This window comes from Coenobita brevimanus, chromosome 68, assembly GCF_032717465.1.
Source record: "Coenobita brevimanus isolate Jiangsu-jjx chromosome 68, ASM3271746v2, whole genome shotgun sequence".
In the NCBI taxonomy this organism is placed as follows: Eukaryota; Metazoa; Arthropoda; class Malacostraca; order Decapoda; family Coenobitidae; genus Coenobita; species Coenobita brevimanus.
Genome location: NC_137021.1, coordinates 568,738 through 712,916, shown reverse-complemented (window position 1 = coordinate 712,916; position 144,179 = coordinate 568,738). Strand labels below are relative to the sequence as shown.

Here is a 144,179-nt window from a genome sequence, read left to right as displayed (position 1 = left end):
ACATGAAATTAAAATGTGGCCTGAGATTCGATCCTTTACGGAGAAGAATGGTACCATAGGACATCGTCAGAAAACTCTCCTTCATGATGTACGTGGTGCACTGGCGAGTCTGAAATAACGTACCATAGATTAGAGAACACGGATTGCACAGAGCTTTGCGGGAAAGATTAATGTGCACTGCCATGCTGACTGACTGTGGTAATCTGTAACATATTTTTATTTATCTAGCAGGATTAAAAGAGAGGCTGTGGTACCTGGGAGTAGTAAGGTTTGGATATGCTGGCTAGTGCCTGTGAGTAGTAGGGATAGACAAGCTGGATAGTACTTGGACGAGCTGGATAGTACGTGTGAGTAGTAGGCATGGACAAATGGATTGTACCTGGACAGGCTGGATAGTACCTGTGAGTAGTAGGTATGGATGAGCTCCACAAGGGCTGAGCGAGGGATGGCCAAGGCATGCCTCCCAGCGTGGAATTCCTTGATGGCCCAGGGCGCGTCCAGGGGCAAGTCCAAGTTGTAGAAAGTGCGGTTGAGGCGGCCCAGGGGTGTGTTGGGCTCGGCATCCTTTCGGGGCGAAGGTGTACTGATGTGAACGAGGGTAATTGTGCCTTTCAGACGCTTGAGCATTATTACTCATTTTCGTAAGGGACTGGGGGGTTGTATCTGTTGTACGATCAGCTGAAGTGATGTAGTGTTTGTGTTTGTGTATGTCAGTCTGTATAGGTCATCGGTGTGAGCAGGCAAGGTGCAGATGTATGCTAGAATATGAAGGGCCATACTACAAGCAGCCATTTTAAATGAAAATCACAGCACGGGTTTCACATGCCAGACTCCGGGTACATTCCGAGAAGGAGAGAAGTCTACTTACTTGAGCTTCGTTGTGAATCACAGAGTGCGGGTACACCCAGACGGGAAGGCCGGCGCCGTTCAGTTCCTCGAGGTTGTTGAAGGGCAACGTGACCTTGGGCAGGATGAGCATGGCCTTGAGGTTGCAGCGGTACACGACGGCCAGGATGAATGACAGCAGCAGCCACAGCCCCGTCAGCACCTTCGTCACACCACGCGGAGGGTCCAAGGGCACGGCTGTAAGGAGGGAAGGCTGGCAGTGTAAGCAGGTAGAGTGGACTGAAGAGGAAAAATAAATCCAGATGGAGAACTGAATCATACGTCTGTTATACTTTATCACACGTTCTCCTCTCGCCAAGCAGAACACTGTGTCCTACTCTTTACGTCCCATCCCACGAATGTTGAGACCGAGACCCACCTTGTGCCAGTAATCCTCCCAGAGTCCACATGACGGCGTTGAATGTGATGGTGGAGGGGGTTGCTCGTTGTTGCTGTTGCTGCCGCCCTGTATTCGCGTCACCCCTGCCGGTGGAGTGCAATGGCAGGGGTAAACTAGGGTTGGTGTGATTGCTGCCTTCGCTACCGTGCAGATTCAGTGCATAGCTTTTTAGTTACGAGTAACTGGGCTAAAAGCGTTGTGGGAAGCAGAGATTAAAGGACTCCCTATAGCAGTTACAAATATATGAGTATGACTAATTGAGTACACACACACACACACACACACACACACACACACACACACACACACACACACACACACACACACACACATACACACACACACACATACACACACACACACATACACACACACACACACACACACACACACACACACACACACACACACACACACACACACACACACACACACACACACACACACACACACACACACAAACCTGATCAAGGCAGTGTATTGTGGGTTAGGAGTAAATTTGAAGACCTGTCCCAGAAAGTGTAGTAGGGAAATAGCCACCACCACAGCCAACACCGCCATCGCTACCACCACCCACACCTGACGCGAGGAAGAAATATTCTGAGATGACCCTACAAACACACCTGCATTGCCCTCTGCCTATGACCTCCTTTCCCCCCCAGCAGAATGTACAGGCACTACGTTTGAGCGGTTCTTGATTTTTTACTCATTTTTTCCCCAAAGATGATTTTTTTCCCCAGTCTTTTCTGCACTAAAATAACGCACGTGAATGTAACTTTAATGACCAGTGTTGTTGTCGTTGTTGTTGTTTCACAGATTAGCAAAAATAGAATCTCCAAACGTGACTTACAGTAAGACTTCCTGTTATGGGATATCCAGAGAGAGGGAAATTGCTGTTTGGGCCAGTTGTTTGGTTGTTTGTTTGTTTGTGTGTGTGTGTGTGTGTGTGTGTGTGTGTGTGTGTGTGTGTGTGTGTGTGTGTGTGTGTGTGTGTGTGTGTGTATGTGTATGTGTGCGCGAGAGAGAGAGGGAGAGCATGTGTGTATGTATAAGTGTATGCTAATGTGTATAGATAGACGAATAGATAAATAGATAGATAAATCCGTACTGCCCTACATATCCATCCCCTCCACACATCCCCCCTCCACACCACTTACCCCCCTCCACACCACACATACACCCCTCCACACCACACACACCCCTCCACACCACACACACCCCTCCACACCACACACACACCTCCACACCACACACATCCCTCCACACCACACACCCACCCCTCCACATCACACACACCCCTCCAAACCACACGCACCCCTCCACACCACACACCCACCCCTTCACACCACACACACACCCCTCCACGACACACACACCCCTCAACACCACACACACCCCTCCGCACCACTCACCCCCAGGGACAGAGGCTTGATAAATCCCATGAAATCTGACTGAAGAACAGGCCTGGCGTACCCCGCCGATCCCTCGTCCATGAAGTACAGGTCCGTAATGTCACCCACCTCGGCACGGTCAGGGGTCATGTTGATCATCGAGGTCGATTCGATTTCCTGCGGGGGAGGGGGGAGGTGAAGGGAGAGGTGAGGGAGGGTGGAGAATAAGTACAGGGGAAGAGGCAGCGTAGAGGATAAGTATAGACTACAGAGGAAGTATGTAAATTTTCCAGCTGGTCTTGTCAACGTAACAACAGACATAGAAGATATATGCTGTGTGTGATGCTGTGTGTGCAAAATGGTCAGTGTGTGCCCGAAGTGATCCCATTGTGCACCATTAATTTAAAGGGTAAGACAGTGTGCACATATATATATGTATATAGATAGATGGATAGATAGATAGATAGATAGATAAATAGATAGATAGATAGGTAGGTAGATAGATAAATAGATGATAGATAGTTAGATAAATAGATAGATTGATTGATAGATAGATAGATAGATAAGTAGATGGATATAAGGAGAGAGAGGGTGGGGGAGACCCGATGTCTTGTCCCGTGGAGACTGTAAGAACCTCATTTTCATGCTGCAGACGTCTTAGATTTATTTCAGCTCTTACTTTATTCGTCATTTACTATACAGAGCAGTAACTACCGAGGGTGCCTAATAATAATAATAATAGAAATACTCACATTTCTGTTAATCATGCCTACTCCACCCGACCAGGTTCCGTTGCGCAGCTTATACCCCGATAATTTGTACTCCACGATCCTGTAGCTGAGGACCACAGGCACAGGTGAGAGAGAGAGAGAGAGAGAGAGAGAGAGAGAGAGAGACAGGCAGACAGACAGACAGACAGACAGACAGAGGGGGGGGAGAAAAAGCCTGCATTAGTAACATACAAGAAAATATAGAGGTGTAATAAAAATAAATCCCTTCAGACGATGTGTTACGGGATCTATAGGGAGAGAGAGAGAGAGAGAGAGAGAGAGAGAGAGAGAGAGAGGGAGAGAGAGAGGAAGGGGGGAGGGAGGAAGAGGCTGCATCAGTAACATACATGATATAGGGTTGTAATATGGATATAATAATAATAAATCGCAACAGAAGAAGTGTTAAGGCCGGTTCACACGAGCAAAATCGCGGCAGTTTTTTGCCGGAATTTGCTTCCCGGTAGAAATTCCGGCAACTTTTTTCGCCTGTATGGAGAGACCGACATGTCGGTCTTTTTTTGCCGGAATCGGGAGAAAGTTGCCGGGCCGATTAAAATGGAAGCAACGAACAAGACAAAGCTCTGGGAACGAAGACGGATTCGACATCTTTGTGTGTTTACAGTACCACCATTTCGACTTCATCACGCGTGGCCAACACAAGTTTATTCATCATGCCTGCCGTTCTCCAGCAATCACAGTTTCCCTCATCTACATATTTTGTTTTTCAATGAAGGGTGTCACAAGCCCCAGCAAGTGGTGGTACTGGGTCTTGTTAAGACGGATCCACTCATTTAAAGTTTGGGGATCCTCCAAGCTGAGCTCCCTCACCAGCCTGTAATACACACTCTCTTCTTTTCTCCTAGACAGCCACGGACGAGTCCAGATGCGTGACGGCTCATCTTGAAGTAGAGAAAATGCAAGTGCAAGGGCTGCACACCTGGTACGAGTACGGCGGTCCATCTTTGTAAACACTGTTGCCGCGTTCCTGCCACTCAGTCCCCGTACGTGTGAACACCTTTCCGGGAAAGATGCCGAAAATCGGCATTTTTCCCCCGCAAATCGGCGAAGAAAACGGCCGCGATTCAGCTCGTGTGAACCGGCCTTTAGGGATATCCAAAGGCACGTAGAGTGGGGACCAAAGAACCAGCGAATCAACATTTCAATACATACCACCTGCCCATCCTCTGAGCCACCAAGTCGAAGATCAACGGCACGATCCCGTCGAAGGTGACATGGGTGGCGTTCCTGTGTACGAGAACGTGGGGCTGGTACTGCAGAGAGAGAGAGAGAGAGAGAGAGAGAGGTGGGGACGTAGAGAAAGAGAGGTAGAGGCAAGGAGAATGGTGAGAAAGAAAGAGAGAGTTAGGGTTAGAGGGAGGGGTGTAAGAGACTTGGATCTTATTTATAACACTTTTATGTTACTTATATTTTACTCGTTTGTCCTTTATACTTATATTACATTACACACACACACACACACACACACACACACACACACACACACACACACACACACACACACACACACACACACACACACACACACACACACACACATACACACACACACAGGTACATTACTCACCAAGGTAGCACCAAAAACGAGACAATCTTCTTTCTCAGTAATATTTGCCATAATATCTGTTTTTAGAAGGGGGAGGGGAGGTGTCGTGAGTTGAGGATATGTTGTAAAGTGTAGTGTGACGCTTTAATATACGTCATTTTAAACGTTTGGGGATCTTTTCAACGTTGAGATGTATTTAAACGTTTCAGGGTGTAGAATATGACTTATTAGGGTTGTTATCAGATGTTTAAGGTCCGTATGCTCGTCTGTTAAGCTCCCTAACATCTCTTCTTTAGCGATTTAATTTTCAGCTGCCTATTAATATCCTCATTTCTGCTTCTCATATTTTTTTTATGTCGGCATAGATTGCATGAATAACTCACAAGAATATAATAACGGAACAGAATCAGAAACAAATCGGTAAGGAAGGGGTGTTCTCAAGCTACATAGAGTAATGTAACAGATTCAGAAATCAATCGGTATGGAAGGGGTGTTAGTAGGTTTCATAGATTGCATGAATAACACAAGAATATAAAAACGGAGCAGAATCAGAAATAAATCGCTAAGGAAGAGGTGTTAGTAAGCTTCCTAACCACTCGAGTATAGCGCCCTAAAAGACTGCCTACGACTCAGTCTGACATTGGGATCTTGGGAGCAGAGGAAGGAGAGCAGACAGGCAGGGAGAGATGCAGGAAAGGAGGGCAGAGAAGCAGAGGCCAGACTGATATACCGACGCTGTATGTGGCTTTAAGTGATGCCCTTATCACTCACAAAAGTCCTCGTCACGTGATTACTTTGTCTCTGTGTGTGTGTGTTTGTGTGTGTGTATGTGTGTGTGTGTGTGTGGTGATTACAAAATGTCACTCAGTTTTTTTTAAATGGAATCTGTCCTCACTGGCCTGACCTGACGCAATATACATTTTTATTTACTTATTTTTCATGTCCTCGTCTTCCTTTGTTTTATCGTCGTCATCATCATCATTTTCATATTCGTCTTCTTCATCATCTCTGCAGTTGTCGTCGTCTTATTTTTTCCATTTAAAGGGAATCTAAAAATTTTGCCACTTCATATATGTATCCTCCTTCATTTTTATTTTATTTTATTCATTTATTTTGGGTCGACGAAATTCGGCTCCTGGTGGTACAGTCGCCCCCAAAAGTGATGTCACAGGCTCCAGGGTTCGGTCAGTGAAGCAGTCTGGTACTCTGCCATCACTTCTTGGGACGACTGTACGTTAGCACCGAGAGAGAGAGAGAGAGAGAGAGAGAGAGAGAGAGAGAGAGAGAGGGAGATTATAGCGAGAACTAATGAATGTGTGGCTTTTCCCTCGATGATCTTGTGTGGCATAAACTGTTAGGACTTGTTAGAGGAGGAGGAGGTTGTTAGAGGTTGGTTAGATGGTTAGAAGCAGAGTTAGAGGTGATGGAGTTGCAAAGAGAGAGAGAGAGAGAGAGAGAGAGAGTGTGTGTGTGTGTGTGTGTGTGTGTGTGTGTGTGTGTGTGTGTGTGTGTGTGTGTGTGCGTGCGCATAATTTCCCACCATACACACCACTCGGGCCTCTGATCTTTCACTCTGCATTACTGATTCACTCTCTCTCTCTCTGTCTCTCTCTCTCTCTCTCTCAAACATCATATAAACACGAAATTTTTAGACCCTATGTTTTTGTATGTCCATTAATTAGCTTGACACCTTACACTGACTCACATCAGTGTATGTAGTATGTATGTATGCGTGTATGTAATGAATGTATGTATGTTATGAATGTATATATGTATATTATGTATGTGTATATTATGTATGTATGTATGTATATTCCAGTTTACCCCTGGTTGGAACTGAAAACGGGAAGTCGTAAAGAAAATATATCGTTATGGAGTATACATTTATTTAGGGCATGAGGGTGTGGGTTTACATATGCCTGTCAACTTCACGAGGTTTATTAGGGCAGGTAAATCCCAAGCTTCCCTCGTACTACCATATCCAACCGTCAAGTTTACAATGCAGGTCCTTATTTCAGTCACTGAGGGCGGACAGGGGAGGGTGGGGTGGGATGATGGGCGCGACCTGGCGAGAGTGGCTGTTTCTCTTCGTCTTCACCCACCAACAGCTCCACCAGGAAACACCCCACAGACACCACCACACCTGGGGGCCGTAGAAGCCGTCTAGTGTCACCCACAGTTAGGAGCGTTTCATATTCCATCATCATCATCATCATCATCATCATCATCATCATCATTTTTCTAGGTCCCATTTTTCCCTTAGAACACAATCCGCAGTAACCAATTTTACCTCCAGTTCCTTTATCATACTGCTGGATAAACAAGGAAAGGAGGGAGAACACCTACCCGCAGCAAGGACAGAGGAGGCAGTCAGTTTTTTCTAAGTCCCAGTCTTCCCCAAGAACACGGACCCACAGTAATTTGCATCCAGGTCCCCAGCAGATACTTACCCCCAGCAGATAGGAAGAGGCCATAGAAACACAAACCCCCGAGAAAATACAGAGAAAGCAGACAGTCTATTTTTTCTAAGTCCTAGTTTTCCCCTTGAATAAAACCTGCATGCAGTAACTGGTGTACATCGGGGTCCCTGATAGACACGCACCCCCAGCAAAGACGGAGAAGACACCGTAGAAATCACCAAGGTCCAGAGCCCGCATGGAGTCCGCCTTGACGGGCTTGTGGCACTTGCTGGCGTTGATGACACTCTGGCGGTAGAAATAATCCAAGATGCCGGCCTCTCGCAGACTCACGATGCTGCAGAGGGGAAGTAGATAAATTTTAACACCAGGATGGTTTTATACCTGTCTCTCACAGTTTCACGATGCACCGAAAAGGAGGTAAAGGTTTTAACAGAAAGATAATGCCAGCCTTTTGCAGATTCACGATGCTGCGAGAGGAATATATGGGAGTTAGAAGAAATGGCAAATTTAATACTTGTCTCTTGCAGTTTTAAGATGCTGAGATAGTGGGGTACTGCATTTAGCCGAGAAGGATAATACCAGCCTCCCCCAGTCCCACGATATTGCAGGGGGGAATACTCGCAGATAATTTTTACTACCAGAATTATTTGTTACCTGTTTCTAGCATTACACGACACTACGAAAGGGGAGTACACAGATTCTTTTACAGAGCTAATTTGATGCCAACCTCTCGCGCTTTGACGATGCTTTAAAGAAGAAGGGACGTAAGTAAGAAATTATACCTACATATCTGACGGTGTTGGAAAAAAAATATGGCACAGTTTAAAAACAGGAAGTCTGAAGGCCCCAAATCCCCCTCCCCCTACCCCGCCGTTAATCCGCCACCGCCATCCCAAGCCACCCAAGCCACTTACATAGGGTCAATGGCAGCCTTGAGTGGAGAACCCTTGGCGAAGAGAAGGCTGCCGATGTTAGGCTTCAGAAATGACTCACCCATCAGGTACGCCGAGCATCTCCCTGTCTGTGATGAGAAAACAAAACAATTACAAGACAAAAATAGAGCAAATACAAGGCAAAAATACTCCAGGTGTAAGACAGGTATAAGAATTAGGGAACTACCGGACAAGAAAGAGACAAATACAAGACAAGAATATACCAAGGATAAGACTAGAATGGAACAGGTATGATGCAAGAATGTGTGGGAGTGAATAATTTTAATCATGGCCTTAGAAAGACACCGAACACACAGCACCCTCATATATAGTGGGAATGGAGAATCGATGTTATGGCGGGAAAAGCAGTTGACATGGTACGAAACACTGAGTGACGTAGCCAAGAACAGGGACGATATATTACCTCTGAAAAGTGGGTGTGCATAATCTGTGTCATGGCAGAGAGAGGTGCCGCCATCGCGTGCCGGCCGGTCAGGAACCCACTAATGCCAAACGAAACATTGTTGGGAATGGCGGCGTTGAAGATGCTCTTGTTGAAGCGCCCTAGGGTACTATCGGGATCTGCCTCCTGAAGATACATGTAAAGAGAGAGAAGCTGCCTTGGGGCGTCATGTAAATATCCTGTAATGATTTGAAATAGGTTCTGAAAACAATAAGATTAACATCACATCAGTGTTTTACGAGAATCTGTTGAATGCTGGGAAGAGTGATGACACCATTTTGTTAGAACAGAATTAACGACACTATCTTACGTAAACAGCAGTGTGGAGTACAGAATCAATAGGAACCCAGACAGGCAGTCCTGCTCGCCCCAGCTCCTCGACGTTGTTGAAGGGCAGCGTGACCTTGGGCAGGATGAGCATGGCCTTGAGGTTGCAGCGGTACACGGTGGCCAGGATGAGGGACAGCAGCAGCCACAGCCCCGTCAGAACCTTTGTCATGTCTCGTGGGGGCTCGAAGGGCACAGCTAAGGAATGATCAGAGAAGGTGATGGTAATAGTGAGATACAGGTGGTGGCAGTGGTGGAATGAGAACACACACACACACCGGAGAGGATGAAACTTGGGCTGCCTGGAAGTGAGCCTGTCATGTTGTGCTGATGGTACAATTGCTGACATAATACTGATTCACTACAAAACGATAATTAACGAAATGGCTATGAATGACCATGGAAATCCAGTGACATAATCATAGTTTTAGCCTACATTACCAGAAAGACCCTGAAAAGACTAATAAATCTTTTAATGTTGCTTTCCTTTTGTACTCTGTTGCTGTGTACTCACGCACTGCCAGGAGTGAACTGCAGGTCCATATAACAGCGTCCCGGGCCATGGTGCCAGGACTGACTCGTTGCCCTTGCATTTCTTCATCTGCCCCATCAGAGTAGTTCCTGAGGTCAGGCAACAATGTCAGTGTTATCTTTTTTTCTTTTATTTTTTAAACCAGAGTATCACAGTCAAGTATTTTGATAACACAGACTTGAGAATACCTTGTTGATGTACGAGGTAGCATGAAGGCCTGTCGGGTGAAGCGAAGCAGGTAGAGGGCCACCACCACAGTCACCACACTCACCACCATCAGCAGCCACGTCTGTTACAAGAACACCAGTGAGGGACATGAATGTGAATTTTATATATCCTTCATTCCTTCATTTATACTACTTTTATTTGCTTTACTTTCTAAACTCCTTACAATACGAGATGCTTTCGTAACTGCTGAGGAGAGAAAGTCTGAACGTATGTGAATTATTGCCCTGCTACCTATCGAAACAGTTGCCCCATTACAATGGAACTGTTGCCATCACACGTACGTGAATTATTGCTGTGGTAGCCCTTATGTGCACTGTTGCCTTAGTAGCCTACATATGTGCGTTATTACCCTGGTAGACTAAATATGTGCATTTCTCATGTGCATTGGTCAGTGCACATACACACCGACAGGGCGAAAGGCTTGACGAAACCCGCTATGTCCGAATTACTGACGGGTCTCTTGTACCCCGCCATGTGATCGTCGATGAAGAAGAACTCACTCATGTCCCCCACGTCCAACCTCTCCTCCGTCATCATGATCATTGACGACACATCCACCTCCTGCAGAGAGAGGGGGGGAGGGGGTAGTCCAACAAAGTGACGTCCAAGAGCGCGAAGTCTGAGTGAAGTGCAAGAAAGCTAAGTTTAAAAAGGTAAAGTCTTTGTCCAGTAGTCTAAAATTTGATGTACTTTACTTTGAGACACCAAGGACAGTCGAAATGATGAAAACTCAGATGGCAAAGTCTGAGATATCAGTTTTCGAGTAGCAAAGTCCAAGATAACGAAGTTTGAGGCAGTGACGTGCAAGATGAAGACGTTATTTGCACTCACCCTTCTGTGCACGGTTCCCACGGCGCCGGTAAAGGAGCCATTGGGCAGCCTGGCGCCACCCACAGAACGCGGCACCAACACGTACTCCACACTAGCAGGCAAGGAGGAGGAGGAGGAGAAAAAGAAGCAGAAGAAGGCTTAGATTTATGCCTATTACGAGTAACAGCACAAGGGTCACTAAAGCAGTCAGTTTTTGCTATGCGTCAATCTCCCCTTAAAATATAATCTACACTAGTTAGTGTTATAAAATGCTCCATAATTATTCTCGTGGATGAAAAGAAAGAAGAGAGAAACAAACATTTTTTTTTTTTTCTTTCAAGTGTCAGACGGACTTGAAAATCGGACTAGCTTTCTACCGCCTGCAAGCTGGAAGGAGGATATGGACAGGTGCCGAAGCCTTACCATCTTTTAAGACGACTGGAGACAATATCAAAGAGCGACGTGACGGTTCCGCTGAAGACGGGGTGGGTGTCGTTGCCAGTGATAATCATGTGGGGCATAAACTGTGAGGGAGAAGGGGTTAGAAGCTTAGAGAGGGTGATAGAGGGTGTTAAAGCACGTTAGAAAGAAGTGTTAGAGTGTGAGGTGTTAGAATCTGCTAGAGAGTGTTAGAGGGCCATCTGAGAGAAGAGTTAAATTGAGTTAGGCTAAGTTAGAATAGTTCATAGCCCTTAGAGTCAGCCGCAACTCACCCTTCCACACCTACCCATCCTCCCTCACTCCAGCACCAGCACCAGTAACTGTTATCCTAATCTGAAATGGACTAGGGTTACAAGGATGGAGTTTCAGTGAGTTTGTGCAGGTGTGGAAAGATGGGAGTGAGGGAGTATGTGCAGGTGTGGGAGGATGGAAGTCATAGCCGAATACAAACCATATTTCTAATGTAATATCGGTTGTACTGTTTTCACTGTAACTTGGCCCATAATTGCCACATGTCCATCTTGAATGCTGCGTTTTGACATTGGATTAACTCTAGAATATGATACTAGTTACGAAGAAGTGCTATGGAAAGGACGTAGAGCTATAGTTTTGTCTCATTCTACCACTGAACTACGTCAAATAAGCTGCAAAAGGATCTGGGCCAAGTTAGTGTGAAAAGAAGTGTTGTTTGGGTTTAGTCAGGTTTAGTTTTACGCAATCAAGTATAGAACGTAAAATAAACTGTACCCTTTTTGCTTTACTTTCACCTAAAATTGTCGTCTCTGTCATCTTGAATGCTGAGCTGTGACAATAGATTAACATTAGAATAGGATGCAAGTCACGCAGAAGTGCTATGGAAAGGACATACAGTTATAGTAATGTCCTTTTCTGCCACTTAGCTACACGAAATAGGCTGCAAAAGGACGGAAATCTGGACCAAGATAAAGTGAAAAAATACTCGTATATAAATCACCAGCACTAGAATATGGTGCAAGTCACGAAGAAGTGCTATGAAAAAGATGTAGAGCCGTAGTATTGTCTCATCCTGCTACTGAACTACGTGAAATAGGCTGTAAAAGGACGAAAATCTGCCCCAGGCAAGCGTGAAAAAGGTTAACAACAAAATAAAATATAGAACACCCACCATGACAGCCCCAACCTTGATACAGGGCTGCCCATCGGCGCCCTTCCCCGCCATACCCCCTCCTGTAGGCGACGCTGGGGATGGGGTTGGGTGGGGGACACTGTGGGGGGATGAAGGGATGGGGGTTAGTGGAGAAGAAGGCTTAGATAGACTACACGAGGCTTAGTAAAACTTAAATTAATTCCTGTTGACCACGCGAGGCTCATTAAAACAGAGAAGGCTTAAAATTAACACCTATTGGAAAACAAGGATAATTAGGACAAAGAAAAGGCATAAATTAATCACTATCGACCACACGAGGCTCATTAAGACTTAAATTACTCCCTGTCGACTACACCAGGTCATTAAAAAGGCGTATGATCAACTTTGAGCGAAATCCACAGGGGTACTAGCGATACTAATGCCAAGGTGAACTGAAAATGATCGAAAATGAAGAGAAAGGAGGTGGAAACGATCGAAAACGAAGAGAAACGAAGTGGAAGCGATCGAAACTGAAGAGGAAGGAGGTGGAAACGATCGAAAATGAAGAGAAAGGAGGTGGACGCGATCGAAAATGAAGAGAAAGGAGGTGGAAGCGATCGAAAATGAAGAGAAAGGAGGTGGAAGCGATCGAAAATGAAGAGGAAGTAAAACGAAGGGAAAGTGAAGTGGAAGTTTATCGAAAGTGAAGTGGAAGGGATGTGAGCGTGATTATAATGAAGCGGAAGCGTTCGAAATAAAAGAGGATGTGAAATGGGAGTGGTAAAGAACGAAGAGGAAGTTAAGTGGAGAGGAAGTAAAGCGAAAGTGATCAAAATTAAGGGAAAGTGAAGTGGAAGTGATGGAAAATGAAGAGATAGTGAAGTGAGACTGAGTAAAGGGGGTGGGATTGGACGAAAATGTCTCTCTCTACTGACGAAGACGCTGTGAGAGGGGACGAAGGAGGTGACAGAGAGAGAGAGAGAGAGATTATGACGAGACGAGACAGAGACTGAGACTGCATACAGGGGGCTGGATAGAGGTGAATATTAGGCCTCGAACTGGGAGAAAGAAGGATATAGAGAGAGTATTTATGTGTGTGTGAGAGAGTGAGAAAATTAGAGAGAGTGAGAAAGTCAGTAGGTGTGAACTATTTTGATTGGCTTGCATATTTTCTCATCATAATTCAACTCTCTCTCTCTCTCTCTCTCTCTCTCTCTCTCTCTCTCTCTGTATGTATGTATTTACAGTATATTTATAGTTGTTGTACAGATGCAGTTGACCATTTCTCGCAGTCCACCATCCTCCCCTCAGTGGATAGGCAGGGAATTGAGGGACGTTACTAGGTTATTTTCTTTATTCTTGCTACCACCAGACGATTTAAACCGTCTTAGAGGAGTTTGTTCTATTTATCTATCTATTGCCAGACGCCATAATCCCCTAAAGAGTGGCCATTTGACTTTGAGTTATTTGTTTTACGGGGAGGGGCACTAACCCTCCACCAACCCACTTGTTGACACGTAGGGAGCACGTATGGTTTGGTTATTCGGTTACCACCCAGCGTTGTAAATGGTTACTTGGCTTATAGGAAACCATTTGGCTTGTCACTCAATGTAAAGCCACCTGCAAAGGAAAGAAAAGCAAAAAGAAGTAACAGGAAAGGTGGGAGAAATAGGAAGAGAGAAGAGCAGGCACAGAAAAAGAATGATAAAGGCGAAGGAAGAAGTAGGCAGCACTACATCAAGTTTGTTTGTTTATTTATTTATTTATTTATATTTTAACTTTAGGGGTTGGACGGAGCCTTCAGTATCTCCATGACTGCTATAGATCCTTCAAGGGCTAATACTGTAATAGTAGTAGTAGTAGCAGTAGTAGCAGTGGCAGTAGTAGCAGCGGCAGCAACAGCAGCAGCAGCAGCAGTAGTAGTAGTAGTAGTAGTAATAATAATAATAATAATAATAATAATAATAATAATAATAAGCCTTTGGAGGTAACTGTAATATATTAAAACAAACCTTAATGTCATAGTAGGCGTGTAAACAGACGTGTGTAAACAGGCATGCATACTCCTCTTTACACATATAAGTGAGGGCGTGTAAATATAGACATACAGACAGAGGCGTGTAAATATAGACATACAGGCAGAGGCGTGTAAATAAAGATAGGAAAAGAGGCGTGTAAATATAAGACATATAAATAGGCGCGTTAATAGAGGCTTGTAAATTGGAGCATGTCAGCGAAGTCACGTACTGTAAATACAGGCTTGCAAAGAGGGACGTGTAAACAGGCACGTAAAAAGATGCATATAAACAGAGACGTGTAAACAGGCACTTAAAAAGAAGCGTGCAAATAGCGACGTGTAAAGTGTGCAAATAAAACACACAAATACAGGCATATGAATAGAAACATGTAAAACTAACTTCATGACCTCTAATTTTCTAGCATCTCATTCTAAGTAAACCCAGACGATTTTCCTCAGCTGAGAGTGAGTCATAGGAGCCCGAGAGTGTTAATAGGGCCGTGAGAACTCCATTAATGCGAGAGAAAAACTGTGGTGGTGACATTTGGACGATTTAAGCCCATTGTTTGGGTTCTTGATGTGACCTTTGATGCTCTCTCGCTCTCTATCTGTCCAACTATCTATCCTCTCTCTCTCTCTCTCTCTCTCTCTCTCTCTCTCTCTCTTTCTTGCCTGCAGTCCACCTGGTTCACGTTGAGATGGGCTTGCAATCATGGTAATAAATTTGCTCTCCTTTAATTAATTTTTTTTTAGTATCTACACTTTATCTATTTATTTATTTATTTTGTTTACTTGTAATCGAGGTCTGTGTTCTGTCGGCCGTATTTTGTCTGTCGTAACACCCGTTACGAGAGAGGTGAAAAGATTAGTAAGAGAGAGTAAGAAGAGAGCGGACGAGGAATTTGGAAGGAACTTGAGTGTAAAGTGGAGGGACTGTAAGAAAATGTTCTGGAAAGAGGTGAAAAGAGTAAGACAGGGTGGAAGTGAAATTAGCAGGGAAGTGAAAGATAAAAATGGTAGATTACTGGTGGAGAAGGGAGAAAAAGTGAGCAGATGGAGAGAACGCTTTAAGGAATTGTTGAACATAGGGGATGGAAGTAATGCGAGTATAAGTGGCTGGGGAATGGCTGGGAGGAGGAGGGAGGTGAGAAGACAGGAAGAAATCAGTAGGATAGAAGTTGTGGAAGCAGTGAAGAAAGTCAAATTGGGGAAAGCCCCAGGAATTAATGGAGTGTGTGGTGAAATGCTGAAGTATGAGGGAGAGATAGTAGTAGAATGGATGTGGAAAATGTGCAGATTGGCCTGGGAGGAAGGTAGAGTCCCGGAGGATTGGAAGGCAGGTATAATTATTCCCTTGTACAAAGGAAAAGGTGAAAAAGAAGTGTGTGGTAATCATAGGGGCATCTGTCATCTTAGAATAATAGGAAAAGTGTATGATAGGATACTTACTGACAGAGTTAGAGAAAGAACAGAGGAATTAGTTGGAGAAGAACAGGGAGGCTTTATGAAGGGAAGAGGTTGTGTAGATCAGATATTCATTCTTAGATCTCTAGTGAAAAAGTTTTTAGAGAAGGGAAAGAAGTTGTATGCGACTTTCATGGATTTGGAGAAAGCATATGACAGGGTGGATAGACAAGGATTGTGGAAAGTATTAAGAATATATGGAGTAGATGGGAAGTTGTTGAATGCTGTGAAGAGTATGTATGATGGTGCTAAGGCTGCAGTGCGTGTGGATGGTGAACTGAGTGAATTTTTCTCTTTGAAGGTTGGGTTGAAACAGGGATGCGTCATGTCTTCATGGTTGTTCAATCTGTACATGGATGGGGTAATGAGAGAGGTACAAGGTAGGGTAGTGGATGTTGGAGTGGCCCTGGGGAGAGAGGGTAGTGTTTGGAAACTCCCTGTACTGTTGTTTGCAGATGATACTGTGTTGTTGAGTGAAGACGAAGGGGAGCTGCAAGGCTTGGTGGATGAGTTTGGGAGAGTGTGTAAGAAACGGAATCTAAAGGTGAATGTAGGGATGAGTAAAGTGATGGTCTTTGAGAGAGGTGAAGTCAGTGAATGTACAGCGAGGTTGGATGGTGAGGAATTGGAAAATGTGAGTACGTTTAAGTCCTTGGGTAGTGTGATGAGTAAGGATGGAGGTTTGGAGGGTGAAGTGCTTGAAAGGGTACAGCAGGGAAGAAAGGTTGCTGGTTCCTTGAAAGCAGTGATAAGAAGCAGGGAAGTGAGTATGGAAGTGAAAAAGTTACTACATGACAGTATTGTGATACCAACTCTAACGTATGGAAGTGAAGCTTGGACGTTGCTGGAAGGACACAAGTCAAGAGTGAGAGCAGTGGAAATGAGTTATTTAAGAGGAGCCTGCGGAGTCACATGGAGAGACAGGCTGACAAATGAGGATATAAAGGAGCGTTGTGGTGTGGATGTGGATGTGATAGGAAGCGTTAGGAGGAATTCACTGAGGTGGTTTGGCCATGTGGAGAGGATGGAGGGTGAAAGACTGATGAAGAGAGTGTATGTGAGTGAGGTGGAGGGGGGAAGAGGGAGGGGGAGGCCGAGGATGAGATGGAGGGATGGGGTGGAGAGGTATATGAGAGAGGGGGGTGTGAGTTGGGAGCGGGGCAGTGAAATGGCGGGGGACAGGGCGACATGGAGGCGATTTGTTTGTGGCCACCCCGAACGGGATTGAGGCGTCTGGCAATAGATAGATAGATAGATAGATAGAACACCCGTTCTTTACCGATCTATTCTGTATATCACATATCAGTAACTCTTCATAAGGTAGGGTGTATATTAGAGTTTTGGGGTTTTATTTTGTTTACTGGGACGTAACACCTCTTACTTACCGATTTATTTTGCACATTACATCTCAGTATCTTCCTGTGTTATATAAAACCGTGTCCATGCTGAATCTATAGTAAAAAAGTTGCAACAGACATTATTAATATTATTTCAATCTCATCTTAAATGTCGGGACCAACTGCCTAGCCCCGGGCTCCTACGCTCCTCATGGGGCAATGTAGGATTGGATGATGGATGGATGAATTATCATTATTATTATTATTATTATTATTATTATTATCATTGTTGTTATTCTTGTTGTTGTTGTTGTTGTTGTTGTTATTATTATTATTATTATTATTATTATTATCATCATCATCATCATCATCATCATCATCATCATCATCATCATTACCAGAGCCTCTTCTAAGCTGACTAAAATCGTCTGGTGGTAATTTAATCAATAGTGACAAACACTTCTCCCTCACTGCCGTGGCATAAAAAAAAAAAAAAAATCTTCCCCTCTTAATGACAGCGTGCGAGCGAGTTAGGAGGATTCGGAGTGAGTCGGTTTCGGGAGCGGGAAGGGAGTGCTCTGATTTGGTGGTTTCGGTTCGGTCGATGGCTTGGTAAAATACGGGATTGGGTCGCTGGCGTGGGAATGAGAGTCACAGGGTAGGGAGATGAGGGTGAGGATAATAATAATGAAGAGAAATGTAAGTTTTAAATAGTGATGATGATGATGGTAATGATAATAATGATAATAGTAATAATAATAATAATAATAATGATAATAATAATAATAATAATAATGATGATGATGATGATGATAATATTGATAATGATGATGATGATGATGAGGTGGAGGAGGAGGAGAATGGTTATAGTAGTAACGATGATGATCGTCATAGTGATAATGATGATGATGATGGTGATGATGGTAATGATGATGATGATAATGATGATGATGATGATTCCTTTCCTTTTCTTTGATAAGGGAAATTAAAATACATTTTTTCTTTAAACTTTATTTTCCAGAAGTACTAAGTAATTTCCACTGAAATTATGTGTGTTGAGCGAGAGAGAGAGAGAGAGAGAGAGAGAGAGAGAGAGAGAGAGAGAGAGATGGAAGGAAAAGGGGAGGGGAAAAGAGGAAGGTAAAAAAAGTGTGTCCAGTTTTTAGGTATGGTGATGACAAGCCCTCTCACGTTCGGGACAGCTCTAGTATTTTATTCCATCTAACGCCAGACTATTTTATTCAGCTGGGAGTGGGTCATAGGAGCCTGAGAGGGGACGATTTATATTTCTCCTGGGCTGAAGAAAATCGTCTGGAGATGGAAAGGAATGAAAAGAGATGGGATTGGATTGAAGGGGTGTGGCACTAGTCTGTATAAATACTTAGGTATTATCACACACACACACACACACACACACACACACACACACACACACACACACACACACACACACACACACACACACACACACTTTTCTTGATGCACTATCATAGAGCAAGAGTATTATTATTATTGTTATGTTGTTGTTGTAATTATTGTAGGTGTTCATGTTGCTGTTATTGTTATTGTTTGTCATCCTTAAATTCGGAGTTTTTCTTTTAACAGCTTATTTCCCGTAGCTCAGACGCCGAGTTAAGCTAATGGCACAGCTTTACCGCCTTTCCACAGCACTTCTTCGTGACTACCACCGTATTTTATTGTAAAACCTTTTTCTTACAAAATGGGGAGATGGCAGACTTAGACCAAATGCAGATGAAGAAAATGTATTATTATTCCGATCTCTTTTAGTTCAGTTGATGGCCAGATGCAGTTAGACTGGAGGGTCGAGTTGGTCAGTAACCAAGGAGACGCATTCCTACCTCGTCGAAATTCATATAACCACGACTAACTTAAGGATGGAAGTTGTGGTAGTAACAAAGATCCATCGTGGGAGAGCAAAACGATTACAGTGTTTCTTATCGGTTAACTCTAAGTAGTGAACGCTAGTATTTCCCTTTGGCCGCGGGTCCGTCGTGCCCATGCATTTCCTCCGCCGTGGGCACCTTCATGGGCACCAGTCGTCGGTACAGCAGAAGGATCGTTATCATGGCCAACACCATCATTCCGGATATGATACCAAAGCACCACCTTGACCCCAGATCCGTGTACACAAGAGACACAAAAATTGGGCCCATGATACGCCCGAAGCTGCCAACACCCGTCAGAATGCCCATCCAAAGACCTTGTGGCTTGGGTCCCAGCATCTTCGAGTAGATGGACATGCAGATGGACTGGGCGATAGGGTACCCACACATCACAATAATGAAAGCTATCACTAATTGCGCTTGAGGCAACTGGGGCGTCCATGTGCACCATTCCTGTTTCTCTGGGCATCCTGGGCTGCAGTTCTCTGGAATATCTGCCCCTTCTGAAGCCGGGACCACGAGCCCTAAGCCCTCCGTTAATAGAGTGGAAGCAGTTGTGGGTAGTGTAGTCGGTTCCATCGTTGTAGTGACGTTCCAGCATTCCTGCATGATGATGTCATTCCCAGCGTAGGGTATGAAGAGGAGGCTGCCGATGATAAGAGGAATATAGCCAGGAATCAGCATTACTTTCCTTTCATCGTATTTTCGCGCCAAAACCCCCGAGAAAGGAAACAGCCCGGAGGAGAGCAGACCCGCGCCCATTAGCCCAACACCCACAATGACCATAGACTTGTCCTCCGTCCAGGCGTATTGGTCACTGACAAAGGGCACGGCGAGAGTCTCCAGAAGGACGTAGATGAAAATGTCGGCGAAGAAGCTGAAGAGGATCCCCACGAGAGCGACATAGTCCGGCTTGGGCAGTTTGACGTCGACTTCCTGTTTCATCTTGTTCATGAGCGCACGTTCCTTCTCCGCGATGTTGTATTCCTGAAGGAGGGAAGTAGAAGACATGTAAGACGTGCTGATGGTATGCAGATCATATTCATCATCATCATCATATCTCAGCTTCATAATGCCATGTGGTGAGGCTACACTTGTCATCAATGTTGTATTCCGAGTGGGAAAAAAATTAGACCTGCTGGTGGTGTGCAACTCATTATCATCATCATCATCATAATGTTATAAGGTGAGGTCACGCTTTTCCTTGGTGTATTCATCGTCATCATAATCACCACACGCCAGTCATAGGAGGGTGACAGTGATGAGACAAATAGCACTAACCGTGAATATACAAGGCATAAGGATGACGAGGTTAATAAATCCCAAGATGCCAGCCACCCATCCCGCTGAGGTGAACTTGTCCCAGATGAACCAGTCCCCGGCCACGTGCACCTCCTCAGTGACGGTCAGGGTCAGCACCGTCTGGATACCTGCGGGGAGGGAGGACACAAATTTGATCCCAGCTGTTGCATGGGATAGTCTGACCATTTGATCAATCAGTTAAACTGTTTACACTACTTTTCCTGCGCTGACGAGTAGCCTACACGTGGTGGCACTGTGCACGCTGGGTGGAGCAGCTTCAGTGTCCAGCCAGAATCAAAATTTCCTCATAATTCCCTGCATCTCGCCGTGGGAAGGATCCTGGTCCAACCCTGCTCAGGTGCTGTCTACCACAGGGAGACTCCAGATCCTTACCCGGTGTCTGTACTGTACTGTGACTGCAGGACAGCCCCATAAAAGAAATTGCTTACTTGTTTTCGATGGGCCTTCTTGGCCTGTATATTTGTATTACACAAGACAGACAAAAGATTGATAGATAGCCGACACCTTCGTTATCTACGTCCGTATAACACAACTCTTACACATACCAGGTCCTACAACGAAACCGAGAGCCTGTGCTGCGGCGATGATGGCGATACCCGACGTGCGTTCCTTCAGTGTGGTGGAGGCGGCCAGGTAGGAACGGCACAGGGTTACATTAGCTGTAGAAAAATATACATTACGTGTTATGTAGAGGGAAATGTTTAGGAGTTACGTGTAGAGGAAATATTAGAGTTATATTGAGAGAGAATTATATGTATTGCATAGTTAGAGGGTATAATCTAACCTAACCTGTCTGGACTTAACATAACCCAGCCCACCCTTCCCTAGCCTAACCTAGCTTAAGCTAACCCAGTCCAGCCAAACCTAACCCAACCCAACTCAGACGAATGCAACCTTAACTAACCTACAGCAGTCCAAACTTACCCAGCCTAACCCAGTCCAGCTTATCTGAACCTATCCAGTCCAGCCCAATCCAGTCTTACTTAACCCAGCCCAACCTAACGCAATCCAGTCCAACCCAGCCCAAGCCTAACCTAACCTAACCCAATCCAGACCGACTTATCCAACTCAGTCTAACACACACAGCCCTAACTTAACAAAATCAACTCCTACCCAGCCTAACCTAACCTAACCTAACCTGAGCTAACTCCCACGATGAACCTGGAGACAAACATAGCCCAGTATGACGCCATGGGGCCAATGCTGTTGAAGGCGTACAGGAAACCATACATTATGTTGCCCAAGATGAAGAAGAAGACGGTGGACAGGCAGGCGAATCTGGGGGGAGGGAAAGATGGATTAGTTGGCAGTTTGGTTGAGTGATACGTTGATTAAATGACTGACTGATTGATTGAGTGGATGAGTGGTTGGTTGGTTAGTTGAGTGAGACGTTGTTTAAGTGATTGAGTGGCTGATTGGTCCGTCGTTAGCTTGCTTGAGTAGTTCATTGATTGATTAAATACCTGGCTGACTGAATGATTGCTAGACAGGAAGAAAAGGAATCAGCTGATTGTTTTACTGGCAGCAGACTGATTGACATGGTTGATTGATTGATGTACTGACCAGCTGACTCACAAACTGACCAAACTAAGCAACCAAGACTGACTGACCGGCGAACCGACCAATTAGCGACCAAAACCAACTGACTGACCAACCAACCAACCAACCTACTGACCGATGACTTGACTGACTAACCTGATCGTGCCCGCCTTGTTGCCCCATAGACCCAGAAGGGGAGATGCGATGAGCTGGCCTAGAGGATTGGCGGCCACGATTAAACCCAGGGATTCCTTCTCTAAGTCTGGGTTTAGCTGGTGAGAGAAGAAGAGAAATATGTGAACACTGAACTCAAACACACACACACACACACACACACACACACACACACACACACACACACACACACACACACACACACACACACACACACACACACACACACACACACTCACTTTCTGCAGGTAAGGCCACACCCCGCTGAGCACGATGGAGAAGCCTATAGAGATCACAAACATAGTGGTGTAGGCGACCCAGTGTGACCTCCGCCGCGCCCTCTTCTCCTTCGGCGTCTCGTACAGCGATACTCCAATTGCCTCCTCGTAAGGCGGAGGTTCACTGCGGAAGAGGAGACGTTAGCTGAGCCCATGTTATAATTTTCTTTTTTCTTGTTTGTTTTTTATCTGAGGAACTAGGCCATTCCCGTAACTTGAATGACTTGTCTTGGTTGCATGGATTTTGATGGGGTTGAACGGTAGGAATGAGTCTCCTTGGTTACTAGTTAAATCAACCCTCCAGTCTGACTAAACTTGGCCACTAAGTTAGGTGAAAGGGATTAGGGATTTTCGTCAAGTTAAAATGAAAGCGGTTATGATGATGGTAATGGCAAGAGTAATAATAATGGTAATGATGATAATGACGATAGCAGTGATGATGATTATGATGGTAACGAGGAAGATGATGACAACGATGGTAAATATAATAATAATAATAATAATAATAATAATATTAATAATAATAATAATAATAATAATGATAATGATAATAACAATAATACTTACTTTCCTGTGATAGTAGCGATGGATCCGTGCCTGACTGAGTCCCTATCGATTGGGTGGAGGGGGATGTTGTCCATCGTGTGATCCACCACCCATGATCCACTCTTACCGAACGTTCCACCCATCTTGACCTCCTCTTGATTCCTCTTGGGTTACTCTTGATTCCTCTTGGGTTACTCTTGATTCCTCTTGGGTTACTCTTGATTCCTCTTGGGTTACCCTTGATTCTTCTTGGGTTACTCTTGATTCTTCTTGGGTACTCTTGGGTATTTTTGGTGTCTCCTCCCGCTTGCTTCTTGATTCTTTTTGTTTACTCGGTTCCTTTGTTATTCGTAATTCCTCTTACTTCCTCTTTATTTCTTAATTCCTCTTGCTTCCTTTTTATTCCTTTTTCTTCCTTAGTTCCTCTTCCGTCCTCTTGATTATTCCTGTTTCTCTTGGTTTCTCTTTATTCCTCTTGGTATCTCTTAGTCCCACTTCAATCCTCTTGTTCCTCTTGCTTTCTTTTGCTTCCTCTTTTTTTTTCTCGACTTTTTAGTTCCTCTTATTATCTAGAATCCTTTATTCCTCTTCATTCCTCTTGGTTCTGTTGCTGTCATCTACTCATCCTCTTGCCCTCCTCCTCTTGCCCTCCTCCTCTTCCTCCTCCTCCTCCGTTTCCTCTTCCTTTTGTTTTTAGCCCTCTAGTTCTCTTTCTCTCCTCTTCCTCTTGCCCTACTTTCCCTCCGTCCTTCAAACCTCTTTCTCTCCTCACCCTCTTGCCCTCCTCCTCCCCCGCTTCCTCTTGTCCTCTCACTCTTTTGATTACCTTTCTCTCCTCTTCCCTTGCCCTTCTTGCTCTCCTCTTCCTCTTCTTTCTTTTGTCGCTCTCTTGTCCTCTTCTTTTCCTTGTTACTCTTACCCCTCAAATTTTCTCTCTTTCCTCTTCCTCCTCGTCCTCTTTCTTTCCTCTTCCTCTTGCCTTACCCGCGTATCCTGCCTCCCTCTTGATCTTCTCCTCGTCTCGTTCTCTTGCACCTCTCGTTCTTTTGCCCTCCTCCTTTCCTCCTCTTCTTGTTTTTTTTTTTTTTTTGTCCTCCTCTTCCTCTTCCTCTCCTCGTCTTCTGGTGGTGAGAAAAACGATGTTAAATTCAACACTCTCAAGTTCGGCACAACTCTAGTAGTCTGTTCTAGTGATGATGATAATGATGATGATGATGATAATCATAAGAGTGAGTCATAGGAACCTAAGTCTTAAAACAGGAAATGGGTTGCGAAGATGGTGATGGTGATGACGTTGATGATAAGAGTGAGTCATGGCTGCGTGAGTGTTAAAACAAGAACTGAGTTAGGAAGGTGACGATGATGATGATGATGATGATGGTGGTGGTGATGAACAAGACTGACATGAGCGAAATAAATATACCAGCACTTATACCAGATATTTATGATAAACTAAATAAAAAAAAATCAGAACTTCCACACAAAAAATACGAAAATAAAGAAAAAAGTATACAAAATATGAAAGACTACACAAGACCCTCAGAAATTATACCAAAAATGATAAAACTTAAGCACATGATTTTTCGTTCAAGATGGCGGTCAGATACAAACATAAACACAGCCTAAATTATGGGGGGAGGGAAACAGCTCAGTGTAAGGAAATAAAAAACATAAACAAAAGACGTGTTTGTACTCCAAAGGAAAAAGGTGAACGTTTTATTTTATTTTACTACCAGATGCGTCTTCTAAAGTGAGTAAAGTCGTCTGAATGGTAGCAAGAATAAAATATACAGGAAGGTGCTTTGTTATCCTTATCTGGACAAAAATGCAATCAAATTCCTGGGTAAAGTTGAAAAGAGTGTCGACAACTTTCACTTCAGGGTTCATTCCACCACACTCTGTCTCTTCGTCCATCCCGCATGGAGACTGTACCACCTCCACCACATCCTCCACCTTTCCCTCCACCACTCCTGTCTCCAAACACTCTGCATTATTTTCTCCATCTCATATTCCCACCCTATAGCTTACATCCATTCTCTGCATGCTTCAGTCATCATCGTCAGCATTCTCGTGTTATCCTTATCTTCACCTCATAGATAGCCTTCCCAGTAGCAGCCTTGAAGGAGCCATTAGGTTCGTTGCTTTTTTCTTTCCTTTTGCTGTGTACTTTCTGGTACTGTAGGCGCGTTTTGCTCATTTAGAAAGGCACTTAATATGCCATCTCTGTTATTTATCTTTTTTTCGTATAGGTGAATATACCATTAATAGTACGTTTAATACTGTAAGTATGAGGAAGAAAACGTTGAAATTTTGACATCCACTCCGAAATCTTTCATATCTAATGTAAACTGGATTTTTTTTTTTTTTTAGTGTGTGTGTGTGTGTGTGTGTGTGTGTGTGTGTGTGTGTAACCAAGGAGGAATTTCACTGCCCTGTCACCGGTACGCCTGGAAGAAAAGTAAATTCAGTGATGTCAGTAGGCAGTATCAGTGAAATACTTTATCTTACTGATGTCGCATTTCTTAAGTTGGGCAAAAGAGCGAGAAGCAGAGGCTTACTGGTGGACGGACTTCTTTTTTCGTCGGTAACTGAGAGAAAGGTTAACCTAGAATTATTGCCACGCCTAATTTTCTTTATCATTATTATCCAGCAGTGGCCATTTCACCCCGAGTACGCGATTTCTACATCATTCGTGCCCCCCTGGGACGATTTCATTCAGTTTAGGAAGGATGAATGAAGTAGAGGATTTAGTGAACTTCTTTCCAGTTGCCAAAGTCACTCTTAGGCAAAAAGTAAGATAAATAAGTCTAGAGATAGCAAGGAAAATAATGAAAAAAAAGGAAAAAACGAGATAGCAAGAAAAAAAAAATACTAACAAAAATTCAAGAGACTATTTCCTCTTCTGCTGATATTTTCCAGAGAAGTTGGTCAATCTGTGTTACACCTGAATTTATGCCTCATTCTTACGCGGCAAGGGCGATACGAAAGATAGGGAATGATAAAATATGTAGCTAAAACCATGACGCAGCGTTATGTTTGTGTCATAGCATTTCCGACAGTTATTTACACCACATATCCAACAGTCTGTTTACACGAAATATCCGACAGTTTATTTACTCAACATAGGCTTATCCGGCAGTTTCTTTACGCGACATATCCGGCACTACAGTATGTTTACACGGCATATCCGGCAGTCTACTTACACGATATAGCAGACGACATATCTGCAAGACGTCCGGGGATATTTGCACGACATATCTGGCAGTGCTCATGTATTTCCACGACATCCGGGTACAATTATACCATGTTCTGGCATGATATATACACGATATACCACACGCAATATCCGACAGTATATTTACAGTATATTGTATACCGTAGACAGGTAGATAAATAGATAGGTAGATACTGTGGATATAGATGTGTGTGTGTGTGTGTGTGTGAAATAACCTCCAAAAGGACGAAAATCTGAGCAAGATAGAAGCAAAACGAGTATAGTAGATGTGTTGTCCATTTTGTCCTCGGAATTCTGTATAGGAACAAATATTGGGTGGGGTGGGTGGCCGGGAGTGAGTGGGATGGGCTGTGATAGTGGTGGATGGTGGGGGTGGACTGGAGGAGAATTCGCTGTGAAAATGGGCATTGTATGAAAGGCGTTTTTCATTATGGGAAGGGAAATTCTCATATAAATTCGATGGAAGGGGTGGGGAAGGGTTGAAAAGGGGGCAGGGTGGGCGGAGAGAAATGAGCAGAATAGGCTGGGATGGTTTTGGTTGGTGGGGCATAGAGAGGGTAGTGTATGGTGTTTCGGTGTGTGGTATTGGGTGGATGGTATGGTTGAGAGAGAGAGAGAGAGAGAGAGAGAGAGAGAGAGAGAGAGAGAAGATAGCCTCCTCCCCCATTGTCGGTCTTCCCATGAGATAACCTAGACCATCATAGCAGACGGGACCTTCACATTCCACCACTATCACCATCCCTACTCATCAGTAACCCTTACATCTTTACTGCCATCACGTCCAGTACTTTATTACATTCCCTCTGTACCCAGGCGATTTTATTTATCTTACTAGAGCCGTTTTGAGGAAGTTTGAGATAGCTGAAGATTTATTTTTCATACTTAAATCGCCTGAGGTTAGAAAGAATAGGAAGAATAATAGGGAATTGCATATTTCATTACGCTCTAAGTATCGCTTCGACTGGATGATTTGATGCTGTGTACGAGAAAGATTTTGTAGTAGTAGCAGTAGCAGTAGTAGTAGTAGTAGTGGTGGTGGCAGACAGACAGACATACAAACACAGACAAAGACACAGACACAGAGAGAAGACAGAACTCTAAACTCCGTCTCAGAATTAAGGAGTAAAGACGACTTGAGCAACATCTGCCAGGGTTGAGACACGCAAGAAGATTAGTGTGTCTGACCGAGCGACCTGGAGTGTATGTAGGTGAGGGTGATGCATCTGATACCTGCCGGAGTACCTGGGTGTTTAAGTGCCGAGTCATTGTTACCTGTTTGTTTTTTAAATCCTGTTCTGGCCGGTTTTGGAGGCTGTCTTTAGCACATTTACCTTGGCTATATATTTAGCATTTTTTTAATGATCGTGTATACCAGTACATAGGTAGACAGATAGATAGGAATTCCCAGTTTTGTCCATATTAGTGTCCTCTGAGGAGGTGTTTTGTCCAGGCGTGTGTGTGTGTGTGTGTGTGTGTGTGTGTGTGTGTGTGTGTGTGTGTGTGTGTGTGTGTGTGTGTGTGTCAAAATTAGGGTACAGGCGTTGTTTCTCGTTATCTCTCTGTCACTCTTATCTGCCTATCATCCTCTATCACAACCTACAGCCCTAAAGCTGCACACGTGGCCATATATTAATTTTATCTTTACCTGACTAGTGCCCTGGGAGCCTTCTAAGCCAACACTGTCCCTCAGCACACACTCATGATGACACTACGATAAACTGGGTAGCCGTTGTCAAAGTCCTTAGATTGCGTAACCCCCTCATCACTATATTCCTTTTGCTCTAACGTGACCCAAAACTGCCATCTCTATCTTGAATGCTGAGTTATAACATTAGAGTAACATTAGGGTATGATACTAGTTACGAAGAAGTGCTATAGGAAGGATATAGAGCTGTGAAAGATAGAGCTACGTGAAATAAGCTGCGGAAGGACGAACATCTGGGCCATGTTAAGGTGAAATGAGTGTAGACGTAAAATTTCCCTTCTTTCCGACTTGAGTCCTGGGTGGTAACAAGAGAAACACTCAAATATGATACTAGTCACGAAGAAGTGCTATAGGGAGGATGTAGAGCCGTGGTTTTGTCTTTTTCGGCCACTGAGCTGCGGGATTTAAAGCTGCAAAAGCGCGAAAATCTCTGCCAAGTTAAAATGAATGGATTATAGGTATCGTTAATGCAGAGTATCACCAGACGAAGTGTTGAGATGAGAGAGGAAGCAGTCGTGTGCATGATATTGAGTTTCTGTGGTCGGCAGTTGATTGTCTCTCTCTTAAACTCCACTTACCTGCTTGATTGTGTGTGTGTGTGTGTGTGTGTGTGTGTGTGTGTGTGTGTGTGTGCGTGCGCGTTTTACCGTACCATCCACACGTACAGTCGCGTTCATGAGAAGCGATACATGTCTACTCGTTTAGCGCACTGTGGTATCCGTCGCTGGTAAGATCTGGAGCTAATTCCCTTACTTATTGGCGCATTGATGACCAGAACACCAGGCAGTAAGTGAAACAGTGACACATCTCACCAATATTAGACTCTGCAGTAGATAATACGAGCACATGTGTATCCCTACTTAACGCGGCTATACATTATGCCTTATCCTGGTTTAACCCAATAACAGATCATTGCACAGCCTCTCCCGAACACCCTCGCATATGATTTTGTACATAAATAGTAGTAGTAGTAGTAATAGTAGTAGTGGTAGACAGAGGAGGAGGGGGAACAGGAACAGGAGTAGGTGGAGTAATAATGATAATAATAATAATAATAATAATAATAATAATAATAATAATAATAATAATAATAATAATAATAATAATAATAATAATCCGGCCTATTGTCTCTCAAAGGCACCAGATTTTTCAGAGTAATCTACCATCCCTCGGAACACGTCATCTAGATAAGCAATATAGACAGATAGATAGATAGATAGATAAATAGATAGGTAGATAGACAGACAGGTAGGTATTACCAGACGCCTTAGTTCCATAAGGGATGGTCACTAACAAATCTCCTTCATGTTACCTTGTCCTCTGTCAGTTGGTCTCGCCCTCCCCCTCACCCCCATTCACTCTCCTAGTCAGTCTCTCACACACTTACCTTATATAGTTCTCTAAAATTCCACTTAATTTCCTTCACTTATTTCTCTATAGTCCTCTTCCACTGCATCCACGTTCACTACTAACTCTTCCCCTCACTCTTCTTTCTCTCTCTCTCACTCTCTCACCCCCCACGTCATTGGGTTTTATCTCTCATTATCTCTCTATCTCTCACTATCTCCACTGATTAATTATAATCGACAGGGCAGTCAGAATGATTTATGGGGAAAGGAGGCGTTTTAGATTTTTTTTGCTTTCGATTTTTGCCATCTGATATCAGTGGAATTGTCACACTGCACATTTTAATCGACATGATATACCCCCTCCCCCCAGCCCCCCCCCCCCAGAAAATGGAATATGATCATGGTGGTGGTGGTGGTGGTGGTGGTGGTAGTAATTGTATGTCACCCTGTCCTCCGCCACCCAGTTGCCCTTTCTCCTTCCCTCATTCATCCCTCAGTCTCTTGGCCCATATACTCGTACCTCTCCACCCCAACCCTCCATCTCATCCTCGGTCTCCCCCTCCCCCTCACCCTCACCCTCACCCCTTCCATTTCACCTACATACACTCTCATAGCCAAAACTACGGTACAAGTAACGCCCTTCTGTGCACTCCTTTGTTTGTGTGTGTGTGTGTGTGTGTGTGTGTGTGTGTGTGTGTGTGTGTGTGTGTGTGTGTGTGTGTGTGTTTATATGCAGATGCATAGGTGTACGAGGCGGGGGTCTTGGAGAAGGGGGGAGGGCAGCCAGTGACGTGCAAAGGTATATATTTAAGGGACTAGAGCCATTGCCCATTTGCCCTGGCAGTTACAAAGGGACCTGTTGTATTCTCTCTCTCTCTCTCTCTCTCTCTCTTAGTAGTAGTAATAGTAGTAGTAGCAGCAGTAGCTGGCCTTTTTTTTTTCTTGAACCCTTCCCCTCCAAATAGTCTGCAGCCCACTGGCGGTAGCCCACCTAGAACTAAGATGTTTTTCTAAAACCAAAAGCTTATTTTTGACAGTAGATTCCACGTATGGTTTGCTACCTTTATAAGGAATTGTGGCTAAAGCTATTTGAATTCTCCTGCTACCGTCCCCCTCCCCAGAAATGTCTGCCCGTATGCCAAGGTGTATGCTGTGACAGTACGAACATTCATTTACAAACGCAAAGGAGCTTTCTCACGGCACGTGACAGATCTCGTGGACTGTGCTGAAACGTGGTAAAAAATTGTAAAATCATTTACAACGCTATTATTTCCGATTGCGTGTTCAGCGGTTCAAAATTCTCCAGATAGAGGTCTAAATACTAATCAACAGACTAGATACTATGAAGCCTCCAACACCTCACAAATATGGGATCTGAACCTTAGGTTGATGAGGATAAAGCAAAATCTACTTGTTTGTACTGAAGCCGGTTTCTTCCTACTTTATATTTTTTACCCGTTGGTATGATTTGATTTGAAATTTTTATTGTTGTAAAAGATACAGAGTGCTTATGCAATAAAAGATGATTGTGGATCACGCCGCACACCTGCTGGCTAGGTAGAACAGGTCATGTGTCAGGGTAGGCCAGGTAGGACACGTCATCTGTCAGCGCAGGCCACGTAGGACAGATCATCTGTCGGGGCAGGCCAGGTAAGACAAGTCATGTGTCAGGGTAGGCTGGGTAGGATACGTCATGTGTCAGTGCAGACCAAGTATGGCAGGTCATGTGAATCAATCGTGCAGTGTGAGTGTGGTGAGGTTAGCCCTTGCCTCAGTCCGCCTCACCACAAACATCAGTGTCTGCTCCCGCCACCTCCCCGGTGGTAGATCGCGACCATATTAATTCATCTCTTATACCGTTCAGTCAAAGAATACCGTAATATATTCTAGCATGCTCGTATTTACTTGATAATATTCCATTTTTATTAGATCATCGTAATAAAAGGCCAGAATAATGCAAATCATTCATTTGTTTTCAACGTTTGAATGAGTCTGCGTTGCCATGGAGACCATTGGTTTCCCAGCCAACACGACCAGATTTCCTCACACCCTCTCTCCTCGGTGGCCGACTTAAAAATGACGATATTTATGCCAGTTTTTCCTCCTAAACTTTTTCTTTGGTATGGACAGGTGTGAAATTGATAACTGCAGTATTTACATTACCTGTAGATCATTTATAAACCTTTAGTACACTACATAAGGCAAAAATGTGTCCTTCGCAGTTCTGCCAAGTTAAAGACGAATCATATGACTCCAGTGGAGCCTAAAGGTGAGAAGAATATTTAGAGGTTTCCAATTTCCTGTTACCCATTGTAATATATGGGATTAATATTAGAAATAATTATTATTCTTGTATCACAGGGTTTACTATTGCCTCTACTCCTGTCATATAAATCTTCAACGCGCCATACACTGTGATCTGGGAACTGTGTTGGGCGCCTGTGTTGTCAAGGCTTCAGTATTGGTTCAAACTGAAATATTCTTGACACGAAATGTGTTCCTGAGGAGTCGTAACAATTGTCAGAGGTTATATTTCATTCCCACGAAATATTGCATCGGTTTCTGCATGAAAGTATCGCCTTTATTAATACAGATTGGACCAAAATAAGTCAAAAGAAATATTTCTAAAACCCAACTATGCCAACCGCTGAGTAGTTTGAACCGTCTTTGATTCGAACTGCTTGGCATTACGGATGATAAGATGGTCGAGTTGTAAAATTAAAAAAGGGAAGAGAGAAGAGGACACGACAGGACAATGTTATGCAGTGACAATAGGAGTGCTTGGGTAGGACAACACAGGGCAGGTATCAGGGAAAGAATTAAAGCAGAGATTACAGCATACAAGACGAAAAATCATACGGGATGTTTCTCTTCTTCACTAAACAAAGTTGACCGTCTTAACAAAAGCACAAATGCTCCCATGGGTGTGATTTATATGGCAATGTTATTTTAGCGACGATGGACCAGTATGTACTATAATTTTCAAATTTGTGTCTAAGAAAGATGCAAAATATTAAGCAGTTTCGTAGTGTAGTTAATACAGACAACAAATGCACAGAAACAGCACAATAGGTGAAGCAACTGAAATAGTTCGACCAAACCTAGAGCCTTCACAGCTCAGTGGAACCCCAAATTGTTCCCAGATCATAGTGTCAACAGATATTTAGAGTATATTTCTGTTTTGGGAAAAGAAACATAACATATACGGTGATGGCTGGAGAGGTGACCATATCGCCACCATCCAGACCACATGACGTCATAACACAGGCCACACTTCAACAGTCCGACTCATTTTGTTGCCTCTCCTGCTGATGTGACACCAGCATGTTGTCTGGGAACACTGACCCCTAATACGTTTTTCGCCTTATTTTAACTATTCCTGCTATGTTTGGGAAATATAACATAAGGAGTTTCTCTAGGAATGCATTTCACATTAATCTGTACCGAAGAAAAAGTTCTCAAACGTAATATAACGACAAAATGGTCATTTTTATGTTGGACAGCGCCAGGAGAGGATGACGGCACCGCGCGCTTTCACCTTCCAGGATCGTAACGCGCTGGGGTATATTACGAGTGACGTTTTATATACCGCAGCATCTCTTCCTTTGCTATTTATTCCGCATTTTGCGCCTTAAAATTATTGTATGTTAGTGATAGAAATAGTGCTAATAATTAGAACGGTATGCATTACACATGATACAATGTGTATGTGTAATATGGCACATAAATCGGTAGGAAGAAGTGCCTGGAATCCCTTTGTCATCAACAATGAAACCATTACTTTGTACAACGCAAGCCTATCTCAGTCTTGGTCCTTGTATCAGAGAACGTGCTTTGCACTTTATTCTTGCTGGTATCAGGCGGTTTTATTCTTGGCTTTGGAGACATTTATCCAAGTCGGTAGGTGAGATACAGCCTTCATTCCCCCATTCAGTACAAGAGATGACCCCTACGCTAAATATAATCGTCTGGAGACAGCAAGAATGAACCCAAATAAAAGACGTCACGGGACTCCAGACGCTCACAGCAAGACATGGCAGGACAGATGACAAGACATGACACGAGAAATGTCGGCAAAGTGTAGGACAATGTTTTGACACATTACCTGTCCTAGCCTGACATATTACCAGTCTTGTTGTCAGACAGGTCATGTGCCAAGGCAGGACAACTTATATACCAGGTCAGGCCAGGTCATGTGTTAAGGTAGGAGAAGTGTACCTCGCCAGGGCAGGTCATGTGTCATGCTGGACAACTTATATGTCAGGCCATGACAGGTCATGTGTCATGGCAGGACAACTTATATGCCAGGCCAAGAGAGGCCGTGTGTCAAGGCAGGACAACTTATATGCGAAGCATTTAAGAGCCATGTGTCATGGCGAGACAAATTATATGTCAGGCCAGGACAGGCAGTGTGTCATGGCAAGACAACTTATATGCCTAGGCCAGGACAGGTCATGTGTCATGGTAGGACAACTTATATGCTAGGCCAGGACAAATCACGTGTCATGCCAATACAGGTTATATGCCAGTGCAGCCCTGGTTTTGTGTCTTGGCAGGACAACTTATATGCCAAGCCGGGACAGGTCAGGTGTCATGGCCGGAAATGTTTGATGCCAAAGAGGACATTTCATGTGTCAAGGCAGGACAGGTAAGACAGGTCATGTGTCAGGGTAGTTCAGGCAGGCTAAGTCATGTGACAGAGTAGACCTGGTAGGACAGGTCATTTGTTGTGGATGTTAAGTAGGACAGGTCATATGTCAAGGCAGGCCATATGGGGCAGGTCTTATGACAGGGAAGGCCAGATAGGAAATTTCTTGTCAGGCCAGGCCCGGTAGAACATGTCATGTGTCACCGCAGGACAGATTGGACAGGTCATGTGTCACTGCAGGTACGGAACGACAAGTCATGTGTCAGGACAGGCGAGGTAGGACAGGTCATGTACAAGGGAAGGCCAGATAACTGTTAATGTGTCATGGCAGGCTAAGCAGGGGATGTCATGTGTCAAGACAGGCCAGGTAGGACATGTCATATGTCAGGACAGGCTAGGTATGACAGGTCTTGTGTCAAAGCCGGCTAGGCAGGATACGTCATGTGTCAGGAGTGGTCAGGTAGGACACATCATTGTTCAGGACAGAGTAGGTCGGACAGGTCATGTATCATGGGGCCAAGTAGGACAGGTAATGTGTCAGGCCAGGCTAGGCAGGACAGGTCTTGTGTCAGAGCAGGCTAGGTAGGGCAGGTCTTGTGTCAGGGCAGGCTAGGTAGGATACGTCATGTGTCAGGAGAGCTCAGGTAGGACACATCATGTTCCAGGGCTGGATTGGTTGGATAGGTCATGTGCAAGGGCAGGCCAGGGAGGACACGTCATGTGTCAGTGCGGGCCAGGTATCGGTAGGTCATGTGTCAGTGCTGGCTAGGTAGAACAGGTCATGTGTCAGGGTAGGCCAGGTAGGACACGTCATCTGTCAGCGCAGGCCACGTAGAACAGATCATCTGTCGGGGCAGGCCAGGTAAGACAAGTCATGTGCCAGGGTAGGCTGGGTAGGATACGTCATGTGTCAGTGCAGGCCAGGTATGGCAGGTCATGTGAATCAATCGTGCAGTGTGAGTGTGGTGAGGTTAGCCCTTGCCTCAGTCCGCCTCACCACAACCATCAGTGTCTGCTCCCGCCACCTCCCCGGTGGTAGATCGCGACCATATAATTCATCTCTTATACCGTTCAATCAAAGAATACCGTAATATATTCTAGCATGCTCGTATTTACTTGATAATATTCCATTTTCATCAAATCATCGTAATAAAAGGCCAGAATAATGCAAATCATTCATTTGATTTCAACGTGTGAATGAGTCTGCGTTGCCATGGTGACCACTGGTTTCCCAGCCAACACGACCAGATTTCCTCACACCCTCTCTCCTCGGTGGCCGACTTAAAAATGACGATATTTATGCCAATTTTTCCTCCTGAACTTTTTCTTTGGTATGGACAGGTGTGAAATTGATAACTGCAGTATTTACATTACCAGTACATCATTTATAAACCTTTAGTACACTACATAAGGCAAAAATGTGTCCTTCACAGTTCTGCCAAGTTAAAGACGAATCATATCACTCCAGTGGAGCCCAAAGGTGATAAGAATATTTAGAGGTTTCCAGTTTCCTGTTACCCGTTGTAATATATGGGATTAATATTAGAAATGAATTATTATTCTTGTATCACAGGGTTTCCTATTGCCTCTACTCCTGTCATATAAATTTTCAACGCGCCATACACTGTGATCTGGGAACTGTGTTGGGCGCCCGTGTTGTCAAGGCTTCAGTATTGGTTCAAACTGATATATTCTTGACACGAAATGTGTTCTTGAGGAGTCGTAACAATTGTCAGAGGTTATATTTCATTCCCACGAAATATTGCATCGGTTTCTGCATGAAAGTATCGCCTTTATTAATACAGATTGGACCAAAATAAGTCAAAAGAAATATTTCTAAAACCCAACTATGCCAACCGCTGAGTAGTTTGAACCGTCTTTGATTCGAATTGCTTGGCATTACGGATGATAAGATGGTCGAGTTGTAAAATTAAAAAAGGGAAGAGAGAAAAGGACACGACAGGACAATGTTATGCAGCGACAATAGGAGTGCTTGGGTAGGACAACACAGGACGGGTATCAGGGAAAGAATTAAAGCAGAGATTACAGCATACAAGACTAAAAATCATACGGGATGTTTCTCTTCTTCACTAAACAAAGTTGACCGTCTTAACAAAAGCACAAATGCTCCCATGGGTGTGATTTATATGACAATGTTATTTTAGCGACGATGGACCAGTATGTACTATAATTTTCAAATTTGTGTCTAAGAAAGATGCAAAATATTAAGCAGTTTCGTAGTGTAGTTAATACAGACAACAAATGCACAGAAACAGCACAATAGGTGAAGCAACTGAAATAGTTCGACCAAACCTAGAGCCCTCACAGCTCTGTGGAACCCCAAATTGTTCCCAGATCATAGTGTCAACAGATATTTAGAGTATATTTCTGTTTTGGGAAAAGAAACATAACATATACGGTGATGGCTGGAGAGGTGACCATATCGCCACCATCCAGACCACATGACGTCATAACACAGGCCACACTTCAACAGTCCGACTCATTTTGTTGCCTCTCCTGCTGATGTGACACCAGCATGTTGTCTGGGAACACTGACCCCTAATACGTTTTTCGCCTTATTTTAACTATTCCTGCTATGTTTGGGAAATATAACATAAGGAGTTTCTCTAGGAATGCATTTCACATTAATCTGTACCGAAAAAAAGTTCTCAAAGGTAATATAACGACAAAATGGTCATTTTTATGTTGGACAGCGCCAGGAGAGGATGACGGCACCGCGCGCTTTCACCTTCCAGGATCGTAACGCGCTGGGGTATATTACGAGTGACGTTTTATATACCGCAGCATCTCTTCCTTTGCTATTTATTCCGCATTTTGCGCCTTAAAATTATTGTATGTTAGTGATAGAAATAGTGCTAATAATTAGAACGGTATTCATTACACATGATACAATGTGTATGTGTAATATGGCACATAAATCGGTAGGAAGAAGTGCCTGGAACTCCTTTGTCATCAGCAATGAAACCATTACTTTGTACAACGCAAGCCTATCTCAGTCTTGGTCCTTGTATCAGAGAACGTGCTTTGCACTTTATTCTTGCTGGTATCAGGCGGTTTTACTCTTGGCTTTGGAGACATTTATCCAAGTGGGTAGGTGAGATACAGCCTTCATTCCCCCCTTCAGTACAAGAGATGGCCCTTACGCTAAATATAATCGTCTGGAGACAGCAAGAATGAACCCAAATAAAAGACGTCACGGGACTCCAGACGCTCACACCAAGACATGGCAGGTCAGATGACAAGACATGACACGAGAAATGTCGGCAAAGTGTAGGACAATGTTTTGACACATTACCTGTCCTAGCCTGACATATTACCAGTCTTGTTGTCAGACAGGTCATGTGCCAAGGCAGGACAACTTATATACCAGGCCAGGCCAGGTCATGTGTTAAGGTAGGAGAAGTGTACCTCGGCAGGACAGGTCATGTGTCAAGGGTGGACAACTTATATGTCAGGCCAGGACAGGTCATGTGTCATGGCAGGACAACTTATATGCCAGGCCAAGAGAGGCTGTGTCAAGGCAGGACAACTTATATGCGAAGCATTTAAGAGCCATGTGTCATGGCGAGACAAATTATATGTCAGGCCAGGACAGGCAGTGTGTCATGGCAAGACAACTTATATGCCTAGGCCAGGACAGGTCATGTGTCATGGTAAGACAACTTATATGCTAGGCCAGGACAAATCACGTGTCATGCCAGGACAGCTTATATGCCAGTGCAGCCCTGGTTTTGTGTCTTGGCAGGACAACTTATATGCCAAGCTTGGACAGGTCAGGTGTCATGGCCGGAAATGTTTGATGCCAAATAGGACATTTCATGTGTCAAGGCAGGACAGGTAAGACAGGTCATGTGTCAGGGTAGTTCAGGCAGGCTAAGTCATGTGACAGAGTAGACCTGGTAGGACAGGTCATTTGTTGTGGATGTCAAGTAGGACAGGTCATATGTCAAGGCAGGCCATATGGGGCAGGTCTTGTGACAGGGAAGGCCAGATAGGAAATTTCTTGTCAGGCCAGGCCCGGTAGAACATGTCATGTGTCACCGCAGGACAGATTGGACAGGTCATGTGTCACTGCAGGTACGGAACGACAAGTCATGTGTCAGGACAGGCGAGGTAGGACAGGTCATGTACAAGGGAAGGCCAGATAACTGTTAATGTGTCATGGCAGGCTAAGCAGGGGATGTCATGTGTCAAGACAGGCCAGGTAGGACATGTCATATGTCAGGACAGGCTAGGTATGACAGGTCTTGTGTCAAAGCCGGCTAGGCAGGATACGTCATGTGTCAGGAGTGGTCAGGTAGGACACATCATTGTTCAGGACAGAGTAGGTCGGACAGATCATGTATCATGGGGCCAGGTAGGACACGTAATGTGTCAGGTCAGGCTAGGTAGGACAGGTCTTGTGTCAGAGCAGGCTAGGTAGGGCAGGTCTTGTGTCAGGGCAGGCTAGGTAGGATACGTCATGTGTCAGGAGAGCTCAGGTAGGACACATCATGTTCCAGGGCTGGATTGGTTGGATAGATCATGTGCAAGGGCAGGCCAGGGAGGACACGTCATGTGTCAGTGCGGACCAGGTATCGGTAGGTCATGTGTCAGTGCTGGCTAGGTAGAACAGGTCATGTGTCAGGGTAGGCCAGGTAGGACACGTCATCTGTCAGCGCAGGCCACGTAGAACAGATCATCTGTCGGGGCAGGCCAGGTAAGACAAGTCATGTGCCAGGGTAGGCTGGGTAGGATACGTCATGTGTCAGTGCAGACCAGGTATGGCAGGTCATGTGAATCAATCGTGCAGTGTGAGTGTGGTGAGGTTAGCCCTTGCCTCAGTCCGCCTCACCACAACCATCAGTGTCTGCTCCCGCCACCTCCCCGGTGGTAGATCGCGACCATATTAATTCATCTCTTATACCGTTCAATCAAAGAATACCGTAATATATTCTAGCATGCTCGTATTTACTTGATAATATTCCATTTTCATCAAATCATCGTAATAAAAGGCTAGAATAATGCAAATCATTCATTTGTTTTCAACGTGTGAATGAGTCTGCGTTGCCATGGAGACCATTGGTTTCCCAGCCAACACGACCAGATTTCCTCACACCCTCTCTCCTCGGTGGCCGACTTAAAAATGACGATATTTATGCCAATTTTTCCTCCTGAACTTTTTCTTTGGTATGGACAGGTGTGAAATTGATAACTGCAGTATTTACATTACCAGTACATCATTTATAAACCTTTAGTACACTATATAAGGCAAAAATGTGTCCTTCGCAGTTCTGCCAAGTTAAAGACGAATCATATCACTCCAGTGGAGCCCAAAAGTGATAAGAACATTTAGAGGTTTCCAGTTTCCTGTCACCCATTGTAATATATGGGATTAATATTAGAAATAATTATTATTCTTGTATCACAGGGTTTAGTATTGCCTCTACTCCTGTCATATAAATCTTCAACGCGCCATACACTGTGATCTGGGAACTGTGTTGGGCGCCCATGTTGTCAAGGCTTCAGTATTGGTTCAAACTGATATATTCTTGACACGAAATGTGTTCCTGAGGAGTCGTAACAATTGTCAGAGGTTATATTTCATTCCCACGAAATATTGCATTGGTTTCTGCATGAAAGTATCGCCTTAATTAATACAGATTGGACCAAAATAAGTCAAAAGAAATATTTCTAAAACCCAACTATGCCAACCTCTGAGTAGTTTGAACCGTCTTTGATTCGAACTGCTTGGCATTACGGATGATAAGATGGTCGAGTTGTAAAATTAAAAATGGGAAGAGAGAAAAGGACACGACAGGACAATGTTATGCATTGACAATAGGAGTGCTTGGGTAGGACAACACAGGACGGGTATCAGGGAAAGAATTAAAGCAGAGATTACAGCATACAAGACGAAAAATCATACGGGATGTTTCTCTTCTTCACTAAACAAAGTTGACCGTCTTAACAAAAGCACAAATGCTCCCATGGGTGTGATTTATATGACAATGTTATTTTAGCGACGATGGACCAGTATGTACTATAATTTTCAAATTTGTGTCTAAGAAAGATGCAGAATATTAACAGTTTCGTAGTGTAGTTAATACAGACAACAAATGCACAGAAACAGCACAATAGGTGAAGCAACTGAAATAGTTCGACCAAACCTAGAGCCCTCACAGCTCAGTGGAACCCCAAATTGTTCCCAGATCATAGTGTCAACAGATATTTAGAGTATATTTCTGTTTTGGGAAAAGAAACATAACATATACGGTGATGGCTGGAGAGGTGACCATATCTCCACCATCCAGACCACATGACGTCATAACACACGCCACACTTCAACAGTCCGACTCATTTTGTTGCCTCTCCTGCTGATGTGACACCAGCATGTTGTCTGGGAACACTGACCCCTAATACGTTTTTCGCCTTATTTTAATTATTCCTACTATGTTTGGGAAATATAACATAAGGAGTTTCTCTAGGAATGCATTTCACATTAATCTGTACCGAAAAAAAGTTCTCAAAGGTAATATAACGACAAAATGGTCATTTTTATGTTGGACAGCGCCAGGAGAGGATGACGGCACCGCGCGCTTTCACCTTCCAAGATCGTAACGCGCAGGGGTATATTACAAGTGACGTTTTATATACCGCAGCATCTCTTCCTTTGCTATTTATTCCGCATTTTGCGCCTTAAAATTATTGTATGTTACTGATAGAAATAGTGCTAATAATTAGAACGGTATGCATTACACATGATACAATGTGTATGTGTAATATGGCACATAAATCGGTAGGAAGAAGTGCCTGGAACTCCTTTGTCATCAACAATGAAACCATTACTTTGTACAAAGCAAGCCTATCTCAGTCTTGGTCCTTGTATCAGAGAACGTGCTTTGCACTTTATTCTTGCTGGTATCAGGCGGTTTTACTCTTGGCTTTGGAGACATTTATCCAAGTCGGTAGGTGAGATACAGCCTTCATTCCCCCCCTCAGTACAAGAGATGACCCCTACGCTAAATATAATCGTCTGGAGACAGCAAGAATGAACCCAAATAAAAGACGTCACGGGACTCCAGACGCTCACAGCAAGACATGGCAGGACATATGACAAGACATGACACGAGAAATGTCGGCAAAGTGTAGGACAGTGTTTTGACACATTACCTGTCCTAGCCTGACATATTACCAGTCTTGTTGTCAGACAGGTCATGTGCCAAGGCAGGACAACTTATATACCAGGCCAGGCCAGGTCATGTGTTAAGGTAGGAGAAGTGTACCTCGGCAGGACAGGTCATGTGTCAAGGCTGGACAACTTATATGTCAGGCCAGGACAGGTCATGTGTCATGGCAGGACAACTTATATGTCAGGCCAGGACAGGTCATGTGTCATGGCAGGACAACTTATATGCCAGGCCAAGAGAGGCCGTGTGTCAAGGCAAGGACAACTTATATCCCAGGCCGGGACAGGTTATGTGTCAAGGTAGGATAACTTTTATGCCAGGCCGGGACACGAAAGACAAGCCATGTGTCAGGGTAGGTCAAGCAGGACAAGTCATGTGACATGGCATATCAGGTAGTGCAGGTCATGTGATAGTGTAGGTAAGCTTGGACTTAATATGTGTCAATTCAGCCAGGGTAGGGTAGGTAATATGGCAAAGAAGGGCAAGTAGTCAATTTCATGTGTCAATACAGGGCAGGAAGGACATGTCATGTGTCAGGGTAGGTCAGGAACGACAAGTCATATGCCAGGGCAGACGAGGTAGGACAGGTCCTGTCTTTGGGCAGGCGAGATATCAGCCTGTCATACCGCAACATTCAATGCCACCCTCTCACCACAAACACCATACCAACCTCTCATACCATAGGCTACCGTCCCAGCCTGTCACACCACAACACACCTTGGTAGACTCTCACCCACTCCAACACACCATACCAGTCTCTCATACCACATTACTCCATACCAGCCTGCCACACCACAGCACACAATCCCAGCCTCTCCCCACAACATACCATACCAGCCTCTCACACCACAGCACACCATACCAGCCCCTCACACCACAGCACACCTTACCAGCCCCTCACACTACAACACACATACCAGCCTCTCACCACAGCATACCATACCAGCATCACACCACAATACACCATACCACCCTCTCAGACTGCAACACACCATTCCACTCTCTCACATCACAACACACCATGCCACCCTCCACAGCACAACACACAGTACCGGCCTCACACCAAAACACACCATTCCAGCTTCTCACACCACAACACACTATACCAGCCTCTCACACTTCACAACACACCATACCAGCCTCACAACACAACACACCTTACCATCCTTTCATACCACAACACACCGTACTACCCTCTAACACCACAACACACCATATCACCCTCTCACAGCACAACACACCATATCATCCTCTCATACCACAACACACCATACCATCCTCTCATACCACAACACACCATACCAGCCTCTCATACCACATCAAACCATCCCAGCCTCTCACACCACTGCACACCATACCAGCATCTCACACCACCCCACACCAAGGGCATCACCACAGGGCCTTGACGCTCCCTCATCTGGTACTTTTGTGTGTTTCCGTTTTCATTTTTATCCCGACCATCACAGTCAGGACCTGCACCAGTGGCTTCCCTCACAGCTTCAGTGGCGTATTGCAGGCTTCGTAGCGCCTCATCCTTAGTGATTTATATTTTCATATTTCATATAAATACGGATCCTGATTATGCCAACGTCCCTCATCTTCCTCCTTATGCCCTAAAAGAAGATGATGGACTAAAAGGGAGAGGCAGCTTAAGCCTGCAATACTCGTATACTGGGTTTACATTCAGATGAACCTAGGGGTACAACAGCAGCAACAAATACAACAACATTTACTACTACTACTAGTACTACAACTACTACTACTACTGCTGCTGCTGCTGTTACTACTTCAGTAGCTATTACTACTACTATAACTACTATTACAATTACTACTACTACTACGTCAAATAACTACTCTCTTGTGTGCTGCTTATGTCTTCTCAGAACCAAGTACATTGCATAAACACCATACACGAAGGCAGTGACGTGTTCTGTGGCGAATTAGCGTTCTGAGCCCAGTGATGTCTATGTCAACTTACTCCTTCCATCCGACAAATTTATTCGGCCAGGGACTCACTTTTCCAACTCGTGGCATTAGACATACCATTTGTAAACCTTTTCGTAACGAGGGGCTTTTCTTAAGGTGAATAAAACCGTCTGGCAGCAGCAAGAATAAAAGAACGGCGTTTGGATTACAGACTGAAATTTCAAGAAACAGGTGCTGCCAAGCCTCCTAAGCAATAGAGAAAGAGGACCCCTTATATATGGAGCTTGTGTTTATTTATTTATTTTATCTATTGAAGGGTAGTACGAGACTATATTCTTCGTGCTGATAATGGTGAAGATATTTCAACATTCCTCTTCCCCTTCTCCTTCACTTTCTTAGTTTTCCTCTGTCTTCTGTAATATCATTCCCCTTCTGACATAGCTTGGTTGCTAGGAGAGGTATATTTAGGTTTCTTCCTCTCTCAGTTCTTAACGTTCTTCCTTCCTTCCCTTCATCCTTAACTTTAATCCTTATTCCATGGCATCTCCTTGGGATAACCTGATTGGTAGGAGACGTATTCTCACCTTTCCCCCCACTGTGCACTGCTAACCTTCTTCCATCCCACCTTCCTCCCTCCTTCATTCTTAACTTAATCCCTCCCTCATAGACATCTACGTTGGTTGCTGTGTTATGCTGGTGTTTTTAAGGCGACTTCTCGTCGTAAAACCACTAGCTACTGAAGCGGGGTTCTCTTTCTAGACCGGAAGTAAAGCACCAACAAAGGAACAGGACATAAAAACCAGGCAGTATACCTTAACACATCTATTACCTTAATTCTAACCGTAACAATACACGTAGAGTGATATTTGAGATACAGGGGCACAGAGACACAGAGTTAATACTTAGCACCACAAAATAGAGTTACACTTAATACACACTACAATGTTCATACAGGGAGATCGTGAATTATCTACAATATTGTTTATACGTCACTTTGAGGCAGGATATAAATAGAATTGTTCACATAAGGAATAAACAAGATTGGGGTCTGTATGGGGAATATTACTATAAATGAGGTAGGGTACTGCGGATAGCGACACTCGACGTCGTCACCTTGTCACGGAGACACTTACGCTTTGGCTTTTGACTGGTCCGCGCGCTCCTACCTCAGGTGTTCACAGAAAACTCTCTAACTCTCTTACGTGGGGGGGGGGACTGGGATAATTACACAAAGTTCATTTTCTGCCCTGTCAACACTGAGTTCTTGTAGGCCACTATTGACTACTCTGTTCCTTACTGTGCACTGTTCTTTTTCCCCAGTTGTTCTTGACACAAAGGGGGGTGAATCACTGTTTTCCTGTCTCCTGGGTAATGTTCAATCTAGGTCGCACTCGTAGGTGAGGTGCACGGAGGCTATCCCGTCTGGGGGCCTCGACCTGGGAGGCGACCCTCGTACTAGGGCCGCGCCGGTGGGGTGCAGGGAGGCCCTCTGGTCTGGGGGCCTCGACCTGATAGGTGGCCCTCGGGACTGGGACCAAACAGCCGGAGTAATCGGGCCTGTCGTTTTTGACTCCGGGGAGTGAGGGAGCCCGGATCGCCTTCGTCAGGAGCTGGAGCGTCTGGCCTGGGCGTCCTGGGACTGCGGGCACCAAGGGGGAGAGGCGCCGTCAGGACTGGACTGCGGCAGCGTCTCCTACGGGGCTCGGACAGGAACAAGGAACTCCCGGGCGTAGGCGGTAAGCCCGATATCGGGCCTTGCCACCACTCTAGCGTCTCCTCCGGGGCTATATTCCCGGGTGGTGACGAAGGGCTCCCCGAAGGGAAAGAGGCTGGAGAAGGACTCACGTCACTCGTGTCCTCTCTAGTACGTCTGGAGGTCGGAGCCTTGGGTCGCCTTCCCCTGTTACGTACTCTGGCTGTAGCCGTGGACTTGCCCGGCGTACGAGGGACACCTGCAGGGCGTATTAGGCCGTCCCTTCGCCGCGTATCTGGGCCGACGACGTGGTGTTGCTCCCGTAGTAGGAGACAAGCCGGAGTGAGGGGCACGGAGGCCACACTCTCTCCAATACGGACTGAGACTACCTTCAGGGGCTTCTCTACCCTGGTACGTGCCCCGGCCGGAGCCGAGTGCCTACCCGTACGGAGAACACCTGCAGGGCATACTGGGCCGTCCCCTCGCCGCGTATCTGGGCCGACGACGTGGTGTTGCTCCCGTAATAGGGAAGTGCTACACGTACGGTAGCAGGGGCTCTTTACCCTGGTCCGTACTCTGGCCGTGCTTTTTTTTTTTCCTCCCCCTGCTCCAATATTGCTATCAATTTCCAAGGCTGACCCTTATCCTAATTTTGGCGACAGATTCCAGGACTATGGTTATTTTTTCACGCCTTTTGAAGTATTTGACGGACATAAGGCATGTGAAGTGACCCTCATGATGTGCCACTGTGGCAGTGTTAGTGAGTGTGAGAGGCTGGCGGCTTCTTTGATCTCAGGATCATCACAACAACCGCTGACTGCCTTCTCCTATGTTTACCATGAAGTTCTGGGACTATTCTTACTTTCCAACGCTGGTGGGTATGTTAATTATCAATATGATAAGTGAATTAACATTTATGGCATGCTACTTTGCCTGTGCGGATGAAAATACGCATTTTATAAGAGTGCAGTAACAAACGTCGGTCGGTCGTGGAGTCAGGGTAAGGGACGAGGGCTGCTGGCACCAAACGTTTTCTCCTGACTATTGCAGATGGACAGCGCCTTACACACATCACAGGTAATGGTACTTATATCCAGGGTTTTATGTTCAGGGTTAGGTGAAGGAACTGTGAACGAGAATTTAAAAAGTAAAGCGGAATAGGCCTGACCATTTGTGGGCATTGTCAATCTCGAATGCCTTAGGATGGCGACCCATATATACACCACAGGTAAGAAAAGTAGGTATTCATAGGCTGTGCTATTATTTTATTAGCCAGGGACGAGAATAATGAGCGAGAATGCAGGAAATTAGGTGTGACGTGCAGTAAACAACACACCACTCAGTGGAGTTACCCACATTTTCTGTTTACCATTTAGTGCTTGATTCAGATGATGTATATTTATAGTGTTTTCTTGATACTCCAGATTATATTACATATGTAGGAGAGGTTTCTCATTGTGAGGGATTTAATAATCCTTGTCAGTTGGAAGTTTCTTAAACTGAATAAATTCATCAGAAATGAAAATGAATAAAATGAAAAATACATCAGTGGATTGTAGGAATCAAAATACATAACTGTGAAAAGATGTAGCTGAAGACCTAAAAAGGGATGGCTAGAATATAACTATAATAGCAGCTGTTTATAAATTGTATAAAATGGCATTTACAACTTCCTGCAGAAGATAGGAGACACCACACCACTACCATCGTACCACAACAACAACAAGCTGGAGCCCCTCATTCTCCTATATCAAGGGCAGTGAGGATACAGTGGCAGTTCCTGTAGCTGAGGTCGATCAGCTGAAATCATCACAAGTTCCACAAGGTAACGTAAGGTCTGATGTGGAAATTTTAATTAGGGTATGTTATTTTAGTCACATATTATCCAAAACTTGTAGTGCATTGTTTGTTACTGCAGTTTATTTTGAATTTAATGTTGAATGGTATAGACTCACAGAAGGTACCCAAGATGAGACTTTTCAGCCTGTAGTACCTGGCTTATAATCGATGGTGTCAGTATTGTATGGCTCATAATTGGTACTGCTAATATTGTACTTGACTTAGTGGTTCAGGCTCACGTGATTTATGTTTTCTTTTAAATCGGACTTTCATTCCTGATTTTCCACATCTTATCTAACTCACATTCAAACTTTTTGGTGTTTCTGCTCAGATTACGGTACTTTCTCAGATACTGATTCTGCTGATACTGAAATTAGGCTGAAATAGTAAATGTGGTCCCATTATTAGGACTGAAAAAAAAAATCCTTTCATGGTTAAATCCTGTTGGGCTTGGTTTGCATTTAAAATTGATGAGGCTCTAATAATTTATAAATTAGGGTTTTTTTAAGCTATTTAATTTTGATAGATTATATTTTAACAAATAACTCAAAGTCAAATGGCCACCCCTTACGGATTATGACGTCTGGCAATAGATAGATAGATAGATAGTATTTTACAGTGGAAAGGGATGGTACAGTATTATGTGAGTGGGTGTTGTAGATTTTCATCTTAGCATAGAATTATTGAAAAGATCTATTACTGTACTGTACTTCTGTGAATTTTTTTTTTTTTTTTTAACCTCTGTCAATATTATCTGAAGTTTATGTTCTAGATATTGCTTGCTGCAGTAGTGTAATAATAAACAGTTATCCCTTGGTTCTCATGCACTGCATTATCATGGTGAGAATAAAATCTGCATTCCCGTTAACACGAAGCACATTTCAACCCAAAATCTCATTATTGCATCCCTGACCTGGGCCTGTACCTGCTGTAGCTGACAACAGTGATGCAGTACGGTATGTGGTTTCTGATGATTGAGGGATCGAAGACGAGGCCCAGCCTGAGGTGTTAGTCCCAGGTGGTTAGGACCACTAATTCTCCATCCCCTAGTCCCGGAACCCCTTACCTGAAGCCCACTTCATGTCTCTCGAAGATAGTGTACCAGTACCCAGTAATAGTTTCAATATTCTCCTTTATTTTGCCCATTTCATCACTTTCTGTTAACATAACCTTGCCTGTGTGCATTTCTGGCACTTGCCATAACATGTGTATATGTTTTATGTGGGTCTAAATTGTCATAAAAGGGAAAATTGGGGTTGGATCTTGGGAGCCTGGAATCAGTTAGAATAAATTCTGTAGGTTCCTGGTCTTTATTATCATATGCCATGTTTGGTACCAATTATGCTTGATAATCAAGGTGTGACCATACAGTATTTTTATTCTGATGACAAGTGATGCAGCAATTTTTAGTTATTTGAATGCTCTAGTTGGAATCTTGACCCTGTGTAGGTTTGTTCATCATGAATTGACTGAACATATTCCAGTAAAACAGTGCTGTCAAAGGAAGTTGGCTGATCATCTGCCCTCATATATTCTGGACTATAGTAGATTATCCTCATGTCCCTACACCTCAGAAAATTAATATAGGACTAGTTTTTTACATTTTTTTCCCATTCCAATGTTCAGTTGAAAAATTATAGCTGCCATGAATCTTTCTTGTTTACAGATTCGTATGTTGGGTGGACTGGTGGAGGCTACAGTATGGATCAGCATAGCAAGCAACACCTTCATCTAGCTCAGGGGATAGATTAGTCAGGCCCGGCAGTCATTGATTTGGCAGATATATGGTGGCCAGATACTGGAAACTGCAGTATGTTTGTCAGGTAAGATCAGGGATGTGTCCCAGAATGTCACATCTTTTTCCATATGAAGGGATGGCTGCAAATGAATTGCCTTTATGTGACTTTCCTCAGCCACTCGAGGTTGATGAGTCGTGCCCTGCTTCACCTCTTGTATCCATGAGTGCGACGGTGCCAAATGTCTGGTTTGGCTGAGAGAGGGTGGATACTTACACTTGTCCGAAGCTGTACCTTAAGTGATACTGTAACTGTGCCAGAAATCATGCCAACCCTTTTCCAGAGTGCTGGGTCTGGCCCTGAGTGTAGCATGTTCTTTTTTTTTTTTCTTTCTTTCTTTTTTTTTCCTTTTTTTTTCTCATCCTTATCTCCTTTCACCTCAGTTGATGTCCAGGTGTAACCAAGGAGACTCATTCCTACTTCAAAACAAAGGCACAATGAATTTCATGCAACCACAACATGTTACACAATTTGTGGAAGTGGCCCAATTTCACTGGATGAAAACAAACTGACTTAAACATAATACTGTACATCCAGCTCACACCATCTTTGTTTTACCCACTTTACGTTGTTCAGCTGTGTAACCCTTAACCAAATATGGGAGGGGTGACCATTATCCACACATCTGATGTAGTGCTGCTTACTTCTTCCTTCACCTTTATTCTTATTTCTATGTATGCCCTTCTCTCTGCCTACTTCTCCATTTGCTTCCTGTCACATTTTGTTACTCTTCTTTCCACTTTGGATGCAGTGACTTTCAGTGAGTGACAAGTCTAATGGTTTCCTGTAATCCAGAAAATAATTAACAGTGGTAGCTGGTAACCATATAGCCAAATCATGGAACAAAGTGGAGCCTACTGTGGTGCCCCGGCTAACTGGGTGTAGACCCAGATGTGGCATTCTGTCAGGGACCAGACCTCCACGCTTGTCATTTACCCTCAATAATGCTGGATGTTGGTAGCCTAACCAAGGGTCACTACACCTTAGATGGGTGTAAAATGGGATTTACAGTACTTTTTTTTTCTTCTCCTTCTTCTTCATTTATTTTCTTTTTCCAATAGAGGTGGTGTTAAAGCTACATTTAACCATTCCAGTATGAAAAGGCTATCCTAAGCTGAATAAAATGGTCAGATGGTTCCTGAAATACTGTACAGTGGAAAATGTGCAAGGGCCTGGTGGTTAATGTTTGTAATCCTAGTTATTGGAATGGCGACGATCCTGTTATTTACGTTTTTACCAATACTTAGTTGTGTACAATACAGTATTTTTTATTATCCACTGGACAGTTCCCAGTATTAAAGTTTTAATGAGGAACTTGTTCTGTTTACTTATTAATTTTTTTTTTTTTACAGTATTTATATATTTGGTAACAATAATTGTATTTGTCTCTACTGCATCGAGGAAGGGCCATATTCTAGGTGGCATAGAAAACATTGTAACATTTCTTAGTGATTTATTTTGCGTATTGCCATCTGTCCATTCATCTGCCATTCAGTTCTTCTTACCCCTGTCAGAAGCACACAGGCCTGGAGCTAGGCCACCAAGTCCTGACATTTTAGGCAAGGGTAACCAACTTCATTCATCACTGCATAGCATTATGTGAGCAATATATCCCAACCATCCCTCAGATTTAAACTGTTACTGGTCCCATATTACACCTTAACATTATCTTATATGTTATTTATGAGTATGTCACATTATGATTAACATACTTTGCATCAGTAACATAGAAGAGGATATTAAGGTGGAATGAGCAAAATAAGGCACTAACAAACATGCATTAGGAAATCTCCAAAGCCACATAGATTTCTTCTCCAAATATCTTGGTTTTACAGGTCACAACTCATGATCATCTGCAGCAGGAGCGGAAATTAGTGAAAGAAGAAAGGAAAATGAGAATGGAGAAGAGAAGAGGGATGAAGTAAAAGGAAAAGAAGCAAAAATGAGACAAGGGAGGAATGGAGGAAGAGAGAAGAATGAGGTGAGAGAGACATGAAGGAAGAGAGAAGAATGGGACAAGATATAGTCATTTGTAACATATGACTGTATTCTACATGCCATAGAAGGATTCAGAGCACCTCTTCCCGAACGATGTATTTTGCCTAATTACATATTTGCATTTGTGTGATATTTATAGTTTTGATACTGACTTTGAGTAGCATCACATTCTGTCGGGTTCTTTCTTGCTCTCTGGACCCTGCCCTTTGCCACTGTACGGTAGGAAAGGAGGTCTGGATGATGAATTAATATTGAGAATATATCAGTGACAGGTAAGATATTATTCTATGTAGCATAAAAGGCTGTAGCACCTTTTGCTTACTTATGTCACAACTGTATGAAAAGCTTTTCAAATGAGGACCACCCTAATTCTCAGTATCATGTAAGGCCATGTCAAAAATTGGATGTATAAAAACAATAAGACATAAGTTTTGTATGTGGAGTACAGAAAGTGGATAAGATCTGGAATAATGTGATTCATGAAAGACGCAGAGTGAGGAAGTCTGTGGACACCAGAATTGAAGAGAGTGTTGGTTTGTCATGTGGAGAGAATGGATAACAATAGAGTGGTGAAAAAGGTATATCTGAGGGAATTTGAAGGAGGGGGGAGGCGTGGTAGGCCAAGAAGAAGGTAGAAGGATATTGTGGATGAGTGTGTGAGGAAGAGAGGTATGGAAGTTGGTGAGACTAAGGGACTGACAAGAGACCGAGCTGGCTGGATGAATTTTGTGCAGAGAGGCGCATGATCAGGGATTTGGCACCTCTTTTTAATGTGACAGCGTTCGGATTGACTCTGTCAGATAGGTATATATGAAGCTGTGGAACATGGTGAAAGTCTTTTGGCCTATCTGATGGAGCCAGGATTCCTTGGGGTTGAAAGATGAGCAAATGGAAGCATGGCCCATTGAACTGGGAAAACTTAGGCTGTCTGGACTTTGCTACTCCTCACCCTGCCTTAGGGTGGGAAAGGAGGTCTGAATGATGATGATTTTTTTAATAATAGAAGGTGTCTATGAAATTTGAAATGCTACCTGTGAAGTTACTTTGTTATTTGTAAAAAATTTACAGTACCCATTATGTGGGCTGGAATGGTGGGGGGGGGAGGGGAGGGGGCATTTCATCTGGCAAGCTGTTTTTTATTTCTTCATGTTCTTTCTTGGTTTGTGGGCTGTACCCTGCCTCATCTTAGGGCAGGAAGAGAGGTCAGGATGATGATGATGATGATATTGGCCACTTCAGTCTGATGTTTTCGTTCATTCTGCACTAAATTCAGGTTAGTTTCTATTGGCTTATAGAGACTTTTCAAGTGGAGGATGAACGTATAGCCTTTCTTTACCCCTTCATTATGAGTAGGAGTTCCTAAATTCACTAAAATGGTCAGGAGGTTTTCGTTTTTGAAGGCTCCAACATGCTTGCATGCGTCCTGACCTTGGTAAAGAAAATAAAATTTATAATGCTGTACATCATTGGATTGAAGGAGTGGAATGTTAGAACACATCTAGGTTTTATAACAAGGACTTCCTGTATGAAGAAGGGAAGAACAGACATTAATGTAAGTAGGGTTTATGTTCTAACATACAGACACTCAGTCTGTACATTGCTTTTGGGTGTAATTGGCAGATCAGAGCCAGGATTCTTTATAGTTTAACGTAGCATAGCCTTTCTCTTCTGTAGCTAATTTCACATAGCTCAGTAGTAAAAGACAGTACTGCAACACTACATGCCTTCCATGGCACTTCTATGTGACTACCTCCATTTTCTTTTGTTGATCTAACGCAGTAGCTCAGCATTCATGATGGAGAGATGGTATTTTGAGGGGCCAAGTTAGAGTAAAAAGAGTATAACAGATTTAAGGGCAGAGCCCTGATGTAATTAAGATTTGTTTTTGCAGGAACAGGAGACAAGGGAGGATTATATACTGAGCTCTCTTTGCCATATATTTGCTGCAAGCCCAAAGTGTAAATCATCATCATCATACAGACCTCCTTTCCCACCCTAGGGCAGGGTGAGGAGTACCAGTGTCCAGACAGCCCAAGTCTGCCCGGTCCAATGCACCACACTTCCATTCACTCATCATTCAAGCCCTCAGAATCCTGGCTTTATCTGATATGCCAAAAGCATTCACCACATTCTGTAGTTTCACATAAATGTATCCGATAGAGTTAATCCGGATGCTGTCACATTCAAAAGGGGTGCTAGATCCCTGATCATGCACTTCTCACAACATTCATCCAGCCAGCTCGATCTCTTGTCAGTTCCCTAGCCTCACCAACTTCCATACCTCTCTTCCTCACACACTCATCCACCATATCCCTCCACCTTCTCCTTGGCCTATCTCGCCTCCTCCATCCTTCAGATTCCCTCAGATATACCTTTTTCACCACTCTATTGTTATCAATTTTCTCCACATTACCATACCATCTCAGTACACTCTCTTTAATTCTGGTGTCCACAAACTTCTTCACTTCAGAAATCTCACGAATCACATTATTTTGTATCCTATCCACTCTCAGTACTCCACATACATTCCTCAGCAATCCCATCTCCACTTCTCTCACTCTTGACTTTTCATTTTTCATGCCACACCATAAGTCTCACATCCATATGTTAAAGCTGGCACTAACACTCCTTCATGTCTCATGCAGCTGCAACCCTCAAGCCTCTGCTTCTTATCAAGGTACCAGCAACATTCCTTCTTTGTGTCTCTCTTTCCACTTCTTTTGCACATTTTCCTCTTTTCTATCACTCTACCCAGGTATTTGAACTCTCTCATCAATTCCAGTCTCTATCCATTCACTGTAACATCACAGTGGGAGTCACTTTCTCTCTCAATAACCATCACTTTACTCTTTTCTACATTTACTTTCAAGGCATGACACTTACAGACATCAGCAAAACTCAGCACTAGTCTACCAAGTTCTTGTTTGGTATTTGTAAGTAGTACTGCATCATCAGTATACAACAAATTTGAGATATTCCATCCATCACCCTTCCTTACCAATGCCATCCCACTCTCCATTACTCGTGTTTTTCACCCCATCCATATATCTATTGAACAACCATGGTGACATCACACAACCATGTTGCATATCCACACTGATCGTGAACCATTCACTTAGGTGCTTGTTTACCCTTACCCATGCATCACTACTATCATAAACTCTCCTGACGGCACCTAGCAGCTTACCATCTACACCGTACATGCACAAAACCTTCCCCAGTCCTTCTCTTGTGGATATACAACACAAACTGAGAAAAACACCAAATGTTGGTGTGCTAGCCATTTGTGTGGTAGATTGGCACGAGTTACATTCCAGGACAAATCATTGTGAACATGAGTTCCACAGGGCCTCATACTCTCACCCACACTCTTCATCCAATACATGCATGATAGTCCGACACCACAGCCATCCACAAACATTGCCTTACATGCAGGTGACATCACAGTAACAACCACACACCACATTGCAGACACCAACTGCTTATAGCAACAGGACTACATCAATATACTGGCGACTTGGATTAAGGACAATGAGCTGAGCCAAATCCACCACCACACTCATTGGCAGCAGTAAGCATGGATGCAGGTACTCCCCCACACCACACTTAACAGTTTACTTGTGCCACACATCCTCCACTGCTTTGTGGAGTGATATATGACACTGGACTCACCTTCAATGACCATGTACAAGACATCAAGAGGCGATGCATCCCCAGACTCAGTGCACTCTGGGCAACTACAAGGCCAGCATATGGGGAACAAAAAGAAACTCTCCTCTTACTCTACAAATGGTACATTAGGTCAGTGATGCCTTATGCCTTTCTGGCAAAGGATCCCATTCTGTCTGACACTCACTATAACGCCTTGCAAATCATACAGATAACACTGTCCACATCACCGCTGGCTACATGAAAACCGCCTCCACAGCTCATATTCCGAAACTAAAGTCTTCCCTGTCAGAGACTACCTTGATATCTTGATATGAGGAAAAAACACTTCACTGCCACAGCCTGTACAAATACTCAGTATCCCTGTCATTACTGGGCACAAGACATGGAAAACACCTAGGCACATAAAACCACAACTTAACCCTCTGAAAGATGACTTTATATAGATTAAACCTTTGTTGAATTAGGTACATAATGGTCAGGTGGTTAAAGTGTCCCAGTCAGTGATTAATCCTGAAGGGTTGAATATGATTATGGCCAGTGTAACACCATCAAGGACATAGGTTGGTTATTTACCTGAAACTGTACCGGACTGCAATAACCTACCTCAATGGTCAAATAGGATTGGCTACATTTTTTGCTGTAGTGTAATTAGGGAGGTAAGAGTTATGGACTGGATAGGTCATTGTATTATTGTATGTGATTTGTGTGGTGCTGGAGAGGGATGCCTTGATGTAGTGGCACTGAAATACTGTGACCAAATTGACTGGTTTATACAAACATCTTGTGGCTACTTCCCTGTCCTTTGAAGTTTACAAAGGTGGACTACACAAGAAGGGCTTCTTAAACCTACAGTCCACAGTTCATATATCTGATGCCTTGGGCCACAACAACAGCTGCATAGAAAAGTCTATAAAATTTGAAATTGTGTTACTTTTATTCATCCAGATTCATCACCATTTGTTGTAGGAGAAGGAATAGACCTTGAATAACCCTGTTGAGAAAAAAAAAAAAATGCCTTGAGGGATTAGTTTTCTCCCATTCAAGCCTACCATCAAATGATTTTATTGAGTTTTTGGGAGGAACTCGGGTGGTAAGGGGATTAATGAAGGCTAAATCATTCAGTTCAGACTTCCCTCACTCGAGCAGATCTAAAATTAGGCAGTAACCAAAAAAAAAAAAAAAAAAGTTTATTCTTGCTACTGAGAATAAACCATTGGTTTGTTCTTGTTACTGCTTAATTTTAATTCAGCTTGAGAAATTGAACTGAAAGATTTAATCTTCATTAATACTCAAACAACCAGTGTTCCTTCCAGAACATGATAAAATAATTTTATGGCAGATGCCATTGACGTGAATGGGAAAAAGCTGATCCCCAAGAATATATATTTTACTGCTAATTCAACTTACGGGAACGTGCAATGTACCTTAAAAATAAAGAGGAGAATGTTCCCTGGAATTTTAAAAACCTCCATTCAAGGCTGCTGAACGGTTTCGAGCGAGTTAAGTTTTAAATCAATAGGACATCATAAGACCCCTTCCATATGCAACGGAGCTTTAGTTCACATATTTTCTACCAGATGGCAGCACCAGTCTCCTCAGGAACAGCAAACCATAAGGCCCCTTCCCTGTGCAAGGGAACTTAGTTCAAAAGTCTCTCACTAGATGGCAGCACCAGTCTCCTCAGGAACAGCAAACCATAAGGCCCCTTCCCTGTGCAAGAAAACTTAGTTCAAAAATCTCTCACTAGATGGCAGCACCAGTTAAGAGACTGGTGCTGCCATCTAGTGGGAGATTTTTGAACTAAGTTTCCTTGCACAGGGAAGGTGCCTTATGGTTTGCTGTTCCTGAGGAGACTGGTGCTGCCATCTAGTGAGAGACTTTTGAACTAAGTTACCTTGCACAGGGAAGGGGCCTTATGTTTTGCTGTTCCTGAGGAGACTGGTGCTGCCCTCTGGTAGAAAATATGTGAACTAAAAATTCCGTTGCACAGGGAAGGGGTCTGATAACCTGTTTTGATAGCCAGTACCTTGATATTTACCCCGCTACGAACTGACGGCAGTTTTGATGTGCTTTATTATACTGTATGTGAACAAAATAATACACTGTCTACTTCTGAACTTTATTACTCAGTAACAATTTCTAATTACAAGTTCCTGGTAAAATATACATTTACAATAATGCTGAATGGAGAATAAAGTACATGAGAATTGAGAAGAGGGGGAGGAACAAGGGGCTGACAGAATGAAGAAAAGGAATGGAAGATGTGAGCAAGAAGAGGGTGACCATGAAGGCATTAAAAGAGGAGCAGAAGCAGGAGGAAGATGAAAAGTAAGAGGGACACTGTAAGAAGGAAGGGTTGAGGGTGAGAGAGGGGGTTACAAAGGGGGGGGAAAAAGCATGGGAAAAATGGAGGGTAGAGATGAAACACAAAGAGGAAGAGGGGTAGGAGAAGGAGGAAAAGGGGAAAAGGCAATGAGAGAAGAGGAACACAAGGGCACAACGAGGAAGGGAAGGGAGAAGAAAATGAGGACAATGAAGATACCAGGCACAAAGAAGAGGAGGGGAGGAAGAGGATGTGTGCTGAGAGGAAATATGGGGAATATGAGGAAAAGCAGTGGAGGAAACAGAACAGAGTTGGGAGGAAGAGGAAGAGAAGGAGGGAAGAAGATTGAAAGGGGAAAAGGAGAAGGAAGAGGAACAAAAAGAGTAAGAATGAAGAATTCAAGCATACATGCAAAAGATTAGGCAATGACAATACTGCTATAATCATTTCCTCATCCCCTTGCAGCAAAGAAATAACCCTAAAAGATAAAATAGTGGAAATATTGTCATTTTTAAGTAGGCCACCATGGAGAGGTTGTCAGAGACGTCGTTCCTGTGGGCAGGAAAAGCTTCAAGTGCAGCTTTCATTGTATCCGTGTTAACAATTTACTCACCGCATTCAATGTCTTCTTTCATGTTCTAGCATACTATGTTCATAAAACGATCTTCATACAGTAGAATGTTGAAGTTGATATTCACCTGTACTTATCAGATTAATGGGACAGCAACAATTATCTGCCCTTTCAGTGACCATGTGCAGTTGATGGGCATTAATTCTAAAGCTGTTCTTTCATATTCTTACACTTTCTTTACACGTTTTCTGGATCGAACCTCATTCCATCCTTATGTGGGAAAAAAGGATAATGGTGACTATATCCCTCTCATCACCTGTACTATGGTAATTGGTAATCTCTTTCTGTAGTTTGCTGTGCAAAAACTTCAATAAAAAACATGAAATGAGGCAAACATATGATGAGGGAAACCTTCACAGGGTGTCCCCACCAAAAATCTGCCATTTTACAAACATTTCTCATTCTTCTCCCTATCCCATAATAAGAGGATGGTGGACATGAGGAGGAGGGCAACTTCATCCTGCAGACTGTTCACGTCTAGATTAACCTCGGGCCATAACATCAACTGTATGGAAAAATCTATCCTAAGTGGACATTTGTCCCTGAAGTGGACTTGTTCTTGAATGTCCATGAAAATGTACAATAACATAAAATACTTAACGTTAAAAAATATTTACTGTAGCTCCATGGCCAATGGTCACTTCTGCCTTAAAACAAAAGTTAAACAATGGTGATACATGTAACAAAATATAAAAACAATCACATTCTTCTGTGAAGGCATATTAAAACTGGCATGTAACCATTAGCCAATATACATAGCAAAGAGAGCACACTTGTTGCAATAATACAGGTTAATCTCCTTGACTACAATTACCATTTCACTGTACGGTATTTTTTCTGCCAAGAGACACTGTAACTCTGCTCAAGAGCCTTTACGAACTGAAGGAATTGGTATAAACAAAGTTTCCACTTATGTTTCCACCTCGTTTTTCCAAACCTGAAAAAAATAATAATTTGGTGACCGCCTAATTACCGTAAAATGAAACAAGCCACTGTTATGAAGGGGTTAATACAGTATGCAAGCATAATGGAAAGGCTCATTTCTAGTTAAACTGGAAAAACAAGAGCACCAAACTGATGACCATCATCCGGACCTCCTTTCCCATCCTAGGGCAGGGTAGGGAGTAGCAACGTCCAGACAGCCCAAGTTTGCCCAGTCCAATAGGCCATGCCTCCATTCACTTATCATTCAAGCCCCCAGAATCTTGCCTCTATCTGATACACAAAAAACATTCACCTCATTCTGTAGCTTCACATAATCGTATCCAATAGCCAATCCGAATGCTGTCACATTAAAAAGGGGTGCCAAATCCCTGATCATGCACTTTTTCTCACAACATTCACCCAGCCAGCTCGATCGCTTGTCAGTCCCTTGGCCTCACCGACTCCCATACCTCTCTTCCTCACACACTCATCCACCATGTCCCTACACCTTCTCCTTGCCCTACCTTGCCTCCTCCCTCCTTCAAATTCACTCAGATATACCTTTTTCACCACTCTGTTGTTATCCATTATCTTCACATGACCATACCATCTCATTACACTCTCTTTGATTCTGGTGTCCAAAGATTTCCTCACTCCACATCTTTCACGAATCACATTATATATCCTACTTTATCCACTCTCTGTACTCCACATACATTCCTCAGAAGTCCCATCTCCACTGCTCTAACTCTTGACTTTTCATTTTTATGCCACACATAGTCTCACATCCATATGTTAAAGTTGGCATTAACACTCCTTCATATAAGCCTCATGCAGCTGCAACACTCAAACCTCTGTTTATCAAGGCTTTCATGGCACCTTACTTCCATTCAACTGGTACTGCAAACTAAGGGAAACTTACACATCAAATTTACAGGTACAACTGGAAAATTTACAGGCATTTTTCTTCTTAATGACTGTCCACTTCCTAATTACAAAATAAAAATGTATACAAATAAAATGGAAGGCCATATGACAATGGAAAGCTACTGAAAAAGAGCAAATTGTTAAATACAGTAATGTTGCCCTTATTACAGGTTTCTTACTCTCCATTTTCAAGACTCCCCTAGGCTGAATCGCTTCTTAATTTCATACTGTTATCATTATTATTATTAAAATATTATTATTACAGTATTATTTTTTTTTAGTAGTAGAAGTAGTAGTAGTAGTAGGTGGGGGCACTCACCTATTATTAAAATATTATTATTACAGTATTATTTTTTTTTAGTAGTAGAAGTAGTAGTAGTAGTAGTAGGTGGGGGCACTCACCATCCACTCGCTTGATGTAGTGCTGCTTTGGGTGTCTGTCCTTTCCTCTCTTCCTTCCTTCCTCTTCTGTATATCTTTCCTTTATTCTTTCCTCTTCCTTCTGCCTACAGGTGTCTTTACACTCCCTCTTCTGTCTTTCCATCATTCTTTCCTCTTCCTTCTGCCTATGGGTGACTACACTGAGTGACAAACCAAATGGTTTCCTATACACCAGGAAACCATTTACTATGCTCGGTGGTAACCATATAACCAAATTATGGCACCTGGTGGTTTAGTGGGTAATTAAAGCACTACAGGTTTATACCTAAGGGGTGGTTGGAGTTTATTGCTTATGTATTGCCACTCAGGGATGAGTGAGGCTGGTCACTCTCATCTTAAATGTCAGGACCAACTTTCCTAGTCCCGGGCTCCTATGTTCCTCATGGGGCAACATAGGATTGGATGATGGATGAATGGATGGATTACTAACCATCATCTAATCCTATGTTGCCCCACGAGAAGCATAGAAGCCTCGAGCTGGGCAAGTTGGTCCTTACCATTAACATGAGAGTGACCAGCCTCACTCATCTCTGAGTGGCATTACTCAAGCAACAAACCCCAAACCACCCCTTGGATATAAACCTGCACCGGCTCAATCCGACTGGAGTGCCGTAACTACTCACTAAAACACCAGGTGCCATAATTTGGTTATATGATTACAACCCAGCATAGTAAATGGTTTTCTGGTGTATAAGAAACCATTTGGCTTGTCACTCGGTGTAGAGTCACCTGCAGGCAGAAGGAAGAGGAATGAATGAAGGAAAGAAAGAAAGAAGAGGAAGTGTAAAGTCACTCATAGGCAGGATGAGGAGGAAAGAATGAAGGAAAGAAAGACAGAAGAGGAAAGAAGGAAGAGAGGAAAGGGCAGACACCCAAAGCAGCATTACATTGAGTGAGTGGATGGTGAGCGCCCCCACCTACCACAGTATTACAGCACACTCAAACCTCGTTTTAAGGGACTAAATGGGGAATCAACTTGTCCCTTACTTGAAAATATCCAGTGGTTTACCACATATAATCTTATTAAGAAATGCAATGTTTCACTTATAATATTTATATGATTATGATTATTATTTTACAGGTACTGTATAAAGCAGTGGACTTTTTGAATGGCCTGTCCATTTGTCAGGTAGAATATGGAGTCCCTTAAATCCGAAAAACTGAGCTATGAGTGTATTTGTATTCTGCTCAGATTCTGAAGTGGAGGAGTTAGATACAGCCTTCATTAACCTCTTCACTATGACAGACCTTTCCTAAACTCAATATAATAATCTACAAGTAAAGACTTTTCAGATTAGGGGAGTTTGATATTAATTTCATTATAGCCTTCATTACCTCTTCATTATGAAGTAAAATCAACTTAGACTAGCAAGCACAAACTAACTGATTAACTTGTCTGGAAGTGACAAAAATAAAATAAAAAGGAACTGTCAATTTTCAAGAAATGGTACATTATTTGGGGGTTCAGTGTTAGATACAGCCATTAGTACCCTCCTCACTATGACAAGCCTTTACTAAACTCAATAAAGTCACCTCAAAGCAGCCACAGTAAACTTAAATAAGGCATCATCCAATTCACAGAAAACCATTTGGCTTGTCACTCAGTGTAAAGTAAACCACAGGCAGAAGAGAATGAATGAAGGAAAAAAAGGACAGAAGAGAGAGTATTGAGTCACTCATAGGCATAAGGAAGACAAGAGAATGAAGGAAGGAAAGACAGAAAAGGATGGAAGGAAAGAAGGAAGGAAGAAAGGAAAGGTATTACCAAATTAAAAAAGGGTCTACATTATTTTTTAGTTCAAAGTTGCTGGTATACATACTGTTCAATTGCCTTTTCATTTTCACAGGCCTTTCCTGAACTCAATAAATGTTCTGGAAGTAGCAAGAATAACTAAACAAAAATCAAAGAATTCAAAATGGGGTTACATTTTTTTATATGGTTTTTGGTTCACCAAGGAATTCCAAAAAACTAAAATTAACCACTTCACTAAATTTCCTTAACTCTATAAACTCAACAAAATCATTTGAGAAAAAAAAAAAAAAAGCTAAGAAAGATATCATACTGAAAAAGGAATCAAGTTATTTTAGTGCAGATGGTTTTAGGTTCAGTGAAGAATTCCATTGAATCATGTGTGCCTTCCCTTCCTACGCCACTTTTCTTTGCACCACCGAAGGGCATGTCCAGGTCTCTCACAAGCCAGCAATTGGTCCATACTGTTCCAACCTGCAACACATATCATCATCATTATCATCATCATCATCATGAACACTTTTCCTATCTATGGATAAGGTGAGGTGAGATCTAGAAAAAAAAAAAAAGTATGAAAGTGGGAGAACCGTCATCATCATCATCATCATCATCATCGATACTGTTTTTCCATCCATTCATCATCCAATTCTACGCTGCCCCATGAGGAGCGAAGAAGCCCAAGGCTAGGCAATTTGGTCCTGACATTTAAGATGAGAGTGACCAGCCTCACTCATCCCTGAGTGGCATTACATGAACAGTAACCCCAACCACCCCTTGGATATAAACCTTCACCAGCTCAATCCGACTGGAGCACTATAATTACCCACTAAACCACCAGGCGCCATAATTTGGTTATATGGTTACCACCCAACATAGTAAATGGTTTCCTGGTGTACAGGAAACCATTAGCTTGTCACTCAGTGTAGAGTCACCCATAGGCTGAAGGAAGAGGAAAGAATGAAGGAAAGAATGACAAAAGAGGGAGTGTAAAGTCATCCATAGGCAGAAGGACGAGGAAAGAATGAAGTAAAGAAAGACAGAAGAGGAAGGAAGGAATGGAGAGAGGAGAGGAAAAGGCAGACACCCGAGAGCAGCACTACATCGAGTGAGTGGATGGTGAGTGCCCCCACCTAATACTGTTTTTACCCCTTAATAAGGTGAGGCATGATCCAGAAAACAAGAAAAATCAGCCCCTTAACCTGTACCACACTGGGGGAAAAAAAAAAAAAAAATCTATGCTTGCCAATTTTGGATTTTTTTTTCTGGCTAAACGGGCTTAATACATCAATATAAGATCCCTGACACCAATAAGAGTAAACACTAAAGCCAGATAGTTGACTGAACTGAGTCAGGTTTGAGCCAATCTACCTCTGAAATCTTCGAGGTTACTGAGAGAGCAGGGCATCTGTGAGCTTGTGAACCAATTTTGGATTTTTTTTTTCAGGCTAAATAGGCTTAATACATCAATGTAAGACCCCTGGCACTAATAAAAGTAATCACCAAAGCCAGAAAGTTGGCTGAATCGAATCAGGTTGGAGCCACTCTACCTCTGAAATCTTCGAGGTTACTGAGAGAGCAGAGCATCTGTGAGCTTGTGAACCGATTTTGGATTTTTTTTGTGGGTTAATGAGCTTAAGACATCAATACAAGATCCCTGGCACAAATAAAAGAAATCACCAAAGCTAGAAAGTAGGCTGAATCGAGTTAAGTTGGTGCCACTCGACCTCCGAAATATCCAAGGTTACTGACAGAGCAGAGCAGCTGTGAGCCCGTGATGACTCACTTGCCTCCTGCGCTCCTAAATTAGTGTTGTAAGCATAGCAGAGAAATGTTTGAAGTTAGCGAGATACGTTATTATCTTCCATTTTACTTCAGCTGCTTGCAATGACTTCTCAATGCTGCAGGACGTAGATCTACATCACCGGCGTTTCTGAAGCGAACGTAGATCTAAGTCGCTTGCATGGTATGGGTTTATGAGGTGAGGCATGAACCAGAAACCAAGAAAAATCCAAGTACAAAAGTAGGAGAACTATTAAAAGCATGCCCAATTAAATGGGCCACATGATCACTCACAAATCATTCATGCCCCTAGAGTTTTCACTCCACCTCACGGGCCTAAACATCCACACATTTTTTTTTTCTGAAAAATTTCTTTACAGATACACTTCACATAGACCTGCTAGACTGAATCAATCAGTAATGTACTCCTCTTTACACAGTTCATCCAACCAACCTGATCCCCTATCACTTCCCTACCTCATCAACTTCAACAGATGGTGCTGAAAATAAATAACAGGAAATGAATAACAGAAAATACAGCCTGATTACCAACCCTAAGCCTCTGGGATACACGGTGAGCCACTCCAAGATCTGAGGTCCAGACTGAGGCACACAAGCCATACTTTGTGCAGTTGGCACGATGCACCACCTCGTCTTCGGTTTCAAACTGCGACACGCAGGTAACGGGGCCAAATATCTCATCCTGCATGCACCGGGTTTCATCTTTTAGTCCTGTGATCACTGTTGGCCGCATGAAGTATCCCTGCATCAGAAGAGAAGAAATTCAGAGTCGCCCGTATGCACTACCTGTAACAGTGCCAAATGCAACCCCCAAGTTCATCTGACAAGTAAACCCAGCAGACTGCAGGCTGAAGTTGCACACCATCTGCAGCTTACAATTTCCTTTTAGGGGATAGGGAGGGAGTTATGAGACATTTTATAACTGGGCGCTGGAGCCACATGGTTATACTGGTTCCATCAATTGAAGATGTCCCTCTCCAGTATCAGTTAATGGTAAAACTGCATGAGACACCCTTGAGATACAAGGGAACAAAGCTGTAGGCAACTGTAAAACAGTGGTAGGAAGAGAAGAGCAAAAACAAGACCAAATATACAGTAAAAGTGCCCTATGATCATCATCAGCCACATGAAGTAGTTAAAGGATACATGTAATGGGAATAACTTCAACTGCTAGTCATGAGATAGATGGGAAGAAATTCAACTGCCAGTCCTGGGACAGAAGGAAAGAAATTCATAACTGATAGCTCTGGGACTGGAGGAAGAAATTCACAATTGACAGCCCAGAGACAAAGAGAAGATTTTCACAAATAATAACTCTGAAACAGAAGGGCAGATATTCACAGAAGACCATAAAGTGGTAACAGCTAACTGAATGGTGGCTGCAAGTCTGTTGTAAGAGCAACAACAGTGGGGAATGAAATACTTCCAAGGTGTCAGAAATGCAGTAAAAATAAATGTACCACATGGCACTGGACTGAAAGGAGTAATTGATGATCTAGGGTGGCCACTGAAAAAAGTAATATGAAGGTGAAAGGAATAAAACAAAATTAAATCACTGGACTGATGGGGTTGACTTAGAGATGTGGAGGAGAAGAATGGGGATGAGATGAAGGAATAGGGTGGAGAATTATATAACTATGCATGAAGTGAACTGGAGGGAAGGCATTCTGATGGAGAAGGACAGTGATTCGTCTGTGGCCACTTCTTCCAGAATCAAAGAATGTTATGTAAGCTTGAAGGAGGGCAGCCTGATATGGAAGCACTGGGTGACATGGGAGCAATTTCTTTGTGACCACCCCTTTCAATATTAAGGCAACTGGCATCAACAACCACTCACATTTTTATTCTCTGCAGGTATCGGCATTGGGTCAAGGCCATCTCCACACAAAACCACCCCTCCATCCTCGATAGCAAACCTGACGTAGCGCCGCACCTTCTCCAGATGTGGCAAGGAATTAAGTGCACCCATGAACACATCTGGATTGGCTGGAGGACCCACTTTCAAGTTTCTGGGAGAATGTAGAATGAAACTTAGAATATGGGTACCCTTTAATGATGGTCATACAGTAATAATAATAATAATAATAATAATAATAACAACAATAATAACAATAATCTATCTATCTATCTAGCCAGATCCTTTAATCCCATAAGGGATGGCCACAAACAAATAGCCTCCATGTTACCCTGTCCCCTGCCATTTCACTGCCCTGCTCCCAGCTCCCACCTTCCTTTCATATACCTCCCCACTCCATCTCTCCATCTTATCCTTGGCCTCCCCCTCCCTCTCCTCCCCTCCACCTCACTTTACACTCTCCTTGTCAGTCTCTCATTCTCCATCCTCTCCATACGGCCAAACCACCTCATTGTATTTCTCCTAACACTTTCCATCACATCCACACCACAGCATCCCCTCACTTCCTCATTTATCTGTCTGTCTCTCCATGTGACTCCACATACTCCTCTCAAATAACTCATTTCCACTGATCTCACTCTTGACTTGTGTCCCTCCAACAACGTCCAAGCTTCACTTCCATATGTTAGAGTTGGTATCACAATACTGCCATGTAATAACTTTTTCACTTCCATGCTCACTTCCCTGTTTCTTATCACTGCTTTCAAAGAACCAGCAACCTTTCTTCCTTGTTGTACCCTGTCAAACACTTCACCCTCCAAACTTCCATCCTTACTCATCACACTACCCAAGTACTTAAATGCACTCACATTTTCCATTTCCTCATCATCCAACCTCACTGTACATTCAGTGACTTAATTTCTCTCGGAGACATAACTTTACTCTTCCCTATTCACCTTCAGATTTCGTTTCTTACACACTCTTCCAAACTCATTCACCATGCCTTGCAGCTTCCCTTCGTCTTCACTTAACAACACAGTATCATCTGCAAACAACAGTACAGGGAGTTTCCAAACACTGCCCTCTCTCACTATGGCTGCTCCAATATCCACTGCCCTACCTTGTATCTCTTTTATAACCCCATCCACATATAGATTGAACAACCATGGAGAAATGACACATACCTGTTTCAATCCAACATTAGAAAAATTCACTCAGTTCACTGTCCACATGCACTGCAGCCTTAGCACCCTCATACATATTCTTCACAGCATTCGACAACTTCCCATTTGCTCCATATATTCTTAATACTTTCCACATTCCTTGTCTATCCACCCTGTCATATGCTTTCTCCAAATCCATGAAGGCTGCAAACTTCTTTCCCTTCTCTAGAAAATTTTGTACTACAGACCTAAGAATCAATATCTGTTCTACACAACCTCTTCCCTTCCTAAAACCTCCCTGTTCTTCTCCAACTAATTCCTCTGTTATTTCCCTAACTCTGTCAATAAGTATCCTACCATATACATACTTTTCCTATTGCACTAAGAAGACAAATGCCCACCACACAGTTCTTTTTCCCCTTTTCCTTTGTATAGGGGAATAATTACAGTAAGACCTCAATATAACAGACTTCAATAAACCGGAATTTGCTTTTATTGGAATCCAGGAGCTACCGAACTAAATTCCTATGTATCGGAAAAAGTCCGATAAAGCCAGAAGCAGTCAGGACTACCTGACCACTTCAGCTATGTTCACCATAATAAGGTAAATAAAAGACATGTCTATCAGTGTACAGTACAGTATTATTATATATATTATACCATTTGATTATTGTAGAGAAGGTATAATACAGTATAGTCCTGCCGTGCTAGCAAAAACAATTTAAAAACTGTTGCAGCGATCCAGACTAAAGTCTGAACTCGATATCAGAAAAAGTCCAGGTTAGCAGGGGGAAGTCCGGATGTCGCTTTTATCGGAATTTTGCATTTTGGGGAATGACTTGGGTCCCAAGTAGTCCGTCATAATGAGGTCTTATAGTATACCTGACTTCCAGTCCTCCAGGATTCTACCTTCCTCCCAGGCCAATCTGCACATCTTCCACATCCATTCTACTAATATCTCTCCCTCATGCTTCTTGCTTCAGCATTTCACCACACACTCCATCAATTCCTGGGGCTTTCCCCATTTTGACTTTCTTCACTGCTTCCACAACTTCCATCCTAATGATTTCTCCCTCTCTTCTCACATCTCTCCTTCTCCCAGTCATTCCCCAGCCACTCATACTCGCATTACTTTCATTCTCTATGTTCAACAATTCCTTAAAGTGTTCTCTCCATCTGTTCACTTTTCTCCCTTCTTCATTAGCAATCTACCATTTTTATCTTTCACTCCTCGAATAACTTCTTCATCACCCTCTCTACCTCTCTTTACCTCTTTCCAGAGCCTTTTCTTGCATTCCCTCCACTTTACACCCAAATTCCTTTCAAATTCCTCTTCCACTCTCTTCTTACTCTCTCATTAATCCTTCCACTTCTCTCTTCCTCTCCACATATAACTCTCTCTTCAGTCTCTCAACTTCCTCCACACCCCTGTTTCTCACCATTCACTATATGCTTTCTTCTTTTGTGCCACAGCCTGTCTCACCTCTTCATTCCACCATGCTGTTCCTTGCACCCCATTTCATCTTCTCTTCACCCCACACACCACCTCACATGCTGCACGGATTTCTTCTGTAAATATCTTGCACACACCTCCCATGTCCCCCATCTGCTCCAAATCATATTTACCTAATCGCTTCTCCACTTCTCTCTTATACTCTGCCTTTTTTCCATCATCTCGCAACCCCTCTACCCTCCTCGTATGAGCTACTTCCTCCAGTAATTTCTTTCTTCTATTCTTCCATTCCATTTGAGCCCTGACTTTCACCACCACCAAGTGGTGGTCAGAAAGTCCACTCCCCCAACCTCTCCATGCTCTTGCATCCATTACACACCTTCTCATTCTATCATCCACACACACATATCAATTATTGCCTTCCGTTCATTCAGTTCACCACCCACCCTTATCACTCGCCATGTATACCTGTGGATCACTTTGTGTCTAAAGAGGGTATTGGCTATCACAAACCCTCTCCCTGCACAAATGTCCACTAGAGCACTGCCACTCTCATCCCCTTCTGCTGGCATACCCCACTCACCACCTACTCCATCCACCTTCACATTCCCTGCTTTTCCATTCATAACTCCAATCAAAATAATAATCCATCCATCCAATCATCATCCAAACTTCCATTGCACCATGAGAAGCGTAGGAGCCTGGGGCAAGGCAGTTGGTCCCGACATTTAAGATGAGAGTGACCAGCCTTACTCATCCCTGAGTGGCATTACATGGACAATCAACCCCAACCACCCCATGGATATAAACCTCCACCGGCTCAATCCGACTGGAGTGCAATAATTACCCAGTGAACCACCAGGCGCCAAAATTTGGTTATATGGTTACCACCCAGCTTAGTAATTGGTTTCCTGGTGTACAAGAAACAATCTGGCTTGTCATTCAGTGTAGTCACCCACAGGCAGAAGGAAGAGGAAGGAATGAAGGAAAGTACAAATAATAATAATAATAATAATAATAATAATAATAACAACAATAATAATTCTGAAGAACAATAATCACCATCATCATCCTGACCTCTTCTGCCCACTTCAGGATGGGGTGAGATAGGGTCAGGAAAACATGGCAGGAGAAAACATGAAAGTGGGAGAACTATCAACAATATGCCCAGTGAAACTGACACACACAAAAAAAGTCTAAATTAAAAGTATGAAAACTCAAAACTGTACTAACCTTGTTGCTTTGACAAACTCCTCCAAAAACATGGGATACAAACAACGCTGCACGAATATCCGTGACGTACACAAACACACCTGCCATCCGTGCCAAATAAGAGACAGTATTATCAGTCAAAATGCAGTATAACAAACATACACACACACACATACTCAAACATGTCATATCTCATCATCATCATCATCATTATCATCCAGTCCCCCTATCCCAGGTGGCATGAGGTAGAGTACAGAGCGGGAAAAAAACTACAGAATGAGAAACTATGGTAACCAAAGTTTGCACACATGAATAAGCCACAATTCAAAAACAAGTACTGTGATTAATCAATCTGGGAAAAGTACTATGCAGCTTACAATGCCAGTACAAGACAACCCTGGCACTGGAAAGGGATCCCCTCCTATAGTGGCACCAATACAACTGGACAATGCCAAGGCCTGGTCATGTAAACAACCCTCAACTCCTCCCTATCTCCTGAAAACAGGTTGACGGACTGCAAAAGATGGACAACTTCAGTCTGCAGTTCGCTAGGTTCACATCCAGATGAGCCTGGGGCAACAAAAATAACAACAGAAAACATTACTGGCCTACAACTCACCTGTCCTTGGTTAATGAATGAAGCCCTTATGAGTGTCCTGATGCAGGCCTGCAGATCACAGTCATCAAAAACAATGGCTGCATTCTTCCCTCCCATCTGTGTTCAAAGGAAAGCTAATATTAATCATCATCATCATCTTTCCTGACCTCTTTTTCCCACTTAAGGATGAAGTGAGGTAGGGTCCATAAAAGCAAGGAAAGAGAACACAATATTCCTATACTGTACAGTACTATTCCAAATACAGTAGTACCACCTTCACTCCAATTATGTATTTTCACTGAATCCTTCCTAAGAGTAACAAAGTTATGAATGGAATAATGAAGAGTTTTTAATACTCATTACTAGAAAACACAAAATCATCTGATGGTAGCAATAAACAATCTTTAGCAATACACTGGTATATACAGCACAACTTCCCAAACCCAAAGGTGCACTTCCCAAAAGCCTTCAATTTTCAAAAATTTTTCATGCAGTAGGAGAGTGCTGACATCATCTGTCCACACACAATCAATGCACATTTGAAGACAAAGGTTATTTGTGGACAAGAATAACAAATGACTCTCTCTCTCTCAACCTTCACCCCTACACAACATCCACAATGAGGGTTTTATACATGTTATACGATCCCTCCCTCCCTCCCTTTCCATCTTCCAGTATCCTCACCTCCAGAGACAACTTTTTTAATGTGGGTGCAGCAGCCTGAGCAATATGGAGGCCAATGGCAGTAGACCCAGTGAAGGAGATGAGGCGCACATCCGGGTGGGTCACCAGTGCCTCCCCAGCCATAGGTCCCACTCCAAATACCATATTCACGACACCCGGAGGAAAACCTGGTTCAAAAGCAATAAAGAGTTCATCATCATCATTTTACCATTATCATAATCATTTCATCATTTTAATAATAATCATAATCATACTATCATCATCACCATCACCAAAGAGAATGAGTTCACCAACCATTCATTGCCAATATCCTAATAATCATCATCATCATCATTATTCATCATAATTATCATCATCACCACCAAAGAGTTCACCATGTCATCATCATCATCTTATTCATAATTAGGCTCTTTTACTTTAAAAGTTCCAAGAGCAACTGATGCTGGAGAGAGACGCCTTCACATGTAGGCAATGTTGTAACTAAGTAGCTCCTCTACCCAGTCACACAAATGTCCCTTAACTCCCTCCCTCGTACTACAAAAAAGAAGGAAAGTCCACTACTAGAGAAGAGGAACTTCAGTCTGCAGTCCACTGGGTTTATGTTTCTGATGAACCAGAGACTACAACAACAACTACTATTAATACAAACAGCAACAAAAATTGTGTAATAACTGAAATGAAACTTAACAAATTATCGCTAGTCTGGCCAAGATTCAATCCCTGGCCCACATGCTCCAAACACCCACACGTTACAACTGAGCCAAACAGAGCATCCCCACATTGTTTACAGGCAACGCGGGCATTTATAGACCCCATTACTGTACATCCTTTTTCTTCCCTTGGTGATTAATCTGAAGAGTTTCAAACACACATGGTTGCACAGCATTGGAGGCCACCATTGCGGACGCAGCGGACCGCACCGAACAGCTCATCCCCTGGATGTAAGGACTAGGATGCTGTAAGTTAACCATGAAACTACATCAAACTGCCAACCAAGCCTTGTCTCACATCTCACACCACTGCCAACCAATGTAATAACTGAAATAACAAATTAATCATCTGTCTAGCCTGGTCAGGATTCAAACTCAGCCCTCCCGTGCTCCAAACACATGCACATTACCATTGGGCCAAACAGAGGATCCCCCCCTTTGTCTGAGGGCAACATGGACTTTTATAAACCCCATTACAGTAGTAGCTATATACCTGCTTCGTCAAGCAACTTGCAGAACATATAGGCAGTGACAGAGGTCATTTCTGATGGCTTGGCCACGACAGTATTGCCACACATGATGGCTGGAGCCAACTTGAAGGTGAGGAGGTAAAGGGGCAAATTCCATGGGCTAATGAGTCCAGCTACACCCAAAGGCTCCCTCACTGTGTAGTTGAGGGTGCCTGCCTCGGGAGAAACACTCGATCTGCCATGAAGAAAAAAGAGTAAGTCCCAATCCAGTACTGTATTGCCTCTTCAGAGTTTAGACCCAATGCTTAGCTACCATAGTCCAGAACATTTCAGGGCAGGAGGGTAATCTACATTCCTTGAACTGCAGCACTTTACATGAGAGAAAAACCAACAGTAACCTTCTGGGACTTGAATGGTAGCATAATGCAAAAGTGTATTCTGACCCACAAACTATCATCTCACCATCAGGATTAAACTAACCTGACCAGGAAAGGGTTAATGGTTGCATTAATATGAGTACTCTTAGGCCTCTATGACTCGCTCAGAACTGATTAAAACTGTATGGCATTAACCAGCATAGAAGGCTAGAGCTGTCCTAGTCATGTGAGAATTAATATGACTCTAAACTACAGTATGGAACCAAAGGTGTTTGGTACATATGAAATCATCATAATCCTAACCTATTTTTCTACAAAAAGTTGGGGCACGGTAAGGTCCAGAGAGCAAGAAAAGATCAAAACATGATAGTCAAAGAATACGCTGTCCAAGAAAATGGGCGACACGCGTTTATTCATGCCCCCCTAAACTGATGTACTGTATTTGGCATTTTATTCTTGCAGGTACTAGATTTATCTTACTTAACCCAGGAGAGACTTGTCAAAAAGGGGGAAGTGAACACAGGATTCATGAACCCCTTCATACTAGAGGCCTTTCCAAAAATGAAAATAAAATATTGGGGGATATGTGTAATAAAATAAAAATTACTGTACTTCATCAGACTAATGGAATCAAAGCACACTAGTTGACTATGTGTGATAAGGCATGAGTAATGCAAACTGATTATGTACACACTATGGAATCAAAAAGCATACGTGTTCAGCTGGTGAGGAATAGTATGAGCAAAGTGCCTAAGGTTGAGTACGGCCCTGGGTATGTCCATGGTGCGGGCCAGCCACACAGGCTTGCCTTGGTCCCGTGACTCAGCCACGGCGAACTCCTCCAGGCGGGACTCCAGTAAGTCCGCCACTTTTAGCACGTGCTGTGCTCGAGCATGAGCTGACTTATGCGACCATCTGTAACGAGAAATGCATAATATGAAGTAGGGTACAGCAATAAGAAAAACAGTAATAAGAACTACAGAAGCAGTACATGTACTAAGAACTACAGTAATAAGAATTACTCTATGTCTCTGTTATATACTGTATCACCTCATTTATATTACTGCATTAATTTCTGTGTTAATTCCTCAGTTGTTTTAATGGCCCCTGGCTCATATGCAAAAGAGCCCAGTGTACTGAATGCTGAAGCTGCCCTTCTCCTGTAGTACACCACTATCCTTTCAGATTAGGAAAGGAGATGAGGGACGTCTGCATAGCTGGGAAAAGAAGCTACCTGGTTAAACAGTATCTGTGCCACATATGAAGGTGTACCTCTCTAGCATCAAGCAAGAGAAACTATGTGTTTTACATATACTGTATACAATATAACAGTTTGTGTTTTTTTCCACTCTTAATTCCTCAGTATAATACAGATGTATTCCTACCTAAACCTCATACACAGTATAAGTACCTACAGAGATGATATGTCAGTTCCCTGGTGGTGATGATGGGGTGTCTTCTCATGGTGGAACTGATATAACTGGGAAGTTTTGCTGCTACAACTGTTCCTGAGCTCTCTTTTTATCCCATAAAAGAAGGGTGATGGACACTGGGAGAAGGGCAACTCCAAACTGCAGTCCACGCATTTCATGTTAGATGAGTCTAGGCCACAACAACAAAGTTCCCCAAATTTACAACCCAAATAATGGAAATGTAAGGACCACCTGTACAGTCAGTTCTCCTATGTCACTTAACTATGTTGAAAGTCTGTTTTGCTCATAAATTCACCCCTTCAAGGTGCTGGGGCCCGTGGATGGGCTATATTGCAGTCCAGTGCATGTAAGGAACAATGGTCAGCCTACTCCATTACATGAACTAAATACTGTACCTCCAGTTATAGCTTCACAATCAAACCTATGCAAGACTATCACTTCAACTGCGGTGTTCTAACCACTTAACTACCAGATGCATATACTGTACTGAGGAAAAATAATGTGATATGGTGTTATAAACACATCCAGAATACGAAGACTTAAAATTCACTGAGAACAGGGATATCTTTTTCACTTAATTCTTGCCATTTTCAGATTATTTTCTTCTGCCTAGGATAAACTTTTCGAACTGGAGGGAACAGATATAACCTTATACTTTTATCTCTCTAACTTGGTCTAGAAGTGCTCACTCTCCATCTTGAATACTGTATTAAATTGTAACATGAAATTAAAAGCAGAATACAGTACAGTGCTAGTCAAGAAAAAAGTTATGAAAAGGATGCAGCACCAAAGTACAGTCCTATTTTGGCAATGAGCAATGTGAAATGGGCTATGACGGGTAAAGGGTCATGTTAAGATACAAGGACTATAGTAAATCCCTTCAAAAAAGAGCCAATTCATAGGTTCAATACAATCGTCTGATGGTGTATTACTGTCCCCATGATGCCCTGTCCTCTACCATCAGACTACCCTCCCTCCAACTCACCACTCACATGCCTCTCCACCCAACCCTTCCACTTTACTCTTGGTCCCTCTATTCCCTTCCACTGACTGATAGACAGAGATAGGCAGATTCAGATAAAGATGGAGGGATAGATAAATACATACATATTTAGACAGCTATACCTGGACAGATTGACTGATTAATGGATGGATGACATAGATAGGTAGACAGATAGATAAACAGAGAGGCAGACTGACTGACACATATACAGACAGACAGGCAAAAAAGTTAATGTATTTGCACTCACCCAGGAAATGCCTTCAGGGCAGCAGCCACTGCAGAATCCATCTCTTCCTTGCCCGAGTCTGGCACCCTGGCCCATATCATTCCCGTACTGGGATCATGGGAGTCCAAGTACCGTTGGCCACGCACCATTGTACCAGAGATGAAGTTCTCCACGGTAATTATTCCTTTATGCATCCTGGTATCTAAACTGGTGGGTAAAATAAGATTGGGAGAACTAGTATATTCTGTCATGTACAGTCTATGTTATACAGAGCTACAGTAAAGAAGAGAAGAAGATAGATACATACTGAGACAAACTGACAGATTGATATATTGATGCTGATACAGTATAGACAGACAGACAGAGAGATGGAGAAATAGACTGACACGTCTATAAATATTCTTGATTGTATACTGTATCATTTAACTACTGCAGGCTAAATGAGACGAATGTAGCTAAATTAAAAGATGCAGAAGACTATCACAAACCTCACAACGCACAGACATGTATTTGTAGCTATAATATACCGGTACTTGGTTTTCGCTGTGTTGACCTAAAATTGTCATCTTTCCATCTTGAATGCTGAGTTGTTATAGATTAACATGTAGCGCTAATCACGAAGAAGTGCTATGGAAAAGTTACGGTGCCCGCAGCATTACCTTATTTTGCTACAGAACTATGCCACAAAAGGGCAAAACTATTGACAAGTGAAGGTAAAAAGAGTAAAGTGGTTAGTCTGAACAAATAATGAAAGAAATTTATTAAAATTCCCTATAAGAAGAGACATTTTGAAGTACCCTGAAGGCCATAAAAATAATTATAAAAGGCAGTAGTTGTGGCTGCGGCCCCATGTCATCTGAAACGTAAACTCCATGGAGTGCAAACTGATGATGCTATTCTCTCAGTTCACCAACCTCCCTTCCAGGGTTTGGGAGTTGAAGGCGTTCGTATAACCAGGCTGTGGATCCGTCCGGTCATATCGGTGTCACCATGTGTAAGGTGCCCCTCTCACCAAAACGTGTTCCAGGCTTATTCGGGCAGACGTGCTACATGGTCCGTATTCATAAATGATTTAAGTCAATTTTTACGCCATTACTCAAAGGCTGAGATTACGAAGATGAGCACCACAATTACGCACCCCATGGCATCTACTCCAACCAGCTTTTAATATCTAAAGATTTTATCCAGCTGAGTATTGGAACAAGAAAGTGTTAATATTGTCATTGTTAACTCTCATGGTTCTGCTTGCGACGCATGCGTTCTCGCGGTGGCATTGATAAAACCAAGTGACTCCACTACCCGATTAAATAAAATGTCCCTAAACTCTCATCCCACGAAAAACAATGGACTGAATGCGAGGAGAAACTACAGCCTGCAGTCCCTGGGGGGGCCACACACCCCTTAGAGAGAGAGAGAGAGAGAGAGAGAGAGAGAACATGCGAGGTAGTGGAAGAGGGATCATGGGAATGAGAGGGGCTAAAGTGTGATGTGATTAAGATATGAACGAGTGGGGGGGGGGGTGAGGGAAATGAAACCTGGGGATGGTGACGGAGAGAGAGGGTGACGAGCCTGAGGGGAGGAATGGAGGAGTGAGGATAGGGGACGGTGAGGGAATAGTAGGGAGGGGAGGATGGGGATTGCAGGGGGATGGCGCTGGATGGCGAGGACTCGCATGGGCGTCCGGAGGGGGGGGGGGAGGGCAAGGGAGGCAGTTGTCCCCCCCTGGAATTCCGAAGTGTTTCAGTTCTTGTTCAAGGATGATTGAGTGATTTGAGTCGATTCATGCATTCTGTCAGTTTAAGCATTTCATGTAAGTCATGTAACTCACGTAAGTATATGCCTATTTGGAGTGTGTGTATTTTGATATAACCGCACATATATGTATAATTTTTTATTTTGCCCCCTTTACAAAAATATCCTGCGGACACCCCTGGGGAGGAGGAAGGGAACGGGAGATGGTGAGGTGGAATAAAGGAGGTAGGGATGGTCAGGGGTATGGGAGGTCAGGACAGGGGGGTATACTATGGGAAGGCATTTTTATGTAAATTATTGTGTATCAACTTCACGGGGGCCATTAAAGCGAACATTCAATTTGTGCTGTCAGTTTTCTCCAACTGTATACTGTTGTTAAAAAAAAAAAAAAAAAAAAAAGTAACTAACTTTGCCAGAGTCAAACTTGCCCTAGAATCTGGCTAGGAATGAAAAGGGAACATGAAGGATGGACGAAGGGGAGGTTGAGAATATGGAGGGCAGAAATATGCTAATGAGAAAAAGTGTGGAGACCATGAAGATAAGGGTTACATCGTCTTGCAGCAAAAGAAAATGTGGTGCTATCACGATCAAAATTCACTAACACTTCCCTCCCTGATGGCGTGGTGATAGCCTAGATGGTGTTCCATGAAAATCTGTTGTGATAGCATTATGAAGCACTGAACATGAGTGTAAAAGGAGATATTCTCTAACGCTTGGGGAGGAATGGGGAATATGGCTGGCAGAAAGCACAACGCAGGCTAGACTTAATTGGATGCGCACTTCAGCTCGTGTCCGTAGGCAACGTTTGTGGCTGCAACACTTCAGTAACTCTCTACTTATTGTTTAACTTCAGCTGACAGTATCATCAAATAATTACTGCAACAATCAAACCTGACACCGCTGTATAGACCTAAAAGGTTATGACACGTTATGATGCATCAAATACTAAAAATTATTCAGCTACCTCCTTTTTGTGTTTTACACAAACCCTTTTGAACAGCACTAATCAATAACTAACCTTGGTTTGCAGCAATAATACCACAGACAACCCCTCCCCACGACACACACGGGGGCATCCCGACCACTGTCACCAGGCAAGTCGCCACACTGGGACCCACACTAGCGGGATTCAGTTGCCAGTTCTTCACTAAGGACTGTTGCTACGGATTATCGTATTATTTTAGTTTTTTAATCATTATGGCGGTAACAATTAAAATTTACCTTCAACTGCAGGAGACAGTACTACTTTTAAATGCACTATAAATAACGAAACCGACAACCAATCCAAACTCCGAGCAAGGTCAGAAGACTTACATCAGTTGCCTATTCTTGTTACAAACGCATTATCACTATTTTCTGAATTTGAAGAAGCTATTTACGTAAGTTCTCTGTTTTAGGAGGCATATATAATCTTACAAAACTCAGTGCTGAACGGTATTACGTAGGCTACTATCTGTAAATGTTAAACGAATCGGCAGTTTTGCAATAGACTGGCAACTTCGCTCTTTTTTTCTCTCTCTCAATTTTGCCATTAATTTGTGAAATTTCACACATATTCTGACAATAGGTTCCCTTATTTACGACAGCCTTGTCAAAGCTTGTTAATTCAAGTGGCACGTACTGTACCATATGGCCTGTTCAAGGTCGCTGTTTACTGCTATAAAAACTTTGAGCACTAGCACTGGCTTGACGGGGAGTGAGACCTTGAAGTTAAGAGCGCTAAAATGTCTAATGACTACACCCATTTTTTTTTTTTTTCGTTCTACGTGCTACATATTTTCACGTCACCACTTTGGCGCAAATACTCACGTTGGTCCCTAACCCTGGGATAGAGTTTGTGTCGTTCCAGATAGCAGAACGATCACAGCCGCCAGTCAACACAGATTGTGTATTGCTCACCTTGAGGGAGACGGGTATCGCCACAGAATCAATTTTTGCACTCTATCCTTTCAGCCCGATACCCAGGGGTGTGCACATGTAAGGCTGGTCCACAACCCCTGCCCCTTTGCCCAGCTGCTTACAAAATGCCATCTTAATTAAGCTGATTCCTCTCTCTCTCTTCAAAGAAGAAGGCAGCCACCCCTGCTTTTTTTTTTTTTTCTTTTTTTTTAAGCTAGAACCCCCCCCCCTCTTTTTTTCCCTCTTACTAGAGCCGCTGCTCTTAAACTGTCTGGGCACGAAATACCATTATCATGCTTTTTTTTTTTTTCCCCACTTATGTGACCTCTGGTGTTGGATAAGGACGCCTTCACGACATAGTGGTACTGATATGACCAGGCGGTGGAGCTTGCCTCAATCCCCTATCTTCCTCCTAAAGGAGGATAATCTACTACAGAAGAGGCGACAAGAACCTGCTGTCCGCTAGGTTCACGTTCAGATGAGTACTACTACTACTTATTACTTTGCTACCTCTACTTACTTTACTACCATTAAAATACTTACTTCATTACTACCTCTTTACTACCATTACAATACTTACTTCATTACTACCTCTACTTATTTTACTACCATTACATTACTTTTTATTACTACCTCTACTTACTACTTTACTACCACTATTTCTTTACTACCCCTACTTACTACTTTACTACTACTTACTATTTTACTATCTCTACTTACTATTTTACTACCACCACTTACTATACTACTACTGCTACTTCATGCTATCTTTGTGGCATATTATGCACATTATCCTTTACAGCACTTGTAACATGTCATCCTTGACCCACTCAACTCTCTGTATTCTTTACTCTTTAACCACTCTTTCTTTTACAACTCTTCCATCAGTTGAAATCCCTCTATGCACCATCAAGTTACAGTCCTAGTTACCTCTCTCAAAAACCATAACTTTGATCACCTTTACTACTGTCCTAGCAGCAGCAAAAGTTACATCCCAGGCTGATCTGAACATGAACTCAGGGGTACTAAAACTGCCCTTCTCCTTCTTCCTGGCATCCTTTTAAGGGCTATGGAGGAGACTGATTGACATTTGTATAAAAAGGCAGCTCCTGCCCAGTCATATTGGTGTCATCACATGAGGGCATCTCTCTCCAGCACCTCTACTGTTGTACAAAGGTACAATCACAGTCTTCTATACTAACAATACAAGTCCACTCGTCTATGCTGTCTTTCAAAAACATCCAAAAAAAATTTAGCAATATCTTTACAACTAAATACAGTACAGTGCATATGTCATCCATATACTGTACAGTACTATACAGTTCTAAACAAGCAAGGTGAAACTACTACCTCGAAAAATATAGTATTTATTTTTCTTGAGTATTACAAATGATGGCGATACAACATAGGTCACCTATAGTACAATGTTGAGACATTCTCATGACATTTGCCTCGGGTGGATCCAGAGGGTTGTCCGAAGTTCCCTTTATTTTCAGCAGTGTCATATACAGGTAGGCACCTGTGGGTCTGGTGGTTAGAGTATCCCAATCAGAGTGGATGGCCTCACATAGGTTTGATCCCCACTATGTAACTGGAGGCTAATTATGTAATGTCATGAAGGAAAGTTGACTGGCACTGCATGATCAAAAATCCTCCAGTCACCTCTTTGGGATCAAATGTAGGCAAGGGTGTCACCTATCTGGGGTATTTTAACCACCAAGCCACCCCCCTATTAGTAAATGGTGGATTCACCCCTATGGCTGCTTTATTGACCAGTCAAATACCTCAATTCCCAAGAAGAAAAATATTACATACAATATAATGTGACTGGTTCAATTCACTTACATCAGCAAGGAGGATCATAATCTAAGTGGCACTGGAGATTTTGCAACATATCTTCTTTAGTTATTTATTTAGAACAATTCACCACATTTTTCACTCAAATGTTCATGATGCAAGCTAAGTCAATATTAAAATGGCATAAGTAAGATAAAAGAGAATGTAAAGATGTCTATCTATCTACTGCCAGACGCCTCAATCAAGACGTAATACTGTATGTAAAATTAACTGCTAAGGAAGAGGTGCTACAAAGCCTTCTATGCCACCAAGAGTATGACCTTTCATGCAATGACCTGGGAACATCTTTTTGTTTTAATCTTCTCATCTGCTGACAATTTTATTCAGCTTAGGATACACTTTTCAAACTGGAGGGGCTAGATATAACATTTATTGAGAGTAAATGTCAGGGACGGGGTTGTGAGAGGCAGACCGAAAAAGACCTGGGATGAGGTCATAAGTGTGACCTCAGGGATAAGGGACTGAAGAGGAAGGCTGCCTGAGCTCAAACAGCGTGGAGAGCCACCATTAGGTGACTACCAACACATGTAAGCATGTTGGAGCCTTTATAAATGACATGATACAATTCATCATAAGAGGACTACCCTATGGTGAATACAATCATCTGAAAGCACTAAACAGACACTTAAAAGATGTCACCCAGATTCAGTGGCATTTAAATAGCTGCAGTGGCATTAAAATTGCAAAATACTGACGGGATATATCTTTTATGGCACATTTAACTTGCACATGATTGGAAAAATTCTAGTATTCTGTTCTGACTGACTTCAGATTATTTTACTTAGCTGAGCGAGTCACAGGAGACTGAGTGTTAACTGCTCAATGTTAATTTTTCAAGGACATGAGATGTATATGGCTAAAAATTTGATTGTACTACAGACACATAAAAATAAATAAATACATAAATTCCAATACATATAGAGGGAAAGAGTCCGATATTTTTTAATACTGTACAGTATATAATTTCTAACTGATACAAAGGAATATACTTATGAATAATTTACACTATGATCAAATACTTAACTACCTATCAAACACAGTGAAGTAAACATAAAACAGTACCATTATGGCTGCTGCAAATCAGTTTCATATGCTTTATGCTGCTTAGTACTGTTGTGCCTGTAAGGTGAAACCAAGATTCAGAGGTCTTGAATGATGTGTGAATGACTGGTCATTTCACTGAGCATAATGGTGATAGCTCTCCCTCTTACATGCTTTTGTTTTGCTCATTTTCTGTATCTTATGTTATCCCATCCTGATCATCATCATCATCATCAAGACAACTTTTTCCCACCCATGAACAGGGTGAGGTAGGATCCAGAGAGAAATTCAGAGCTGGCAGAGGGAGAACCAATCAATAGTATGCCCAATCAAATGAGCCTCACTCTCATTCACATCACCACTGAAACCCTAGCAATCCTTGGTGGAAAAAAAGGTCATGATAATAATAATGATTGTGATAGGTACAGACAGCCATTAAAATGGGAATGCTGTAGACTAGGCTAAGTGAAATTAATTGTACCAAGTATTTTTTACCATTAATGATTACCCTCACATCAAAGAATAACAAAGTCAGGCATTAAGCACTAATAAAAACAGTACAGTACTATGTTATTCACATGTTATTCCAGCTGAATACGATTATGAACCCCTTGAATCTGGCTGGTATCCTTTGTAGTACATTTTTGCTGCTATGCAATTACTTTCTTCAGGTCTAGAAAGGCCTCTCATACTGATGGAATTTATTAAGGCTGCATCTAGCCCCTCCAGCTTGAAAAGTCTCTCCAAAGCTGAATAAAACTGTGTGGAGAAGGCAAGCATAAAATGCCATACAGAATATGTCAACAGAGTCATGGGGTTAACCACTATTGCTGACTACAATCACTGATGCTGTAACGAAAATTAAAAGTATAGAGCATCTGTTATTTCAGCTATACCTGTGCACCAGTACCACAGCCTATAATTCTCAATTTATTTTACAATGATACACAAAATTATAAAACAGGCACTGTAATGAATCAATATTTAAACATCACGATTGTATGATGTAAAGACTGGATGAATAATCATGTATAACAAATATATTATAGGAACACCATAACAGGAAACATAACTAAAGCACTTCCAGACAGTTAATCTATCAACCAGGTGAAACACTAGATTTAAAAACTGTACCTTAAACTGAAGCAGCAACTAAAACATCAAATTAAAAGACTACCTTGCACAGAGGCAGCAACTCAAAGCAAAAATGTGCAGATTAATTCATCATATCATTGCCCATTCTAGTCACTCCACATCATCATCTATTTCTTACACAAAACATGGCCCAAATTGCTCTCAGTCACAACATACTCTTACATTATGAATTTAAAATCCTCAGAGTGACAGCCTTTACTACAACTCTTAGGTATTAACCCCATGTATCCAGTGATATTCTGTTCATTTTATTCTTTTAACCTCAAGATGACTATGCTGATCTTAAGAAAGCCTCTTAAGGGGTATGGAAGGAGTTGATGGAAATGACATCTAACCCTTCCAATTCGAAACGTCTCTCTGAAGCTGGATAAAACTGTCTAGAGATTCATAGCAGCAGCAGTTGCTACTGCATTCTCATCTCAAATGTGAACCTGGTGGACTGCATGCTGAAACTGAACCCCTCCTGCAGGCCACCATCTTCCTTAAGGGGAATAAAGAGGGAGCTGAAGGACATCTGCCGACCAGTTATATTAGTGTCAAAATGTGATACCATCCCCCTCCTGCACTTGTCTGGAGATTGCAAGAATTAAACATAAGTCATCACAGCAAAAGGGTTAAATAGGAAGAATGGTGACATGACCTGCATATCACTAAGTTAACACAGGATGTGCTGTACTGGTATGCACAAAATAATGTCTTAACAAATAAAATATTGGCACTAATCACTACAACAATGGCTTTGGTCTCCAGTATAAGGTCATACCATCAGATACAGATTAATTATGACAAATATTCTTAATAACACTCAGTTATAAATTAAGCTTTAAACCCTTGAAGCGGGGTGATTTTTTAAAAATTTATTCTTGCAATTACCAAATAACAAAATAAGTTTAATCAGCATGGGAAAAAAAATCTCATACTGATGATATGTACTGAGGCTTTATCTACGCCCACCAGTTTGAAACTTCTATCCTGTGCTGAATAACACTGTCAGGAGATGGCATGAAAAACTAAAAGACATGCCCAGGCTCAATGGGTTCATAAAAGCAGATGCATGAAAACCCATTATCAAACTTACTGAATAAATTTATAATACGTGCTATCCCATGTAGGGCCACCATCCATCCTTGCATCATCTTATCATTTACTGCCCATTAAGAGGGTTGGGGCCCATGGGCTAGGCTATTCAGTCTTGTCATTCAAGATGAAAATGTCCACTTGCTTCCATCACAGTGAAATTATGTGAGCAATATACCTCAACTATCCTTAAGACCTAAACTCTTATAGTCCACATCTGGTCAGAGCTCCTTGACTCACTAAACAACTAGGCATCCATTTACTGAATACATGGCTACCACCCAATGTAATAAATAATTTTCTGAATCACAGGATATTGTCTGGCTTATCACTGATTGCAGAGACACCTGAAGGTAGTACTACACTGAATGAGTGGATGATAGGTACCCAAAGGTGTACTATGAAACTAGCTGTGCCCATTTTCAGCCAGCTAGTTATTATTTGTCCGATGAAAAGGTTACAGCATGGCAGTATTCAGCCCCTTCAAGCCAACAATTACATATATGCTATTCTCATTCCCTCTAAAAGATTTTATTCAAATTAGGAATGGCCTTTCACAGTCTGGGAATTGAAGAATGCTATGTATAAATCTCCCAGTTCAAAAGGTCCTTCCTAAGCTGAATATAATTGTCTGGAGGTAGCAAGAATAAATACTGCATCCTAGAACTGAGGTGGTTAAGAATATATGATGTAATGCACAGTAGTGAAAAAAGAAAAAAAGTAATTATGAAGTAGGGAAAATTCCTAAAACTTAAAATGTACAAATCTGATTCCAAAAATGAAAAATATCAATCCTCATTCTTTTAACTGTGCAAATATTTACTACTGATGATTCTGTCCTTGTCTAGTGGAGCCAGGATTCTGTGAGCTTTAGTGATATGTCAGTGAGTGTTTGACTTATTTCAATGGACATGCTGTTGAAAGGTCTCCCACTTTCATGCTTTCTCTTCCTTTGTTTTTTGGACCATACTACATCCCAACCTTAGGCAAGAAAATGATCAGGATGAAGATGGTGAAAACTTTTCCCTATTCCCATTAATGAAAGAGAAAAAAAGAAAATAAATACAATACAAATCTATAATAATGATTGTTTAATTTCAAGTACCAAGTTTGTGGAGTCAGGAGTTGGGCATCAAGCTGCAGAGTTGGCTACTTCTGCATGAGTCAATAAAAATCCCATGACTACAACTCTGAATTTTAAAACTACTGAACATCTCTTCAAGAAATATATAAAGAAATATATACAGTAAAACCTCAATATAACGGACTTCAATAGACTGGAATTCGCTTTTATCGGACTCAAGGAGCTACCAGACTAAATTCCTATATATCAGAAAAAGTCCGATAAAGCCAGAAGCAGTCCGGACTGCCTGACCACTTCAGCTATGTCCACCACAATAAGGTAAATGAAATACACGTTTATCAGTGTACAGTACAGTATTGTTATATATATTATACCATTTGATTAACGTAGTGAAGTTATAACACAGTACAGTACCACAATGGTAATCAAAACAGTTTAAAAACTATTCATGCGATCTGGACTAATGTCTGATACATCGGAAACGGTCCGGATTAACCGGGGAAAGTCCGGATGTCACTTTTATCGGAATTTCGCATTTTTCGGAATGGTTTGGGCCCCAATTAGTCCGTTATAGTGAGGTCTTACTGTATTGTAAACATCATATTACACTGAATAAACCTAGTCAATGCTAATGTGACACTATCAAGTACAAGTTCTCCTTACTACTGAAGTGTCTCTTGCTTAATGTACCCCAAGATTCTGCCCTCATTTGTGGGTGAGGCCAATGACTAGTAAAAAGGTATTTTCTGAGGTAATAATATGTTTCAGGTAATTCTGAGGTACATCTTGCATGAACCCTTATTATGTGCTGCAAAATAGCTTCAGCTTGTAGAAATTCACTTCAAGCTCAAGCTTATTATTTTCTTTCTCTCATTCTGAATATATCTGTGGTGTTTGAATAGTTTAGTCAGAGTCAAACCTGGAAGTTTGTTTCACCTACTCCATGACCCTCTTAAAGCTTTCACGCTGATAGCATTTCTTGTTTTTTCTCACTATCTTCAGGGAATTTTATTCAGTTTTGGAGAAATTTTTTTGAAATAGAGACATTAGATATAGCCTTCATTTACCTCTTAAATACAAGAGGTCTCCCAAAAGCTGAATAAAGCTGTCTTAAGCTAGCAGTAAGAACATTTAAGAGGCATCATCATAATGTAAGGGTTATTACAAGTGCAATATCAACTTCTGATGTAGGGTATGATGAGACAATTGAAGCTAACACTGGCACCTCGCATGTAGTGCTAAAGAGAAACTATGGTTGGGGAAAATGTAAGGCACTCACAGCAACAGAGAATATCTTTACCCTTTCAATCCAGTGGTGTACAGTATTTCTATATTTTATTCTTGCTACCAGCAAGCAATTTTCATCAGCTTAGGAAAGACCTCTAATAGCACAGGAATTAATGAAGGCTATACATAACTCCTTCACCTCTAAAGGTGTCTCCAAAGCTGAACATAATCATCTGGTGGTAACAATAACAGACCAGCCACACTCTACAACTGACCTTTATGGGATCATTCACTGATATAACTGACTACAGGATACGTTTATGCGAAGCTGCAGAATGTGGTGAATGTTTTTGGCATATCGGATAAAGCCAGGATTCCAGAAGCTTGAATGAAGCGTGAATGGAAGCACAGCCCATTGAATTGGGCAAACTAGGGTTGTCTGGACATTTCTAATCCTCACCCTGCCATATGGTGGGAAAGGAGATCTCGATGATGATGATGATGATGATGATGAAGATGATGAATGCCCTTCTCTCAGTCTTTGATCACCATTTTTGCTTATATGATTGCTATGATCCCCTACAAAGCATCATTTTTTTATATAACTGCCAATTTTGCTTTCATGATTCCTACCAACATTATGTTCAGTATAGTAATCATTAGTGGATCGGTTTCCAAGAATGTAAACCAATTGTATAGTGAGGTTGGCCTGTAGAATATAAGTCATCAGGGTGAAATGCAAATCCTCTGACTTGGTGAGATCTCCTTTTACATCCAACAGCATTTCCCTTGTGTCCATCCCTTAACCCATTCAACCAGATCATGCCTTTTTCACTTTACTCTTGCTGTCTCCTGACAAGTTCATTCAGCTTGGGACAGACTTCATGACCTGGAGGGATTAGATCCAACCTTGATAAACCGATTTAATAAGAGGCCTTTTCTAAGATAAATAAAATCATCTGGCAGCTGCAGAAGTAAATGAAAAGGATGTGACTCAGTTTCATGGGGCACAACAATATCCATAACACCTTCTTAGATTGTTGAATATCCTTTACCCCTCCAATATTCAAATAACTTGTCCCTTCAATTCACATTTCTCTTTCGAGTATTACACTATCATATTAAACAAAATTTTACTTTGTAATTGTTATTGCTATTGTGGTACCAGGCTCATCTATGGCTGAAGTTGCCTTTCCACAGTCCATCATCCTCCTTTCAGGGGACAAGGAGGGAGCTGAGAGACATTTATATAACCAGGCAGCAAAGCTGCCCAAATATATCAGTGCCACCATGTGAAGACATCCCCCCCCCAACACCAAGACTAACAATTCTTTCCGAGATCATTTAAGCAACAAACTCACAATCTACGCAAATCAACCAGATGATTACTGTACAGTATACAGTCAAGTCGCCTAAGGCACGGCTAACTGGTTCTGGACCGAGCCCGTGCCATAGAAATCCATGCCTTACAAATAACTAAACTTATGGGAAAAATGGAACTTGGTTCTGGACGTTCGCCCAAAGTCTCCCTTTTCACCCCATTTTTCCTCATTTTTCCCCACTTTACACATGCACACAATCAAGTAATCAGTCAATGCATGTATTACACATAACAATAGGCACAAAAAAACGGGAGGGTGATCCACCTTGTGTATACTTGGGGAGTACCACGCACTGCAGATCAAGCAAAAAAACACTCGACCAAGTAAACACAGATCAGCTGACCAACCAAAACATTAAAGATGGTAGCAGCTGCCTGGTCAAGCACTTATTGAAAATGTTTATTTGATAAAGTTTGTATGCTCAACTGTCAACAAAACTCACATTTAACACATTAACAATCATTCTCATATACATGATAATGATGATGGGAGGCATTATACTTCGTCTTAGCTCAGAGACAGGTGCTTCATCACTAACCCGTTCATAGCGGTTTTACGAACAAACCTATAAACTAGTCACAATACACAAAGAATCTTTAATGTTTCATTACTTAACACAATGAATCTGGTAAAGTTTAACCTTCTCATAAGAGAGAAAAAAGTCCACAGTTGGAGCACTTATAGTATGGAGCTGAAGTGGTCGCCATCTTCTTTGTTTACAAACGGGAGCGCGCTGCCAGAGGAATTTGCCCGCACGTTTCAAACCTTGCCGTGCCCACGCCATAGGTAGTTTATGCGCGTGGTTCATTTGGGGGGGTCTGGCACTGTGAAGTGTCGTAGAAAACCATGCCATAGAAGTCTGTGCCATAGGCGACTGGACTGTATATGAAATCATCATCAGTGTTGGTCAAAGGGTTCAAATGTCTTACAGAGAGGTGTATAAACACTTATAATGATGGGCTGCTGCAGTGATAAAATAGGCAACAATACTGGATGACCATACCTGAAAACATAAAGCAGATACTGGTGGTCCTTGTTATAAATACAGGATGAGTTTTACAATGACACAACTTTTTTCGTTCAACTGGTCTATAAGCTGGGAAGAAACTGGTTAGCAATGGAACTCAAATGGGCAAACTTTTTATAATTTACTGTAATTTAACTGCAAAGAGGAAAAACAAAAAGTGTGTGCGCGTATGCGGGGGAACATAACAAGGATGTGCCTACAGTCTGAAGAATAAAAGAAATACCAGAACTTACTTCTCTCAATACCATACTGTACTTCCTAGAGTGCTATTGTAAAACCATACTGGGAGTAAAAGAAATTATCTACTCACTTAATATGAAGAAGCATGTAACATCTGTAACCAAAATGGAGATCTTAATTTTCAAAGACATTAAAAGTGCCTTTAGGAAAGTAATAGAAACATTACAGTGGTATATCTACATTTTTTTTTTCAATATGGCCACATTGATTAAAAAAAAAAAATCAATTAACCCCTCAATTCAACGACATACAGTATCTTTATTTCATTACTGCTACCTTCAGAAGATTTCATTCAGCTTGGGAAAGAAAGCAGGTTGTGAAAAGGTTAGTGGAGTCTAATTCTAATCCCATCGTAACAAATGGGTTCTCCTAAGCTTAACAAAATCATCTGGAGGTAATAATAATAAAATCAAAATATATGTCACCATGTTGAAGGAGCTGACATGTACTATTCATCAAGAAAAACAAATTTTCATTCAACATTCAACACGTACTATTCATCTCACAGAGATGAACTTATTATTGCAGTTTACATGATATACATCACACAAACCAGTCAAAACATATACGGTAACATACAGAAAATTATAATAAAATTACCTACATTACCTACAAATACATATACATTATATAATCATCATTCAACTGAAATCACTTATCAACTTTATATATACGGCACATGAACACTACAGATCTAGTTTCCTTAAGCCAGTGAGCCAAGAAATGTCCTTTTCACTGCCTTTCTATCCCCTGATGATTTTATTCAGCTTGGGACAGACTTTTTGAACTGGAGGGGTCAGATAAAACTTCAATAAACCTCTTCAATATGAGATGCCTTTTCCAAGTTGAATAAAACCACCTGGCAGCAGCAAGAATAAATTAAAAAGGACATCAACTGGATTCAAAGGCCTAAAAATGAAATAATTCTGATCCAAACTCCCACCCCCAAACTACAATTATGATTAAATACTTTCCACCCAACCATACCAAATCAAACATTCCCTCCAAAAATATACATGTATAGAGGGTCCTCATTAAATTTCAAGTGTGTTTCAAAACATCATAACTTTTCCATACAACTGTTACCAGTACTATAAACTGGGAGAAATCAGCAAAGCAGCTATTAAAAAAAAAAAGGAAATAAAGCTACTAAAAATGAGGACTTACTCTATTCATTTTCATACCCCAAATCACATGCACATGAAATACTCTAAATAATAATTTTGTCACAATGTTGTATGAAGAGGATCAAATTTATACTGTCCTAATATGAAAACCTCAACTGAATATGAACCCCTCAAAAATAAAACATATCTAAAACATTCCTCACAAACACTTGGGCCCAGATCCACATGTTTACAACCAAGTCTGTCATAACCATGATTTGTTTTCCCAGGAAGGATGAGGGGAAGAGAAAGCAGGGTCTTCCAGTGTCTCTTGCTCCTACTACTCTATATACAGTATATATATATATATATAAAAGGCTCAAAGAGGAAAATTATAGCAAGCTTAAATATTTGTAATACAGGAAAAACAAGGAAAGGCAAGAGCAGACTCTCTCATCTCTAGTTCTTTAAGTTCTTTACAACGGAGTCAACTGTAAGTACGTCCGAGAAACCCACTCCAGATCCATAAACATAATCAACTCCCTGTTGCAACCGATTTATTTCCCAGCAAGGACAAGGAAGGAAGAGTGTGGAAACTTCCCAGATCTCTTTCTTCCTGCAAATTAAAATCTAAGCAATGACAAGGAGTTCGTCTTACATTTGTTTGTGGATCCAGGCCTTGATTTCAGTCTCAGTTGGCATGAAGAGCTGCTGTAAGGTCCTTTGGAAGGATAACTGTTTTGCCTTGAAGTGGTAGAAAGACCATTAACTTTTTACTATCTGAAATATATATAAGTCCCTCAAAAATATATTACATCTACAGCACTCCATTAAATTTTTGTTTCAGGTCCTCTGGAAGGGCCATAATTTGCCTCCAGGTTATATAATAACCATCAACTTTTTACTGTCTTAAATATGAAACCCTTAAAACTATTACAAAATATTAAAAGAACACCTGATTTCAGTTTCAGCTGGCGTGAAGGACTGCTCTTAGGTCCTCTGGAAGGGCCATAAAGAGAGTTTGAAGGTGGGCAGCAAGTTTGTCCCTGGCAGGATGGGAGGGCGGGAGGGAGGCGGCACGTGGGAGTTTAGATCTAAGACGCAGCACCATGTCAACAACTTCCACCTCACTCCGGCTGCCCACCCAACCACCAAGGTCCTGTGGAAATGATTAATAAAGGTAAGATTATCATAGGAAAAATTAACAAAGAACAAGTGCATGGCAGTCTCGATCTCAGATGCATCACCTTATCTATCTTAAGCTGGATAAAATTATTAGGTACAGGCACGATTACAATAAATGTCCCTGGTTCAACAAATAACATAGTGACTCACAGCATCGCAGAGTGCCTGAAGGTGCAGCTCTGCCAGCTTATCTGAGACCTCTTGGTAGCGGGTGTTGAACCAGGTTGAGAAGTTGACAGACCGGAAGAAGCGTCGGTAGAGGCCCTCCCAGTCACCTCGGATCCCAGTAGTCAGGTGGGGCCCATGCTGCTCTAACGTGGCTAGAAATTCATCTGGGTTGAATGGGCGCAGACTGGGAATGGCCTGATGGAAAAGAAGTGTATATCTATAGCCAGATGCCTAAAGCTCCAAGGGAGTGCCCTCAAGCCTTGCTAGGCTGAAGGGTCAATGCCTCTTCTTCTTGCTTTCCAACAGAAACAAGATGAAGAAAACAGCTAACGATTAATGCCTTATCAACTGCACAAGAGTTATTAACCCCTCAAACCTGACAATTCTTTTTAAGGCAGCAACTTTACATGAAACATGCCTCTGATTCATGACTTCAAAATTATGTAAAAACCCTCAGGCAACTTGAAGTCATGAAATGGTGCAAATTCATCAGCAAATTATATTTTCTATCTATCTATTGCCAGACGCCTCAATCCCGTTTGGGGTGGCCACAAACAAATCGCCTCCAAGTCGCCCTGTCCCCCGCCATTTCACTGCCCTGCTCCCAAGTCACACCCCCCTCTCTCATATACCTCTCCACCCCATCCCTCCATCTCATCCTCGGTCTCCCCCTCCCTCTTCCACCCTCCACCTCACTCACATACACTCTCTTCGTCAATCTTTCACCCTCCATCCTCTCCACATGGCCAAACCACCTCAGTGTGTTCCTCACAACGCTTCCTATCACATCCACATCCACACCACAACGCTCCTTTATATCCTCATTCGTCAGCCTGTCTCTCCACGTGACTCCACAGGCTCCTCTTAAATAACTCATTTCCACTGCTCTCACTCTTGACTTGTGTCCTTCCAACAATGTCCAAGCTTCACTTCCGTACGTTAGAGTTGGTATCACAATACTGTCATGTAGTAACTTTTTTACTTCCATGCTCACTTCCCTGTTTCTTATCACTGCTTTTAAGGAACCAGCAACCTTTCTTCCCTGCTGTACCCTTTCAAGCACTTCACCCTCCAAACCTCCATCCTTACTCATCACACTACCCAAATACTTAAACGTACTCACATTTTCCAATTCCTCACCATCCAACCTCGCTGTACATTCACTGATTTCACCTCTCTCAAAGACCATCACTTTACTCTTCCCTACATTCACCTTTAGGTTCCGTTTCTTACACACTCTCTCAAACTCATCCACCAAGCCTTGCAGCTCCCCTTCGTCTTCACTCAACAACACAGTATCATCTGCAAACAACAGTACAGGGAGTTTCCAAACACTATCCTCTCTCACCAGGGCCACTCCAACATCCACTACCCTACCTTGTACCTCTTTTATTACCCCATCCATGTACAGATTGAACAACCATGGAGACATGACACATCCCTGTTTCAAACCAACTTTCACAGAGAAAAATTCACTTAGTTCACCATCCACACGCACTGAAGCCTTCGCACCATCGTACATACTCTTCACAGCATTCAACAACTTCCCATCTACTCCATATATTCTTAACACTTTCCACAATCCTTGTCTATCCACCCTGTCATATGCTTTCTCCAAATCCATGAAAGCCGCATACAACTTCTTTCCCTTCTCTAGAAACTTTTCCACTAAAGATCTAAGAATGAATATCTGATCTACACAACCTCTTCCCTTCCTAAAGCCTCCCTGTTCTTCTCCAACTAATTTCTCTGTTCTTTCTCTAACTATTTTAAAAAACAAAAAAAAACAGGCAAAATACTGTAATTATGAAAAAAATTTAACTGACACATCTTTACTTGAAGTCTTACTGCACTGTACTTCAATAAGGGTGAGCTAACCCTATAAGGGATGTTCTTTTGGAGAGGAATAAGTGAAACCACACGACACTCCAGAGGGATCAGTGAGGATTGTGAGAGTAGGAACTATTTGTAAAAACTTGTGATATTTTGGACCACATCTTCAACACACAGCAACAACTTACTGTTTTATAAATATGTGCAGGCTAACCTTATAAGGTGAGATGTTTTTCTGCAGGGGCATAAGTGAGGCCACATAACGCTCAAGAGGGATCATAAAGGACTGTGTTAACTCAAGCAGATGACGTCGCAACAGGGCACTTTGAACTTCAACAGGTCTTCCAGTCTGCACGCCTTTCAGCAGTCGCTTCACAAGACCCTGTAATAAGTCATCTTTAATGAACAAGGCTGAAAAAGTCATTCAAAACAGAGTAACTCCAACACCATTATTATCCACATGTACTTATGATGGAGCCAGATTTCGGGGCCTTGAATGACGAGTGAAAGGAAGTGTGGCCCATTGAAGCGGGCAAAACTTTTGGCTGTCTGGACACTGCTACTCCTCACCCTGCCTTAGGGTTGCAATGGAGGTCTGGATGATGATAATGATGATGATTTCTCACACTACACTCCAAAAGCCTTCCACAAATACCCACATGTTCTTCTCACACTTCAATCCAAAACCTTCCATTTGTATACCATCAGGGAATGCATAATTAAACCAATGTTTCTTAAACAACTTGAAAAAATAAAATCATATAAAGCTGATGTTTTATATGGACTGGAAACTAAACCAAGAGCCAAAACCAATTAATTACTTCCAAAGAGTTCATGGAAACTGAAAAGAAGAAATTTGGATGCCCAGTAAGGTAAGTGTGACCGTATAAAGTTGCACTAATTCAGTTGCTATGGTTACCTTGTCAGCCTGTAGGTGTGGCCGATACTTTGTGTAGACACCCGGTTTCTGCTCAACAGTCTTTAGTGCTGATGCCTTCTTCAGTTTGTGTTTCTGAGTGCTGGGAGAACCTGCAACATAAAGGCAACATAACTGTAAAACACAATACTACTACAAACATAAGTGGTGAAAAAAGCATGCCATTACGAGCTGCAAAGTAGAAATAAGAGGAAATATGCTTCTGAAGGTCGACAGTTTTAAAAATCCATGAGTTATACTGTGGAAACATGGCAAAACAGTGTGATGTTCGGTAGAGATCACTTCAGATGAAGAGAGTGACAGAGGAACTTAGAGATGTTACACTCAGGCCATCCTATGCCCTGAGTCCTATAAGATCCTACAGAAGTAATAAATGACTGATTTGTTGATTTTTCTTCATCCCAATGGCCCAGTCTTAACAGTATACTTAGTTCAGAATTTAAGGTGAGAGTGACTAGTTGCTTGTCCAAGTGGCATTATATAAGCAACTGCAGTAACCCCAAATACCCCTCAGATGTAAACCCTTATGAACCACCCCTTACTGGAGCCTCTTAACTCAATCAGAGCATCCAGTGATGTGACTTACCAGTATTACTATCTCCAATTCTAATGATATGTGGCCAATGCTGTAGAGTTTTGGCAAAGAAAGGGTTTGTGACACCAAGAATGACATTGGGCGGTGCGGCGGTGCGGGTGGTGTACTCTCGAAACTCCGAGTCGTGGATTGTGAAAAACGGCCGGTAGTCCCCACTGAACCTGAGTGGGGCAATCAGGCTGCCGGTGAAAGGAAATATGGGATTAACATTCTCAGGATCTTATGACACTTATTTAATTAAATCAAAACAACTGGCATTAGCTGGAACAGAGTACAGCACTGCATTACAAGTTGTTACCACCATGAGTTACTGGTAACCCCCACAAGTCCAAAGGATTTAGTTTCTTTTCAATCTAACTACCACCCAATGATTTTCTTTGCCTGTGAGGGAAACCTTGTGTACTGATAGGGTAAATGAAGGGTATATCCTACTTTTAATAACTAAAACCGGTGCTGGAAAGGGATGCCTTCACATGATAGCACTGACATGACCAGGCAGTGCAGCTGCCTGGTTTTACAAGCGTCCCTCAGTTCTCTCGCTATTCCTCAAAACAAGGATGGTGGACTGCGGAAGATGGGTAACTTCAGCCTATGGTCCACCAGGTTCACATTGAGATTAGCCTAGGGTTAAAGCAAATACTGCTGTTAGTACTAACATGCCTAATACAAGCAAGACAAGGCCAAACTATCTGAACATGAAGATTCTTAAAATTATCTTAACCCCTTGAATCCAGTGACATGTATTTTAACTCACTCTGGCTTCTTACAAACAAGCTTATTCACTTTAAAATTCTCTCCATTGAGAGGGCTTATGTAGGCCATATCTAACTTCCCCAATTCAATAAACTTCTCCTACACTGAATGAAATCATCAGAAGGTAGTATAAATAAGATATACATCATTACACTGAAGAGACTGAACGGCCTATGCAGTGCTAACCTAACGAGAGTTTGGACAGTGTTTGCAGCAGTGGTAGGTGAGAGCGCCATCACTACCAGTGGCTCAGCAGTCAACACCAGTTCCCACAGAAGATTGAGGTGAGGCAGCACCGGCGCCAGCACACGGAATGCCTGTGGGAAATATAATCAGCACATGTCACATCTGTGTGAAACTAAAGCTGGCATACAACATGTCTTGAGTGAACATAGAGTTAGCACAAAGAATGTCATTGCAAAATTACATTCTGCATTCAGCACAGGGAATGCCATCACTCCAATAAGGGCAGTCTGATCAAAAGACCATCAGGTGCTATAAACTAAACACAAAACTAAACAAAAGCTATGTACTGGATGAAGACTCTGACTGCTTACCTCTGTCTCATGAGGGGAGGGTATAAGAATGGTAGCCGGGCCTGGGGTGGTGTGTATGGGGGATGGAGGCGAGAGGGATGACGCACCAGGCTTGTCCTGACGACTTGGTATTCGCACCTGAAAGATTGAAACAATGAGAATATGACATCTAAACAATAAATGACATCTAAAAAAATAAATGAGAAATTAGAAATGCATGGCTTTTGAAGTAACAATGAGAGGTGGTTGAAAAATTAAAAACACAATGGATTTAGAAATACTGGACACAAACAGACTATGAAAAGGAGGGTTAAAAAATCAGATGCACACAGCTTAAGAAAAAACAATAAGAGACAATGAAAACAATGAATAATAAGAATGGCTTGGCCTTAAAAATAATAACACACAATGAAAAATGAAACTGAAAAATAAGAATGATACAGGTAAAATAACAATGAAATAGGAGACTAATCATATGCCATCTGACAGAGTTAGTAACTAAACAATGCCTGTATGGAGAAGCAAACTTTCATGTGGTGACATAAATATAACTGGTGGTTATACAAATGTCCCTCAATCAACTCCTTCCCTATCCTCCAAAAGAAAGAAGGTGGACTACAGCAGCATGACAACTTCAGCCTGCAGCCCACTGGGTTCACATTAGGATGTGCCAGGGGTCACAACACGAACAGCAATACCAAAAACACGTAACTTGCCTGCATGACCGTGCCCAGAAGGGGCAAGTTGAGTGTGGTTGCTGGGGTGGGTGGTGGCCACTGATCTAGATGATGACAAGCTGCCTCTAAGCTTGCCTCACCAGTCTCAAAATACTCAGGAGCGACCAGTTCCAGTACACAGGTGAAGAGCGACACCAATGGAAGCTGAGATAACAACACCACACTCTGGAGATAAGAATGATTGCTTCAGGCATACAATGACTGATTTCATCTAGCACATAATGTTAAGTGCATTGAAGGGGCTAAAAGTTGACAGAATACTTTACAGTGAGATTTTCTAACAAGAAGTTTACTGTACCAACCTTCTGGAAGTAGCCTCTCCTCAGTGTACGATCCTTCACCTGCCTGAAGTACACATAGCCATACAGGTATCCATCCTCAGTCTGTTGACAATGGTTGGAGTAGGTAGTCTCCATTTACTCTTTCAAATGTTAGGATTAATGCTGGAGAGGACTTTATGGGCTGTGAAGCTAACCAGTTACAGTACATGAACGTACTTCAACGCCCTCCCTATCCTTCATAAAACATATAACAAGCACTATTGCACTGTGTCTCCATTAAATCACCGATAAAAAATACGTTACAAACAAATAACTTCACTGTTCTCTCTCTCTCTCTCTCTCTCTCTCACCTGTATGCTTGTAGGGCAGTTAGCATTATAGGTGTGGATGGCAGGGCGGGTGTGTGGGCTGATGGACTGAGGACACTGACGGATGCGAAAATGGAACTGAACATTGCCCATCAAGCCTGAGTTACTATCAGGGAATGCCAGATAGCAGATGTTGGTGCGCTCCCTCTCTGTCAGCTCTCTGTCAGCTGGGTAGATCATCTGAAGAAAGATATCACAAATCAGGAATGAATATTACATCATCATCATCATCATCATCATCATTATAATCATCACATCACGCCTCCACCACCATTATTAGAACTAACAACGGAAATACCAGTTAAATTCTACTATGAAACTACCGGTACATAACTACTCACTACCCATTTATAGCCAGATGCTATAACCACACAGACAGTGGCCAAACAAACCACCTCCACGCCACCCTGCCCTTAACCATCAGGAAGATTTCCCTCCAACTCACCACCCTCATTCATATACCTCTCCACCTCCGTCCCTCCATATCATCTTTGTCTCCCCCTCCATCTAATCACAGAGGGGGTGGCCAAACACAAATCACCTTCATGTCACCTTGCATTTCACCATCAGGAAGGCCTCCCTCCAACTCACAATCCTCATTGATTTACCTCTCCACCTATATCCCTCCACATCATACTTTTCTCCAACTCAGTCTAACTCACACACACTCTCCTAGTCAAGCCATTATTTTCCTATCAAATTTTATTAAAGATATAAAAGAATGCCATCTATTAAAGCTGTAAAGTCTGTTGATACTCTGCTATAAATCTACTACTACAGACACCAGTACTGAAGTAAAGATATGGTACAGTGTCTTCATCCTCATTTAACTGTATGTATTGTTCAGTATATACCTACACCTTCCATATCCCAACATAAGTGAACAATTAACATTTAGAAAGGCTGCATTCTGTGTGTGTGTGTGTGTGTGTGTGTGTGTGTGTGTGTGTGTGTGTGTGTGTGTGTGTGTGTGTGTGTGTGTGTGTGTGTGTGTGTGTGCGTGCGTGCGTGCGTGCGTGTGTGTGTGTGTGTGTGTGTGTGTGTGTGTGTGTGTGTGTGTGTGTGTGTGTGTGTGTGTGTGTGTGTGTGTGTGTGTGTGTGTGTGTGTGTGTGTGTGTGTGTGTGTGTGTGTGTGTGTGTGTGTGTGTGTGTGTGTGTGAGTCATCGGACTGAAGAGGAGGAAGAATCTAACTCTGTGGGTGGGAAGTGTGAAGAGAAGCTGTATTCTCTCTCTCTCTCTCTCTCTGTAAGATATATAGCCTTCATTAGCCCCTCCATTATCTTGTAGTAACAAGAATAAAATAAGAAACTGCATCAACGAACTGAATGGAATTAAGGGGTCTAAAGAGAATAAATACGAAGTTTCTAAACAGACAATTCGCTGAAGAATAAATGTTACGAAGTTTCCCGTGCCAGCAAGTACACGATTCAGCAACGACCACAACGCTTACCCCGACAACCCACACGAGAAAAACTAGCCAGACGGGTTCCATATTGATAAAGTTTCTTGAGTTGCAGTTACGTAAAAGACTGTTTATAATTCTGTCTTTGCTCATATAACTGTCTTTACCTAGTAAGCAACAACAGTGAATATCATCATCATCATCGTTGTCGTCATCATCATCGTTGTCGCCATCATCATCATCATCATCACTATATAATCATCCTGACCTTTTTCCCACGTAAGGATAGGGCAAAGCACGACAAAGAAGGGAAAAAAATGTATAAAAGAAAGCACGGAAGAGGGAGAGCTGTGAGCAGTGAATAATTTATATTTTCGTTGGGATCAGTGATAAATACAGCTTCGAGTTTCGTATTTTGTCAATTCAGTATTCACTCTGATTTAATTAAGAAGTGATTGGTAGCTGACTGAATAAAGACAAACGTATGTACAACCAACCTCACACAGCTTAAGTCTAGGACAGCTTAGTTCCCTACCCTGCCAGGGTCACCGGGCAACCGGGATATTCCATGGACTACCACCAGTCAGAGATACAAAAAAGAAAAATAACTGTTACAGAGCAGCCAAGGTAACTATGAAGTACCAGAGAATACTGTGAATTGGTATGCTATAGGTCTTTCACGCTAACCTGGCCCAGATTTTCGTCCTTTCTTTGCTTATTTCACGTGGCCCTGTAAAAGAAAAAGACAATGCAACGACTCTAACTTCCTTTTCACAGGATATCTTCGGGAATAGCATCATACTCTAGTGCTATTCTATAACTCAACATTTAAGATGGAATGACTGAAGTTTTAGGCCAAGTAAGAGAGAAAGAGAGAGAGAGAGAAAAAAAAAAAGTAGCAATCCCGTGTTCATACGGAAGTTATACCCAAGACCAAAAGACTACCACACATGGTGTAGGGAAGGATGTCTCACTTGTCTGTCAGCCTCTCTACGGTTCAGACTGCACCGCTATACAAACTTCAGTTAATCAAATCCGTAGGCGACCTATACGAACAGTACTACTAACACGTTTTCCTTCATGCAAGAGCGTGGAAGTCAGAAAGTGAGGTGAGAGGGAGTGGATGATCACGACCAAGGTTATTAGCAGTCACCGTAACTGTAAAATGTTTAAAAAAGAAAAAAGTAACGGAGGGTGACTTAAGATAGAGCCGCATTCCATAAGGCTTTGAAATTTCGTTAACACCTCTTCCTAAGCAACTGACACTGCATATTAAAATTAATATCCTTTAGTGTGTTGATGGTTCAACCTTTTTCTGCCCCAGCGAGAGCGTCGGGTCTCAGGACTATGGCTACTCAGTCCCGGCATCTAAGGTGAGGGTGACCAGCCTCACTCTTTTCTTCCTTGAGCGGCATTATATGATCAATAAATCCCAAACTTCGGATGTAAACCCCTTCAAGCACCATCAGTTTCGAGCGTCCACTACACGTCTTTTAGTTTAGCGGTTATCATCCAGCGTAGTAAGTGGTTTCCTGCGTTATACTGCGATAAACCACTTGGCTTATCACTCACTATAAGAAGCACTATACCGAATTAGTGAAAGGTGAGCACCTTCACTTACCACACTGTTGCATTTATATAAAAACTCATTACGGTATCCAGTGTGCAGAGAGGTCAAGTGGCCACGATACACACACACACACACACACACACACACACACACACACACACACACACACACACACACACACACAAAACAGTAGAGGCCATCATTTGACGTAACAGCTGTTGCGACGCGCCACGTGTGACCTTCACACACGTGTACACTATCTACACACACACACACAGACGAGCACGTGTGAACGTTAACTTCATATGACAAACCTAATCCCTACACACACACACACACACACACACACACACACACACACACACACACACACACGCAGACGAGCACGTGTGAACGTTAGCTTCATATGACAAACCCAATCCCCACTCCATAAAGCATTCATTCCAGCACATGCATGTCTAGGCCTAGACGTAAGGACCGCCACACTGAGGTCGAAATCAAACATACTCTGATGCAGACTGATAAACTGAATGTCCAGAATGTGACTCGGTGAAACAGGGTATTCATCCAACCTTTACTCCGAGCCACACGACTGAATTTTTTGTGTCAGAATATTGTTATTAGGCTTTTATAAGTAGCTTTCATTATTTCGCAACACCTCGTCCTTTGCGATTTACTCAGAACATTACACTTCAAAACCTTCTTGTATATTTATGAGATTGTAGCGCCGTCAATACTTGCAGAATGGGTGCAACCCCAAACTCATCTGAGCTTGACATCAGTGAACTGCAGACCGAAGCTGCCCATCTGCATACCATCATGTTCCTTTGGGGGCAGAGGGAGGAAGGGACCTTTGTATAACAGGGCAGGTCCACCGCCAGGAGATATTAGTTTCACCACGTGAATTCCTCCCTCTTCAGCACGAAAACGAGACCCTAAATGCAGATTAAATCGCGAAGGAAGAAGTGTTACTACATCTCCAAACTCACTTGAGAATATGATTTATATTCGATTCCCACCAGAGTGCGTGGATGGCTTCAATGCACAACCCTTTACACGGCTGCCAAACACAGCTGCACTCCCAACACCTGTATTGATTTCCCTTATTTATTCATCGTTTCACCCTAACACCCCACGCGGCTAGGTCAATACCACTGTTCGATGACGGACACGTGGACGCAGTGGTTAAGAGAGACGGAGCTAAGTATTCAATATGGACGGTGCATGTCAGTGCCCAAGTGGTCACATGTGGAGGTCTGTGATACTAAAGGCTGCTGGACTTCGAGGAATGCACTGCCACGCATGTGTTCATACTCAAATAAGCAACAGATAGATAGATAAACAGATGGATGGAGAGTTGGACAGACAGACAGACACAAAAATAGATACACAAAACAGACAAAATAGATAGATACAGACTGAGAGAGATACGCCAAGATGGATAAAGATAGATACCGGCACATATAGACTGTGTGTGTGTGGGGGGGGGGGATGAAACTGCAGAACTTCACCTCAACAATGTACACTTCAACGCGTATGGTAACTCTTGCTCAACACTGATGGGGGAAAGCGGCAAACTGTTATCATCAGACAGAATTGGGCCACACCCACAACTAGAATACGGTACTAAGTTGTGGTTGCTACAATGAGCCTTAGTTCTGAGTGGGGATGAGTCTCCTTGGTTACTAGTGAAAATGACCTTCCTGTCAGACTACACCTGCCCATCAACTGAGCCGACAGGAGTTAGGGATATTTCCCAGGTGAATATATATATATATATATATATATATATATATATATATATATATATATATATATATATATATATATATATATATATATATATATATAACCTGGCTTCAGTTTGTCTTTTTGTACGCTACTTCACGTAGCTCAGTGGGAAATAGAGAGAGAGAGAGAGAGAGAGAGAGAGAGAGAGAGAGAGAGAGCTGTGTATGCATGGTGTGGATGGATGTCTGGTGGTTAAAAAAAAAAAAAAAAATCACTGTGGTGAAGTGGTCAGCCTGCCTAGCCTACCTCCTCACGCACCCAGGTACCAGGAATACTCTGCATTTTCACAGTAACCCTCCCACCTCATCCCCACGAATTCTCTCTCTCTCTCTCTCTCTCTCTCACCTGTTTACCTTACCTGCCTGGCTATCGACTACCAGCACATTAAACTGATGACCTCAGCACCTGGCACCATGATACTGAACACCTCTGCATTCCTCACTGACAAGCTATACTCAGTTGCATTTATTTACAGCTTCCAAGTCTCATACGGTGGAATTATTTTTGTTGTAAGCGTGGTTCAGTCTCCTGGTGTGGGCATGGGTGTGGCAGTGGAAGTAGGCAATAAATGATGCAGGGAAGGCACTGATAACGCTAAGCCGTCCCCACAACACACAAGAATCGTCCGGTGGAGTGAAAGATAAGTTATATATGGACCACCCTGTACGGTATATATTTAGCTTCAACTGGGTGGGGGGCACTGAGGGTTTAAATCTGAGGGATGGATGGAGGTTTACTGTTTATATATATACGTACCAGTAATAGGCTACTACCAGTCACCCTTGCCCCAGAACCCTAACACTCCTGATGGTGACCAAGGATGTCAATTTTATTTTATTTGTCTTATCACCAAACAATGTACTCAGCTAAAGGCAGGCTTTTCGGGCTGAAGCTGTCATGTATAGCCACTATTAACCTCTTCCCTAACTTAAACAATATCGTCTGGAGAGAGCACGAATACCAGTATACTAAACTCTGACACTGAAGGAGTTTTATTAATAGAGCTTGGAGGACATCAATGCAATGGCCACTACATACCCATTCCATTTATCTGTCCTACAATATTAAAACTCATGCCCCTATGACCCACTGTTTAAAAAAAAATACCCGTCTGGGTCACTGAGTTACTCCAACCGTGAGAGGGCTAAATAAGGTACCGGTACGTCAACAACGGCTACGGGAGCCGCCACAATATGTAAGAGTGACCTGCCTGAGCTTAATAAAATGAGGGACATGAGTAAGACAGACATGAGTGAGCTTATATCAACTGACAGGTGACGCATCTATGTCGGATTACCAGAGTCCTAAAACCCTCAATATCCTTTTACATCGGATAGATAAGTAGACAGACAGACGGACAGATGGATAACTAGATAGACAGATAGATACAGAGAGAGAGTTAAATAACAGATCTTAATCAAATCTTACAATTAACAAAATTTTCATCACAACTGCACTCTTCATTGCAGTTATTATTGTTAGGAACCATAATATATATATACGGTGTATATACGCTTTTAAAAATTTACCCACCACATCCGTAGTGATGATGATGTTATAATGTTTCACGGCACTGTAAAGTCTAGACACGCTGACTAATCATTTAAAAAAAAAAAGTAAAAAGCCTGATACGTTTCTGCGAGAACAATACAGAATAAATCTTCAGTATAAATTAAGGGATCTATTGCCTTGATCAACTGTACTTGTTACCATTCTCAGGCTCCTAAGACTCAATCTCCAAGAAAGTCGTCTGGCGTTAGCTGAAACAGAATACATACGACATTTGTCCTGACCATCAAAGAGTTAACGGTAAAAGTGTTAAAACTTCAAGGAAAAATATAACAGTCTGACATCAGCTGGCATAAAGTCCTCGAACTGATTTGACGCCGAAAGAGTTTATGGTACCGGGTACCGTACTATACCCTTTTACTCATTAGGCCTAAAATTGCCATCCCTCCATCTCGAATGCTGGGTTTTATCGAGATTAGGCTAACACTCGAATATCATGTTAGTTGTACAGCCGAAGCATTACTGTACCTTATCCGGCTACTGGGCTACATGAAATTAGCTACGATGGGACGAAAATCTGGGCCAAGTTGGTGTAAAAAAAAAAAAAACAGCAGTGTTTCCGTTCACGTTCCAATGACTCATTCAGCTGAACAAAATCGTCTAGTGGTAGCAAGAACAAAAAACAGACGGAGAAGTGGCTTCGAATGACCACAAGTGTCTGGGCACGAACATCTGCCAGTGAGATGCTATTCGGCTGGAGATTTTTATAGATAGACGGACCACGAGTTGGAATTCCGAACACGGATAAACATGCAATCTCGACCAGACATGCTATAGAGCACAAAACCGTCTGTACTGAATACGTCTCCTCTCTCTCTCTCTCTCTCTCTCTAAGCGCCAGCATCTGCGAGTGTGGTCAGTGGTAATTATTAGTAAACACAGTTGGAATTCCACGAGCTCTGAGGAATATGCTAACATAATGCTCGCTGTATGGTACCAGAGAAACGTCTATACTGAATACGATTGTTTTTCTATCTATATCTAACTAATTACTTCTGTCTCTCTATGCAATTACTTCTGCAGTATACATCCATCAATGTGTGTGTGTGTGTGTGTGTGTGTGTGTGTGTGTGTGTGTGTGTGTGAGAGAGAGAGAGAGAGAGAGAGAGAGAGAGAGAGAGAGAGAGAGAGAGAGAGAGAGAGAGAGAGAGAAATGTTACGAAGTCTGGTATGCCACTTACAATATGGACAGCATGAATAAAACAAAGTGCGTCCTCATTATGAAGAGGCATAATATACTGCTCAGTCGCTCAACACTGCACAGGCTTAATGGGCAGTAATTATAACGAGGTGCAAAGAGCCTACAAACATTACGACAATTAATACCCAGGCACTTATGACGCGCTCTCTGCTGAATAAAATCGTCCGGAATTAGCCGGAATAATTAACAAAGCCGTTCCGACCATGAAAGGGGTAATCGTGGCAAAGCTTTCAGGCTCCTACGACTCACAGCTGAAAAAAAAAAAAAAAGTTTGCTAGAACAACATACTAGAATTGTCCCCACCATGAAAAGGTCATTGTATATGGCTCTTTATTTATTTATTTATGAGGGAACAATTCAGAGGGCTTGTTGAGAGTGGGTCCTTCTTCTTGCATGATGTAGTCAAGGCTTTTATCACCTTATCTTCTTGCTCACTCCCGACGATTTTATGCAGATAAGGAGAGAATTTTCGAACTAGAGGGGTTAGATAAAGCCTTCAATGCTTCCTTAAATACGACTGATGTTTCCTAATTTGAAAAAAATCGTCTGACGGCATCCAGAATAATAAAATACATAATGAGATTTGGATACTGATTACGCAAAGACTGTCTCATTACTCCCACCACATTCTTCCATTCCTTCTCTTGCATCTGTATGAGCTGTGGCCATTGTTTTGCTGACACAATACTTGATGTGCATTTTACTACACGCGGTGATGATGCTGTGTGTGTGTGTGTGTGTGTGTGTGTGTGTGTGTGTGTGTGTGTGTGTGTGTGTGTGTGTGTGTGTGTGTGTGTGTGTGTGTGTGTGTGTGTGTGTGTGTGTGTGTGTAAGAGAGAGAGAGAATACAACCTATTTCCTACCTGCTTACACTTTCACACACTCAGTTTTCTTAATATGCGGCCGTAAACCCCAAGGAGGTGGTGGCGAGTTACGTGAGCACAGAGCGGTGGCAGGTGTTTCAAATCACACGATGATGTTTGTGGGGCCGCATCTCTGTTTAGGCTACGGTACTTAAACAGATTTCTCTAAACACCATGACGACGCGAGAACTGCCGCGCTGTCGAAATTCCCGATCTTGAAATACCGTATTAAATCATCAGTGATCATGTTTTAAACGATAGTGAACCCATAACCCCTTCACTATGATAACGCAGTCCATATCTCACTCTCCCTATCACCCGAGGATTTTTTTTTTTTAATACAGAAGAGACTTTTCGAAATACAGGGTCGGATAAAAGTCTTCGCATAGCTAAAAGAAGTCCCTCCAATGCTGAATAAAGTCGTCTGGAGGCAGCACGAATAAAATCGAAAAATACGTCATCGTCTACAGCTAGGGTTAGGGATTTTCTCACACCAACATGACATGGCGGGAAACTGGCACGCTGTTAAAGTACGGACCTTCAAACATCGTTCATTATCGCATTCTCGTGGAGATACCGGGAAATATAAGCGTATAAGCTGAGTTTGTGTGTGCTTGTGTGTGTGTGGGGGAGGGGTCAAGTACTGTAATGCCAAAACGGTTGTATATATCTGTTCAACAACAACTTTTTTGAATGGGGTTATACAGTAATTCTTCCCTCAGAACAATACACGACACTATGACGCCATGACACTACAGACACGATAACTAGCCAACCTGTTGATGCCTTAAACACCACACCTGTCCCTGAGCCGGAAGCCTGTTAGAAATATATACGGCTTCCTTTCCTCACTCCAAAGCTGATCCGTGAGGTACCCCCCCAGAATAACGGGACCTTTTCCAAACGATGGGTGGTAGGATTTCGAAATACTGTACAATAACTACTCTCAGCTGAATAAAATCGTCTGGCGTTGGCTATAGTAGAATACCAGTGTTGTTCCAACCATGAGAGGGTTAATGGTGACAGTATAAGTCTCAAGCCCCTATGATTCCTCTCAGATGAATACAGTCGTCAGGCGTTAACTGGAATGGAAGACTAAAGTTGTCCCGACCATGCGAAGGTAAAACATTAAACTATTTTCACTCTAACATGACCTAAAACTTCCTTTTCTCATCCTGAATGCTAAGTTACAGTATGATCAGCTAACATCTGAATATGATGCTAGTCACCAAGAAGACCTTTGCAAAGGATGTTGAGCCGTAGCACCGTCTTTTTCTACCAATGGGCTACGTGAAATAAGCTACAAAAGGACGATAATCTGGGACAAGTTAGTGTAAAAGAACTACAATAAACAGCACCATTCGTCTGCTATTGACCTATCTCCAAGGCTGTGCTAGAGAACAATGTCATCAGTACCGTACATAACATACTGACTAGTTCCCCAGCTGCCTTGAACAACATACACACGCCACAACTTCCCTGTTACCCTGAGCATCATTCACAGTCTAGGTCGCCGGTGACAAACTACGCTGCATTTCAAGGTAACTCCCCCCCTTCCGCCCCCCACCCCTTACTCTACCTTCATATTATCATTTTAGCGACTTACTCCGCACATTACAACTCAGTTTCTACTTATAACCGACGCAAACTATGTCGAGGTTAAAACGACTTATAACATTTACGAAAAGTTAGGTGAACATTAAATCTATCGTCTTAGTGTAACTGACGCAAATTATATCGATATTTAAAGATATACTCGTAGATAAGATACAGGAGAAGGTAAAGGTTTATAAATAACTAAAGAAGTGCTACGGTTTCCTTTGCCACCTGAAATATGGCCCTTCGTCTCGTTCATCGCTTGTACAGTTGGCTTCAGAATTCCTGTCTCCTCTCCTACTTTTCTCTCCATGGACTCTGAAAATCAGTGTGGTAAACCCGTAGCAACCGACATGGATATTACACGAGGCCAGGTAGTCATCAGTGTCGGCTGCTGCGGACTCACCACATCGATTTTCAAAGTTCATACAAAATAATAATAATAATAATAAATAAAATAATACAAAATTTAAAAAAAAAGGAATTTTGATGCAGCCTGTACAGTACGGGAATTCACCCTTTCATTTCGATGGCCTGTTTTATTAGCTCAGTCTGGTGGTTCAGTAAGAAAAAAAAAATACTGTAAAGGTTAACTTCTTTACTATGAGGACGTCATTTTTATTTATGCTATTTCTAATCGATTTCATTCATCTTACGAGGGACTTTTCAAATTAGTTGGGTTCAATACAACATTCGCTAAATCTTCTACAATTAGAGATCCTTACTAAATTAAATCAGCTTGTCTGGAGGTAGTAACAATTGAATAAAATACGTTGTAATCTGATTCATGGCCAAAATTACAGCTATTTCCTAATATTTCGATCTTTTAGCTACCGTACTTTTAAATACGGTATATCATCTCGTGACAAAACTAGGAATATAGTTGATACCCTCTCTGTACACTCCCCTCTCGTTTCCGCAATCAGCACTAATCATGAACTCTTTCCTAACATCCTGTCTAACTTTGAATTCCATGTCGAAATGTGCATGGTACCGCAACCGTACAGTCAAGGACGAAATTAAGCCTTCTGTTAGCCTGCACCTCTGCTGCTCATTTCTCTCTCGTTGGCAATGTTCCTTATCCAAGAGGCTTGGTATAATCCTCTGACCTTAGATACAAAAGTTCGCCTCATGTTTCACCACTTCTACTCATCATTTTCCTCTCCTGGCTAATATTCCTAGGCTTAGAAAGACTTCGTTTATTCGTCTGCCCTTGGGTACAGAAAGTTCGACTAATACTGTACTTCATATATTCAATTTCTCAATGTCCTCTGTTGGCCAATATTCTAAGTTCTCTTCCTGTTAGGTACAAAAGTTCGACTAATATTTCACCTCCTCGACATCTCGCTTTCCTCCCCAAGTTACTACTATTCCTAGCCTGAGAGGCTTAATATGTTCCACTTTTTATAAATACAAATATTCGACTAATATTTCACCTCCTCTGCTCACTTTCCTCTCGCAGCCAATAATCCAAGAGACTTACTGTGATTCTCTGCCGACCTGATGATTCTCTGATACGATGCGTCAGGAAGGAAAACGACCGTCTCTGGACCCTGGACAAACATACCGTACCGAGTGCGAAGTAGACGCAGTGAACTAGTGGGTAGGCTAATTTTTGTCCTTACGTGTACATTTATTACCAGAGATTGTGGTGCAGTAGGCGGACTTCTGTCCCTGAATGAACATTTATTTTGCGATATAAAAACCAGCCAAATCCTCCCGCGGTGGAATTTAAACTATAGGTGATCTTCCAATCTACAATCTGTTATGGTAAGTTTGTGAGCGGAAGGGTGGAGGCCCAGTCATGCATGAGTACAAAAACGGTTATATGACTTTACTCCACCCTCCCTCCCTCTCTCACTCTCAAACCCTCTCAACCAGATACCGGATTGGACTGCTTTGTTCTTACTAGCCTATCTGGAGCTACAGAGGGCGCCTTCACGTGGTGGCACCTATACAACTGGTCGGCTCCACTGCCCGATTATATAAATCTCTCTCAACTCCTCGCTATCCCCCAAAAAAGGTTGGTGGACTGCAGGAATAGGGGAACATCCGTCTGCAGTCCACAAGGTTCATGTTCAGATGAGGCTGGGGATGGATCATTTACTACTACGACTACAACTACGACTACTACTTTTCGAACTGGGTGAGAAAGTTATAACCTCTAATGCCTATTTAACCAGAGACGAATTTTCCTAATACCACCCACGTATTGATAGTGGCAGTGGTAAATAAGGTGCCATAGATGTACAGCAGACTTACACCATACATCTATCCTTTACAACACTACCTTTCCTCCCAGTGGTCTTTCTCTGCACTACGTTTTCTCACTCTCTTCCACTAAGCATCATCATCATCAGCATCCACACTTCCTTTCCCACCTATGGATGGAACGACGCAGAACTCAGCAGGAAAAAAATCTGACCAATAAATAATTAAATAAAACAAATAAATCAAATCCTGCCCAGTCACCATCTCTTCAATTCGTGCCTCCCTCGTCATCCACTCAGGCCACTTAGAAACAGCTCTACTCTGAAGGTTACGTAACACTTTAACGAGCCAGTTAAGAGAGTCTCTCTCTCTCTCTCTCTCTCTCTCTCTCACACACACACACACACACACACACACACACACAGGTGGGGAATAATTTACATATTTGGAGGCTACGACGGCGGTGGAGAGGAAATGACAAAAGAACAAGTAACTCTAAGGCTGTTGATTTGTGCTGCTGTACTCGTGCCCCTGTTCACACGAGAGAAGGGGGAGAGAAGGTGAGAAAGGAAAGGAGGTAGGTTGAGAGAAAGGAGGTGGAAAGAGAGGAGAGGTGGAGAGAGAATGAAAGAGAGGTTCAGAGCAAGGGAAGGTGATGGAGAGAAAGGGAGAGAGGTAAAAATAGAGAAAGGAAGGTTAAAAGAAAAACTGAGGTTGCAAGACAGAAAGGGAGGTGAGAAGAGAGGGATGGAGGTGGAAAGAGAAAGATGGAGGCGGATTGAAAAGGAGGGAGGTGGAAAGACAGGGCGAGGGAGAGGTGTACAAAGGAATGGCCTACAAATGAAAGCAAACAGCAACATACCTAATGGTCCTTTCGAGGCTGCTTGTTCCAGAGAAGACTATGGCTATATCTAAGTCTACGAGTTGATGGTAAGGAGAGTAAAGCACGAAGGTTCTCCCCCACCCACCAAATCCTCCAGTTGAAGCCGGCAGGAAGTGAGAAAGACCACCATGCAGTATGGAAAAGCTGACACTGAATTTTCATAGGAAAGACTGAAAAGTGGTAAACTATATTCCGTCCTACTACGAGTATATCTATACGGTACACTACAAATGTCAATAAGCTTCAGTTATCATTCATTACATAGTGTTTCCATGCTATAGTTTCATCAAGATCTTAAATAGAGAAAAACAGCTTACGGCACATTATTATTCAGTCATGAAGGCGTTTAGCTGGGGATTTGAAGCGAGATACTTATCCAAGAGATTTTTGAATGTCACCACTGTACTGCAATCAACGACATCCCTCGGCAGTTTATTCCAAATGTTAACAACCCAGTTACAGAAAAGATGTTTGGCTTCATTAGACTGGAAATGCTTTCCAATAATCTTAAACCCATTACCTCTAGTATAGTTCGAACGACCGATTGCAAAGTACTTGTCAACATCAATATTATCGATTCCTTAAATAATCTTAAATACGGTACTTGAACCAGATCCCCTTGTAGTCTGCTCTTTGATAGGTTAAATAACTTTAGCTCATTTAATCGTTCCTAGTATTTTTTCCTCAGACTAGGTCTCACTTTTGTTACTCGTCGCTGTACTCTCTCTACTTTCGCTATATCTTTCCTGTAATACGGTGATCAGAACTGCACACAGTATATAGCTACTCGATGTGGAAGCACTAAGGAACTGTACAGGGTAAGAATTATACTTTCTGATAAGAACTCAAATGATCTACCCTACCTATAAATTAAACTAGTTTGTTGGCTTTCTTTACAGCCTCTGTACACTGTTTACCTGGCTTTAGATCATCTGTTACAATTATTCCTAGATCCTTTTCATCGTTTACATTCATGAGTTGAGAATGATTCATTGTATAAATTTTTCATTTTTACTTCCAATACTTAGAACTTTGCATTTATCAATATTAAAATCCATTTGCCATTTTTCCGCTCAATTAAGCAATTTATCAAGATCCCTTTGAATGACTATTCTTTGTTCAGAAGTGGAAAGGGGTGGGAGGCAAGTTGAAAAAGAGAGAGAGAGATGGGGTATAAAGTGAGGGAGGGAAGTGGGAAGAAAGGGAAGGAGGGAAGTGAAGAATGAGTAAGGGAGGCGGAAACAGAGGGAGGGAGGGGGGTGGAAGATGCAGGAGAAAAGAAAGGGAGGTGAAATGGGAAACAAAAAGAGGGAGGGAGGTAGAAAGAGAGGAAGGCTACACTCAGCTCTGGCCTCCATCACCTCCGGATGTTCAACGGGGTCGAAGGGGAGGGTGAGTAGGGGGTGTGAGGGGTGGGGGGAGTGAGAAGGGGAGGAAGAGTGAGAGGTAAGAGAGGGGAGGGGGATGTGGGGAGCGAGAAGGGTGTCGGCATGGGGTGTCGGGGTTGTTGGGATTTTGTGTGCAGGAGGATGGGGGGTGCGGGGAGTGAGGTGGTACATGCACAGACCAAATTAGCCCTCTCATGGCCAGGACAATTCGAGTACGGTATCCTATTCCATCTAATGTTAACGATTTTACGAGGCAGAGAATGAGTCATAGCGAGACCACGAAGCCAGTGCCATGAGTGTTATTTATGTGGATAGTGTAAGAAGAGATGAGTAAACCCAGTCCATTCTAATTAAAATATCCTCCTCTTCACACACACACACACACACAATATATATATATATATATATATATATATATATATATATATATATATATATATATATATATATATATATATATATATATATACAGTGCCACTGCGCTGTAAAAAGAGATTAGTTAACATTGTACGAATATTAAATAATGATGCTGGTCACAAAGAATTGCTATGGAAACGATGCGATGCCACGGTATTCTTATTCCACCAACGAGCTAAGAAAAACTATGTTCCACGTTAAGGTGAACGAACCACAGGAGGGGGAAGAATATGGGAGGAAATGCAACAGTCAGATAATATATTGCCTAGAAACGGAGGAATGGGGTGGTAAAGTTAGGAGGTGGGGGGCGAGGAAGGTGCAATGAGCAATATGGGTTCTTGTGGTGGAGGAAGGGGTACTGGTAGCAGGAGATAAGAGGGAGAAGAAAGACGTGAAAATAAGAGGTACAGCACTACCAGTGGGAGGAACAAGCAGAAGCAGAAATGGAAGTACAGGTACGGTGGTTGTGTGTGTGTGTGTGTGTGTGTGTGTGTGTGTGTGTGAAGAGAGGGAAAGGTGGAAGGTAGGGAAGGGGAAAGTGAAAGGTGGACGAAGGGAGAAAGCAGAGGGTCAGGGGTACGGAAGAAGGAATGGGGTGGGGGGAGAGATGTTGTGTGTATGATGACAGTGGCATGACGTTACTGGTACTATGGGAGGGAGGGAGGGGGGGAAATGTGGGTGGCAGCAGTAGGAAGTTGCGGGTGGAGGTAACAGGAGGTTGGGAATGACTGGTGGAGTTGAGTTCAGGTTCCTGGTACAGACTTGAATTATCAGCGTTTATATAGTAGATACGTGGAGACCAATCAATTAGTTATCATTCTTCTCTCTCCTGGCGATTCATAAAATGGATACAATACGATATTATACTGGAGGAGGGAACGAGGATGGGATATGCATCATTCATGTACCCCCGTTGGTGAAAGTGCAGTACAGTACCGCTATTGTGTTTCATGGAACGTACTAAAGCACGGGAATTAGCAAGGTTGTTTTGTTCTCACAACTTTCCCTTCACCTCCTACCTCCCTCTCCCTCTTATCTCCTCTCTCCCTTCCCCGCCTACCTGCTTCCCCTTTCTCTCCTCCTCCTCCTATCCTCCCCTCCTCCCCTTTTCCTCTTCTCTCCTCTCTTCCCTGCCTATCTACATCCCCTTTCCCTTCTCCTCTATCTGCATCCTCTTGCCTATCTCCTACGGTACCTTCCTCATCCCCTAGCCCTCCTCTCCATGCCCTCCCTCTACTACCCTTGCTTTTCCCTCCCCCTTCCTAACTTCCTCCCCTTGCCCCTCCCTTCCTATCTTCCCATCTGTGCTCCCCCCTTCCTTTCTTCCCCTTCCCTCCCTCTCCTACCTTCCTCCCCCTCCTACCTCCACCTTCCAAGCACGCTACAGTATACATTCACCTTGTGTACACAACTTGTCATACAGGAAGAACAAGCAATGCCACAAATGAAATTTTATGATGTACCGTACTGATAAGTCTTCACAAATTATGCTCTGTCCATCAACATTTTTTTTAACAGGTCCAACTCTGAACATAGACTTGGCAGTCCATTCTCTGAGGCCCAGCTGTCTTTCACATGTCATCACTTCATCACTAGTACTCACCATCCATACTGAATACACTCACTGGGGACTAATGATATGGTATTAATGGGAATGTTTTTATGACATGTCTGTGAGTTTGGTGAAAGTTTTGCAAAATTCAAGCAATCCAACATTTCCTGCCAAACCTGGAACCAAACTCGTATTCTTTTAGACTGCAAGATCACATTTCTGACCATACGGGGGTCTCAACCGTGTGCATACAGGTAAAAAAAAATAAGGAAGCATATACCACAACACCCACATGCTGAGGAGGAAGCCATGACTCCCCATAAATCAACCTCTTTGGCCACAACAGCTGTACATCATTTCTTTTTATTCTTGTTATCTCCACACAATTTTGTTTAACTTCCCAAAGAATTAAATAAGGCTATATCTGACTCCTTCAGTTCAAAAAGCTTATCCCTAACTATATAAAAGTAATCTGGTGGCAACATGAATGAAACATAAATGAAGTTGGCTACTTAGACTGAGGAGGATAAGGAAGACATTCTGATGACCTACAAGTTGAGGAAGAACACTTACTGTATTACCCACAGCATAAATCCCCTAATCCTTTTGCCATACCTGGTGTGTTTGGGTAGTTTTTATTAGCCTGACACCGAGATTTTTGTTCAGCTAAGAGTAACTGTACCTGTAGGCTATCTGTCAAAGGTTACAAAAACTACCTTAAGCAACCCTTTCTCTGGAGGCCAATTCACTTGTTGGCTGCAGCCACCAATGATGGGATTAGAGTATCAGGCAATACACAGACAGAAAGACAGATAGATGGGAAATTAACTTAAGCTAATACCAGATGATTTTGAGCTTAAGACCAGAAGCAGGTTAATCCAATATATACTGTACTGTGCAGTACGTAGGAGTATTCATGCTATAGCCTACAAAACTAAAAAGGAAAAGGAAGGCACCCAATAAACATTCCCGTAGATTATGACACACAACCATTAACATACAAATTGTTAATACAAACAGGCTGAGGCAAACAAGACTCTGCCCAAAAGTCTTGTGGTCAGCCCATGAATCGAACCCAGGACTTCTTGGTTGCAGACTGTTTCCATTCATACAACCATCACACCCTTCGCAAGATCTATCTATCTCCCTGTTTAGAGCCAGACACCTTAATCCCAGATGAGATATACCATACGGTAAATAAAACGATGCTCTAGCCTGAAAATGTGAAAAGAAGGAGGAAGAATAGCAAAATAGTAAAATACAGTAAGCCTAACAAAATTCATGCTAAAACAAATGCACCAATGATACCATACATAACACAGCTACCTATATCAAACTTTATTTTCCTATTAAATTTTAAATACATGCTTGCCCCAGGTAGGCTAACATTTATTTATTCTTGGTACCTGCAAACAATTTAGCCAAAGAGTGACTTTTCAAAGTAGCAGGGATAGATAACGCCTTCATCAGTTCCTTCACTACTAAGTCTGAAGTCTTCATAACCTAAATATCACTGGCAAGTTGAAAGAATAACTAATATTATGGTGAATGGATTAAATACCATCGTTTTAGGTTCACAGCACAAGCCTATATACCAAGGCAATTTCTAAAACTATACAGGCATATATTTAGACTTACAGAATACATATCAAATGCCTTTCATCCTATTATTGGTTCGCTAATCTTTCCTGCCAAAAAATATCCAGCAAGTGCTGATTTCCACAGAATAAAGAGAAGGGAAAGGTGGAAATTCCAGTGTAAGGTATAATAGATTTGTTTATTATTCCCTTTATTCTTTCTCTCTCGATATACCCTACTCAAAAAGACGGAGGGTTGCGTAACAGCAAAAACAAAAGCACTTATAAAAAAATTAAAGCTCTTTCTGCGGATTAACACATCTCGCTCACACACGCATCCTCTCACCTCCATGGCCTGGCCCAGCTCCAGATCAAAGGTGACCACACATATCGCGTGCACCCAGTTGCTGAAGTTATCCCAGGGCAATATGGGCGCGTCCTTCTCATCGTTTGGGGACATTTTGAAGGCTCAGACCTCCAAAATAAACACCCGAGACGCGGAACCCTTCTACCCTCACCCACTGTAAACAAAACACTGGAGTCTGACTGTCTGAGCGAGATTCAGTGTTGCCAGAACCTTGAGTCACCCATCCGCCCAGTCTGAGGGAAAATAGACCACTTCTTTGACGGCTATTCTGTGTACTGGGCCTCATGTTATAGCTATTATGATGGTATCATTATTCTGTTGTTACGAGACCATGTTCTAGGCGGCTTTTGAGGTTCTTCCATAGCGATTTAATGTGCAGCCTAAATTACATCAGTGTTCTCTTTTACCTTTACCATTATCATCCTTTATATTATTGGTGGAAATTATGTCCGTCATGTAGGCAGTGTATTAGGGAATTTTAAGAGACAATATGAAGAAAAAGTCGCTGAGGATGTGACACTAAACCTTCAGTGCCACTTTGACTAAGAGCCTGGTATTCTTGTGTCGTGTTGATCTTATTACGTTATGATTACTCTCTTAAAGCAGCCCCCAAACAGCAGTCATTCTAAATTTCCCTCGAATGACTTACAACAATAATTATTTCAATCCTCGCAACTAGCCCAGGTGTGCGTGAAAACTGCAATCTGGCACCACTGAGTATGTTGTTGTGGTCTTCCCTGAAGGCGCAGATACCGTGACGTCATACGTTTTCTTTTCAAGAATGGAGAGGACACTATGGAAGAATTATAATTCACTTTAACAAGTTCTTTGTATCGTAATAATACTAAATGCAGTCAACTGTGTACGACGCAGGCTGATCAGATCTTACAACCGTAGATGTCCCACATTATTGTCCATCAAAAAATAATGAAAGAAAAAGCAGGGAGTAAGGATGGAAGGGGGGGGGGAGATAGGAAACAGTGGAACATTTCTTAAAGTGATCGCTCAAGAATTATTTCTGGATTACGATAGTCTAATCTCGGGCCCTTCTACGCCCCAGGTTAAGTGGGGTGGTATGGTATTGGCTGTCCTTGTCTACCAACAGATAATAAACAGACTTATCTGTTATACAACTTCATTTTCTTTGTGCACTTTCATCACTGAAAATTATCATCATCCGCGAACTCTTGCATTTCCTTATCATTGCTTTGTTAAGGAAACCTTGGCCCGTATACCAAACAACAACGTATATATGTCATAGCTAGAGCTCAGACGCCTTATATCTTTTAAGTCATAATATGCCCTTTGAATGCAGTCTCATAATATTATGCTCTTTATATTTCCTCATTTCCCTATCCATCAATATCAAGATGTGGTAAAGGAAAAAGGATCTAACTACTCTGTATCCTACAGAAAATGAGCCGCATTATACCATTCACCACTCAGGCCTAACAAATTATCATATCTTCATACTCTGTATTTATATAGACCTGTGCACTGACTATACATCCTCCTTCATACGGTATCGTACATGCATTATCAGTTTTTGTTGTGGTTTTTCTATAATTTACAATATACATTTAATCCATGAACTCAGTAATCACATTATTAATCCATTAAGCCAGAAAACGAATGTTCTTATAATCTCCAGACTTTATTCTAATTAGAAGAGATTTTTTCGAACTGAAGGCGTTAAATAGATTTCATTAATACTTTCAGAGCAAATTATCTTCCCTAAATAAGGTAAAATTTTCTCCACAGTCATCTAATTACATCACGAGAGACGGGTTTCTGACGTATACTTCCTTCTCTCCGAATCTCAGAATACATGACATTATTTTTCCACTAGGCCTATCACTTTATCTCCTCACCCACTCAACTTTTAGCTCCACCTTTCGCTCACAAGCGTATACCTAATCATCTCAACTTTTTGGGGGGTGAGGGGGGGAATAACAGTTTCATTGTCTATGTGCCACTGTCAACTTTCTCAGACTCTTGAGAGGGTTAATAGTGACAGTACATACTCTCAGGGTTCTATGACTCACTATCGGTTCAGTATCATATGGTGTTAGCTGGAACAGAATGTTAGAACATCCTCGATCATGATAGCGTTAATAGCATGAAACAGTTAGGTCAGGAGTTTCTTATATAGCACGATAGCACCAGTCACTTAAGTCATAATATCCTCTGAAACTCTATCCTGTTATTACCTTAACTTTCTCCCACAAGAAGTATCATTACAGGGCAAACAGAGTAATAAGGCTGATGTACAGTTTATACAATGCTAACAAATGCTGACACGAACATTTTTTAAAGCTTATGGCTATTGATACTATCCACAGATCTCACAGCACTCGTGTATGGGTAAACTGAATAAAAAGTTGCATAAGTGAGGGTGAGTCGTGAGGGGATGAATAATGAATGGCTGAAATGAGACAGTGACAGCTTAACACTACAAAATATTCATTTGCCGTTTTCTCGTTGGTATTAAGACTTCGTTGCACATATTCTCTTGTGATTAATTTTGTATAATAAACTTCGATATTCTCTCTCTCTCTCTCTCTCTCTCTCTCTCTCTCTCTCTCTCTCTCCGAACGCAGCAGCCCTTACACATTATCTGAATTTTGTGCAAGGGATGTCACACTCACATCTGTTGTAATTGATATTTGTGGGGGCGTTTTTACCATGTGTCGTTGAGGACATATGGAAGAGCAACAAACAAAGCTATGTCAAATTTAGATTCACATACTATTCACTACAACAGCTGGGATCAAATTTTTCGACCACGCAGTCTCTAGCTCACCCAAGGCATCAGTAACTTTTGGAGGCCATTATGGTATCATCATCCAGACCTCTTTTCCCATCCTAAGGTGGGGTGAGGTAGGGTGCAGAGAACCAGGAAAAATTAACAGAAACTGATACTAACCACAGTTTGTCTGCATGAATGAGTCACGCTCCCATTCGTTCACCATTCATACCCCGAAATCCTGGCTCCACCTGATAAGTTAAAAACATTTCCCACGTAGCTTCACACTCACCTATACAACAGAGTCAAGTAGACGACTGCCAAGTTATAAAGGGGTGTCGGACCCTGGTCATGCACTCCTCCGCACAAAATTCATCCAGCCAGCTCGATCACTTGTCAGCTCCCTAACTTCGATCCAATACCTCTCCTTGTGACACACTCCTTTATCATATCAATCCACGTTCTTCTAGGTGTACTACGTCTCCTTCCACCTTCAGATTCGCTCAGATATTCCATTTTCAAGTAACAAGAAAGTGTGGTACTAATTCTCCAGAGCCCGACTGTTACTCTCTAAGATCCAGCTGCTGCTTTCAGCAAAGCATGAGTACAGGTTATGAAGCGCAATCCAGAGAAGACAAGGCAACAAATTATCTTACACTAGACATTAACAAAATAAATAACAGTGAGTAGAAATACCTACTCTATTTCTGTATTGATCATAGCATTCTACATATACTTAAGTTTCTAACACAGTAGGCAAAACTATTGAAATATATGTGATCTGCTTACTACTACGATTATGATTCTGTTTGTTTTACAGTGCAGCTTCTTTGCTTTCTCTTGCTATACAGTATGTCTTTGTGCAATATCTTTTCCTTCCCTATTCCTTTTTTCATCCTTCTCCTCTTCCTTTCATTATACATTGCGTATTTCTTGCAGTATCTCTCTCTCTCTCTCTCTCTCTCTCTCTCTCTCTCTCTCTCTCTCTCTCTCTCTCTCTCTCTTCTCCTTCTCCTCCTCCTCTTCCTCGGTTAGTTATATAGCCGGTCTCTCTGCTACCTCTTTACCTCCTCCTCTTCCTCTCTTCGTCCTCTTTCACTTTCTTTTATTATACAGTAGGCACATTTGCAGCTTCTCGCTCCCAGCCTCCTCTTCCTCTAGTTAGCCTATATGAAGCTTTCTACTTTTTCTCCTCCTTCCCCCTCACTTCCTCCCAGTCTCTTCTCTTCCTCCTCTCCGTCCTTCCTCTTCTTCCTCTCCTAGTTATACAGCGAGTGTTTCTGCGACTTCTTCTCATCATGCTTCTTCTCCGTCGTCAGCTGCGCCATAACATCCTTCGTATCCCTGTGTCCGGGAACATCCACCTTCTTCGGCTTCGCTTGCAGGAATGAGGGTTCGTCGCCAAGCTTTGGGGTGTCTGCAGGATGATTTGGGTCCTCGGCAACCTGGAATAAGCCATGATTAATGAGTAAATCAACACGTAATTGAATCACTAAATCCCTCAGCCCCATCCCATTCTCTCTTACTCTTATCGGCACTCCCTACATACCCAGTCACATCTATTCATCCGACCCCCTCTCCTTTCCCTCCACGTCCCCACCCATTCATCCCCAGTGCTTTCCTCCAACCATTTTTACTTTGTGTTTCCCGTCCAACCCTACACACTCAGTATCACCATTATAATCATCGTCATCATTATCACCATCGTATTCCCATTGCTATAAATGGTACAGAAGGATGTAGAAACGGGTACAGAAAACACAAAAGCAGGGAAACTACTTGATCCAAATCCCACCTATCCCCAGACTACCTTCACCCACCGATTTAGCCAAGGCGTGAATCTATCGATTGACCCTTGAGATGAAGGAGGAGCAGGTAAACAGAAAAGAAAGTAAGCCTCCCAAACAACATATTCCCACACTCCTTTCACCCACCAACTTAGCCAAAGCGAAGATGCATCGAGTGACCCTTGGGATGTGCCTCAAGTGAAGGAGATCCTCGAGGTGGAATAACTTGGCCTTAGGAACGCCGTATTTCTCCGCCTGCGCCAGGAAGTTACGAATGTTGGTCTGTTTGCTCTTGGCGCCCTCCCATGTGATGCTCTCCTCCGGTATGCAGCCAGGCACGATGCGGTTCATTAGCCTGGGGCGAGAGAAAGTGTGAGAGAGTGAGCAAGTGAGAGAGTTGGCTGTGAATGTGTACTGGTGCACTTTTGAAAGAAAGACTTGGATGTGCGAGAAGCAGTCGTTGAGAGAGAGTGTATGTGAAAGTGAAAGAGAAATTCTAATGCCAATGTGTGTTAGTGTGTGTGTGTGTGTGTGTGTGTGTGTGAGAGAGAGAGAGAGAGAGAGAGAGAGAGAGAGAGAGAGAGAGAGAGAGAGAGAGAGAAAATGCCAGACCTAGATATGACAGAGTGAACCCTTGAGAATGAGAGAGTGAAAAAGGGAGAGAATGAGAGTGAAAGACCTGAATGTTAATATTTGTCGCTGAGTTTATCTGAGAGAGACTGGGAGTGTGAAGAATATGTATGTGAGAGAATAGGTAAGAGATCAGGATGTGTGTGTGTGTGTGTGTGTGTGTGTGTGTGTGTGTGTGTGTGTGTGAGAGCACATCCACATCCTCCTCTCTCCTTGTTATCTCTCATATCCTCTTATCTCATCCTGTTATATTTCTCTGCCTTCAATCACTAATTTTTCTCTTACTCTCTTCTCCCTTACCACATTTTTCATTTACAGTACTTTCCTATCTGGGTATGGGTGTGGGTGTAAGTATGGGTGTCGTTGCAGGTGTGGGTGTGGGTGCTGGATGTAATTCACCGGGTCGGTCAGGATCACTTGATGGTCGTGATCGTCAGCTTTTTACCCTCCCGGAAGGGAGCTGAGAGCTCATATAGTCCGATCTAAGGGCAAGGCTGTGACCTTCACACACGCACACACCCGTCCCCTTGCTCAAGGGGGACAGTAACCACCCACTTCGTCAGTGAAACTTTTCGTAACCTGAGCGAGGCGCGAACTCCCGTCCACCAGTTGGCAAGCGGGAACGTTACCACTGCACCAGCGAGCGGTGTGTGTGTGTGTGTGTGTGTGTGTGTGTGTGTCAACGAACCTTGGTTATACATAAACATGCTACTAAAGTTAGGGCACAAATATAATGTAGTATGCTATGAAGTCAACTACACTCATAATAACGTCAGGATTCTTCTCCCCTATCGTGTCTCCGTTCTCTGCATCTGTCTGTCCTCTATCTGTCTGTCTGTCTGCTTGTCCCTTTATTGCAATTCACAAACAACTCTCAACTGTCCACAACTTCCTAGAATATCATAGCATCCTGCATTATACTACTTTTTTTCAGGGTAACTGGACTCAGATTTTCGTCCTTTTGCCCCTTATTTCACATGGGTCATTGGCAGAAAAGTGCAGCTCTACGGCTCCTCTTCAATGGCACCTTTTTGTGACTTACATGTTCTAGTATTAATCCATTGCTACAACTCAGTATTCAAGTTGGATAGATGGAAATTGTAGGCCAAGTCAGAGTACAGAATGAAGTCAAACAGCATACCTTTGGTGGGTGCAGTGGGAACAAGGCGACAGATTACAGACAGGAGGACAATGGCGGGAAAATCCAGCAAAATCTAACCACCAGCTTATGAAGTGACGTCAACAAAACTCGTGCCTCATAATTGGTTCAAACGCCAGTCCACTTTATCAATAAACACCTGTGGTTCTGTATTTCAACTTCACCTAACCCAAACCAACCTAATCACATCTAAACCGATTTATTTTAGCCCAGTCTTACCTAACCTATAAATATTTGCTCGAACTGAATTTCGCCTGACCTCGAATGTCCTAATCCAACCTAAATTAACCCAGCCTAATCTAACTTAACCTCACCTAACCCAGTCTAATTGTATTTAACCTCACAATCTCACGTAACCTCCACATACCTAACCTAACCAATTCTGGTGCAGCCTAACCGCATCTAACCCTACCTAATCCTACCCAGTCTCACTTAACCATACCATACCCGACCTAACCCAACCCAGTCAAGCCTAAAATGACCTACTCCAACCGAACCTAACCCAGCCTAACCCAACCAAACAAAACCCAACCCAAAACCTATCAAAACCGACGTATTCTAAAGGAATCTAACCTAATCCGTCTATATCTAGTCGAAATGAACCCAACCCAACCAAAAATTACCTAATCAGACCAAACCCTGCCCAAAGTGACCTAACCTAACTTTCGATCGGCTATAAATTCGCTTAAGAAATTTTGCTGCCTGAAAGTCTACGGATTTCAAATTCCAAGTTTCGCCTGTTCTCTGTACACGTACAAGTGTGTGTGTGTGTCTGGTAGTGGGATGCTGGTGGTGGGATGCTGGAGGGTTTGATAATGTTTGTGTTGTGACAGCTTTATGTGCCTAGTTACCTCCGCCAGTGAAGTTGAAGGAAGTTATGTATTCACCCGTGTCTGTGTCTGTCTATCTATCTGTCAATCTGTCTGTCGTTCTATTTGTCTATCTATATATCTGTCTGTCTGTCTTTCTATCTGTCTGTCTGTCTGTCTTTCTATCTGTCTGTCTGTCTGTCTGTCTTTCTATCTGTCTGTCTGTCTGTCTTTCTATCTGTCTATCTGTCTGTCTATGGCCAAGATATATCAAAAACTTGCTATCGGCTTTCAATGGAATCTTGTAGGTAGGTGGGCACTGGGTCAAGAGAGAGACTACTCGATTTTTCATTAGATTTTTTCACTATTACGCTTTTGGCTCAATAAAAAGGAAAGTGTTGCGTGGTTGTGGGTGTGGGTGTGTGTATGTGTGTTTGCGATGGTGTGGTTGTGGGTGTAGGTGTGGGTGTAGGTGTGGATGATGGTGTTAGGGTAGGTTTGGGTGTGGATGAAGTTGTGGCTGCGTGTGTATTTTATATAATACTAAATAAATTTGACAGTGCAAGGACATCAATTCCATTCTATTCCATTCCAACACATTCTGTAACGTTCTTGTATATTCTATGATCTTCTAGTTTGTTCTGTTCTATTACATTCTACTGCATTGTTATCATATATTTCTATCATTTCTATTCCATTTCATCCTTTTCTACTGGTCTAGTGAAATCTATTATATTCTATTACACTGTACTTTATTGTGTTGCATTGTTTTCTAGTCATTACATTACATTGTTTTCTAATACTTCCTATTCAACCGTATCGCATTCTACTTTATCTCTTCTATTCTGCTCTATTATATTTTATTTTTTCCACTACTGGAAAATTTTATTCAGTCAAGGCCAACGACCCCAGCGCGTGCAAGACCGTGTGTTCCCATTAGGTAAATTAGGAATGAGTGCCAGGGAAAAAGTTAGAGCAGATGAGAGAGAGAGAGAGAGAGAGAGAGAGAGGGGGGGGGAGATAAGATATAAGCAGCATAAAAGATAATACTGAGGTGTAATACTCAGAATAAATCGCTAAGAAAACGGTGCGACAAACCTCCTTATGACAAAGAGAATATCGTCCTTAAAATCATGGTTGGCACTCACTTGCACAGGATACACCCGTCCTTAAGGAAGAACTCGTAATCCACTCTGGCTGGCTCGTCGATCATGTTGTAAATCCATATCAAAACTTGGCTCTCCTTGATGTCGTCACGCTGGGGGGAAAATAGGGAAAATAGGGGAAATCAGTCTCATTTATGCGTCAGGCTGGGGAAAAATAGGGAAAAATGGGGAAAATCTCATTTATCCGTCACGCTGGGGAAAAATAGGGAAAAATGGGGAAAATCAGTCTCATTTATCCGTCACGCTAGGGGAAAATAAGGAAAAATGGGGAAAATTGCTCATTTATGCGTCAGGCTGGGGAAAAATTTGGAAAAATGGGTAAAATCAGTCTCATTTATCCGTCACGCTGGGGGAAAATGGGGAAAATCAGTTTCATTTATGTCACGCTGGAGAGAAATGGGGAAAATTGGGAAAATCAGGCTTATTTACGTGTCAGTAGGGAGATTCGTATAGCAATGGAATAGATTTCGTAGGATGCCTCTCTCGGTGATTTATTTTGTTTTTTATACATTTTTATTCTCTAGTACGCTACTGAGGCAAACTGTCTTCATTACTAATATATAAATAACAAGAATGAGAACATCAAGGTGCAATAAATATAATAAACTGAGGTACTGCTGAACCCTCCAATGCCACTTTTTTCTTCTGAGAACTAAATCAAAAATACACCGTATACCATTCTCTCTCTCTCTCTCTCTCTCTCTCTCTCTCTCTCTCTCTCTCTCTCTCCCTCTCTCTCATATTTTATACTCGGACGCACAGACTAAAATACCTCACGCGCGCCCAATTGCACACACATCTAGAAAGTTTTAATGTGCGTTAGAATTTCAACAATGTGTGCACCCACGCACGGATTCTTCTAAGTACACACACACACACACACACACACACACACACACACACGCAACAGGAGCCCAGGTGACAAAGAGTAAAACCGTGTCGCGTTGCTCACAAACAGCTGCAGTGCTGAGGTATTAACAGACGGGTTTGTGAGCACCACACTACAGTATTTTGTGTGTGTGTGTGTGTGTGTGTGTGTGTGTGTGTGTGTGTGTGTGTGTGTGTGTGTGTGTGTGTAGTCCCAGCCACAATCACCTACACGTCCCCTCTGACATCTACGAAGCAAATTCCTACATGTCTCCCACCTCCAAGTTCACTACACTCGCTTTGTTGGAGAGAGAGAGAGAGAGAGAGAGAGAGAGAGAGAGAGAGAGAGAGAGAGAGAGAGAGAGTCCTGTATAGTCGCTTGCCTGAGACTGTTTATATTGGCCTAGTGATAAAAACAGCAGCCCCTCCTCTTTGGCCCCCCTTGGACCCCCCTGGCAGATTCAGCGACCCCCTTCAGTGTTGTCCTAATCTTTTATCTCCACTGGCCAAGTTAAGATTAAGGAGGAAGCTTGATATTATCACTTTTCTTTCCATGGTGTCGTTTTCTTAAATAATAGTAATGACGACGACGACGAAGACGACGACGATGATGATGACGATAACAGCAACAGTAATAATATTCTCTCTCTCTCTCTCTCTCTCTCTCTCTCTCTCTCTCTCTTGTAGCTTTTATATCTTATAGTTTTTGTGAACTTTTCTGTTTCTTTTTCTTCCTTTTCGACATTTGAGAGAGAGAGAGAGAGAGAGAGAGAGAGAGTGGTGATAAAATACAAGCAGTGAGAGAGATGGTCGGCGTCCCTAGAGGGTTAATTTTGTCTTGTTTATACGGAAGCGAGGGAAGAGGTGAGGGAGGAGAGGGGAGATAGGTGAGAAGGATGAGGGAGGAGGGAAGGAGGAGGGAGAGGAGGGGGAGGGAAGGAGGAGGAAGAGGAGGGGGTGAGAAGGGAAGGGAGATGGGAGAGGAGGGGGAGGGAAGGAGGAGGAAGAGGAGGGGGAGAGAAGGGGAGGGGAGATGGGAGAGGAGGAGGTAGAAGGGAGGGAAGGGGAAGGGTGGTGAGAGAGGAGGAGGTGGGAGGGAAGGAGGGAGTGGAAGGGTAGGAAACGGGAAGGGATGGGAAGGGAGGGGAGGGGGAAGAGTGTGGGTGAGGATGGGAAAGAAAGGGGAAGGGAAGGGAAGGGACAGGAAGGGGGATATGGCGAGGAAGAGGAGCGGACGAGATGGGAAGTGAAAGGAGGTCAGGTAAGAGGAGGGTTGGGGTAAGAAATATAACAGATACCTTAATTTCTCAGACCACAAATACAATATGAAGCATACATTAGACTCAGGTTGTTGAATATTCAGTTTTGGCCTATCCACACACACCTATTATATGCCTACAGGTAGGACAATGCTGGTGACAATCATAAAATATGTTAATGCAAGGTGAAGAGAGGTGGGGTGAGGTTAAGGAGAAAAGGGAAGGGGAGAGGAAGGAGGAGGGGGAGAGGGAGTGAAAGGAAAGTGAGAAAGAATAAGGGGGTGAAGGAAGGAAAGTCTTAATAATTTATTACGACAGGCCAGTGTCACCCCCACATTACAAACAGTAATCTAGTTATGTAGTCTCGTTCCAAGACTATGAGCATTAAAAAAGATGATGATGATTGATGACTGAAGATGATGGTGATTGATGATGATGATGACTGATAATGATCATGATCATGATGATAATAATAATCATCATCATCATCATTATGATAATAACACACACCAACAGTAATGTTCATGACGTCTTGTAACAATGTTTATACTATAGTTCTTTCATCTTAATTTGGCCTTTTTTTTTGGGGGGGAGGGGAGGCAGCTTATTTCACGTACCCTCAGTGAAAAAAAAAAATGATACGGTCCTGCATCCTTTCTATAGCGCTTCTTCGTGACTAGCAACATATCCTAGTGCTAATCTATCAACAATCAAGGTGGAGAGATGGAGATTTTTGGCCAAGTTAAAGCAAAATGGCTGTAATATCAGAGCATCAACAAATCACTTCTCACCCAATCCTCACAAGCCTCCCACGTCCAATGTATACCCATGCACGTAACGCTGGGTGGGGGTGGATCACTCCCCCCGTAACAGGGAGTGGTGTTCCTCGCCCCTGTGTATCTCTTCCCCTTCAGGACCCAGGAATAGAACCCAGGGCTTTAGTAACATCTTTTCCCTAGCGATTTATTCTGAACTTGTATGATGGAGAGTTAGAAAGACAGATAGCCAGACAGACAGAGATAAGTAGATTGAGAGAGATGGGGGGAGGAGGCAGTAAAGAAGGCGTGGTGAGGGTGAGATGAAAAGTATTAATGGGAGTCTTGGAAGCGAGGAAATACTGAGAAGAATGATCTGGCACACACACACACACACACACACACACGCAAGAAGCTATTATACCTAAGTGGTTAAAAGAACGACGATTGACTTTTTTTCTTTCGTTCTTTTTCTTTTCTTTTCTTTTTCGTCCTTCGCGGTGGTTGCGTCTCATGAGGAATTCTTAATTTTGGGGTGAAATCTCGTGGCTCAAAAAAAGAGAACAAAAATAACTTTCTTCTTTCTAGCTGACTGCCAAGACAAGGCTGTAGAAACTGACAGAAAACATATGGTACAGAATCATAATACTGTAGGTGGTTCGTACACAGCATTCCATAAGTACTTAACTCATGTGACGGATCTTACACGTTGCAGGGATGATATAGTCTGCTGGTGTGTGTGTGTGTGTGTGTGTGTGTGTGTGTGTGTGTGTGTGTGTGTGTGTGTGTGTGTGTGTGTGTGTGTGTGTGTGTGTGCGGGACAGACATTGATAACGTTGGATAGGCCGTCCCCTGCAAACTCACGAAAAACTGCCGGACGGAGTGGACGAGGAGTGTCATATAATGGCAAGATAAGATATAAAGGGTTACCCTGCATTCATTCGGTATACTGATCTATCTTCGTTTCATCTTTTTTTTTTTTTTTTTTACTAATATAAGATTTGCGTCGTCTGAATAAATTGTCTGACGTACAGGTAGCAATGAATGGGTTCCCAGAGACAGATTTGGAAGCCGGGTAAAATTTGAATACTATATCATTTTTAATCTAACTTAGCCCAGGTTTTCGTCCCTTTGCAGCTTATTTCATGTAGCCCAATGACTGAAAAACAATGCTACGGCTCTAACATTCTATCCATTGCAATTCTTCATGACTAGCAGCACATTCCAGTGTTAACCCATTGTTACAACTTAGCATTCAGGATGGAAAGATGGCAATTTTAGGTCAAGTTAGAGTAAAATCAGTAAGGAGCTGATGAAAAGGACAGAGAAAAAATCGCCAATAAACAAAGCACTATAAACCGAAGGTATTTGGATTCAGCCCAACATCAGGAAATACGCGCCTTCCACTCGCCAACAAAATGCACATTGCGTTTGTCCCGTAAAATCCGGACTGGCTGCAAGAACGCCCTCGTGAATATCCAGACTATTTGTGAGCGGTGGAGACCAAGATGTTTACATATTTTTTGTACTGTAGATAATTTCAAATCATTAACGTATCCGTGTCTGTTTGTTTGTATCTATCTATACCTCACCATCTATTTATCTATCTATAGCCAGACACCTTAACCCCGAAAGGAGTGGCCACAGACGAATCATCTCCCTGTCAATCTCTCATATATCAGGTTGCCCTTTATCCTAGTAACATCCCCTCACTCAAATACCTCTCCACTGGCAAGAAGTGTGAAAAAAAACAAAAAAAAATCATCGCTTTATCTTCTCCCTATAGCTAAATCTGAAAACATGGTCACAAACGAATCGTCTCCTTGTCACCCTGTCCTCCGCCATCTAGCTGCCCTCTCTGCAACTCAGACTCCCCCTCTACTTACCATGTGATTTTCCAGGGTGTCGGGTTCTCCTTCACAATTGAGGTTGAGGTTGGGGTCCGCCATGCTGGGGCGCTTGTCGGGCATAGTGGAGCTGGAGTAGGGGTGGATCCGAGGGTGGAAGGGGCGGGTGGATGAGTGGAAGAGAGATGTACAACTTGTAGATATAGGTGGAAGGCAAGGGTGAATGGGTGGGGTGAGTTGTGGGAGAGTGGTGGAGGGAGTATGAACGAGGAGAGTGGATGAGTGGAAGAGACGGTGGAAGGGTGGTGGAAGATCTGGGTTGTGTGGTGAGGTAGCTATAGAGAAGTGGAAGGGATGGGTGAATTGGTGGAAGACAGATGTAAACAGTAGATTGAACGGTGGATAGCAGGAGAGTTTAGGTTGGGTGTGGAAGAGATGGACTGAAAAGGTGGGACAGGTGGATGAAGCAGACAAGTGGACAAGAGTGGAAAAGCGATGGATAAAATGGGTGGAATAAGCTAACAGAAGGTGGAAGACAGGCAGGGAGAAGGTGGCACAGACGTGGCCGACGAAGGGAGGGTGGAAAACTATTGAACAGTTGGATAGAAGTTAAAGATAGAGAGGCTGAGATGAACTGATCGAAAAATGAGGAAAACGGAGATTTTCTGAGATGGAAGAGAGGTTGTGCATGGAGAGGTGGGGAGGCTGTGGAGAAAAGAGTGAAAATCTGGTAAGGCTGGTGGAGGTGGAGGGTGAGAAAGTAAAAAGGATCTGGTGGATTTAGGGAGAAGACTTTAGGCTGTCAGGGTGGGAGTGGAGGGGTGTTGAAAGGAACGGTAGGTATAGCATAAATGGATAAATGAATGGACAAATTAGGAGGATGAGAGAGGGAGGGGGAATCTGGATGCTTAACACTTGCACCTGTTGCTGTAAATCTGTCTTTATCTAGTGATGGTAATACAAGTTAAACTGGGGCAGATCGAAATGTCCCGTCAACGTCACACACTCGGAACTGGTTTTCTGTTCTCAAAATGGAATATCACTATTTTCAACTGCACCTCTGACTTCTGCACTGAAAGTCCGAAATAACAACACATAAATAGAGTTTTTTGTCACCAAATAGAGTCGGTCACTTCTGTTATTAAATTGAGTTTGTCACTTTAAAAAAAGTATATATATATATATATATATATATATATATATATATATATATATATATATATATATATATGAAGTTCTCTTTCTTTCATCGGTAAAACCCTTATTGGATCATTTTTTCAATGACTTGCAAAATTTCGTAGCGTCACTTCCTAAGCGATTTAGTATATCCTTAGCACCTTGCCACCCTCTTGTAACATATCGACCCAATATATGTCGATATTAAAAAGACGTAAATAGCAAGCAAAAGGGTATTAAAATGCAAAATCAATCGCTAAGGAAGATGTGAAAGTATCGTATTATGAGTGGCTTTGGAAATATCTTAACACGCATTCCTTAGTGATTTATTCAGCACTTTCCATCTTCTTCTACGAATTTGGTGCAAACTATGTCGATATTAAAGCAATATAAAGGGCATAAAAATATACTGTCATAACGTAATATGCAAAATAAATCGCTAAGGAACAGGTGCTACGAAGCCTCCTGTGCAACTTAGTATGCGGGGATATGGCTGGACGTCATCTGTACTCGATCTCTTTGCCACGACGCCCAGCAACACAGTGAGACCTGGTGTGTACGTATGTTGGCTCTGGTGTGTGTGTGTGTGTGTGTGTGTGTGTGTGTGTGTGTGTGTGTGTGGTGGGTGGTGGTGGAAGGGGAGCCAGCTGGGTGTAAAATGCTAGAGACAAGAGCAGATCGCGCCAAATTTACCTCCAGAGCACCTCGGAGGCAGATTGAAATGATGGGTCTTGAGTGGGTTCATCTTTCGTTATCTGCATTTCCTTTGATTCGATTCTTACTTGGGATTACGCTGATTACTGGTTACTTCGGCGATTAACGGGGAATACGATCCTGGAGACAGACACCTTCATGTGGTGGCACCGATATAACTACGCAGCTCCACTGCCCGGTTATACAAGCGCCCCTCATTTCCCTCCCTGTTCCTCGAAAGCGGTATGATGGGCAGCCGAAAAAAAGGCAGTTTCAGACTACTACTACTACTACTGCTACTACTACTACTACTACTACTGCTACAACTACTACTGCTACTACCACTACTACAGGGAATCATGTTCACATATAACCAAATGATACATCCAGTCATACAAAAACATTTGATTAAGTCAATTAACAATTATCTTGCTTTTGGATAATTTTAAGGGTTCACCACTGGACACAAGTTTAACAGTCCTTTCCCTAAGGACCAACGTCCTCTTAAGTGTCTCATCTTCTCATCACATAAAAAGGAAAAAAAATCACCCACAATCAAATAGCTTCTGGTCTTCAATTTGATGTGCACGACTTGAAACCCGGGTACGGTGATCTTCAGTATCTCTTCTCTTAGCTCACCAGAAACAATCAGGCAGAACTGATTTAAACACCATCCAGATGCTTGCGTAATTCTCTGCGGTACGAGTGAGTGCAACAATGGGAGTGAATCATTCCGTGTCTCATACTTTCAGCATTAGTGGGATCGAGGTGGTACTTCATCTTGCAGTGGCGTTTCGTACTCTTAAAGGGTATTTGTTAAGGGGTGCGTGTGCCCCAAGGTAACAACCACTGCGTAAACCCTTTGATAGGTGCAGTTTTCCAAGTACATAAAATCGTCTGGTGTCAGCCTATTCCAGATACCTAGGCTTAAACATGACAACGAAAAGATTCCTCGAGATTCTTTGAACTTCTTGAATACCATGATTTTTTTTCTTTTCTAACAAATGTTTCTTCCAGACAATTTCACCTAACTTGGAAAGGTCTATAGTAGTGAATAGATTAATTAAATCTGTATCTAACCCCTCCAGTTGAAAAGTCTTCATTAAGCGGAATAAAGTTGTCTAAAAAAAGAATATGCTGAAAGGTGGTGGTGGTGGTGGTGGTGGTGGTGGCAGTAGTAGTAGTAGTAGTAGTGGTGGTGGTAGTAGTAGTAGTAGTAGTAGTAGTAGTAGTAGTAGCAGTAGTAGCTACATGTTCATCTGAAACATGAACCCAGTGGACATCAGGCTAAAGTTGCCCTCCTATAGTCGACCATCCTCCTTTCGGGGGAGATAGGGAGGAATCTGAGGGACGTTTTTAAGGGCACTGGATCTGCATAATTACATCGGTGTCACCACACGCAGGCGTCTCTCTCCAGTACCTTCTATCGGGTGAATGCATCGGACCTTGCTTGGTGTTCTTGACCGTGGCTCTTTGTCTAATTATACTCGCAACTTTGCACTCTTGGCGCTAAAATACGTCGTTTCAAATAACTGGCACCACAAAGGAAACGCACGAAAGAAAAATACAAATCGAACAAAGCATGGACACAAAAGAAGGTAAGTTGGTGTATTTTTCTGAAGATCGTCATTCCTTTATTTTAAGGAGTGTATTTTACGTGGCTCTGAAGGTTCGTAGCACCACATCCTCGGTGATCTAGTCTTAGGAATTTATATGGGCGCTTCAAACACAATAATATGTTCTATACATTACACTTCAGGAACCTCTATTTACACCTCAATATCCTCTTGTATATTGTTGATGCAGACTAGTTTGGTAACAGTACAGTACAGGAGAGTGTTAAGGGGTAATACAGTAGACAAAATAAATCGCATAGGAAGAGGTGCGACGGGGCCTTCAGTGGCACTTAGAATATGGCACTGAAAAGAAAAAAAAAAAAAAAAAAAGGCAGCGTGGACTATTTTTCAGGTGGCCATCATTTTGTTCATTTGTATGCCCCGCTCTTGTGGGAGGCTCCGTAGCACTTCTTTCTTAGGTATTTATTTTGCATATTAAAAGAAGAAAATCATTGTATTCAAAGGGTTAGAGTGGGTTATAAGTCTTTCAACTTGGGTGATGGCCAAGGATAGTCAGATTGGACGCAAGAACTGAACAGTAATCAAGGAGACTCATTCCAACCTTACAATTAGGCTCATAATTTTACGCAACCACATCTTAGTATCGAGTTGTCGGAGATGCCCAGGTCTGTCAGATAAAAACAAACCGACTAAAACTTGCCTTGCCATATAGTGAGGAAAGAGTTGCCATCCTCTTAAACTCACGGGAATAGGCCCAACGTGTACACATAACGCCCTAAAAGTAGACACATAGAGTTTCATGTTTACTTTCCTAGCGAGTTGTATGTACCCCCCCCCCCATCATAAAAAGTGGCATGTCATGATTTCCCTCTTCCCCCCCTTCTCTCTCTCTCTCTCTCTCTCTCTCTCTCTCTCCGTGCTGGTGAGGATCTCTTTTATGTGGTGGCACTAATATGGCTGGGCAACTACCCTGTCTGATCCTAGGCTACAAACTTCCCTCAGCTCCCTCCCTCCCACCCTCTGAAAGGAGGGGGTGGACTGCAGGAAAAGGGTAACTTCAGCGTGCGGTCCACCGGGTTCACGTTCAAATGAGCCTGAGGCTGCTACTACTACTACTACTGAGAAGATTACCCTGACACAGATGGATCTATTACGTTGGTATCCCGGACTAAATAGCGACCTCTATTGTACCATTTTATGTAATTTTAGAGCACTAATGAATACCATAAATAATATATGCATTACTATCACTAAAAAAGACCCAAAATTGCAATGCTTCGTTCACATTTCAGAATGCTAGGTGCTTGAACTGGTGTAATACTTTTTTTTTTTTTTTTTTTTTTAACGGGGTGGTAATTCTGACTGCCTCACTTTGTTACATTTCCTTTCTGAACATGATTCTTAACTTAGAAGTAGACAGTCAGAGTAACCAGGTGAGGCAACGGATCGTATTTATGAATCCGTTCAATGAAGTTCATGCTTGTCTGTCTCTACGTAATCTATCAGCCTGGAAATGCCCGGTCAGGATTTTTTTTTTTTTCTTTTTTCAATATGGAGGCGACAGTTCAGTGCAGGAGAGGCGGGCAGCACATTAGTCGGATAAAGACAGGGGGAGAAGGTCGCTGCCAGGAGGTATATTTTGGGCGGAAAGTGCGTGGCTGGTTGATACTGCTCGTGCCATCACTTTCAAGGGGGTGAGGAAAAAAGTCACATCTGGCAGAGGCTTGTCGCAGTGTGTTTATGTAAATCAAGCCACGCTTGGAGAAATTTAACCGTCTATCTTTTTAGTGTGCCGTGTCCTTATCGGCACAGTGGGAGTCGTATAGTACATCATAACCATTTTTTTATATATTGCACCATACTATTCTCCGTTAATGGTGTCTCTTTGTGGGACAGGACGCCACTTAGGTATACAATAATGGCAAAAGCCACACAATTTCATTTAGCAGAGAGAAACCTCTGTCACGGTAATAAGTGTTGCCAGCTATGAAGCTGTGGGCTCTGTTAGCTTTAGGGTTCGAATCTTGATGGGGGCAGCTGGCGCCACTACATTTAGGTGTCCTTCCACCATTATGGGTTGGTAAGTAAAATGGACACTTAAGGGTGGTAACTGTAGTAACTAACAATGCTGTGGCCTTATTTTCCTGGACAGTGGGTAGATAACCCGCTGCAGGCCCAGTGCTTGTGGCTAAGTAGCTCATTGCTTTTGCCTTCATCTACACGTTCCCCTGATGCCCCTTATAGCCTACCCACATAATTAGATGTTGTCTTGTGAGGATACAGCAGTTTCAGTTCGACTTGGACGCTCTTCAGATATCAACAAAAGCATTAAATCTACGTGTATATATAGTGTGGTGGGGGAAGGAAGCAGCAGGAATAAAATGAGAGAGAGAGAGGGGGGGGAGGGGAAAGGTAGTGAAACATACAGTAGGCTTACCTCCCTGTGTGGATTAAAAGTGAGTAAAATATTCACAACGTAAAAATGAACATTAATTTGGGAACTATGCCAGCTCAGTGACATTATACTGTATGCTTACCTTACATCGCATTTCTATAGTGGCCTACTGCAGTACGTATTTCGACAAACATTCATCTACAATAAACGCAATAAGGCTTGGGCTATGTAGTACCGTATCTTCTCTCTCTCTCTACCTCTCTCTCAGTGACATTCAGTAAGGTATCTGTCTCAAAATGACATTCAGTAAGGTTTAGTAAAAAGCTGCATATTGAATATTTCCGCCGTAACAAACCCTTAATTGTAATAATAATATGCATTTTATAAAATGCTTTAACCTGGAGTATCACAGGAAAAATGGTAAACATATGAAACCGGTATTGTCTTATTGTGCCATTAAATTACTGGAAATAAACTGCAGAACGTCAGAAATCTCCACATATATATTTAAAATGAATGAAGTACAGGCCATGATGACACCCCTTTTCTAACTATCGGTGCATGGAGATGGTTTTGGCATCTGGAGAGGTTGGATGATGGCAGCTGGATGCAGAGGATGAAAGGTGGGAACACTGAGGGTAGAGCTGCAAGAAGCAGACCGAAAAAGACCAGGGATGAGGTCATAGAGTGTGACCTCAAGAATATGATCGTGAATAGAGAAGTTGCCAGAGGTTAAGCAGGATGGAGATCTGCCACTAAGTGACCAGGGCCAATGCATGGAGGCATGTTGGAGCCTTTATATGCGAAAAAGTAATAAATAAACAACTGCTCCTTCTGTTTTTCCAGAGTGGATCTGGGAGCAATGTCTCGCCGGGCGCGATGGATACAGGTGATGGCACGGTACCCAGTGACCCGAGGAATGCTTACGTACGCCCTCCTCTTCCCGGCAAGCAACAGCACACAGAAGCTCTTAGATCCCAATATAGATAGGTTGGTATATACAGGATGACCCACATATAACTAAAAAGCACTCAGAAAGCCCATACTTCCGCCAATGCCATTGTCATTAAAAAGAATCCGGATCTGGATCCCTGGAGATAGGATCCGGATCCGGCCCAACATTTAATCACTTCTTCCTTGGCCCATGGTCCACTCTTCCACAAAATTTCACTGAAATTCATTGAGAACTTATGGAGATATCGTCTGGACAAAATAGACAAACATAGGTGTATACATAATCTCCTCCAACTTCGCTGGCGGAGGTAATTATCCCCTTCCACTCTGCCGGGTGCCTTCTTATGTGTTGTGGTGATGGTTAAATCAATCTTATCACTGTCCAACTTGTATTGTTTTCGTTTTTGAAGGTTCCAACATGCTTGCGTGCGTCAGCCTTGGTCAATGGCGGCTCTCCATGCTGCTCAATCTCTGGCAGCTTCCCTATTTAGTCCCTTAGCCCTGAGGTCACATTCAGTGACCTCATCCCAGGTTTATTTTTGGTCTACCTCTCACTACTCTACCCCCAACATTAATACTTCTCACTTTCGGCACCCAATTATCATTCCCAATCCTCTCCACATGGCCAGTTCATTTCAATCTACCTCTCCTCATCACATCACCAATACACTCCAGTCCCATCCTACCTCTCAACTCTTCCATTGTAAACATAGCTCCCCCATGTATGTTTGAACGCGCGAATATCCACTCCCTTTACCATACAGCAATACACTCCTAACACATGTCTTGTTTTTGTTGTGACCCATTTGCCTCTGTCCCTTGAAGATTATGACTGGACTCTCAAGAATAATGGTATGTTTTGTTGCTTTCTCTTATTCGATGGAGAGGAGCAGAAAATCAGTATCAAAGCGACAAAAGTAGGTCTGAGGTTCCATTAATTTAATAAAGAGGAAACTTTGGAAGTTAGAGAGGCTACACACAAGGTCCAGCATGTAATCTACCTTATTTCCATTTCATTTATGAAAGTATCTTGTATCCTCACACTGCCTCCTTCAGTTTACATTATGGTACAACAACTCTTCATAAATGGGCCAATTACATAAATAAATCTTACCTGGCAAAACTGATGACGCTCACTTGTAGACCAGTTTGCTCTCTTCACCTTAATTTCCCATAATTTCCTTTTTACTGGATCAAAAGGAAGTCGGAAAAGACACACAGAAGGTCCATGAGTGGTACTGCACCCAAATGCGGCACAACCAACCATTAATAAGGGCAAAAAAGCACTAGTAACCGAAACACCGCTCACCCCCTGTTTTAACTGTTTAGCGGCTACCAGCAGTCTGGTTTGTCATCATTACAATTCGGCGATTATCTCCGAATTTACGTGTACCTTGAAGTAAAATCCATAAATGTAGATATGAATATTAAAAAGAAATCTTGAGTAGCTCAAATTAACAAACTATATTACAATTAAAGGCTGTGAGCCGTTTGCACCAGAATGGCGCAATGTTGGCCTCTGTCCAGTCTGTTTCCATAGGCATAGGGTCTCTAGAGAGACAGATAATATAGATAAATAGGGGGGGAGGGTGAGAATAAGTTACCGAATGAAATACATTTACAGATAGATGACCAGGCTACTTCTCGATGACTTTACATGACCAAAAAGCCTCGTCACCCTCCGACTGAGGCATGCTAACCACTAAACCACCAATGACCAGGCTACTTCTCGATGACTTTACATGACCAAAAAGCCTCGTCACCATCCGACTGAGGCATGCTAACCACTAAACCACCAGGCACCTGACATATTATGACGACCAAATTAACTATCCTAACAACCTGTGAAAGCATATATGTTACACTGGTGTATGTTGGATGCCTCCAGAAAATTTGTTTCAGCTGAGGGCAGATCTCTTGCAGAGAAAGGTCCAATGAATGCTGCATCTAACCAGTCCAGCTTAGTAAAGTCCACCCATCATCCAGTCCAGTATTGCTCGATCAGGAGGGTAGGGGCCCGGCCCAAGATTATTAAATCTAGCCATTTAGGGCAAGTGACCAGTAGCTCCTCCTCTAGTGGCATTACCTGACAAATCCCAACCATTCATCAGAATTAAGTCATTATGAACCACATCCACTTGAAGTGCCCTAAGTAACTGGACCACCAGTCATCTGAAATTTGCATGAAGGCAGTGGGGCTAATGCGCTGCATCAGCACACAGCACAGAGACCCACTTTCGATTTCCTGCATACATCAAAGAACTATTCCATAAACAGGAAAGTAACCATGCATGGCAGGTTTCAGTGTAATGGGGTGCATAAAGAGTCCCTGTTGCGTAATTAGGCAAGCTGGGTACCTCTTGGCTCAGTAGTAATGTCACTCCACATTGTGCAGTGGTTGAAGTCGAATCGTGGCAAGGACAGTGATCGATTTCAGTGTTGTTCTGTCTTTACACTAGTTGACAGCAGTGTGGGATGTAAGATAAGGCTGGCTAGGAACATGTCAAAGATGTCAGGAGTCTAAGTGAGCAGGCAGCCTTACATCCCATGAGACAGACGTAGGCGCTGGTATTCAGCATTCCCAATGGTGCTCTCCAGTGCTGTGTAACTGCATGTACATGTTGTGTTCAAGCTTACCAAATTAATCGCTAGGAGGATGAAAATGGAAGGGTAATGGGATGCATAAAAAAATTGTGTTGCCCCACAGGCTCTGGTGACATTGCCCCTTTACACCATGCCGAGCCTGAGATCTAATCAAGGCCAACAGTACTTAATTTGTTAACTTTAATTCTGTCTTTACATCAGGTATAGTAAAACATTAAACTTAAAAAAAGTTCTCATTTACTGTGGACAAAAATGTACATCATCACAGGAAAATAACTCTTATTAAGCTCCACACCACACCTCACACTTCTCAGCTGAAGATTCCAGTTACAGGTATATGTGGCACTTGCGGTAAACTTTTTGACAATAATCAGCAACAGTAAGTCCTCGTTACAGATTGGTGATGTTACAAATCACACAGAGTCTTAATTTAACCCACTGAGCCTGGGGATATTCTTTTAAAATTATTCTTAACATATTGTGGCAATGTAACTCATTCTGAGAGAGATATTTCAAACTTGAGGGGTTAGATATACTGTAGCATTCGAGACCTTTCCTAAGCTGGAAAAAAAAAAAAAAAAAAAAAAACTGGAAGAGTAAATTACCAGGAATGTCACTCACAGTCAAGGGGTTAAAGTTGTCATATTATTAAGCTGCCTAAGACGAACTTTTCAGTCTGATGACACTATCTTTGTATTGTTGCTACCACCAGTAGATTTAATTCAGCTTAGGATCTAATAATTCCCCCGAGCTAGACCTAGATAAATCATATAGTCCTGCAAGGGTTGCTGGAGATCGCTACCCCTTCCATCAAATGTATGGTAGTTACCTGGGAGGGGGCACAAACTCGATATCGTGATCTCAAGTCAAGCATTTCACCACTGAGCCAACTTCCTCCCCAATCACCTTAGGAGACTTTTTGAAATAAGGGAGTCAAATGTAGCCTTCATTTACTCTTCCATGACCAGAAGCATCTGTAGGTAAAATGAAATAAAAAAGATTAGCAGAGAGAATCATGTTGTACTGCTATTAGGAATGAGTGTCATACTACATTTTTAACCCCTCAATCACGAAACTCCCCCCCCCCCAGAAAAAAAAAAAAATATTTTGCTTACACATATTGTGGACTTCTAAGTGACAACTGAGTGCATCATAATTGTAAACTGGGAGGAAACTGGCAAGTTACCTTTAGAGGCCACAATGCAATTTTAATAGGTGATTTTTTTTTTATATTACTTTGGACGTAATATTATTTATGAATATAAAGAAAAGGCAATATATAACAAGATAAAAATTGGTGACCGTCAATACCACTTTTTCTCCTTCAGAGTGTTGGGGTCAAAGATTATTGTAGTCCAAAACATTTAAGGACAGGAGACCAACCTCCACCCTTGGTAGTATTTACATGATAGAAAAACCTCCAGCCACCTCTAGGTTTCAATAACGAGGACTTTCTGTACATGGGAAAAACCCCACCACACAATGGCACAAACGACATGCTTTTACACCGACACGCACTGATACAATTTATCTGTCTCCGAAGCTAGGATTACGAGACTAAAGGAAAACATTAAAACTGCACAAAGAAATCTTCATGTACATAAGGGATAACAACCATTAACCACTTCAACACAGTGATGCATATTCTCTTTACTTCTTGCTACATCTAGACAATTTTATTCAGCTTTAGAGAGACATTTTAAAGGAGGGGGGGGGTTACATACAGCCTTCATTAATCCCTTCACTACCAAGGGGATCTCGTAACTGAGCAAAATCATCAGCTGGAAGCAAGAATATATTAAAATTACATCACCCACATTTTAGGGATTGATTAATGTTGAGGGTAGGTTTACGCTTATAGTGTGCTGACTCATTCAATATAATAATGTGGTGCTGGAGAGGGACCCCTTTATGCGGTGGCACCAATATGATCAGGCAATGGAGCTGCCTAGTTATACACATACACTAAGTCCCCTACCTATCTCTCAAAATGAAGATGATGGACTATTGAGTTCATGTTTGGATGACCCTATGATGATTTTTTTTTTTTTTTTTTTTTTTTTTACCACCAAAAGTGATGAAGTGGCTAATTAAGGCTGTATCTAACCGTTTTAGTTTGAAAAGCCTCTTCTCAACTGAATAAAACTGCCAGTCAGTGTTAAGAACAAACCAGATAAAGATGACATCAGATGGATAGAATTACTAAATTAGGTAGCAACACAAATGGAAGATTTTTTTTTTCCCTAAGCCATACTCGGCGAAGACAAGGATTACATTGCATAGGTCTTGAGGGCTGGGGTTATACTCCATGCTGCTTTGGAGATTTCATAACACCTCTACCTCAGCAATTACTATGGATACTACATCTTATCATTCTTTTTCATGTTATTTATGTTGCTTTAATGGAGTGCACATCAATATTATACCTTGCGATTTGATTTAACATTATCAGAATTTACATAAATAACATACATGAGGATATTTAAGTATAATAAGCAGAATAAATCACAAAGGATGAGGTGCTATGAAATCTCCAAAGCCACTTACACTATAATCCCAAGTCACACCAGCATTTCAAAGGATCTGCAAGTAATAAGTTACTCCCACAGCTAGAAAAGATCCTGAATGATCCTCTAAATTCTGGGTATTAATCTGAGGGGTAGGGGCCTGAGGTCAGCCCACTGTAGTCCAGTACATTAAGGGGTAGATGGTCAATCTACATCCCTATGCGACACTACATAACTGAAAAACTTCCTGTCACCTCTTAGGGACTAAACCCATGCCCTGGTGACAGGAATATTACTCCAATTCAGAATGATGTCTTTTGTTTTCAATGAACGACTGCTTAAACTATACCTGAAGATACCATATCTTTATAATGGACAATATCTATGCATCCTCCATCATTCACTGCCAACAAGAATCAATTAAGTGCCCCTCTGAATATACATTATAATAAAACTGTATTTTCATGGTCTTATTGTAGGTGGCATAGGAGGCCTTGTAACTCTTTTTTCTTGGTGATCTATTTAGAACATTACAGCATAATACCCTCTTGCATAAAATTAATATAATTTCAACATCAACATAGCTTGTACCACTGACATACAAGGGGATATTGGGGAGTAAGTGGCAAAACAAATCACTGAGAACAAAACAGTAAAAATTCTCCATGTCCAGAAAGTGTTTGGAGTGACACTCTTGCTATAACCTGTGGGGAAACTATGGCTCACAAGATTATATCACCCATCAATTCTATGTCCTTACCGCCACAAGTCATTTAAAAAAAAAAAAAAAAAAAAAAAAAAAAAAAAAAAAAAAAAAAAAAGAGGATTATATTGCCCAGAAATCTAACCTGGTCTAATCTATAAAACTCCAATCTATATGCAACCTATCAAAAAATAGAGTACTGTACTGTCTTTACTCTAACTTGGCCTAAAACTGCCACCTCTCCATCTGAATGATGAGTTGAAACAAGAGAGTGGCACTAGAATATGATGCTAGTCATGAACAAGTGCTATGGAAAGGATGCAGGACCGATGGCCATAGTATTGTCTTTTTCTGCCACTCAGCTATGTGAAATAAGCTGCAAAAGGATGAATATCTGGGCCAAGTTGAATGTATCATCATCATCATCCAATCTTATGCCACCCCAGGAGAAGCATAGGAGCCCAGGGTTAAGCAAGTTGCTCCTGACATTATAAGATGAAAGTGACCAGCCTCACTCATCCCTCAGTGGAATTACGTGAGCAATAAACCCCAACCACCCCATGGATATAAACAGACGCAGCCTAAATCTGATTGGAGCACCTTAATTAATTGCCCACTAAACCACGAGGCGCCATAATTTGGTTATATGGTTACCGCCCTGAGTAGTAATGGTTTTCTGGTGTACAGGAAACCATTTGGCTTGTCACTCAATGTAGAGTCACTCACAGACGTAAAGAAGGGGAAAGAATGAAAGAAAGACAGAAGAGGAAGAATGTAATGAAGGAAGGAAGACATGAAAGGGCAGGCACCCGAGGGCTGCACTACACTGAATGAGTAGATGGTGAACGCCCACACCAACCATACACATCATCATCCACTCCAGCGTTGCCCCATGAGAAGCGCAGAAGCCAGGGACTAGGCAAGTTGGTCTCGACACATAAGATGAGAGCGACCGGCCTCACTCATCCCTGAGTGGCATTACGTAAACAATAAAGCCCAACCACCTGTTTCCCCTACCCAAAATATGGGATGAAATACGATTCACAATGCATGGAGAGAGACTGCACAGAAGTACAAAAGTAAAAGAAAAATCTCCCGTGTAACCATTCAGGGTTACCAAGAAAAAAAAAACAGAAAATGATATCACTGTGCTGAAGAAGTTAAACATCGTTTCAAAACACAGTGGCCCTACAAACACAATTTAAATTTGTGACCCCCTGAGAAGACCATACCATACATATCCAGTACACCTCCACATTTCTTTAGCCACAGTGAACATTATGTGAGCAATAAACCCCGGCCACCCTTCAGATGTAAGCCCCTATGGGCCACACTGAAATAAATTTACAATACAGAACACACTTTTGTCCACATGTTCAACAAAATACAATAATTTATTAAAATAAAAAGGCAATGCCTACTAAGTGGCATACATATAATTAACAATACCATGCTTTAAACATTGTTAAACCAGTGGCCATATCCTCACAAGCTTAGGAGGCTTTCTACCATCTCTTCCCAAATGATTTTATTTCATACAGTACCTTACTAGTCTCCTGCATGTAATTTATGTCTTTCTAACAAACATGAACACTGTATAATAGCCAATCCCATATTACTCCCTTCGTGGTATCGGGTACTGTACCATGACCTACTATACAGTATTTATGGGTAGGTGACCAGCCTACTTCCCTAAATGGCAATACATAATCAAAAGCCTCATGTCACCTCCTCAGAATAAAATTTGCCCAAGGCCATCACTCTGGGTGGGGCATTCTAATAACAACATTCACACCTATTTTTCCCCATATGCAGTAAACAAGAGCATAGGGGCTGAGGGCTAGGCTACTCAGTCCTGACATTTAAGGCAACAGTGACCAGCCTCAACTGCCTGAGTGGCATTATGCAAGAGACCCCAACCACGGAGAAAAAAACTGGCAAGGAGAAGGTGTCAGAGAGCCTCCTTAACCAACCAGAATACTACCCCAAGAACAGAAAAATAATAAACAAATACAGTTAACCTATACGAGACTTAGTGGAAGTATCATGTGCATAGATGACTGCATATAACAACAAGAGAATCTAACAAAGACTTCTGTTATTTAAAATAAAAAAAGAGAGGGGAAGGGCCTTTAAAAGACAAACTACTGTATTCTTAAGAAAAACTAAATAACATCTTCACTCTGATGACATATATACTTTACATTCTATTACTGCTTTTACCAACTCATTTTTTACTTAATATACATAAAATTGGTGATTACAATACTAAGGTTGGTCATAACCGCAGACAATTTCTATGGACTGGAAGCTAAACCAAGTGCCAAAAACCAGGTAATTACTTCCAAACAATTGCTGGAACCATATGAAAAAAGAAATCTAATATGTGCAATAAGATTTGTAACAATGTGTCTCAACTTGGATTTTGATTCTATGCACTTGTGGCTGAATGTTTCCTGCCAAGAGTAATAATTTCTTGTATATTCAGGGAAATTTTTTGAACTGAATGGACTTAGTATGTTTGATTTAAACTTGACCTAAAACTGCTATCTCTCCATATTTAATACTGAGTTGGAATACTGTAACAGATTATCAATTCAGTATGGTGCTGGTCCTGAAAAAGAGCTATGGAAAAGATGTATTGCCATAATACTGTCATTTATTGCCACTCAGCTATCTGAAACACTCTGCAAAAAGGCACAAATCTGGGTAAAGCAAAAGTAAGGAGTAAAAAATTGGCCTTCCTCAACCCATTTAACATACGAGGGCTTTTCTAAACAAAATAAATTCATTTGGTCATAACAAGAATAAAATGTAAATATATTTCATCATATTAAAGGAGTTAAACTTCTTAGAAATGAACACAGCAAAAGTGGTCAAGTATGAGTTAAAGTATTTATAGAAAGGAAAGCATAACAAATTACATGAAAATGTGGCAAATGAGATATGAGTAAAATTAAACATCTTATGAAGGGAAAAAAGACCAAATGATATATAAGTGCTGACATTTTTAGGGGGATGAAATTACAGTATACCAAAAGAGATATGAGTATGAGGTAAAGTTCTTACAGAAAAGAACATATGACAATTGAAACACAAGTGCACAAAGTAACTCTCATAAAAAAGCTACACTTCTCATCATACTTAGTTAGATGAGCAACAATTTTTTTATTTTTGGCTTAAAACAAACTTAACCCTAAGAAACTTTTACTGAGCTACAATACTAACTGCAAAATAAAACAGAATGTCTTATGAATAGGAATTAAGAGAAGTCATGAACTCTTTGAATCCAGTAACATATTTTCAAACCTACTCTCCTTATCTCCAGATGATTTTATTCAGCAATGGATAAACTTTCTGGGCTGATAGGGGTTAGGTACAATCTTAATAAACCCTTTCAGTACCAGAGGCCTTTCCTAAGTTGAATGAAATCATCAGATAGCTGCAAGAGTACTAAAAAAATTATGGTTGCATAGCACCTCTCCCTAACCAATTGAATCTGCATATTATATGTTAACATTCTCTGGTACTGTATATTATTCTTATCACTGTAACATCAAGACAGTTTGCACCAATATCCATAAAGGAGGATATTGAGGTATAATATGCAGAATAAATAACTAAGAATGAAGTGCTATGATGTCTCCTTTGCAACCTGGAATCAGGCCTCCAGACTCTAGGACTTAAAGATGTCTACAGATCCTCTAAGCTACATGCAGTATTAGATGGTCCTTGTTATAAAACCGTAATAAAAGATATGCCTAATCCTATAAATAAAAATATCCCTAAAGGCACAATAAAAAATTAAACGATATAAATGTGTCTTTTAACAGTCAGAGGGACACTCATGAGCAATCCAGGTCTGGTCAGTATCTTTAATGTACAATAAACAATTTAACCCCTTCAATTCGTTGATGTATCTTTTAGTTTTATTTTTGCTATCTCCATATAATTTTATTCAGTTTAGTGAGGACCTTAGACTGTGAAAGGATACATAAAGGATATATAAAGCATTGAGAAAAGCAAGACAAACTAG

At 42.3% G+C, this 144,179-nt stretch overlaps 5 protein-coding genes and 1 long non-coding RNA gene across 6 annotated transcripts; 1 reads left to right on the top strand and 5 right to left on the bottom strand.

The window, feature by feature from the left end:
• Positions 1-7,028: 7,028 nt before the first annotated feature.
• On the bottom strand, positions 7,029-10,446 carry LOC145405795 (glutamate receptor 2-like). Its single transcript, XM_080277030.1, has 8 exons — positions 10,318-10,446; positions 9,873-9,973; positions 9,667-9,773; positions 9,136-9,350; positions 8,787-9,026; positions 8,345-8,451; positions 7,613-7,764; positions 7,029-7,153 (listed from the first exon to the last, which is right to left on the bottom strand). Exons 1-8 carry the CDS (start codon positions 10,444-10,446, stop codon positions 7,029-7,031), a joined length of 1,176 nt encoding a protein of 391 aa, XP_080133156.1.
• An 8,622-nt stretch (positions 10,447-19,068) lies between these two features.
• LOC145405783 (major facilitator superfamily domain-containing protein 8-like) lies at positions 19,069-22,993 on the bottom strand. The gene is made up of 7 exons (XM_080277019.1): positions 22,872-22,993; positions 22,266-22,428; positions 22,009-22,124; positions 21,452-21,591; positions 20,859-20,972; positions 20,272-20,420; positions 19,069-19,977 (listed from the first exon to the last, which is right to left on the bottom strand). The coding sequence occupies exons 1-7, from the start codon at positions 22,991-22,993 to the stop codon at positions 19,069-19,071; spliced, it is 1,713 nt and encodes a 570-aa protein (XP_080133145.1).
• A 22,609-nt stretch (positions 22,994-45,602) lies between these two features.
• LOC145405837 (uncharacterized) lies at positions 45,603-50,409 on the top strand. The gene is made up of 4 exons (XR_013898451.1): positions 45,603-45,673; positions 46,276-46,421; positions 48,102-48,258; positions 50,067-50,409. It is a non-coding gene; the product is annotated as an uncharacterized LOC145405837 (long non-coding RNA).
• A 10,454-nt stretch (positions 50,410-60,863) lies between these two features.
• On the bottom strand, positions 60,864-74,075 carry LOC145405844 (2-aminomuconic semialdehyde dehydrogenase-like). The gene is made up of 9 exons (XM_080277092.1): positions 73,903-74,075; positions 71,934-72,134; positions 70,866-71,077; positions 69,663-69,829; positions 69,000-69,095; positions 68,402-68,481; positions 64,535-64,706; positions 63,230-63,439; positions 60,864-61,371 (listed from the first exon to the last, which is right to left on the bottom strand). Exons 1-9 carry the CDS (start codon positions 74,073-74,075, stop codon positions 61,222-61,224), a joined length of 1,461 nt encoding a protein of 486 aa, XP_080133218.1. The 3' UTR covers positions 60,864-61,221.
• Positions 74,076-89,695: 15,620 nt separating this feature from the next.
• LOC145405763 (protein DENND6A) lies at positions 89,696-114,743 on the bottom strand. Its single transcript, XM_080276994.1, has 11 exons — positions 114,489-114,743; positions 96,104-96,301; positions 95,775-95,855; positions 95,452-95,637; positions 94,757-94,873; positions 94,386-94,516; positions 93,438-93,625; positions 92,834-92,943; positions 92,129-92,296; positions 90,064-90,276; positions 89,696-89,887 (listed from the first exon to the last, which is right to left on the bottom strand). Exons 1-11 carry the CDS (start codon positions 114,600-114,602, stop codon positions 89,696-89,698), a joined length of 1,698 nt encoding a protein of 565 aa, XP_080133120.1. The 5' UTR covers positions 114,603-114,743.
• Positions 114,744-116,776: 2,033 nt separating this feature from the next.
• Positions 116,777-129,237, bottom strand: LOC145405764 (myophilin-like). The gene is made up of 5 exons (XM_080276995.1): positions 129,221-129,237; positions 127,574-128,606; positions 122,789-122,898; positions 119,190-119,397; positions 116,777-118,700 (listed from the first exon to the last, which is right to left on the bottom strand). The coding sequence occupies exons 2-5, from the start codon at positions 127,655-127,657 to the stop codon at positions 118,515-118,517; spliced, it is 588 nt and encodes a 195-aa protein (XP_080133121.1). The 5' UTR covers positions 127,658-128,606; positions 129,221-129,237; the 3' UTR covers positions 116,777-118,514.
• Between the last annotated feature and the right edge of the window lie 14,942 nt (positions 129,238-144,179).

What these genes read in the sequence shown, in the direction of transcription:
- LOC145405764 (XM_080276995.1), bottom strand. Translation starts at nt 127,657, where the DNA reads ATGCCCGACAAGCGCCCCAGCATGGCGGACCCCAACCTCAACCTCAAT. An exon ending in GACGGGTGTATCCTGTGCAA is followed by an intron (nt 119,398 to 122,788) that starts GTGAGTGCCAAC and finishes CTCTCGCCCCAG; the next exon opens with GCTAATGAACCGCATCGTGC. An exon ending in TCTTCGCTTTGGCTAAGTTG is followed by an intron (nt 118,701 to 119,189) that starts GTGGGTGAAAGG and finishes GGCTTATTCCAG; the next exon opens with GTTGCCGAGGACCCAAATCA.
- LOC145405844 (XM_080277092.1), bottom strand. Translation starts at nt 74,075, where the DNA reads ATGCATAAAGGAATAATTACCGTGGAGAACTTCATCTCTGGTACAATG. An exon ending in CAAGTTGCTTGACGAAGCAG is followed by an intron (nt 69,830 to 70,865) that starts GTATATAGCTAC and finishes CTTTTGAACCAG; the next exon opens with GTTTTCCTCCGGGTGTCGTG. An exon ending in TACCTGCAGAGAATAAAAAT is followed by an intron (nt 63,440 to 64,534) that starts GTGAGTGGTTGT and finishes CTTCTGATGCAG; the next exon opens with GGATACTTCATGCGGCCAAC.
- LOC145405783 (XM_080277019.1), bottom strand. Translation starts at nt 22,993, where the DNA reads ATGGGTGGAACGTTCGGTAAGAGTGGATCATGGGTGGTGGATCACACG. An exon ending in ATCGCTACTATCACAGGAAA is followed by an intron (nt 22,429 to 22,871) that starts GTAAGTATTATT and finishes CCTCTTCCGCAG; the next exon opens with TGAACCTCCGCCTTACGAGG. An exon ending in AACAAGGCGGGCACGATCAG is followed by an intron (nt 21,592 to 22,008) that starts GTTAGTCAGTCA and finishes CCCTCCCCCCAG; the next exon opens with ATTCGCCTGCCTGTCCACCG.
- LOC145405795 (XM_080277030.1), bottom strand. Translation starts at nt 10,446, where the DNA reads ATGACGGAGGAGAGGTTGGACGTGGGGGACATGAGTGAGTTCTTCTTC. An exon ending in CAGTTCACTCCTGGCAGTGC is followed by an intron (nt 9,351 to 9,666) that starts GTGAGTACACAG and finishes ATCATTCCTTAG; the next exon opens with CTGTGCCCTTCGAGCCCCCA. An exon ending in TGCACACCCACTTTTCAGAG is followed by an intron (nt 8,452 to 8,786) that starts GTAATATATCGT and finishes TTCTCATCACAG; the next exon opens with ACAGGGAGATGCTCGGCGTA.
- LOC145405763 (XM_080276994.1), bottom strand. Translation starts at nt 114,602, where the DNA reads ATGTCCCCAAACGATGAGAAGGACGCGCCCATATTGCCCTGGGATAAC. An exon ending in CACACCTACAGGCTGACAAG is followed by an intron (nt 92,297 to 92,833) that starts GTAACCATAGCA and finishes GACTTATTACAG; the next exon opens with GGTCTTGTGAAGCGACTGCT. An exon ending in TTCAGGCACTCTGCGATGCT is followed by an intron (nt 89,888 to 90,063) that starts GTGAGTCACTAT and finishes TCATTTCCACAG; the next exon opens with GACCTTGGTGGTTGGGTGGG.